Source organism: Lepidochelys olivacea (assembly GCF_965140295.1).
Source record: "Lepidochelys olivacea isolate rLepOli2 genome assembly, chromosome: 25".
In the NCBI taxonomy this organism is placed as follows: domain Eukaryota; kingdom Metazoa; phylum Chordata; order Testudines; family Cheloniidae; genus Lepidochelys; species Lepidochelys olivacea.
Genome location: NC_140435.1, coordinates 13457134 through 13597959, shown reverse-complemented (window position 1 = coordinate 13597959; position 140826 = coordinate 13457134). Strand labels below are relative to the sequence as shown.

The window sequence follows — 140826 nt, the reverse complement described above, 5'->3', positions numbered from 1 at the left end:
TTGCATCTCATCAGAAAGGGGGCACCTCCTGCACACAACATTCACAACGCTGTCTCTTTGGCCTCAGCTGTAAGGGACTGGGGTGCAGGCAATCTGGTCTAGCAGTCACAGCTGGGCTGATGTCCACAAGTCAAAGATGGCCATGGGCAGCAGCCAGTGAGCACGGATCAGAGTAATCCTTAGACCTGGGATTGACAGGCAAGGGTCAGGCTGGGGTTGGAGACTGGAGATCAGACCGCGAGGTGGGGTCTGGAGTCACAACTTCCTGGGGTACCCTCCAGGGTTAAATAGTGAGCATGGGCCAATCAGATGGCCACCAGGTGCTGTCGCTCTGGACCCTTTGGGTGGTACATCCCACAGCACCGAATCTCTACAGTGCTCCTTGGATAAGGCTTTGTGTGGCCTCCTGGTAGCAATGCGGGAACATCCGCTGCTCCAGGTCCTAGTCCCCAGATCCTTATGCTAATGACACCTACTGGATCAATCTACAGGTGTCCCTGGGCTGTCTCTCATCCAAGCACAGGCCCGTTGACAGGCCCCAGGGCAGAACAGTCAATGGGCCCCCTAGAAAGGGATGGCTGAGGTTTGATTCTTACAGGGCTCGCTGGAGCCGGGCCCCACGCTGCTGCTGGCCCGGTGGGGTGTCGCCTCATGGGTGCGGAGCTGGACCACGTGCGGCGGCTGGTGCACGCACGCACTGTGCCCATGCGGCCGTGGTCCGCCTGACATTTGGGCGGTGCTGCCGGCTGCACTGGCTGGTGCCCAGAGAGCTGACAACTGTGCTGCTCGGTGCACTCTTCTGGCACGGCCAGGGCTTCCATATGTCTGCCTGGCTGCCTTCACCACCGCTGGTACCACCCCCCCCCCCACGCGTGCTTAGGAGCCATGTGGCCTACCTGGGCGATTTAAAATCACCCGGGGCCCTGGGCAATTGCCCCCTTTGCCATCTTGGAAGGCATTCTGTAGCGGATCTCATGTTGCCGCAGTTGGCTAGACCTGCTACTCCTCCACTGCCCTTTGACCAAGTTCCCCTGCCTGAGTCCTCCAAATTCTCGGCTCCATCCATCCTGCTGCATCAGTGCGTTCCTGTCCCTTTGCTACCCCCACAGCCCCTGTTTCTGGATTCTGGTGCTCGCTCCCCATCCTGGCTATTGTCAGCACATTGTAAAAGGCTGGCCAGGTGGGAGGAGGCTGGGACAGGCTGAGCCAAAATTAATGAGGCAGCTGTGAGTGTAGAACACAGGAGTCAAGGGGCACACGCAATGTGAAAAGCAAAGTTTGGGGATTTTTTTTTAAATAAACTGATGCCTGTTTCCATGGAGATCAGATTCCTCTTTCACCCCAGGGGAGGGGGTCCCTTTAGGCAGGGGCTGTGAAATAAACTGGCTTGGAAAACCTGAGACTGCAGGCTGTATTTCCCTCGTACCCTGGGAAAGGTGCACATCTGTAATTTCTCTCTCTCTCTCTGTTCATCTGTGTGCATGCATCTGTGGGCTAAAGACACAGGAATTTCAACTCTCTCTGGGTTTATCTGCACATTGAGCTGGGAGTGTGAGTCCCAGCTCCAGAAGACATACCTGGGCTAGCTCTGATCAGGCTGTGGGCACAGGTCCATGTACAGCAGGAGGGTCTAGCCACTCTGAGTACATGCCGAGCATTTCAAATGGATAGCTAGCCCTTCCCGCTGCTCACCACGCTGTCGGTACAGGTCTACTTTTAGCACGCTAGCTCCATCAGAGCTAGGCTGGGTATGTCTCCTCGAGCTCAGAATTGCACTGCCAGCTCCAAGTATAGAGACCCCCTCTGTATCTGGGTCTTTGTGTTATATGCAGTGAGTAGAAGTGGTCAAGAAGTTTTGGGCAAATTGTTTTCCCAGCAGTTCCTTTAAATCAAAACTGTTGAGGGTAAAGGGTTGGTTTCGATGACTTTCTCAACTCGAGCATATTTTGGAGAGAAAAAAAAAGTTTCAAAATTGTAAAAATGGCCCATTTCAACATTTTTGAAACCAAAAAGATCCGGTTTCCCAGTTGGAATTTGAGCTAATTGTAGTTAAAAAACAAAACAAAACCAAACTTGTTTAAATTTAAAAAATGACTGACGTTGAAACAAACCATTGTGAAAATGCTCAAAATGAAATGTTTCAAACAACCCAAGATGAAATTTTTTTGATGCATTGGTTTGCAAAATTTTTTTTTGAGACTTTGGCTTTTTGCCCCAATTCGGCATGGGAATAGTTTTTAGAATGACTAATATTCTACTAAGATTGGAAAACGGTTTCCTGGAAGAGTGTGGGTTTTCTTCTGTTCACTGGCTTCAGAGTATCAGCCGTGTTAGTCTGTATCCGCAAAAGAAAAGGAGGACTTGTGGCACCTTAGAGACTAACCAATTTATTTGAGCATAAGCTTTCGTGAGCTACAGCTCACTTCATCGGTGTGTGCACGCATGAAAGCATGTGTGAAGATGCATACAAAAGAGACATTGCCAGCTGTGTTTCACTTCACCTGGTTTTGTGTTGGGGGCGGGTGGGTAGTTTGTCACCCCCCCACACACACAGCACAAAACCAAAGGGAATGTGAGGGTGCCTGTAGGTGTTTATCACCTGTCTCCTAATCTACGAACACCAGCCCTGCATTCCTTGAGGGACCAATACATGATTCACCAGGACAGGAAAAAGACAATCACATGAAATGCTCAGACGTCATCTAAAATCCTTGTGGTAATGAGGGCCTGGGCAGCTTCCCAGTCGCTGTAAAACCTTCAGTTACAATTCTTTGTCCTACAGATTTTCAGAAAGGCGGAGGGTGCATTTGTGGGTGTGTTTGTGTGTGCATATAAGGGGATGTGTGGTTTTTGTGCAACATATGGTGTTGTGTGTGAGGTTGTATCTGTGTGTCTGAAGGTGTGTGTGCATATGAGGGGGTGGTTATTTTGTGTGCAAGGGTGTGCGTGCGCATGGAGTTGTATGGTGTGTAGCACCATACATAGAGTCCAAATTCACTCCCGTCCAGGGGACTGGCTTTATTTACAAACAAAACAACACTAAGATATTTTCCCCAGGCTGGAGTGCTCACAGGGTTCCTCCTTCATCATTGCTCAGCCCACACCCTAGATCCTCCCTCCCTGAACTGCCCCTTCCATGCCCTTTAGCTCCAGATGGAGTAACAAGTCACCTGCCTCAGTGAGTCAGCAGAGCCCACTGAACCCTTTCCTAGCAGGCTCAGGACCTGCTAACAGGGTGGGGAATTCTAGAGCAACACTGGCAGCCTGTTACACTGTGTGTGTGTGCGCCCATTCGTTTGTATGTCAGGGTCTGTGCGTGTATGATTCTGTGCATGCATGCGCACAAGTGTGTGTGGGCACATGCTTATGTGTGCAATTGTGTGTATGCATGTGCATGTGTGTACGATTGTGTGCATGTAGATAAATGCGTGCAGGCCTGTTTCCATGTGCATCCATATGCAGTTGTGTACATGTATGTCTGCATGTATGATTGTGTGTGCGCCAGGGTGCATACATGAGCATGTGTTTGCGTGTGCAATTCAGTATGTGCTCGGATTTGTGAATGTGTCCGCACACAGGCTGTCCAGTACCCAACACTTCCCGCTTTTTATTGCAATCATTTGTCTTCTGTGGCAGAGTGTCTGTTATAACAGAGAACAAGAAGAGACTCCCACTGTGTTACTGGGAGGAAAACAGAAGTTAATTGAATCCCACAATTCCTTGTAGTCCCATCAGGCGAGTGTGTTTCCTCACTGCAGGTTGCTGTCTGTGGGGCCTTTGCATCCTGACATTGCTGCGTTTAACTAGCGGGAACCCACTGAACTGCTGGTTCTGGGGTGGGATTCAGCCTGTGGAGGAGGGATTCAGGGGTAGCTCCTCTGTCCATTTCCATCTTCATAGTGAGAAGACAAGCAGCCACAGCTGCTGGAACTAGGGGTGCTGGGAGCCCCCTGGCTTGAAGTGGTTTCCATCGTATGCAGGGTTTACAGTTTGGTTCAATGGCTCTCAGCACCCCCACTATATAAATTGTTCCAGCCCCCCTGCAAGCAGTCCATTATTAATGAATTAACAGCCCCTCTGGGTGTGGGTTCATTGAATCAAAAACCCCACTCGCCCTGGCCCTACCCAATGTGGGGTGGCCAGGGGGTGATATTAGTGAAGCGGAAGAGGATTTACATACAAGAGCCTGGAGTAGGTTTTACAAAAGCCTTGGGTTGTCTAAACGGCAGCCAGGGTGGTGTGATCACAGGCAGGCGGCAGGAGGTATGAAGGCTCCAGCGTTGTGATGGAGGCGATGTGCTACAATCCATGCTCGCCCACTCAGGCGCTAGTTGCTTCAGGGCTTGCAGCAAATGTGGACATTTTGGTTGCTGCATTTGCCCCATAGTTCTGGGCCAGAGGGGCAGGGGCCAGAGGGGCAGAGCCCAGAAGAGGGTGGGACAAAGATGCCTTCGTGTCTCCTGCAGGATACTGGACGAGATGGTCTGATCTGGTGGTTGTCCTAGGTTCCCATGGACTGGTCCCCAGAATGACAGTCTGAGACCCATTGATCTAGACTGTCCTGTTGTCCATAGCCTAGCTCCCTACCTGTGGGTTGTCACCAGGCCTGTTAAAAGGACCACACACCGAGCGGAAGGCCTTGGGAAGACAGGCAGGTCTCCTTCCCATCAGCCTGTTCAGCATCTTTTCTGAGCAATGCACTAGATGAGAGATGCTCCCGCTGAGTGTGAAAGCCACTGGGAATAATGCCCCGCCAAGATAGCTGGGCTCCAGCTAGATATTGCCCTGGCTACGCTCAGGAGGGAGGAGATCCAGATGGACTTAGCAGCCCTGGGACGGAGGAGCACACATGTCTGTTTCCAGCCTGGTGTCTAAAGCAGCAGGTGCTAGATTTCCCTGGGATCGGCTCTGGCGGATGGCAGCTTAGGTGTCCCCAAGGAAACCAAACCACTGCCATGCTGAGTCTCGGGAGCAGCATCATGGGTTCCGGCTCCTCTGGGTCTGGTTCTGGGTCCCAGGATGCCGGGCAGCTGGGATCCCAGACCAGACCCCAAGGGCCTCGCTCTCGGCGGGCACAATTCATGCTGGTGCAGAGGGGTCAGCACGAGGCCCGGGGGCCCAACCCAGGGATGTCACTCAGGGCTTTGCCCCCGTGTGGCAACAAGAGCCACCAGCTGTTGCCTTGTCTCTGGCTGTCTCCTAGCACAGCCCGGCCCCCCCACCCCAGCTCCAAGTTCGCCTGCACCCCGCCCCTCCTCCGCTCTGGTCCAAGTGATCCTGCCGGGCCTGCTCATTCCTTCCTCAGCTCGCCAGCCAGTGTCTCCCCCCCGCGGCGGCCCCCCCCCCAGCAAAGGCCCCATGTTGCTATGGGAACATATTAGCCTGTCAGGGCCTGGTGTTTCTCACGGGTGCCTTGATTAGATCCTCCACTTTCCCTCACTCCTACTTCAATTTTCTTTCATCTCTAAACTATCTGCTGCAAATGCCAGCGGCTGGCAGCCTTGGCAAGCGCTAATCAAGTGGAACGGTGGCTCAGCATGCCTGTCAGTGCCGGGGGTGGGGGGGAGAGGTGAATTCCTCTTCCCTCTCCCCCCCACGCCCCTTTCCTGGGGGACTGGCCACTTCTGGGGGCTTTCTGACCATCAGCTCGTCTGCCAGAAACGAGCTCTCAATAGGCAGGCTAGGAGCGAAGGGAGAGCACTAGCCCGGCAAGTGACCGAGGGACCTGCAATACGCTCCGCAGGCCTGACTGTCTCCCGCCAACAGCAGGGGATAGGGCAGATGCCAACTGGCGAGCGGGCACCATGCCAGGAGGCTGCCCTCTCCCCTGTGATTTTGGGCCATGTCACCGGGAGGCTGGCGGCGCCTTTGCCGTGGCGAGGCACCGGGGGGGGGGGGTCATTGGCACACCCAGCAAGGCAGCGCTTAGTCCAGCTGCCTGGTTCAATGGGGGCCCTTGGGCATCGTTTGGGCTGTGGTCTGGATCCGTGGTCCAGCCAAGATCCAAGGCCGACCCCAGTAACGGGTCAGCGTCCAGCCTGGGTCTCGGCATTGATCTGCTCAACACCCCCACCCCCGGTTTGATATCATAGGATCTCCTCCTCTGGGTCGCTCCTTCCTCTGGGTGACTCAGAGGACGGGGTGTCTGACAGGCGGGGAGCAGTGGGGACTCCCTGGAGCTGCTCTTTCTCGAGTTCTCACTTGGAGAGGAGGATCAAGGCTCATTCTGTGGCTAAGAGGACAGCTCCGCTGGGCTTATTTTGAATCTTCTCTTATTTGCTTTTCCGCTTTCCTTAAGTGAATCCAGCAAAGGCGTCGAGTGGCCAAATCCTGCCTGCGGGTAGGCCCCTGCGACCCCGCAGAAAGCCAGTGTAACTAAGGGGACGTCCACACAGCAACAAAACACCCCGCTTGGCCGAGTCTTGGAGCCCAGGTCAGCTGACTCAGGTTTGAGCTCCGGGGCTAAAAACTGACGTGTAGATGTTCGGACACAGGCTGGAGCCTGGGCTTGGAGACCATCCCCCTCCTTGGCTGGGTTTCAGAGCCCAGGCTCCAGCCTGAGTGGGTACAAGCATGAGCATGATCTGTCGACGGGGCTCTGAGACTCTCTGCCGTGAGTCTAGTTTTGCTGTCCAGACGTACCCCAAGAGGAGAGTTTGGTCCATCAGGAGAGGCCTGGGAGGGAAGCAGATCACAGGGCAAGCAGAGGCTGGGGGCCTTACATCCCCCGAGCCTCAGAGTCAGACTGCACGTTCCTAATGCTTCACGCTGCTCCAAGTCTGCAGTTAGCGTGAAATAACACATGTGCAGGAAACCAAAACACAGCCTCGCTGAAATCGGGGCTTAAGAGGGACTTAAGTGGTGCATAGGACTTAGGCTGCCCTATGAATTCCATCCTAAATGTCTAGGATAGATAGAGGGGTATGTCTGGAGGTAAATAGATCGATAGGTATAGGGCGGGATGGCCAAACTTACTGACCCTCCGAGCCGCATGTGACAGTCTTCAGAAGTTTGAGAATCAGGGCATGTCTGCTGGGGCTCAGGGCTTCAGCCCCGCGAGGATGGGGGTGTCAGGGCTTCAGCACCATGGCAAGTGCCTAATGGGGTTCAAGGCTTCAGCTTTGCTCCGGCTGAAGCCCCGAGCCCTGGCAGGTACGGTCTGCACGGCTGAAGCCCTGAGACCCCCCTCCCCGCTGGGCAGAAGCTAGAGGTGACGTGTGGGGAAGCCCCGAGCTCCCTCCCTGCCTGTGTTTCAAACACTGCCTTTAAAATGTCTGCACAGCACCCAAAACAGCACATAGACTCAAGTAAGGGGCGGGCGAGGGTGGGGGGGGGAATGAAAGAAACAGACAGAGGCATTTGTTCAACACCAGAAGCCCCTGGCAAATGCTTTAGTGTCGGCGCAGACAGGTTCTAGTCAATAAGCCGTTTGTGGCCACAGCTGATCTCCTCTGAAATCTGTCTTTGGACCAAGCACCAAGAAGAATTTGTTCTAAAATCCATGTCAGCCTTCTGCTGAATTAATCCAGATGGGAACTTTAAAGGAAGCACGGAGGGAGCAATGTACAGCAGTGAGCAACTCCAGTTCCCAACCGATCCCACACTGGGAAGGTGACAGATTCCTGGAAGGACCCAGCATTAGACACAAAGAGGAAGCATGTGCTGGCAGTTAGTTATAGCAGTAGCCTGGGACTTTTCCCAGCTCCTTCACAAACTCCATTTTTGACCTTGGGCAAATCGCTTCATTTCTCTGGGCTTTGGTTCCCGATCTGCAAATGAGGAAAATCCTCCACCTTCTGTCTAGTTAGACTGTAAATGCTCAGGCAGCTCTGCCTCTTCCCTTGTGTAGAGCGTCCAGCACAATGGGGTCTCAAAGCACTACCATAATATATGGAAAAATAATAGCTACTCATCTCCGTGGCACTGGAGAAGCGATGATCGGATTAGCGTTATTATTTATTTGTATCACGGTAGCCCCAGGCGTGGACCCCGGCCCCGCTGTGCAAGGTGCTGTATATGCATGAAACAAAGCCAGTCCTTACAGCTGAAGCAAATCTGTGACCTATGCACAGGGCTGGTCCTAGGTGTTCTGTCACCAGGAGGCCGGAACAGGGGGGCCAAGATCCATCCTGTCCCCCACCTCCCGCCGCCTTTTATGGACTGTAAGAGTGAGTGATTGGGGGGGAAGGGGCAGAGAGGAATGAGCAGGGGCAGGGTCTTGGCGGTGGGGGAAGAGGCAGCATGGGAGCAGGGCCTTGGGGGTCATGGGTGGCCTGAAGGCACGGGGCAGGGGAAAGGGCCATGGTTTGGGTGCTTGTGGCCCACCCCACTTTTAGGGTGCTTCTGCCACTCCTGGCACCTCTCTAAAGGGTGAGCAACTCCCCCCCCCCAATTTGGTGCCCCACAGAATTTGATTTGGTGCCCACAGTGACTGCTCTGGACACCTGCCCCTACAGCCCACCCTGGAAGTGATGTGCATGCTTTGTGTTATGCCTCTGCCCAGAGGAGCCTTCCCCGCCCACCCCCCCAGCCTAGCTCAGCTGAATTCTGCAGAGTTGGTTACACCGGCAGGAAATCTGGGGCTGCCGTCATAAAGATCACCCAGCTGCCTCCTCCCCCACTCGCCACCGGATTATAATTAATTTCTATTTGCAGCTCAGTCCAATTTCCCTCACACAGCTTCCAACTCAAGCCAATTGCGGTATGAGATTTCTGTAATCTCACCTCTTATCAAGCACATCAGCGTGAAGTGAGAATGCTGCAATTAGCAATAACAGGAACACAGACCTGTGTATTAGCAGGCAAGGAGCTGCTTGGCAAATATTTATTGCACCCGGGCAGGGGGGTGGGGAGTGGTTTCTGTGCATGGGTGCCATAAAGCCGGAGTAATGCACCAGGTCCTCTCTGTGCAGCTCTCATTACGCCCCACAGGCGGGCAAAGACCATCAGATACAGGGTTTACAGTTTGGTTCAATGGCTCTCAGCACCCCCACTATCCAAATTGTTCCAGAGCCCCTGCAAGCATGTGGGTGGGGCAGCGTGTAGGGAAGCTGACATGGCTGTATATTTAAGTGCAGCTCAGGTTGGTCAAGACTGTCAACTGAGGGATGTTCTGTAGTTAGCATGACATGAGTCTGGCAGGTCTCAATCCAGTGCCTCAGCTCACTTACACAATTACAACTGGTGCTAAGTGGCTCCTTTGTACCGGCTGTCGTGCCGAGCATTGGAATACTTGGGCTTTTCAGTCATTAATTTATTTCTTAATACCCTTCTCATCCCCAGGCCAGAATTTTAAACATATTTAGGTGCCTAAAACTTTAGATAAATGCCTAATGAGATTTTCTAAAGCCCCTTAATTTCAAGGGGAGGGAGGCAGTGTTCCTTCTAATTTTTCCCATCCATGAGTGGAATGAATTTTGTTATGTGCACCAATATGGAGGTGATGTGTGGCAGAGGTGGGGCCGAGGGGCTCGGAGTGTGGGAGGGGGCTCACAGCTGGGGCAGAGGGTTGGGATGTGAGGGCTCCGGCTGTGGGTGCAGGCTCTGGAGTGGGGCCAGGGATGAGGGGTTCAGGGTGCAGGAAGGGGCTCAGGGCTGGGGCAGAGGGTTGGGGCGCAGGCAGGAAGCACCTAGGTGCTTTTGAAAACTCCCCTAGACACCTGCTGGTATTGGCCCAGTTTATTGTCACTGGGCCAGAGAGTCCATTCCCAGATGCAGGAATTAAACTCAGGTCTCCGCCAACGCTTCCCCCCGTTAGCAAGTGCAGAATCCAAGAAGTGACTAATCCAGGGCCCACCCCTCTGCCTACCCGTTGCCACAGGAGGCTTTTCCAGGGGAGAGTTGAGGTGCACAAGCTGAGGAAAGTTTTGCCCTGCCGCGGCCCTGATCTGCGGATGAACAGAGGACAGAGGCTGGCATGTCTTGCCAGGATCCCTTCTCCGTAGAGATAAACAAAGCAAGCAGGGACACTAAGAGCAGAACAAAAACAAAGATTAAACAAGCGCTAAGACTGGAGACACAGCCGGTGGAAAGCCAAGAAATCTGAAGTTGATATTGGCGAGGCGTCCTTAAACGGAGTTGTTTGCGCCTTTGTTTGTCACACAGTAGGAGTTAAAGATGAAGTGTCAGCCTTAATTCTGGATTTCCTGGCTCCCTTTGTGCTAGATCCTGAGTAATTCTCCTCCGGCTCCATTTCCGTCTCATGCTGTCTCTCGCTCGCTGTTGCAGCAGAGCAATTTGTTCAAATTTGGGTCACTCTGGACCAAATTTCCAGAATTAGATGTAATAGATTTTCAGACAGGAGGAACCATTACATCACCTACAGTCTAACCTCCTGAATAACACAGGCCAGAGAGGATTTCACCCTGTTACTCCTGTCCTGAGCCGAATTCTTGTTGTTGTTTATTTGTATTCACTACAGCGCCTGGGAGCGCCAGTCCTGGGCCAGTGACCTTCTGCGCTAGGCGCTGCGAAACACAGAACAAAAGGCTGGGCCCTGCCCCAAGGAGCTGACAACCTAGGCATCTAAACTGCACACGCAAAATACCAGCACGTAGTTCGCTGTGTTTGCACAAGATACACAGGTGCCTCTGGCAACCTAGTGCTCGCACCTGCACCTAGTTGCACGGGCAGTTTCCTGTGCGAACTCCTGGGCTTTGCAGGACAATTGGATCCTTTTGGCCTTTCCCCCATTTTTGGCTGGGCATCTATGTTCATTTCACGGAGAGGTAGTTGGCAACCGAAGGGGGTGTCGTCTGCGGGGCTGCACCATTTAAAGATCACCCCCCAGGTTTCACGCTCTCCAGATCCATCCTTGTTGATGTTAGGGGCCTCTGCAGCTCTTTTTCCAATGGGCAGTGCCCCGGGGCAGAGACACTGCCTTCCTCTATGTTTTGGGCAGTCCCTGGCTCGCTCGTGTGTCTCCTTAGACAACGGCCACTGAGGCCTGTACACCACCTTTAACTCTTTCTTCAGCAGGCTAGTCAAGCATGCAGGAAATCCAGAGTCTTGTTCAAGATGCTCTCATGGGAGAGCCCAGCCGGAGTCCTGGAGCTCCTGGAATAGCCCCTGCTAGCTTACATAGTGCCCTGTGCCAGGATTCTGTCACCAAAGCACAGGGAATAGCCCCTGGGGCAGGAGGCGCCTTTGGGGAGAATTCAGGTCCCCTGGCATCCCCCTCTCTCACAGGCAATGCATCCCTCTCAGCACCTCGCCTCCAGTGCCCCATCCCCAGGGGCACCCTGCCCCCTGAACACCCTACACAACTGGTTCCACACACATCACTGGGCCACCCACACCCCAGCACCCAACCACCCTGAACATGCCGTCATATAATAATCTACCCGTCCCCAGGCACCGTGACCCTAACCGGCTCCCCACCCCCACTCCAGCTTTAGCTTCTTCATTGCTTGGCAGAGGAAAAACCATTCCTGGCAAGGACATGGGGTCTGCTGGAAGGAGCTGGGAGTCAGCAAGTCCTGAGTTTTATTGCTGACAGTGCAACCACTGCCCTCTGTGAACTTGCGCAAGTCATATTATTACTCCATGCCTCAGTTTCCCTATCTGTACAACACAGATCATGCTATTTCCCTACTCCACTTGGTGGCTTAATACAGGAATGTCTGCAAGAGTGCTTGGAGATCCATGGATGGAAAGGGATAAAGAAGAGACAGGGCTAATATTTCACACGGGCAATTCAGATGTTAACTTTCCACCCAAGGCACAAGCCTAACAAATCCCTTCTTTTTCTCTTAAAAACCAATGCAGCTTGGTTACAAAACAGCCTCTCTCCCATCCCAGCCCCAGGGCCATCATCCCATTCAGTATTCCATAGACTCAGGGGCTTTAGCTGTGTGCTCGGTGTGGTTGCCGTATCTAACGGCGTGCAGAGGGACTCTCTAATCTTCGACATGTAACACAGACGCCTCCAAAAATCCTCACTTATCCACCCCCAGCCGTCTGTCAGTGATTGCACTCACAGATAGGAATAAACTCCAACACCTACCATATGTTTTCTCACTTTTGCCGCATGAATTCACTTGTTACTATATATTTCGAAAGACTCCGTTACATCTGCTAAGGCCGGCTGCTGAGTCCCTTCTTGATTGAGTGACAGGTGGGCTGGGCAAAGCGCGCTGGATAAATAATACACGTGGCGTGGCAGCCTCTTAGGCGCTTCAATACACATTTCATGAATTAAGCCTTAGCTCTGTGTCCCTCTGTACAAGGAGGGAAATATCATTATCCCTGGTGTACAGAGGGGGAAACTGAGGCACTGAACGGGGATGTGACTTGACCAATGTCCCAGTGCATTATTGGCACAGCTAGGGACAAAACCCAGAGTTCTTTACTCCCAGGCCTATGCCCTACCCACAAGGCCAGTGAGGGGCGCATAATAAATCCCTAGGTCGATTTGGACTGGCAGATGTTCCTGTCAGTGAAGCAAACTTTTCCAGATCCCAATGTAGGTTTCAGATTTGGTGCACGTTCTGGGATAGATCTGCCGGTGGTGAGGCTCTTTCTGGAGGAAGGTCAAGGCTCTTTGGCAATTCCATTCACATCCTGAAGCTTCTTCAAAAGCCTCTCTAACGAGGTCCCATCACGTGGCCAAGACTCAGGATTCTGGGACTGCCCCTGCCATGGAATCCAGTCGCCATGCCAACCGCTCAGACCCTGGCACATCTGGAATGGCTCCTGCCGTGGAATCCAGTCGCCATGCCAACCGCTCAGACCCTGGCACATCTGGAATGGCTCCTGCCGTGGAATCCAGTCGCCATGCCAACCGCTCAGACCCTGGCACATCTGGAATGGCCCCCGCCATGGAATCGCCGCTATGCCAACACCTCAGACCCTGGCCCAACTCCTGCCAGGGAATCCAGAAACATTTAAACTCTAGAGCTTCTGGGAAGTTTTCCACCCCAGGTTCCAGCCCCCCTGCCACTGCCTGGCGCACTCAGCGTTACACACAGCTCCTGCCTGCCGCTTCACCGCCCGGCCACGCTGATGCTGGCTCTTCGTCCGCCCGACCGAGACGTTCCGTAAAGCGTCGCGGGCCGCGCTCGAGCGAGCTCACGTCAGCGGCTCTCCTGACGGCCACATTTCCGGCTGCGTGACGCGGACGGCGGGGGCACATTCGGGAGGCTCAGCCGGGACTTTGTTTTCTTGCCCGGGAGGGAGCAGCTCCTGTCAGTCACACACACCCTCGATTGTGCGCAGCCCCTCTGAGGTGTGTGGCCTTCCTCAGAAACAATGGGCTTTGCCAGCCGGGCTACAGCTAGCTCTGCCCTCCATTCATAACGACCGGCTTCAACTTGCGGGGGCGGGGCAGCTCAGACTTCCTGCTCCATGCCATAGACCTGAGAGAACGATGCCTCCAGGGCACTGTCAAATTGGAAGCATTCTCTGATACTATGAACTTAGAGCACTAGCCCAAGAGGTGCCGTAAGGAGAGAGACTGAAGTGCTCTGAAATTCAAGAGCTATATGAGAGCTTGTTGTTGTTAAGGTTGCCTGACTCTTCCCATGACAAGACCCTGTGCCTTAGCCATCCTTCCGCTCCAGAGTACACCGTCGCTGACTCCTCACAACAAGCCTTACCCTCAGCGATTCTTGTATAGCCCAAGCCGCAGGGGCCTGTCCTTCTGGAACAGCAGGCGCTGACTTATGCCCGGGCTTTGACTATGAATCAGGATATATGTCTCAGGATATGCTTCCCCCTTGTGGCCTGAGGTGGTATTGCAGCATCCCTGCCTCAGTTTCCCTGAATCAGGGTTTCCCTGAACCAGGGTTTTCCATTTCGCCCAGGAATACCCTGTATGTGTGTGCGTGCTTGCCCTGGGGCATAGCATCGTAGGCACAAGCAAGAGAGGGTCGAGATACTTTCTGCAGGCTCCTTTCGCCACAGAGCATGACAGAACGTGATACAAAGCAGAGAGGTTTCTGTCATGGATCCTGGTCTATTTCCTGGGCTATTTTTAATCCCCGGCATTGAATTGTGTAGCACAAAAGCCTCCCTCCAAATCAACAGTGAGGCTTTAAATCGTTTGCCTGCCTGGGAATGGGGCTAAATAGCAAAATCAGAGCGATTTACGCACCACGTTGGCCTCATCAGAGGAAATCAAGGCTAATTCAAGGCAGATTAAAGAAGGAGAATTTCTCAAGGCGGCTGATGCTGTGAAACCCACAGACACCCGGAGAGCAAATTGTGACCTTTACCAATTACAGCTAAAATGGGAAAAAATTAAGTGGGTGAACACACAGTCAAGGGAGGAGAAATCTGCATATGGCACCAAGGGCTGATCAGCGAGCGCTTTTGCGGCTACATTCCCAGTGGCCCAGATTGTTGAACAATAGCCCAGATTTCTTGGGTGCTTCTGTCTAGAGCAATCTGTTGCAGCCAGGAGCCGGTTCAGCTCTGCTTGGATAGGATGCCCAGCGACGACACGGAGAGAGTGGGGGAGGAAGGATGGAGAAGCGCCTCCTCCTGATGGCTGGAGCCTCTGATCTCTGTGTCAAACAGGCAGGAGGCCAAAGCCTTAGGCCAGGCTTTTTGGAAGTGGCCTCAGTTTCAGTGCGTCCAACTTCAGAGGTGCTTTGCAGACCACCCGCCATAGCCACTGCAGTCAATAGGAGACGCAACATTCTTGTGTCTGAAGTTGGGTGCCCAGGCTTGGTGGGCAGGTGTGGAACACGCCGGCCTGTATTTCCTGGGAAAGCTTCATCTGGGACGCTGACATCTCCCAAGACACCAGGAAAGGGAGGCAGAAAGGCACCGTCCAGTTGGAGCTTGCGATCAAAGTGCCTCGGAATTAAAAATGCAGCTGTAGCCAGAGGCTGGGCTTTCGCCAATGCACTGCTAGGTTAGGCAGTCTCTGGGACACACACGGGGGAATCGCTCTGTGTTGAAAACCTCGCAGGATGGAGCCCAGCTGCAAAGTTCTGATTTAGGATCCAAAACATCCCCTAAGTGCTGGGGTCTGTCCTTTGCAAAGCTGGGGCAGGATGGGATTCCAGCAAATAACCTCACACTGGGGCCTGGGACGGGACTTCTCGTGCCCCAGCTCGGCAGGCAGTATGCACCGGCAAGGCTGCTGGGACACTGGTGGCAAGTGACTAGCTCGGTGGGAAGAACATAGATATGCAGGGACAGGAATCTCTCTGTGTAGCAGGGAGGATGCGTCTGCTTCGCCTGTCACTTACATGGGGTCACTCTACTAGGGTTACTCCTGGGCTGAGTGGGAGGTGAATTGGGCCCAGAGGGTTGGAGAGATTTACACCAGCGCGCAGGGAGGGTGAGAGAAAGTAACACCCTTAAACTCCTCGGAGATCCCGAATCTGCCCTGGATTCTGACCTGGACTGTGTAGCTATGACCTCGTTGGCTAATTGAACAACTGTCCTGCCTTGGGGACAGCCCCTCCTAACTCCTGATGGGGGCTTTGGCTCTAAGAAAGACCAAAGCGGTGCCCAGAAACACCACCCCAGATTTTACACTGGGCCCCGCCCGTGCTGCGATGGGAGTTGGGCTGAGGGATGCCCGGGATGTGATCAGTAATGCTAAGTTTCTGTCCCTTCCTGCGAGTCCCACAGGTTGGATTTAAGGTGCTTTCAGTAACTGAGGACACACAGTGACACTGAACCGCCCCATGTTACTGGTACTGAAATGGGCTGCTGGCAGTAAAAGACAGTGTGTTCCCAATGTGCCAGAACAGCAGTCAGCCTAAGCCAGATTCCGGCTGGACTAGGAAAGCAGCTGGTTGGGCTCTGGGGATCCCATGGCTCGGGGAGGGCAGCCACTGGTGGTAGGCAGCTGGAGGAGGGAAGCCAGCCAGGTCCGGCTAGCATGGAGGGGCAGGATGTAAGAGGAAATGGAGTATTTGTCCAGCAGCCTGGGCTGAGGGCTGGGTAATTAACCACCAGCCTTCACAGGCAAGTGATGACTGGGAATCTGCTTCCGCCTTTGTGAGTTAAGAAGCAGAACAGCAGTGAGCTTGGAACAGGGTGGAAAGAAGCCAGCCTCTCATGGCAGCTCGCCATCAGGCCTGACAGCTCCCCTCAGGCAGGGACAGTGCCAAGAGGAGGGTTGCCAACTCTGCAGGATCGTCCTGGAGTCTCCAGGAGTTAAAGATTAAACTTTAATTGAAGATTATGTTATGTGATGAAACCTCCAGGAATGCATCCTACCAAAACTGGTAAACCCTAGAGCAGCTGCCGCCCCTCCAGAACCACAGCCAGGAATTTAGGACTGAGTGGCACATGTTCAGAACTGGGTCAGAGCTGAGATCAAGAACCACCTTCCCTAGGACCGCGGTGTCTGTGTGCACGGGGCTGTACAGCCATGTAATCCAGACGGTTTTTGTTAATTGTCTCCCTCACCTTTAAACAGTGACAAGTGCCCCCAAATGCTTCAGAGCGTTGGAACAAGCTGGCGCTGTTTGCCAGAGAACAACTCAGCCTGTTAGCTGGGGTGGGTCCAGTTGGGAAAGGGTTAAATGGGTCCTGCTGACTTAACTTTTGTTCTTTCTTGCTGCTGTTTGTTTTTTCTCAGCCTGCCATAAAACTCATTTGATCCTGAATGTTCCCTGTGTCTAGACATCAGATCAGGATGTGCAGAGTGGGGCATCTGCTGAGAATTACCCTGAATTCTGTTCAGGATCGGACAGGACTTTGAGGGTTTCCTTAGAGCTGTGGGGTATGGGGCCCATGCAGTGCTGATGCGGTTAATGAAACTCCTGGGGCTGTGTCCTGTGGATACTCAGCGCTGTGCTCAGCGCTCTCCTGCTATCAGAGGATGCAATGACAATTGTCCCATAAACTTTGGATTCAGGCTTTTGGCTCAGTCTGTGACAGAGACAGTCCCTTCCATTAGAGCTACAATATCCAGATTGGGAGCTGGTTCTTTAATTCAGACCCATCCTGGCTCTGCCAAAGCCTCCCTCTGTGACCAATTCACTCTAATTGTGCCTCAGTTTCCCCTGAGCTGCAAAGTGGGCAGCATAATGCTTCCTGTTGTCTATTTAGCTTCTCAGCTCTTCAGGGCAAGGACTGTCTCTCACTAGATGTTTATACAGCACCCAGTCTGATGACAGCCTGATCCCTACTGCTGGCCCCTTACTGCTGTTGGAATGCCCGTCACATTGGTAGGTTAGCAGCTCCTGCTACCAATCCCTTGGGTTTCGAGCGTCTTGGAAACCACATTTGCTACTAAGACAAAAAGGATGACAGCAAATCCACCCAGCCATGGGAATGGCATCCCCCCTTGTCTTTCATTTTTTATTCCCCCGCCTCATGAACAGTTTGAAGGCATATAATAAAAATGATAATTTTTTAGCCCCCACCTCTCCGTGGCAGCCATGGTAACCAGATGAAGGGGACACCTGTACATTAGCATTCCTGGCTCCTGCTATCTGAATATACAAAGGAGCCGTAATTAAACAAAACCCCCAGTAAACAGAGGCATGGAGCCGATCCCTGGGCGAGTGGGGGGAGAGGGGGGCCGGTTTGGCGGCACACCAGGGAGAGAGGAGGGGGTCCCTGAGATTGCCGGCGTGTGCCAGTGATGTCAAATGAGCCTCAAATACCACCGAGACTCTTGTACTCCCCCCGCTCCGTAATAAATGCAGAGCCTGCAGCCATCCGCTGCAGAGCAAATGAGACTGCAGCGCCAGCCAGGGTGTCTGATATGGGGCCCACGGCCACTTGCTGCTCTGCGGTACCGGGAGCTGACAGAGCCTTGAAGCAAAGCAGGTGCCTTGGCTAGTGCATGGGAGATAAACACAGGGCAAGCAGCGGCTCCGAGGTCACCCCCTTTCCTGTGGCAGGAGGGCTGGGTGTGGCGTGTGTCCTCAGCACAGCCCCGGGGACACTTACGCACCCGGCTACGTACTGTACACGTGCACACATATACACTCCACCCCACAACAGGCGCGTCTTAGCCTCAGTGCGGTGGTGGCTGATGGGAGCAACAGGCGTTTGCCCCGTCAGCCCTAAGGAGAGCCTGCTCCATTCACACCTCCTTCCCCTCCCTTCGCACTCTTGCTGGGTGGGGAGTCTAGCTGGGGCACTGTTTCTAACAGATGGTTGGCAGCCTCCCCTCGCTCCCAGTCCCCGGTCTGGGCCAGACTCTGCCCGGTGCGAATCCGGAGCTGCTTTGCCGCACCAGCCCCCTGCCAGCACAGAGAGGGTATCACTAGGGTGACCTGCTGTCCCAGTTTTATAGGGACAGTCCTGATATTTGGGAATTTTTCTTATATAGGCACCTATTACCCCCACCCCCTGTCCCAAGGTCGAGGCTGTTCAGAATTGAGAACCAGGCAGGCCCTGGTAAGCGCTGTCCATCCTTTCCCTTTCTCCTGGCAGGGACAGCTGTCTCCTCCTACAGCCCGCCACCCTCCACTCCCTAAAAATCCCAGCCCTCGGATCCCCAAACCAACCTGCTCTTTCTGCACAGGGCTGAGTCATTTTTTTCCCCCACCAGCAGGAGGATGAGACATTTTCACACCTAGCTATATATTGTTTTTCGCCTCTGTCTTTTCTGCAGGAGGGTGGGGGTGGGGAGGGCACAGGGGACCGGGGTGGAGAGGCATTGGGGGCGCAGGTGGAGAAGTGCTAAATCTCACACCTCAAGCTAGGAAAGGGCAGCAGATCCTCCTCGGGAGGCACTGGCAGGCTGTGCAAACCAGCTGCCGCATGCATGCACCCCACTCCCCATCTGGGCAAAGCCAGGTGGGAAGTGGCCGGGATGGGGGATTGCTGCAGAGGGGGCCCACCGTCACGCTGCCCGTGTTTAAAATGAATAAGCAAACAAACAACTTTTTGTTCCGAATTCAGGGCATCAAACTTCGCCACCTGCTGGGCACTGCGAATACCCGGGAGCCATTCCTTGCCTTCTTCGCGCCCTGACCATTTCTGGCTGGCCTTTGCATGGATGCACAAGAGTGTGTGTGGGGCGGGGGGAGAGCTGGGGTGGACACAAGGAACTTTTGCCCTCTTGTCCCCTCATGCAGCTATGTGGAACGGTTCGTTATTATTATTTGTACTATGGAAGCAGCTGGGAGCCCAGGGCCTGGCCCAGGTCCCCACTGTGTTAGGTGCTGCCCAGGCACTGACCAAAAAGATGGTTACAGTCTAAGCCCGGAGACAGCAGGGGGATGCAGACGGACAGGGGAGCACAAGGAGATGAGGACTCAATGCTCTTCAGTGTGGTCTCCGCCTACCAGCTCCCTAGCCATTGTCAAGTACCCCCTGGGGCACAGGGCAGGGAAAGACTTGTAGAAGGTGGAGTCTCCTCAGGGGCGGGGCATCTGGTGTATGCTCCGCCTCTGAAGGGCGGGGCAGCTGGACTCTCTCTATGCCCCTGGGAGCCCCCAAAGGGATCGTGTCAGTTCTGTAGCCCCTCCCTGAGCCACCCAACAGCCCAGGACTCCAGCCTTTGGGGCTTGCCATGCCCCCCTCCTGCTCCCTCATTGCCTGTGAATGGGGTAGGGCCCCGCTCCCCAAGCCCTTCAAGCCCCGCTCCCCGTGAGCGCTTCACACCTGCAGACTCGCCGATCTCCCCACCCTCCCGCAGGGAGTCACCGAGATGCCGAGGAGCTCGGCCAGCGGGCTCCTTGGCCCGGTCAATTTTGGAACACGGATGGGGTGACGCTGCTTTGTACCATGGGCTGCTGAAAACCACACACAGGGTGGGGCGAGGCCGAGAGTCTGGGGCTGTTTTCAGGAAACCTTCCCATCACACCCCACCCAGCAGTCCCACCAGCGGGGGTCAGTAGTGTAAATGGGGCAGCATAACCTGCCATCTCACCCTGGCTGGGGAAGGTCTAGCTGCCCGGCTGGCGAGAAATGCCCCGTTTTCACTAGTGCTCCCCCTGCTGCTAGTGCAGAGCGGGCATGGCCCGAAACATGCCAGGGCAGAGGAGGACATGGAGAGGTCAGTGAAATTGGGACTGTCAGCTTATTGGGGCAGGGGCCGTCTTTATCTTCGGTGTCTCTTCTGCACCGAGCATAATGGGGTTCTCCAAGGGGGGCCACTTCGGTACAAATCATCTTAAAGGGAGAGCCAAGGGTGTGGGCTGTACATGTGGGCAGCCCCTCTCCACTCGTCTCTCTTTCCCTCCTGCTTCTGCTCTTCTCTGCCTTGTGACTCTGTTTCATTCTCTGTGTCACTCTGTCACCGTCTCCCGTCCCGTGCACCCCTTTGCTCTGCGCATGTCTTGCTCCGGGAGGGTCTCTTTCCCCAGGCCCCTTCACCACTCCCTGGCCCCTTCCCCAACCCCCTCTGATGGTGTGTGCAGGGAGCCAGCCCAGAGCTGGGGGCTGGGAATGGCAGGTTTGCATCCCCTCCCTCCCCCCCAGGGACAGTGTACCCAGTGCCTGCATTTCCATGGTTATGGCATTTCAGGAAAGCAGCAGATCTGGTGCTTTGTTTACCCCGGTTTATGAAGAGGAGCGTGGCCTGTGTACTGGGCTCGGCTAGGGGATACCTGGGACTGGGGCCAGTAGGCAGAGAGTTGGGGGTGCGGGGGTGGCAGGCTGTTGGCTCAGTCCCCTCCTCCAACTGCCCCATCCCCCTGCCACCACAGCTTTACATAGGACCCCAAAGCCCCTGACCAAAGCAACATGGGGGTGGGGCATGGCTTTGCTGGTGGTGTGAGACTCCAGCATCCCCTGGCTGGACCACGTCAGCAGGCAGCTCCCCTGAGTTTCAGAGACAGGCTTGGTGAGCAATTAACAACCCAAAGGAACAAGGGACGGGGCTATGCAAATCTGCAGCCCGTCCAGGGCCTGAATCCCTCCCAGCCCGGAGAAGCTGAGGCTGGTGGAGTGGCAGCTGTCACTCATGGCAGGGCGGGTTGCCTGTGGGGAACTGGGCTCCTCCTGTTTAAAATTCATCCGAATCAAACTCTCTCCATCTTTTCCCTCAGCTGGGGACGGAGCTAAAGGAGGGCGGGTCAGCGCTGCTCAGACGACAGACTGCTAGGGTGGATTGACACCCCTGGTTTCCCCCCATCTTTAATTTGGGCTCCTAAGTGAGCCCCTGAAGGCAGGCTTGGGAGCCCTAATTCAAGGTGACATACCCCCCTCTGTAGTCAGTTGGTTGTCATGGGGACAGGACCAGGCTGCCATGGAAGAACGGGAGACCCTGTACACGGCTATAGCCATGGACCTCCCCTCGTGCCGTTCCCATGACCCATTCCAGCAGTTCTCTCTCTCTCTCTCTGTTCCCCCTGCCCTGTCCTGTGCAGCAGATCCCATGTTGGGAGTGGTGTCTGGAAGCTCCTATCCCTTCTAGGTCAATGCGGATGTCCCTCAGACGCAGGATGGGCGCAGCAGCTCCTACCCGGTGGTGGCCACGGGCCCCCCGAGTCAGAATCCCCCTCCATTTCCCAAGAGTCCATGAGTAATGATTTCTACCATCTCCAGTTGTCTAGAAGACTCTTGGACCTGCAGCATCTGACTGCCTCACAGACACTGATGAACTGAGCTGCTGGAGACAGTGTATCCTAGTAGATAGAGCCCTGGACTGGGACTCAGGAGACCCAGAGTCTATTCATGGCTCTGCCACTGCCTGGCAGTGTGATCCTGGGCAAGTCACTTCATCCCTCTGTGCCCTCTCCCCCATCTTGTCTATTTACACTGTAAGCTCTTTAGGGCAGTCTTTCATGTTGTGTATATATGTACAGTGCCTGGCACAAAGGGGGCCTCCTCTTACTTGGGGGCCACTCTAACCATTACCGTAATCTTCCTAAGAACACCAGTCTGAAGATGTAGGTTATTATTCCCCTTTTACAGGTAGGGAAACTGAGGCCCGGGACAATAAAGCAACTTGCCCCAGGTCACCCAGTAAGCAGCTGGCAGAGCTAGGAATTGAACCCAGCTTGCCTGCCTCCTAGCAGAGGGATTTAACCCCCAGGTCCTTCTAGCCCAGTGTTGGCTGTAAGTACTTGCTCATTGACTCAGTGGCTCCCCCGACGGTGTATGGAAGAAACACCAAGAAACTTGAGCTTTCACTTCTCTCCGCAGCCCCGAATGACTCAGATAGAAGCACTTTATAAGGCTGCCTAATTATACTGAAATCCGCTGGTATTTCACGGTCATCACAGGCTTTAATCCAGGTGAAGGAGGCTGGTACTCTCCCAGCTGCCAGCAGCATTAGCCCCTGGATTTCCACTGGAATCCACCATTCATTATGGGGTGACAGGGCGAAAGGGCCATCTAGTAGGCTAGGCCGGCAGGGAAACATCTCTGAGAGCAAGGAGCTCCCAGCTCCCTGAGGGCCGCCTGGGGATCCCTGCATGCCGGGCCAAGGAGAAAGGACCCCGGGATGTGCAGTCTCTGGTGTGATGCGGGGTGGTCTTGGAGCAGAAGGGAGCAGCCTCAGAGATAGAGAAGACCCCTGTGAATGATCATAGAATCATAGACTATTAGGGTTGAAAGGGACCTCAGGAGGTCATCTAGTCCAACCCCCTGCTCAAAGCAGGACCAGCACCAACTAAATCATCCCAGCCAGGGCTTTGTCAAGCCAGGCCTTAAAAACCTCTAAGGATGGAGATGATGAGGCAGTGGAGTGAGGCGGTCTGGGCAGGAGGGAATTTCTGAAGCAGGGGGGACGGGGCTGAACAGGAAGAGATGAGACTGAGGCAATGGAGAGTAAATGTTTGGGAGGGCAGGAGAGAGAAAACAAGGGGGAAGAGGGAGGAAGGAGAGAAAGTAAGTCAGAGAGGAAGGAAGTGGAGGAAAGCAAAGGAAAAAGACGAGAGAAGAGGCGGAGGCCGTGGCCAGGTTCTGGGCCTCACCTCACATGGAGTTGGAGGCCAGGCAGAGTGGGCATACGGTAACTTTGAGGCCTCTTTGGGCCTCCGTGGCTCTGAGCTGCATGGACAGCGGTGTAACTTAGAGCAGATGCACGGGCTGCTCATGGCAACTCCCTATAGGTCACTCTGCATTTGAGAAGAGCCAGAGCCCAGTGCGATAGCCGGGCCCCCTCGCGTTCCCCAGCCCTGCCCCTATGGCAGGGAGGGGAAGCAGAGGGCCCGCCACAGGTGGGATTTGCCTTTAATGATCCCTGTGTTGCCAGAACAGCATGAAGGGGCTTCAGTGGGGGGTAGAATCGGCCCCAGGGTCTCGCTGCAGGATTCCTCTGCTGTTTCCAGAGCGAGGGCCTCAAGAAATGCTTTGGGGAAATGCTGCGGGGAACTGGGAGCCAGCCCCTGCCAAGCCCTCCCACCTCATATGCTACTTGCCGGGTAGTGGGGAAGCTAGAGGCACCTGCGTGCGGCGAGGAGCTGCCTGAGGTCCCCAGGCAGCTGCTGAAGACAGGGCAACATGCAGAATCTAAGGAATACCGAGAGAAAAGGTTGGATTTGAATCCTGTGAAGTGGGGGCCTTTGAGCTGATCAGAAGAGCTTATCAGAGTCACTTGTCTCTGAGCCACTGCCAGGCCCCCCACCCTGCTTGGTGCTGGAGACGTGGGCTGAGATTTCTTCATCTTGCTTTTATGCTGGTACTTTTCTGCTTTGCTGATGGCGGCTTCCCAGAGGGATTGGCCAGAGAACGCGTGAAGTGCCAACAGTAGCAGTGACGGCTTTCCTTTGCCTTTTGTGTATCGCTGAGATGGTGGACGATCTCTTTCACATGATGGAAAACCAAAAAGGGAAAATAACAAAAATCCACCCTCCCCAGCGGAAGGGAGAGTGCAGGGTGTGTGACTCGCTCCCTGACCTTCTGCCACTCAACTGAAGCAAAGTGCAACTTGGCCACGGCCGACCAGACTCCGCTCCCTTTCAAGTGGCAGAGCCTGATTCTCCTTTGGGTGCCTCAGCTCCAAAGAGCAACCATGTTGAGTTGAGCTCAGATTTCTCAAGGGCCTTGTCTATGTAACTCACTGGTTACAGGTCCCCCTCTGTGCTCAGTGCACCGGTTACAGCCCTACCTTGGGAGCTGCAGCTCATGCATCTAGCTCTGTAAGTCCCCACTGCAATGCCTGGGTGTTGGCCATTACAGCTACACTAGCAGTAAGTCACTGCTGGTGGTAGCCATGGTGGAGAGGGCTCAGATGTCTTTGCCCCCTGTTGCCTGACTGCTCTGAACAGAGCACCAGCAGGGCAATGGAGAACGAGTTTTGAAAGTACCTTGTCTGTTAATGTATTTCATGCCCCGGCACAACCCCTCTTCATGTGGGGCACAGCCCTGTCGCTGCAGGCCTGACTGTCCCTAGCTGCCACTGTTCCCTGTTTGAAATGGGATGGCGACAGGATATTCACTAAAAGCTGCAGGTGATCGGAGCTTATGAGGGAAGTATCCATACAGAGCTTCCTCTCTGTAATCTCCAGTCACAGGCCTGCTTAAAGCACAATGTATCTCAATCCTGGGTCTTAAAATCCACGTCAGCTCCCTCCAAGTCCTGACTCTTCCCAGCTTTGCTGTGGGTCCCCCCTCTTTACTTGTCTCCTCTTCTTGAGACAATCTCTCTCCCCCTCAGCCCCTTTCTCTCTCCCTCTTCTAAAAGGGAACAAGGACACATACAAGATCTTCTCTCACTTCCTGTCTTATGCACACAGGCACCCTGACCTGCAAACCCATGCACCCAACTTAGGACCCTGAACCCATTCCTGCAGGCAGACTGGTCAGGGGTTAATCCTGTCACGGCCGCTGAGAGAACAGGACTGCACCATGCCGAACAAAATTCAGACCAGCTGGGCTGATCACAGTGAAATCCCTGGTCCTGAAGGAGAGAAGTGGAGGATTCTGTCCTGAGAAAGGGGACAGCTACAGGCCTTAGACCTAAGCGGGGTGCCCTCCAGGAGGCTGTGACATGCTTGGTGGATTATTCCAGTGGTGAATTACCACTGATGTGTTACAAATGTCTGCTTTGCTTCTAGCCTGAACTGGTCTTGCTTCAACTCCCTGCCACTTGGCCACCTTTCCACGCACATCGATGGGCATCTTCACACTTACACATTCAGACTCGCCCATGTAGCCACCCCCCGCTAGCATTCAAACAGATCCACACACGGGCACCTCCCACTCGATGTGCTAGGGCGCACCCCTCACAATTGTGTAAATGCTCACCTACACTGACAGATGGGCCTGTGGCACAAAGCCACGCACAAAATAACCATGGAGAAAGGGTTGAATTTAGTCTTGGGGATGTATTTTAGTCGCTGGCTAATTATGATGAGTGTTATGCTCACCTCCTCACAGTTAGTTGATGCACTGCTGCAAATTAGCTGTAGTCATTATGGGTCTGAATCCCTCTCTGTCACATTTATTTAATTAAAAACTTCTAGACTTCAGCCTTTGTTAATTTAAATCATTGTGTGCAGGGGAAAGGGGGTGCATCTCTGTTGGAAAGAGAAGACAAAGGAGAAGAAAAGAGAGAAAATAGGTACAGCTGTCAGAATTTTTCTATGAATCACTTGTCATTTAAAAAAAAACAAGACAATTTCTCAAAACCAAAACTGGTTGAGAACTAGTGGTGGGTTTGACAAATTTTCCATCTCCAATATTAAGGAAAGATGTTTTAAAATGACTAAAACGTGCCTTGTTTTAAAACAAAACAATCCAGTTTCCTGGTTCAAAATTACTTCTCAAAATGTACGCTAATTATACTAAAAAGAGATTGAAATCAAAACAGAACCTTTTGATTCCGCCGAAACAAACACACACACACACAGTGGATCAGTTTCTCGGTTCACAAATGTATTTGAGATTTTGACATTTCGTCCTGATGCACTGCAGCAGGGGTGGGGGAGAGAAATGTCAAACTCTCTGTGATGGAGTGAGATCCCCACAGGAGCCTGCAAGAGTGGAATTGGCCCAGGTGGTCCCAATTAGCTAATTAGACTGCAGACAGAAGCTTTAGGTTGGAGGCACCTAATTAGAGAGAGGCTTACCTGTACAGCAACAGATGAGGCCTATAAAGCCCCGTAGCCGGCTACAGACCATGCTGCTGGGGAAGTCTGCAGAAAGACCGGCAGCAGTCACTCCCTGGGAAAAGGGAGGCGGTTTCTGGGAGCTGGCACTGAGAATGGGAACCAGGTGTGGTAGGACCAGTCCCGGAAAGGAGCAGTGAGGGCTAAGAGAGGAAAGCTCAGAACGATTGAGCTGAGGGTCCCTGCCTGGACTGAAACCCAGGGTAGAGGGTGGGCCTGGGTTCACCTACCAGCCATTGGGGGATTGTCACCGTGGGGCGGTGAGGGAGGACTGCTAGGGAGAAGGGATTTTGCTAATCCGGAAGTGCGGGAACGCTGAATGACATGGCTCGAGGGCTGAGTCGTGAAGTGGACGCTGTGGGTCCCGGAGTGAGAGGAGCTGCAGACCAGTCAGGTTTCAGAGTAGCAGCCGTGTTAATCTGTATTCGCCAAAAGAACAGGAGGACTTGTGGCACCTGAGAGACTAACCCATTTATTTGAGCATGAGCTTTCGTGAGCTACAGCTCACCTCATGGGATGTCGTCAGAGTCTCGGCGTGCAAGCCACGGACGGGGCCTCGGCCTTGACAGCTAATCCCCAGAGTGACCAGCAGGAGGTGCCACGCTAGCGGAGTGGTGCACCCTGTGACACTCTCAAATATTCGCACGCAGAAAAAACATCTCCCACCCAGAGCTCGAACTCTGAGGCCAGAGTTTGTCATTTAATGTCCTGGAAACAAGTGAAGGTGTCTCTTGACTTATGCTGGTGTAATCCAGAGCAGAATCTGGCCTGGGATTACCCTGCTCCATTGCCGGTAGAAAGGTAAGAGGAGCTGTCAATAAAGGAGCTACCCCATGCTCCTAAATTTCAGTGGTGCAACATGCACAGTAGTGATCTGGGTCTTGTGAATTCACCCCTTGCAGAGAGCCAGAACTAGGCCTATGTACCACATAGGTCGGTCACGTTCTGGGGCGCAGTTCAGGTCAGCGAGAGGCTGTGTTTGTTTTTTAACCCCGAGTGCCCCAAAATGTTTCTGCTACTTGTGTTGATGTTCTGTATTCTGGGCATTGAGTCAAACACCTTGAAGCCAACAGCCTGCCAGCAGTTACCCCAGACACACTGTGGTCTTTACCAGTCTTCATTAATATTAGCAGGTGACCCCAACACATGGCAGGTCCCAAACTTCCCCGGATCCTTGGACTTTGCAATGTCCAGCCTTCTCCTGCAATGCTCAGAGGACTACTGAGGTCCGCTTGCTCCTTTAAGGAGACAATCCCCAGTTTGCCAGGTGCGGTGGAGTTAACGTTCACTTAGTACAAACCCAGCACGGATGGTTGATTCAGATTAACAGTACAACAGGTTTATTCAGAAAAGAAGACAGGAAAGTTCGAGCATAGGTGCTGACTTCCTCTCTACTTGGGCAGTGCTTGACACCCACCCCCACTTCACTGCTTCCTCCAAGCCACCACCCAGCCTCTTCCTGCCCCTGCTCCACCCCAGGCCTCACCCCTTCCACCAAGGCCCCACCCTTGACCTGCCTTCTACCCTCAGCGCGCCCATCCCTGCTCCGCCCCCTCCCCGCGCCAGGTGCAGGCCGGGAGGGAGCGGGAGGAGTTGATCAGTGGGGCGGGCAGAAGGCGCTGGGAGGGAGGGTGAGAGGGTGGCTGCCAGTGGGTGCTAAGCACCTGCTAATTGGTGCCTATGAGTTCAAGTGTAAGAGATAAAGTTAGAAATGGGTACAAGCAAATGAATGTGAAAATGCATCGAAAATTTCATCTAGCAAGGCTTTGTTCAAGATGGCTTTTCCCACCCACAGTCTTCTGGCAAACTGATGCCTGACTCCCTCCTCCATCAGGACATCTCCTAGAGGCCCAAACAGGGCCAGCCCTAGACCAAATTGTGCCCCAGGTGAGGAGTGTCTTTGGTGCTCTTCTCTATTAGTTAAACTTTTGAATACCTTAGTTTTTATTCGCAAAAAGAACAGGAGGACTTGTGGCACCTTAGAGACTAACAAATTTATTTGCTCACTGTAGCACACGAAAGCTTATGCTCAAATAAATTTGTTAGTCTCTAAGGTGCCACAAGTCCTCCTGTTCTTTTTGCAAATACAGACTAACACAGCGGCTACTCTGAAACCTGTCCTTAGTTTTTATTGCATTTGCAGCTCATTTCACCACTTTGCTGCGTGATTTGCATGCATGATTTATCCCTGTTCACAATATCACAGCTGGGTCTCACTGAACTGCAGCTAGTTCTTTATCTCGCTGACTGACTGGTGACATCCCGCCCCTTATCTACCCGCGAGGGCGTGGCTGACACCATTCTAGGAGGCTCAAGGAAAATGTAGTTTTCAGAAAGTCTGGAAAGTTCTATGAGATTCTACAAAGGTCCAGAACATTCTAGGAGGTCAGTGGAAAAAAATACCTGGAACATTTTACTTCAAACGTTCTATTTTCCCTTTTGTCACTAACAACAAAAACAGCCCCCCGAGCCCGGTACCCCCCCAAGCCTGGCACCCCCGCTGGGTCATCGCCTGGGCCGTATGCCCCTAAATCCGGCCCTGGGCCCAAAGTTGCTAGTTTCTTTGTCTTTATAGGCAACAGAGCTAACTTGGGGTTCCCTGCCGTTTCTTTTTATAGTCCATTGAATCTTTGAAATGAATTCTTCTGAAAGATAACCCCACCCTTGAGTAAAGGTCCTTCAAGCTGTGAGGAAGGCGACATGGAGTCTGGTGATGAAGGATGCTCCATGCTCTTACTTCTCCCACTTGCGTTTGCTGAAATGCAAATTGTTCTGTTTCCTGCCATCTCCTTCCCCTGCTGTCTTGATGGTTCTGTTTACTACTTATATGTAAATTGAGGTAAACCCACATTCCTTTGTTTGGGATAGATCCTGTTTCATAGCTTTTGCCGAGGCAGGGCTTTCTAGTTTTGAACAAGTAAAGTCATACAGGGGGAATTCATAACTTTACATATAATGTCGCTACGTACTTTTCACCGGGATGTTATTGACCAGCAAGTGATTCGTTTTCACACGATTCCTCACAAGGCATATTTTATACAAAGGTTAGGACAATCGTGTGGAGGGTGTGAATCCAGGGTGCTTTGGGTCTAAAAGGCCCACTTCAGCAGTACCTAGGCCTTGGGACCTTGTATTGGGCCATCCACACAGAGCTGAATTTTACCAGAACGGAGCTGAGTTGATTCCAGCTTCTGAGCCCTGGTGGAGAAGGAGCGAATCAGCTACTATGACAACAGCCTCCCCCCCCCAAACCCCCCCCCCCCAAAAAAAAAGAAAAAAGAAAAAGGAAATAAACAATGTCCAAAACCCATGGCAGCAAGTCTCTGGCTCTGGATTGTGCTAGTGAGCGCAGTAAAAGAGTCAGACGTTCCCGCTCGAGCTGGAGTTTGAGCTCTGAAGCCTGGGTAGGAGGGTGGGTTTCAGAGCCAGAGTTCCAGCCCTCGCCAGAGCAGCTACACGGCTATGTTTAGCACACGAACATGAACCCCGTCAACCTGAGTCTGTAGCGCCGGTTTCTGATGCTCGCTGCTGCCAGGTTTTGGGGGTGTTTTTTTTTTTTTTGGCTGTGTCGATAACCTTAACAGCTCCTACCATTTCCCTCAGTTTCTTATGGTGGGCTCTGATTTTTCCCATCGGGGCATGCAGGCCTGATTCTGATCCCAGTTATCAATCTGGAGTCACTCCGATGATGCCAACACAGGCATTGAAATCAACGGAGCTACTCTGGTTTTACAGCAGCGTAGCAGAGCAAAGGAAGGGCCAGACTGGCTCAGGCCAAGGGTCTATCTAGACCGGTAACTTGTCTCTGACAGTGGCCAGCTACAGAGGAAGAGGCAAGAAACCTTGACATGGCTAACTATGGAATAAGCACCTCCAGAGGAATCTTCTTCCTAACCCCTATTAGTTAGGGGATTGATTATGACCTGAAGCAGACAGGATTCAAAATGATTTGGAAGGGATGTAAACCAATCTGCTATAACCTTGCATATTCTCATTATCTGCATAGATGTTCAATCCCTTGTTTTAAATCCTGCTAAACTCCTGTCCTTGATAATATCATGTGGCAATGAGTTCCACAGGCCAACCGAGCATTTTGTTCTAAAAGTATTTCCTTTCATCAGAGATCAGAAACTGGCTCATAAACTTACTATTGAAACTGACCAGAGCAGCAAAACCCTTTGATTACGTACAGATGGGTCCTGAAACTTGTGCAGTTTTTTGCATTTTCCAGGCTGATCCAAAGGACTGGGATTTGACTTCCCTCCGGAGCATGCTGCTGAATGAGAAGCAGTAATCATCCTCATTCCCTTTCACAAAGGGGCTGGGAAATGCGGGGGGATGTGTAGTTCAGAAAGAGGGCTCCTTCAGGCAAATTCTAGGCAGGCAATTTTCCCAGCATGTCACCAGTGTTCATCTGCCAAGTTACCATGGGGTCATGGTTTAAATTCAGAATAAGATGTCTCCCCCCGCCCCCTTGACCACATGGCATCCTGATTGCAGGAGAGGAAAAATCAGAGCTGGATGCAGCATCAAGGCAAGTCACATAGACCGTTAGCTCTGCAGTCACCTTTGTTTATCCCAGGCTGTCCTTAAGGGCCAAGCTGGTGTCAGGCCACCTATCTTTCTGCCTGTCAAGCCCCAGCCGCCCAGGACTGCTTGCTGGAAGAGGAAGTCTCACTCCTTTCTCCCCTTTTGTTTTTGAAATAAGCCTCTGGTAGCGGGAGCAGGTGGATTTGGGCGCACACAATGTCGCCATGCTGGGGGAGAAGAGAGGCCAGTTTACCTCCTTAGTGGCTGTTGGGCTGTCTCGGGGAGTTTGTGGGTGTGTCGGCCATTCACATGGAAAACCCACCAGCTCCAAGCCAGGAAGACTCTCTACAGTCACAAGCCGAGTGCTTAGTGCCAAAGTCCCAATTATGGGTCTGCCAGGAGGCCCCAGTCCTGATCCCCATCCTGCCAGGTGCTGTACAGCTCCAGGGAGAGGCAGTCCCGTTGTTTGGCTTATCCTTGGGGCAAGGATAAGGATAGCTGGGGTTGGTCCTGCTTTGAGCAGGGAGTTAGAGTAGATGACCTCCTGAGGTCCCTTCCAGCCCTGACATTCGATGACTGTCTCTTGCTCTCTTCGGTGCCCAGCCCGAGGGGGTCCTGGCCCATGGTGAAGGCTCCCCGCCGTACCAGTTAATAATAGTAACTAACCCATTCTAGAGGCTGTTTTCCCACCGTGGAGATCTTTGGCCTAAACACAGGCTGCCATACCAGCTTCTGCCCTCCAGAGACTGCTTTCTGCTTTCAGGATCTGTTGTCTGTCGCTAGAGACCGGCTCAGGTTTTAAGTGACATTAAGCAGGCCCCCTCAGCCCCTCGCTAATCAAGAGAAACGGGCAAACAAAACGGCCGCCTGTCGAGAGGAACAGATGCAACCCCTGGGCCTCGTCAAGTGCGTGTGCTCTGTGGGACGTGAGCGCGTAACGCACCCGGTGGAGACTCTGCTGGGTTCCTGTAGGCCCGTCATTAAGGGAGCTAGAGACAATTCAGCTTAAAGTCTTCTGCAATAAGATCACAGTGCATAAAATTGGTTGCACTCCTATGGCACCTTCCATTGGTGGATCTCCAAGTTCCTTTATAGTCAGCCTCGGCCTTGTTCTCACTTACTCCATTCCTGGGCTTGGGGCTTGTGCAAAGGTGGCTTTAAGCCTCAGGGCTGCTCCAACTTACATTCTGGTTCCCATGGCCCTGTATGGGCCTTGGGCAGCAGGGAATAGCCATCGCACGGTGCGTCCTGGCCACGTGCCCAGCCTGCCCCTGATGCCAGACCCTGTGCTGGAATCTGGGGCCGGAGTTGGAGGGGACACCCTTATACCCGCTTGATGCTGGCTGGAGAGGCCCCAGCACAGAGGGTGTTCAGGGAGGGCACGTGTGCCTAAAACCCAGACTGACTGAGCCTTCATCCCCCAGGTTAACCCCAGGCAGCAGGGGGACCTGAGCTTTGTCAGCCGGAGTTTGTGCGGAAGGGCTGGGGCTGGTTCCTGATCAGCGGCACTGGAAAGAGGGGCGCTGCTGGGGTGCAGGAGCACCCCCTGGCTTGATGTAATAATAGCAACCACATGCCCGGCCTCCCTCATGTATAGCGCTTGCTGTTTGGTTCGATAGCTTTCAGCATCCCTGCTTTAAAGACCTTTTCAGCACCCCTGTTCCTGACCCGACTGGCCCATCCCCAGCAACAGCCGGTGCCACTCTCCTTATGACTAGTGGCTTCGCCTTTCCAGGCAGGAGGCCCATCCCCTTGGGTGCAAACCTATCTGCCCCATACCATGGAATGGCGGTTTTCCCCCGGCGCCTCAACGCTCCCCTGCCCCCCTGCCACAAAGCCCTTTAGTTTCCATCTGCTCCAATCAGTGTGTTGGTGGTGGGGGCTGGGGGGGGGCTCTTCCTGCATAGCATCGATGCAGCATTCCTGAGGCCTGGAAACAGTTTGCAAAGAGGGAGTCCTCAGTGAGCTGGGGAGGGGGCACCAGGGGTTGAGACCAGCTGACTGACCTACTCATGTTTGCTGATCTCATGTGTAAAAAGAACAGGAGGACTTGTGGCACCTTAGAGACTAACACATTTATTAGAGCATCAGCTTTCCTGGTCTACAGCCCACTTTGTCAGATGCATAGAATGGAACATACCGTAAGATCTCCTGCGTGGTGCCTTTCCTTCCCCCGCCCCCCCGTCACCCAGAGCTCCTTTCCCCCTCCAGGCTCCAAGGGGATGAGCCATGGATGCGGCAGGACAGATGCCCGCCCCCAAAAGGGCCGAACTTGGGGGAGAAGTATGTGCCTTGTTTCCATGGGAACAGGCGGAGGAAAGTTTCTTGGGCAGCAGCTCACCTCTGACCCTTGAGATGAGCTCAGAGGTGAAAGAGCGGCTGGTACCCATCATACTACCCCCTTCCTCTGATTACCACGGGTGGGGGGATTCATGGGTAGCCCACACCCCGCCTGCCCTAGAAAGCCAGATCCACCCCTCCCTGGCTGAGAGGAGATGAGGCAAACAACAGGAGATTCAAATCCCCTCATTAGAGGAGAGTCCGAGGGCTTTTCTCGTTCCCATTGCTGTGTTTCAAGTCGTGGATGATCCTGATGCTTCGTTCTGCAGCTGAACGAATATATTCTCCCCCCGCTCCCCTGGCCCATCTCTCTCCCCAGAGATAAAAAGCGTTCATTGTTCTGAAAAACATCAGGGCTCTGCTGAAGCCATGGAAGGGCGGGGAGGGTTTTTTTTTTTGTGGAGTTTAATGCCACAAGGGACCATTCCATCATAATTTCTCAGAGTAGCGAGACACCCCAGCACCGCCCCCCACCCTAGTGGGCGGCAGGTCTTCTCCCCTCGGGTGTATGGAATGGGGTATCCCCACAAACAGGGGGAACGGTTTATCTTTGAATGGAAATACCCACTGCAAACAGGTTGTGGGGGCGGGGGGCCCCATGCGGAAGAGAGAGGAGCAGAGAGGTTTGCAGAAGAAACAGAGATAGAGATAGATAGAGATAGAGGTTTGCAGATAGAGACACCGCTATCAGCCAGCTATCAGCCAGCTCTGGTCTTTTGTCGAGTCTACAGTGGGGAGGGCGCCCAGGGGGACGGAATCCAAATCAAAGCACCAACTGCTCTGAACGCACCAGACACAGAAACACGCTTCATAAAAACAGCCCAGCGCTGTGGAGGAATAGATTAACCAGCTCCTGACACGCAGGGCCCTTAAAGCAGACGCAGCCTTCGGTCTGTGTGTCTGCAGGGCTCTCTTTTCTCTTCTCCCCTGAGCTTTCTCCCTCCCGTTCTTCCCTTTCCTCCCCCCCTTCCTTTCCCTTGTCCTCTATTTCTTCTTTCTCTTCTCTCTCACTAGCTCCTGCACAATGGCTGCTGAGCTCTGTACCACGCAATCCCTGCCCCAAGGAACATGCATGCAATCCGTCTTCCTTGCTCTTTCCCTCCCTAATTTCTTTTTGCTCCTTGCTTCCTTCCGGCACATCAGGGGTTAATCTGAATTGAGCACTTGCACCCAAAGAGAGGTTGAAGGAGGCAAAGACTCCTTCCCCAGCTCCCTGCCCCAGAGGAGGGGGTCTTGTCTATTTCTCTCTTCGCCAGATGCACAGAGCGAGGCAGAGCCTGGGCAGCCAGGGAGATGAACGTGATCATTTGGCCCTGCCGCTGTCTCTTGGCTTCCCTAGTCTGTTTCTGCAAAGAAGAAGAGAATTGTTGCTGGAAGATCTGCCCTAGCTCGACCAAAAGGTGCGGGCTGGATGCAGGAATCTCCACGTCTGCTGGAGACAGGCTCGAAATGAAACCCCAGACTTAAATAGGCCTGGACGTTGGATCTGAGCTCCACCCCCGGCTCCTATTCTGGAATGGGCTGAGCCAAAAAGCCCAGATCCGGACAAGCCCCATTTGCAGAATCTAAGGGATATTTCATATGATGCTGCCTCCTCCCCACTGCTTCTACATGAAAGGGCGCTTGCTTGCTTTCTCTCTCTGTGTTGGCCCCCTGGGGACTCCAGTTCCATTTCAGAGCTGTCAGTGCAGGTGGGCTCTCAGTCATGAGGGCAGGAGCTGACTGATGGCCCGGCGCTGCTGGGAGATGCTACTCCCAATTGGGATTGATGGGAAAGGTTGAGCAGAAACCAGAGGAGAGCACATGTCTGCTCATGGCTGGTTAATCAATCCCCAGAGCATGGAGCATTTGATCCTGCTGATACAGGTTCAAGCCCCCTTTAGGGCGTCTCTGTCTAGTCCTATAAGGCAACCACAGGTGAACAGCACCAGTCCAGAAGCCCCAGCTGTACCTTCCAACCAACCTGAGGGAGATGAGGACACCCCAACTTGCCTCCCTCCTCAGATTCCTCCCCTCTTCAGCCAAACCCTAATGAGGCTAGAGGGAGTGTCTGAGCTGCTCCCTGGGTGATAGTGTGGGGCGGGCAGCCAGGCGGGGGGAGCATGCAGGTCCCCTGCCCCAGAGAACAGACAAAGTAAGATGGATGCAAGGCAAGAGAGGGGGACCGAGGTGGGTTACTGGGGAAGTGAGGGGAGCAAGGAGTCTGGGATGGATTTGGATTTAAGTGGAGATCTGAAGGAGGAGAGAAAGTATGTCCTCGGAGACACCCATTTCTCTAGCTAGCTATCCTTCCCCATGTACATCTATCTATCCCAGGAGTGGGCAAACTACGGCCCAGGGGCTGCATCTGGGCCTCCAGATGTTTTAATCCAGCCTTCGAGATCCTGCTGGGGAGCGGGGTCCAGGGCTTGCCCCACTCTGGCACTCCAGACAGCGAGCGGGGTTTGGGGCTTGCCCTGTCTCCCCTCTGGCTCCTACGCATAGGGGCAGCCAAGGGGGTCTGCACGCTGCCGCCCCTGCAGCTCTCGTTGGCTAGGAACCATGGCCAATGGGAGCTGCAGGGGCGGCGCCTGCGGACAGGACAGTGCGCAGAGCTGCCTGGCTGCACCTCCATGTAGGAGCCGGAGGGGGGACATACCTCAAGCAGCTCCCAGAAGCAGTGGCAAGCGCCACCTGGAGCCTGCATCCCTGACCTCCTCTTGCACCCCAATCCCCTACCCCAGCCCTGATCCTCCTCCCTCCCTCTGAATCCCTCAGTCCCAGCTTGGACACCCTCCTGCACCCCCAACCCCTCATCCCCAGCCTCACCCCAAAGCCCACATCCCCAGCCGGAGCCCTCAGCCCCCCCCCCCCCACACCTCAACCCCCAATTTTGTGAGCATTCATGGTCCGCCATACAATTTCCATACCCAAAAGTTTGCCCACCCCCTGATCTATCCCCCTACACACGCATCCATCCATCCATCCACCACACCCATCCATCTGTCTCCGTACACATCCTTTCATCCCCATGCACATCCATCTCTCTATCTATCCCCATGCACACCCATCTGTTTATCTAGGGGTTTATGCCACTCTCCCCAGCCTGGCAGCTGAGCCCCCCGAAGCAGAGAAGTGCCTTGAATGAAGGTGCCTAGATGAAAGCAAGCGAGGGGGATGCAGGGTGTGGCAGAGAGAGAGGATGCTGAGGTGCGTAGGGAGCAAGGGAACGAGAGCAGGGATGAGGCGCACGCCCTGGGGAGGGTGAGGAGCTAGGCTGGGCTGCGGCACAAGGCGGGGAGCCAGTTGGGGGTGGGTGGTGGGAGAGGAGGCTGGGTTTTCTGTGGTGTTTGGGCAGCCAGGAGGCGGGGGAGTTGAACTGAGGGAAGCCAAGGGTTCTAGTTGTCAGAAGCCCTATAGGCCAGGTCGTGCAGTCCCTACTGGGGATGCTTAGGGCCACCTGGTGACCCTGTGGACTCCTGGAGCTAGGGTGTGAGACCGTAGACATGGTGGCTGTAGATGGCCCTGGGTCCGGCTGCCGTGTGATCTATCTGCTCCAGACCTTCTTGGGACCTGGTCTCCAGGGCCTGGAACACCATGTGGTTTTGTCAGTGGTCCAACTGGAGCCTCCCCTGCCTCACCTCATTTGCATAGCAGCTCCCAGGCTGGCTCCACTCCAATTAGCGAATCCCCCTTATTCATTCCCCGCCCCCCAGCAACTCGCATCAGTGTCAACTGCTGGCAAGCGGTGAGCAAGCCTGCGGCGCGGGAAGAAGCTGGGTCCGTCAGGCGGCAGCAGGAGGGGAGGGAAGGACCGGGGGAGCCTCGGTGCCATGTCACTCACCTCCCTAATGAGCTCCCCACTCACAGGCGGCCCCCCCAGCAAAGCTGCCGCCCCAAATTAGCGCCGAGAACCACCGCGCAACGGAGACGAATGCTGCTATTGAACTGGCCACTAACAAGGGCCTTCACCCATTGCAAAGCCCCTGGCTAGTGAAGCCCTCTCCTCAGCTAATGAAACCCGCGGCTACTGAAACCCTCTGGAGCTGCACAGCGGGAACTGCAGAAGCAGAAGTTCTGGGGTGTTTGGAAGTGGGTTTTGGGGGGCGGCCCAGGCTGCTCTTCGTGTCTGGGGAAAAGCCTCACGCTCCAGCTCCGTTTCCGAGGCCGGGCGCCCACGTCGTGGCCTCAGTCACGATGCACGCACACGCCACTGCACGAGCAGGATGGAGACCGTCGGAACAAGGGACCGTGCACAATTATCCGTGGTGCACGTGTGATTCCCTGGACCAGGTAACTTCGGGGCGGCTTTGGCGGAGACTGAACCACTCGGCTGGAACTCGACTGCATGGGCTTAAGCAGCCACCTGGGGAAACGTTGCTGTGATCTAAGGGACACTAATATGAGAACCGTCACGCCTGATCTCCATCGGCAAGGACTGAACCCGCAATGGAGAACAGCAGCCTCCCCAGCAGATGCATATCTTCGGCGGCTCAGGCCGTGCGAAGTGCGATGTGGAGCACATGCTGGACGGAAGGTTGCCTTAGCATTTGCTTTGAGTGTCCCTGAGCAACAGGCCAAGATTCGATGAGACCTGCCTCTCCCACCCCACTGACTGGGGGGGCTCAATGCAGAGCGCTGTGTGAGATCACCCAGAGCCCAGTGCATCAAAGACAGGCTGACCTTTGTACCTTTTCATTTCACCTGCTGCTCCTTTTCCCCTCCATTATCTCCCTGTGTGCCTGTGGATTTCATTTCCATATTCATGGCATTTTAATGACCCTGTGATATCTCTACATTCTGCAATTAAATGGGGGATATTTTCCGGTTTATTATCTGCAAAGGAGAAGTTGTGGCAATTGCACAGAGGAGGGAGAGGTGTGGGTGAGGGCATTAATTACATTTCACAGGCCAGCAGGATCTGCGGGGATCCTTTTCTTTGCTTGTGCTTGGAGAGGCTGGGACTGGAATAACTTGGAGTTCCCCTTTGGCCAAAGCTCCTGCACGGATCCCTACAACGCCTCCTGCTGGGAGAGGCTGAGCACCTCTGTAGCGAGAGATATACACACATGCAAGATCTGAGCCGAACCTACCCTCATGCACCTGTGTGAACACACATAGGACCTGACCCAAGCCTCCTGCCGCCTACTGCTAGTCTCGAAAACAGTAATACATAACTCTTAACTTAAGCCTTCTCCTAATCTAGGGCATTTTTTATGCAGGATCTCTCTGCCCCCTGCCCCTACTTTCCTGTGCCTTACACCCTTGAATACTCCTGGGTTGAAATTAATAGAGCCCAACTGGTTGAGCTGCCAGGCTGAGTCAGCAAACTTGCTCTGCATCTATGCATAGGGGCCTAGCTCCAGGCATAAGCATGACCCAGCAGAATAGCTCTGCATCTCTCTGCAAGCTCCTAGAATCTGATGCCCTGTTGCAGTAAATTATCCTTGACCAGTGAAAACAATTGTGGTTCCTGGATCCTGCTCTATCTAAAATGGACTCTTCCCTTTGGGCTAGCAGCTCTTCATACACATGCTCTATAGGATATGCATGTGACAGTTTTCAGAGTAGTGTTTGAAGGATATCTAGTGGTTAGAACAGGGGATGAGAAGCCAGGATGCTGGGATTCTGTTCCTGGCTCTGGTATGGGCTTGCCGTGTGACCCTGGACAAGTCACTTCTCTCTGTGTGTCCATCTATAAAATGGTGTGAATGATACGTCCCTACCTGTAGCGCATTAGCGAGCGTTGGTGAAGCGTTTTAAAGTGCCAAGTGTGATCTGTTTATCTATCTTTCAATCTAAACTGAGTCTCAACCTTAACTGTAGCAGAGCTGCCTATCACCGTACATACTCCATTCTCTATCTATTGTTACAGCATCCCCTGGCAATGAGTTCCACAGGTTGACTGTGCATTGTGTCAAGAAATATGTCCTTTTGTTAGTTCTAGACCTGCTGCCTATTCATTTCATTGGGTGACCCCTTGTTCTTGCGTTCTGTGAAGAGGCAAGCAACACGCCCTTATCCACTTTCTCCACATCAGTCATGATTGGACAGACCTCTATCCTATTCCCCCCCTCAGTTGTCTCTTTTCCAGGCTGAACAGACCCAGTCTCTTTAATCTCTCCTATGGAAGCTCTTCCATACCCCTAATTATTTGTGTTGCCTTTAATAAGTTGTCCAATGTGTATGTGGCACCCCTGTCCTCTACTAGTTGGAATCAGACTGCTCACCCATGTTTCACAGACCCCGTACTGCTAACCACACACAGAGACTCTCTTGCCATACTATGGCAAAAATGATTAGGGGTCTGGAACACATGACTTATGAGGAGAGGCTGAGGGAGCTGGGATTGTTTAGCCTGCAGAAGAGAAGAATGAGGGGGGATTTGATAGCTGCTTTCAACTACCTGAAAGGGGGTTCCAAAGAGGATGGCTCTAGACTGTTCTCAATGGTAGCAGATGACAGAACGAGGAGTAATGGTCTCAAGTTGCAGTGGGGGAGGTTTAGATTGGATATTAGGAAAAACTTTTTCACTAGGAGGGTGGTGAAACACTGGAATGCGTTACCTAGGGAGGTGGTAGAATCTCCTTCCTTAGAGGTTTTTAAGGTCAGACTTGACAAAGCCCTGGCTGGGATGATTTAACTGGGAATTGGTCCTGCTTCGAGCAGGGGGTTGGACTAGATGACCTTCTGGGGTCCCTTCCAACCCTGATATTCTATGATTTTATGATTCTATGATACGGGCAGCCCTGCTGAAGCTGGAGGCGACTGGTCATGGTCTGCAGCACAGAGGGGGCGATGAGGTTCCTTAGTAGCCAGGGAATTGTTACAGTGAGATAGGACTCCTGGCCATAAAGAAGAGGGGGCAGGCAGCAGCTGAGAAGAGAGCTCCGTTTCCCGCTGCTTGTGTTGATCCCACTTCCGCAGGGCGCCCTCCCCCCAGGCTTCTCCGCTGTGCAGTGATAGATGGGCCTGCAGTCGAAAACCTTGTTAAACGTTTCCACCCAGGGCAGTGCGTCAGTCGCACAGAGGGACTTTTGCAGGCGCATCAGGGGAGAATCGACCCAGCTTCAGAGCTCTGGGGCTGGGCATGGCTTTGGCTAAGTCCTGCCCGCTCTGAACAGTGCGGGGGAGGAAGGGGGGCTGGATTGACTGAAGGCAGCGAGGCCAAGCCAAGGGCTGGGTTTAGCAAGGCCTGTGCTTGCCATTCTTTGCTGCTCCCTCACCCCAGGGAGGAGCCGGCTTCCCTCATCTATTTTCCTCTGTGAAAAATGAAGCCAACAGAATCCGTGCCCTGCAATCAGCATCCTAATGACCAGAGGGTCAACGGTGCAGCCGTCTGGCAGAAGGGGCCGTGTCCACATGAGTGGAGGAGAGGAAATAGAGAAGGATGGAGACAGCCCATTGCTGCAAGGGCTGCCGGAGGGGCCGTGGGCTGTTAATGGAACCAAAGGGACTGATTCTCCACTCTCTGACTCTGGTCAATACAAGGGTCACTCCCAGCAAGCCATGGTGCACGGGAGAAGAGAATTGGGCCACGGCTGACCCACGGCCCAAGTGCTCAAAGTCCCGACCCGCTGCCCCAGGAAGTCAGCAGAGCTGGTTGGAAAAGGGGATTGGCCAAGAAGCAATGGGAGAATTTAACAGGTCCCACCACCCACGTTTTTTCATGGATGTTTTTTTGAATTTTCAAACAAACAAACAAAAATCCTCCCCACCTTTCATTTTTCATAAGCAGCTGGAATTTTGGGGGCCCGGCCGGTTAGGAAAATGGAGACGTTCAGGGCTTTTCGTCGAAAAACTGTGGGAAAAATCCGAACAGGAGGAAAAATTCTCCCCAACGGTTTGCGCTTTTGAAACATTGTTTCCGACTGAGCAATAACAACCTGCTCTTGACGTCGGCTAGTGGCTTTGTGCTGATTTCCATGGTCTTTGGACTGCCCCAAGCCAGCGCCGATTCATTGCTGCTTACTTCGAAAGAACCAAGACGACACAGCCCTTGAGGGGCACCGGAGAGAGTCTGAGCACCCCCAAATTAGGGGTTTCTAGGCTCCAATCCTGGTAGGTACCGAGTGGGATGGTGCCAGGTCATTAACACCTCCCTTATTTGGTGCCAGCATTTTTGGATCTGTTACAATCACTGTAGTCAGGACCTGAGTTTGACTTCTCATCTATTTTAACACTGGATGAGGCCTCTGGATTCAATCAGGGCCAGCAGAATAGACAGCAGAGGGTCTGAACTAACCCACTAAGGCAGGGGTGGGCAAACTTTTTGGCCCAATTTCACATTGGGGTGTGAAACTGTTTGGAGGGCCATGTAGGTGTAAGCAGTGTCAGGATGAGCTCCACCCTGACATCTGGTGGTGAGGTGTGGCAAGTTGTGGAAAAGAACTTCAGGGGCTGACCTCATTTGCATAGGCACACCCACCCTGCCTAGAATGAGCCCATAGCTGCCCAAATGGTCACTTTGGCTGCTGTGGGATCCCCAGTGTCTCTGTTATTGGGGCAGGAAGAATAAATTGTTATTACCCTGATTATGGGAACTGTGCTTGGAACTGTACTTGGCCTTTTGTTATGATGGAGGGACTCACCATCAACTAAGTAGCACTCACTAGGCAAGGGTCATGGGTTTCAAAACTCTGTGAATTGAGAAAGATTGTGGACAAGTATTAACATTTGGTGGTATGGGCCTCTTGGTGAGGGCTTTATGTGCTAATTGCACTTCCTCCTCTCTCCTCTGTGGAATATCAGAGCTAATTTTGATTCCATTAGAAATCTAATTATAGGCTGCTGAGCTCATTTTGGGCTAATAGTGTACCAGCACAATTGCCTAAGAGCTGAAATCACTGAGTGTTGTGTTAAGTAGTGGGGGAGCCTGAAGATATATTGTGGAGCAGTTTGTGGGAGGGCTGGAGTTCCTTGTGGACAGGCTGGTGGAGCAGTTCATAGGACAGCAGGAGCGGCTGGTGGGATGCGGAGCAGTTTGTGGATCGGCTGGACGGTGGGAGCTGCGCGTGGGCCACGGAGCTGAGCGAAGCAGTTCGTGGGGCAGCGGGTGGAGCGAAGCGAAGGCCTATGGAGCTGTGGGGCGGTCAGCTTCAAATGATGTAAGGTGCCTCTTACCTCCACCCCTATCTCCACCCAGGTTGGGAGGTAAAGCTCTGTAGATAAACTTTTGAACTCTGGGGCTGCCCTGACCAGGGACAGAGACTTTTGGGTCATTGGACTTTTGGGACTTTGGGTGATTTGGGGTTGCTGGACTCAAGAACCAAAGGGAAAGGGCATGCCCCAATTTGCTTGGGGTGGGTTTTTTGCTCATGGGTTGTGTTACGAATCCTGTTGGTGGTGTTTCCCCAACATAATGCCACATTGTTTCTCTCTGTTATTAAAAGGCTTTTTGCTACTCAGACTAGGTGCTTGCGAGAGGGGAAGTACTGCCTCTTGGAGGCGCCCAGCGGGGGTGGTATATATTTGTCCCAGGTCACTGGGTGGGGGCTCGAGCCGGTTTGCATTGTGTTATTGGAATGGATCCCCTAGATATTGAACCTGGCCCTTGTTGCTGCCAACTCTGTCGGGCAGAAGGGTTACATAGGGAAGGCTGTGCCTCCCCAAACAGCCTGGCCCCTGCCCCCTATCCGCCCCTTCCCACCCCCCTCAAAACCCCCCACCCATCCAACCCCACCCCCTTCTCCTTGTCCCTTGACCACCCCCTCCCAGGACCCCTGCCCCTAACCACCCCCCGGGACTCCACCCACTATCTAAGCCCCCCTGCTCCCCATCCCCTGACTGCCCTCCCTCCCAGAACCTCTGCCCTACCCAACTGCCCCCTGATCCCCGTTCCCTGACTGCCCCTTCCCGGGACCCCCTGCCCCTAACCACCTCCCCAGGGCCCCACCCCCTATCCAACCGCTCCCTGCACTCTAACTGTCCCCCAGGACCCCCTGCCCCTTATCCAACCCCCCGACCCCTGCCCCCTTGCCATGCCGCTCAGAGCAGCGTGTCCGGGAGCCACGCCAGAGCCAGACACGCTGCCGCGCTGCCCTGCAGGAGCGCACAGCCCCGCCGCCCAGAGCACTGCCCACGCGGCGGCGTGGCTGCGGGGGAGCAGCTGGGGGCGAGCCTCCCGGGCCAGGAGCTCAGGGGCCGGGCAGGACGGTCCCGCGGGCCGTCGTTTGCCCACCTCTGCACTAAGGAGCCAAGTCAATGGGAGAAGATGTTGCTCCTCCAGGAGGGAAATAGAGCCTCAAGGGAGAGCCACGTACCCGGATCAGCCAGACCGGTGGACAGGGGGCGAGGTGCCGGGGAAGCTGTTGTGTTAATGATGTAGGATTCTGTGCTCCCTGGGCTCTCGAGGCTGAGCCCTGACCATGCAAAGGGATTGGGCCTTGCTCTCCCTGTGTGTGTGCGTGTATCTGTGTGACTATCTGTGTGGGTGTGATTATGTCTGTGGGGGGGTGTTTGAAGATGGTTGTATCTGTGTTTGTATGAGTGTATCTGTGGGAGCGTGTTTGTGCGTGTGTGTGACTGTAGCTATGTGTGTGTGAGGGTGTTTGTGTCTGGGGATGTCTTTGAGTCTGGATGTGTTTGTGTCTTTGAGTCTGGGGTCCTGGAGCAGATGCATGCAGGCACGAGGGGGCCTGTCCTGCGATGTGGGGCTGGGTGTCACAGGCAGCCCCACGCTAACCCCACATGGAGCCCCGCAGTGTAGACCCTGGCTTGGGGCAGTAGCTGCTCAGCTCCAGGGCTGGCCTTGAGGTCCCCACCTCCAAAGGCCTCTTCTTTCCATACTGCACCAGGGCCCGAGCTGCCCAGGGCAGCCCCCTTCCCTCTGGGCTGAGCCGAGCCGTGGCCGGGTCCATGTGGCCGGGGGAGGGGGGAGACCGAGGGAGGAGGGGGGGATGCACCCCTTGGCATTCAGCAGCAGGGCCTGGAGGACGCACGGCTGGAGGGTGCCCACCCTCCAGGCGCCACCCTGCAGCCCAGCTTTTGTCTCCCGCACCTGGGAAGATAAGCCCTAACCTTGGACGCCCAATGGGGAAACCTACCAGGGCTGGGACCTGCTGGGGGTGCGCTGGGCTGATGGCTCCCCATGCGGCTTAGCCTCCCCTGGGCCCAGCCAGGCCTCTGGCCGTAACTCCCAGGCTGCGTTCGGTCTCCATAGAGAACCCATTAAGATCCCGATCAGAGATACGGGGCGTCAGCTGCCCCGGCCATGGGGGCTGTAATTAGGTTTCAATCCTGGGAGCCGTGTGGAGCTGGAGATGGGAGGGGACAGCTCTCTTGCTTTGGGGACAAGTGGAGGCATGGAGAACGGATCCTTCCTCCCAGATCCCACCCCTCTTCCCCTACGGGGTGCCCCTCAGCGCCAGGGCTGGGATGCAGGGAAGATAGCGAGGCTGCTGGACCCTGCCAGACCTGGCAGTTCTCTCGGTCTCCCTCGCTGTCAGCCTGCGAGGCCGGGAGTCACCCCACAGGCTCTCCCAGGGGAGACTGGGGGCCATGCACCCTGCTAGTCCCAGCCCCTTCCCCACCCCAGCCAAAACCCTTCTGCCCATGGTCCTGGCCGCCCGGAGCACTGATATCTCGTGGGGGGGAGGAGGGCTGGGGAAGGGTAAGAGGGGGGCCAGACCATGGCAGGAGGGGCACAGAGTGGGCATGGGAGCAGGGGGGCAGTGACCCCAAACGCGGGGGACCAGGCACGACACTGGCTGAAGAAGCCGAGGGGCCGCATTCAGGTGCTGTTAGCAAGTGGGGCTGGGGATGGGGGGACCCGTCCGGAGGGGGGGGACAGAAGGCAGATCAGCTCAGCCCCCCTGCCCCCAGCAGTCTCCTTTCTGAGGGGCCTTTGAAGATGCAGCTGCTAACAAGCTGTTTGTACGAGCGACAGGTGGCGGGGGGAGCGGGGGAGGCTGGCGGCATAAAGAGGGGGCTGAGAAACACCTCTTCGTCCAGCTGTTTGATCTAAGGACAGCGCTGAATTCATTGGGATCGCTGCCAGCAAGGCCCTCAGCGCTGGGCAGGGAGGAACCTGGTCCTGAAGAGCTGGGGAGGAGGTGGGACAGGACCAGACACACGGATGAACACAGCGAGACACGCCACACAGTACATACAGTGTACATGCCACAACACGCGAAGCCACATGATACACTCCTACCCATGCAGACGCACACACTGAGACATGAGTAGACATACAGTGTACACGCCAGACATAGGTACAGGTGGACTCCGCAAGACACACACAAACACACAAAGGGCCCATCCAGACAAAGACAGGGCACAGGCTAATACACAGCCACACAGGCCCAGGCCTACACACTGAGGCTCACCCAGATCTATATCGCACACGCTGCGACACGCAGAGAGAGCCACGAACACACCCCCGCCCCCGCAGAACTACACACAGGCCTGTGTGCACATGCACCCCGCACCCCCCCACACACACACACCCGCCCCCGCAGAACTACACACAGGCCTGTGTGCACATGCACCCCGCACCCCCCCACACACACCCACACCCGCAGAACTACACACAGGCCTGTGTGCACATGCACCCCGCAGCACACCCCCCCACACACACACCCCCCCGCCCCCGCAGAACTACACACAGGCCTGTGTGCACATGCACCTCGCAGCACCCCCCCACACACACACCCACCCCCATCCCCGCAGAACTACACACAGGCCTGTGTGCACATGCACCCTGCAGCACCCCCCCCCACACACACACACACACCCCTGCAGAACTACACACAGGCCTGTGTGCACATGCACCCTGCAGCACCCCCCCCCACACACACACACCCGCCCCCGCAGAACTACACACAGGCCTGTGTGCACATGCACCCCGCAGCACCCCCCCCCACACACACCCCCGCAGAACTACACACAGGCCTGTGTGCACATGCACCCCGCAGCACCCCCCCACACACACACCCGCACCCGCAGAACTACACACAGGCCTGTGTGCACATGCACCCCACAGCACACCCCCCACACACACCCACCCACCCCCGCACCCGCAGAACTACACACAGGCCTGTGTGCACATGCACCCCGCAGCACCCCCCCCACACACACACCCACCCCCACACCCGCAGAACTACACACAGGCCTGTGTGCACATGCACCCCGCAGCACCCCCCCCGACACACACAAACACACACGACCCACCACAGCAGTCGCACACCCAGACGTGTACGCAGATACACGCGCACAGAGCCACACAAAAATACTCCCATGCCACACCACGCGGATGCACGCCCGGAGCAATGGGATGGGAGTGAGCACCTGGTACAGACACGCTGCAGTGTGTCGGGGTGCGTGTCCATACATGGGTTGTGGTTGTGCAGGGAAGGGCCTGCCGTTGGATGGCCATGCATGCCGGCTTGCGCCACGTGTCTGCCTTAGGGATCTGCAAACGTACCCAGAAAGCGTGGCGTTTTTCAGGGCCCTTTCTGCTTCCAGCCAGGAACCAAAATACCCTGAGAAGCCCCAAGCTTGTTTGATTCCTCCCTTGCCCCCCGCCCAACTTCTCCATAAAATGTCTCGACCAGAAAACGCCTATGAAAAAACCAGAAACCTAAATATTGGACACCCAAAGACAACCCCTCCAGAATTCACATCCCCCCCTTGTATCCCTGGGGGTGGAGTGTGCTTGCTTACACTGCTCTCTCTGCAGTTTGCTTCTGTGCGTGCGTGCGTGTGTATACATGAAGCAAAGGCTCGTACCTCTGCCCATCTGTGTAAACACTGCATGTGCATTTGGTCCCTGCAGTATGCATGTGTGTAATGTGTGTGCTTGTCTACGCACATGTGCGGCTGTATGTTTTACAGTAGATCAAGAATCAAGGCCCCCCCCATATACTGGTGTCAAAAAACTCCCGCACATCCGTTTGTACGCACACACAGCCAGGCAGACCCAGGCTCCCTGTTTCAGTTCAGTGCTATGTACTTCTGTAGCATGGCAGGGAAGAGACGTGGGATGGTTTAGCTGGGGTTGGTCCTGCTTTGAGCAGGGGGTTGGACTGGATGACCTCCTGAGGACTCTTCCAACCCTAATCTATGATTCGATGTGTGGCCAAAGTTAAACCCAGCCCTGCCCAGCAAGGGACTTCCCAGAGCCCACAGGCTGCCAGACCACATGTCTGGTGTCATTGCTCTTGGGCCAGATCCTGAGGGCCTGATTCTTCTCTCACTGCCGCTGGTGCAAGCAGGGGTAACTACTGAAGTCAATGGACCGATCCTGACCTTAGCGAGCTCAAAACCAGGCTCTTGCTCATTGTTCTGTCCCATCACCCAGTGGCCTCCCTGGGAGCAAGACTCTCGGGGCAGCAGTTTCTGGCAGCACCTGGAGCTGCACCATCAGGAGGTCACAGCACCCCTCCAGGTTAGGGGGAGAGCGCCCGCCCCCACACATGCTGAGCTCCATCTGGCCACATCCCAGTGAAGCAGCCGGGTTGGAGTCCTGGGTTACATGCATTAACAGCTCTTCCCCCATGCACTCTGGGCTGCGTTGCCATCTCACTTGATATATTATCCAAGCTGGGCCATAGCCTGGACTCAACCACTGGCTCCCCTGGGACCTGCAATGGATTTTTCAACAGCTTGGAATCGGAGCGGTGTTCTCCTCTTTCCTGCCAGGGAACGGTGTGTGCATTGCCTTAGGCCTTTGATTTCCCTCCTTCCATCCCTGCTGCCTGTGACCCTCACTGCCGTTTCCCCATCCCCCTGGGTGAAGGGGTGTATGGACCCAGGGCAAGGCCTGGAGCCGCACTGGGCCAGGGAGGCCCTGCCCCTCAGCAGCTGCAGGGCATGGTGTAAGCAGAGGGGCAGTTTAAAAGGGCACTGCTAGGCCGGTGAGAGCGTGCACGGGCTGCACTGGGCCATCAGGCTGATGCCTGGAGCCACCGGCAGAGTGACTGCCGCCTTGCTTAGGCCACTCTGGGAGCAGGGATCCAGGTTTCCCTTCTCTTTGCAGCCGAGAACCCCCCCAGAGGCCCCGAAGAACGGGAGGTCGTCCTGGCAGACGACACAGATGCTGAGACTGGGACCACACCCCAAACAGAGGAGCCAGAGCCCGGTAGGCCGTGACCCAGCAGGGAGCATAATTTGGGGTGGACCAATGAGTGGTCCAGCCACTGCAACACCCCTTAAAGGCCCTGGGTCGGGACTGGTGGAGTGGGAAGCCTGGGGCCCTCCCCTCTGTCATGCCAGAACCCTCAAAGAGGGAACACAAAGGATAGACTGAGGCCTGCTATATACAGCCTGGCAAGGCCCCCTCCGGACAGGCAGACTGGAAAGACCTGTGAGGCCACTGCCTGACCACTAGGCCAGCTGGCTAGCGGGCTGAGCCACTGCATCAGAGCTCCCAGAATCAGCCCCCCCCCCCAGTTTTTCCTTGTGTTACAGTAGCACAGAGAAGCCCTGGCTGAGATCAGGGCCTCGATTGTGGGAGAGCCCCTGCCTCTAAGAGCTCATAGCCTAAATAGATCAGATTTATTAGCCCCATTTTACAGCCTGGACAGCTGAGTCCCCATCACGGCTGAGGGCCGGGCTGCCCAGAAGGGGTTAGCAGTTTGCAGCCATGCCTGTGTGGGGGAGGCATGTGAATTGGTTTCCTTTAGCCCCACTGGTGCTGTGATCTCTGCATCTCCTCCTTGTTACTCCAGGGCTGACGCTGAGCCTGCATCCTCCCAGTGCCCCGGGCTCTTTAACATGCTGCTCTGGTCCAGCCGGAAAGTTTCAGCAACCTGCTAATCACAGCCTGCTCCTGGAGAGGAAATCCTGGGGGGCCTGGAGCGTCTGGATCCCCTTCACCTGAGCTCGGAGGTGCTCCCCTGCCCCCTCAGCTAGGGTCCTGAGGACTGGCCAGGCAGCGGAGCCTGGACAAGGAGGAGCAGGTGCTTGGGTGGAATGTTTCTGGGGCCCGCATCCTTCCTGCTGGTGGGGGAAGCAGCAGCAGAGGACAGAAGCACTGCTCCAGCTGACAGCCCAGGCTCAAGGAAGATCTGGCTGCTCCAGGGCAAGGCGGGTCAGGGGCACAGGACAGATCAATCCGGCCTGGAAATGCAGGGCACTGCCACAGCGGCTGGCAGCCACCAGGGCAAGGAGCGCCCGTGTGGTTTCACACCCAAGTCTCCAGCCCATGTTAGCTACACACATGGCCCAGGCACACACTTGTACATGCTACACATATGCCTCGCTCTCACCGCACGTACAGCAGGCAGGCATACCTTCCACAAACGCACACCGCACGTAGCCATGGCACGCGCACGCTGGACGCACACATCCCTACACCACACACACACACATACACACACTGTGGCTTGGCAGGCTATGGGCCTGCTGCTTGGGAACTGAATTCTTTTCATGTATATTTCTCCTCGTGTCTCTCAGCTCTTAGCTAACACCACGGTGGGTGTGGGGGGACGGACGGACGGATGGATGGATAGATCGATGACAGGCCGAATCCTCTTCCCCTTACTGCATCCCATCTATACAGAATGATGCAACGTTCTGTCATCCCATAAGAGACCTGCAGTGACAGGTACCAGGCTTAATGACACTTCCCCCTCCCAAGCTCGTTCCATTTTAACTCCTTCCTACGTCGACCAGTGCCCAGATTAAACTGCATCACGGGAAGCAGGGTCTGGGGATACCCCTTCCCCCCAACATTCCCAGCAAGGGGGGAGATTACAGGCTCATTGCAGCTTTGGTGGACCCACAGCCTCATCTTTTTGCATGAAAGAAAGTTTCCTTTCCAATAGAGCTTATTTGGGGGGCGGGTTTTTGTTGGAGTTGTGCTGCCCCCTAGTGGCAAAGTTAGATTCTTCCTTTTCGAGGCTGAGCTTGTAAAGATGGGCCCTGGCAGGCACAGAGGTTGCTGGCTACATGACAGATGCCGACGCGAGTTACTGATTCCTGGTACCCGGTCCCTGAGCTGGGAGCTCGGTGGCACCGAAAGCTGAACCCAACGCGGTGATGTGATAACAACTGGGGTCTAGAATCAAACGGCTTATTCCATTGCGCCCCGTCTGCGTGGGCATCACCACCTCCGGGGAGGAGGCCAGCTGCTGCACCACAGTAACAAGGGTGACGGGTAGGAGGGGCTGGAATAGTAATATAGGGCTGGGCTTTCCAAAAGCGGTTAAGGGAGTGGGACATGCAAATCCCGTCGAGATTCCTCTCTCTGAGGCGCCTACTAATTAATTATTATCTCTGTAGTGCCTCGCAGCCCCGGTCAAGGATCAGGGCTTCATTGTGCTAGGGGACGAGAGAAAGAACAAACCACACGTGACAGAAGCGGGCCACATTGCTTAATGTGTGACTGGAAGGCGCTCCGATCGTCCGGGGATGGGTGCGGTATAAGAACCTGGATAGAACAGCATTGTGCAAGGCGCTGTACGCATAACACAAAGACAGTCCCTGCTCCACAGAGCTGGTCGTCTAAAGAGGCTTTTCCGATGGGGTGAAAAGCTGAGCGCCTCCCTTTTTTTCCTCCTCCCCGCCCCCTTGTCTCAGTCGGTGATGTCTGAGCTCTGACTATTCTGAGTCCATGCTGCAAACCCTGCGGGACCCTCCCTGGCAGCCCTTCCAAGCCGGGCTACCCTTCCATGGCTGAACTCTCCCAAACCAGCTTTCCAAGCAAATTGCCTCCGGCCCCAAATCCGCAGCGCGGCTACATTTGCCATGCGACTGAGTGGGTTGACACCTAGCGGATGCTTGGCGGGATTACGCTTGGCCTCCAGCGTTATTCAAGCCTGCGCTGGCGAGAGGGAGCCCGGCTTTGGGAGGATCATCTTTCTCCTGAGCCTGGCGTTGCGAGGATTGCCAGAGGATTACGAGCTAGAGGAGGAGGTTAGTACTGTCCGTGTCACTAACAGGGCCTTGGAGCAAGGGGAGAGGGAGGGGGTGCGTTAACACGCCAAGGATGGCGTACTGAGCGACGCAGAGGGAACCCATTTGCAGGACACAAGAAATTTTATTGGTGCTACCGAACGCAGAACAAGGGGGCATGTTCCTAGCGCTGCCCATGTCACCTGTTTTGGGCACACCTAGCCAGAGGCAGAGCACGCCCGTCACATCCGTTAACCAGGCCGGCCGGCCACGCAGCAGGGTGTTGGTGTAGGCCGTGCGATCAGGCCAGGCTTTAAGATTTCTTTGAGGGGTAGGCGGTTCGACATTTCCCCTCCTTACCTCCCCCCCCACACAAATCCCTGCTACCCCCCAGACAACCACACCCCCCTCAGCCCCAAATATCGATGTTGACGCTGCAAACTGCCCCCCACCCGCATCCCCCACTTGGCTGTGATTTGACCAAAGTCTCCCAAAGCCTGAGCACAGGACGGTCCAGCTGGGTTTCGTACAGGGTCCTTCATCCCACCCGCCCCTCGACAGGCACATACAACAGCCAGAGAGAGACAGGGAGGGTTCGCGGCTCTGGTGGGGCAGGGAGACAAGGGAGCTGGCCCTTTAAGGAGAGATGGGTATCAGCCCCACCTTTGACACCTGCCCAGGTGAGGAAAAGGGGTCATGTGACCCTAGCATGCCTCTGAGATAAATAAGGCAGAGGCTGGGCAATGGGGGAGAGAAGGAAAGATGCTAGAGAAGGGATCTAGCCCTGGGAGTGGCTGTGCTGTACGGACCAGGGAGTCAATGATTGCAAAGAACCTGAGCAGGTGGGCACCTGCAGGGCCATCCCAGGCCAGATCCTCAGCTGGTGTAAATGGGCAGGATCTCCCTGGACTGCAGCCAAGTTTCCCTGCCCCTGGTGGGCTCTGCTGGGGGGGGTCTGGCCTCCCCTCTGGAAAGAGGGGGTGGGGAGAAGCAGAGCGGGGGGTGGAGAGGCTGCAGGCATTGGCCAGGGAGGGAGGCCAGCATCCTCGAGGAGCAAGCTCAGGTATGGTGCACGCAGGTGCAATCCCACGAGGTCTGTGGAGTTGGACCCAACTGGGCCTGGAGCGGGCGGGAGTGGGGGGTTTGTCTCTATAACTCACTGTGACCAGTGGATGTGGGGTGCCAGGGGTGGGTGTGTGAATTACCCCTCAAGCCACACTGTGTAGATGGGGCCTGACCCAAAGCTCACAGAAGTCCCTGGAGTGGATCCCCTTCCATTGACTCCGCTGGACTTTGGCTCAGGAATCTAGCGGAGAACGGAGCCCACCCAGCTGTGCTGCTCGGGGTCCATCAGCCGCAGCAGCTGGGAGAAACCTGCCTCCTCGGTGCAGCTCACCAGCTGCCACAAGGACCTGCCCCTCTGAACCTCCACCGGGCTCCACGCATATGCCTCGTCCTGGGGCTGCGGGCTGGCGGCCACCATCCGGGTCCCCACGGCACCCTGCAGGCTCTGGGGCGAGACCAGAGAGAGGAAGGCTGGGTGATGTGACCATCTATGAAATGAGTTGGCGGGGCTCAGCCCAGCTGACTTGTCTCCACACAAGCGCCTCAGTGCTTGGCTCTCACTGGCTGAGGGGGGTGGGGGGTGAGACCAAGCTCCCCTCCAGAATGCCCCTGGGGCATCGCACTGAGGGCAAATTGGTTCAAGCTTGGATGGGGCTTTAATACGAGAACCAGTTCTGATTGGGCTGGGCAGGACAGGGCCAACTTGGGGGGCAGAATAGCCCGTGGATGGGAGAACCGGACTGGAAGCCAGGACTCCTGGGTTCTATTTCTGGCTCTGCCACTAGGCCTTAGGCAAGTTTCCTACCCTGATCTGTAAAATGTACCCTGTATCCTCCCCTGTAAAATGGGGTCTCCCACTTGCGGGAAGGCCTCTGAGCTCTAGGGATAAAAAGCACTATATAAAGGTGGAGGGTTACTACACAGAGAACAGCTCAAACATTGCAGGAGTTTTCCTTTGAATCCCCCTTCCCTGGGCATAAATCCCAGGTAAAAAGTTCCATGACCTGGAACCCACACAATAGCCTGTGAGGTTTGCAAACCTCCGATTCCCTGGGGTCCCCACCCAATTTACACCTTCTCTTACAGGATTTACACTCCAAACCCCACCACGCCTGGCTGCGACCCCACAAAGGGACCTTGAATGGAGAAGCCATCCTGCGGGGCTCATGTCACTAGTGTAAGTAGTGACGGTTTCACACTCAGTAGTGAACCAGATGCTGCTGCGTTCCTAATGGGGATGGCGCCGAGCTTCTCCTGCAGCATCCCTGTGCCAGAGAAGAGACCGGATTGGGGCTGCGGTGTCTATAAAGGGGATTTTCTGTCAAGGCTCCCGGACACAGACAGACCCTGTGGGTCTCTCTGTTCTCCAGTCTCTACTGCCTCTGGGCTTCCCTGGCCTGGGTTGTACCGTCCCGGGACGGACTGCACGTCCCTCTTACCAGGGGTGGCAGCTGCCGCAGGCTCATGAGGTTCCGCTTCTTGTCCTTGCAGCGCTTGTTCTGGAACCAGACCCGGATGACGCGGGAGCTGAGGCCGGTCAGCCGCACCAGCTGCTCCTTCAGCCCGGCGTCGGGGCGAGGGTTGGCCGCATAGCAGGCGCTCAGGGCCTGGAGCTGCTGCTCGTTCAGGACGGTGCGGACGCGGGCCAGCTTCCCTGAGCCGCCCTGGGCCCCGGGGACGCTCGAGCCCATCGCTGGGGGCAGGGAAAGAGGCAGGACGTTAGACCCCAGCAGGATGGGCTCGGCGAAACACCAGGCAGTGGGGCACGTTGGCGCACTGGAACTTGGCGTGGGCCAGGGGACTGGGAGTGGGCTCTTCCTTCCCTCTCAGGGGCTAGTTCAAATCGGGATGGCAGAGATTGGAAGCTGTTGGCCAGCTCCTGCGTGAAATACCCTCCTGGTCGCATGGTTCCCCCGCCCCTGCGGCAGTGTATGCAGACGGTGCTTGCACCATGGGGGTATGTCCAGTGAGGCAACCCCCCTGCCTTGCCCTTAACTGGGTTTGGCCTGGGGCTCCCCAGGAGCAGCCAGGCTCTGCCTGGGTAGCTCAGCATGGGGTTGTACCAAGGCTGCTTCTCGTGCTCCCCACAGGGAGCCCCCTTCCGTGCAAGCGACCCGGCCCAGAGCTTACCTGACCGGTGCCACTTGGTCCATGCTGATACTGGCCTCTCCGGCCCCGCCCCTTCCTGCCCAGGCCACTGGTGCATGGAGCAGTACAACCCGTCCTGCCACAGAGTGAACTGCTCGCCGGGCAGCAGCTGGCGTTGGCAGCGGGAGCAGCGGAAGCAGGCCTGGTGGTATACAGCCCCTCGTGCCCGCAACACCAGGTCAGAGGGCAGCAAGGTCTCCCGGCAGCGGGCGCATCTCATGGAGAACAGCCTGTAGGGGAGGGGGGGCAGAGAAAAGGGGATGCTCAGACAGATGGGCATGGGGTGTATAGGAGGAGGGATCTCACTAGAGCAAGCCTGGCATGGATGGGCATGGCTGGGGGAGCCCCTTACCCAAGCCTGGCACTGATGGGCATGGGGTGGGGAGGGAGCCCATTACAGCAACTCCAGCTGGACAAGGGGCAAAAATCCAGCTGCTTAGCCGGTGTAAATGGGCCTTGTTCCCTTGATAGCTGTAGAGCCAGGGTGATTTAGACCAGCCCTTTCTGGGTCCTGCCCACATCCCATGGGCCTCACGCAGGCTGGCTTCGAGAGGAGCCCCAGGCCGGTGGTCACCCAGCCTCTGACCATCCTGCAGCACCCGTGCAAGGTGAGTGGGGGTTTTTTTTTTGGTTTGGTTTTGTTCCTGTTGCAAACCAGCGTGGGAAGGCGCTGGGCCCAGGTGCAACGAGTTGGCCGGTTCTCGGCCGCCTAATCGATGTCGGACGCCCGCCGGCCGTGATCGCTCAGTGCCGCAGCGTGGGAACCACCAACAGGGGGCGCCATGGGCGGCAGCCGCCGCCACGCGCACTGAGCTCCTCTCTCGCCCCTGCGGCCGGCCCCAGTGGGGTTGGGGCGGAGACGCGGCCCTGGGGCCGCTCAGCCAGCCGCTGCCCAGCATGCGCCGGTCGGTGGGTCGACGTGGGGCTTTGTCGCCCCCTAGTGGCTGCTCCACGGAGAGGTTAAAAGGAGCCGGCCGCGGGGCGGAGTCCCTGGGCCGGAGCAGGAGGCCCCGGGCTCAGTCCCCACCGCGAGGCGGGGCCTTACCTGAGGTAGTCGGCTCGGCAGTAAACGCTGCCGTCGCGCAGGAAGCAGGTGCGGCTGTGGGCCAGGCTGAGCCGGCAGCAGCTGCAGCGGAGGCAGCCCACGTGCCACTCTGTGTCGGGCGCCACGCGGAGCAGGAAGGGGCCTCTGATCTTCCCCCCGCAGCCAGCGCATGCCGGCCTGGCGCCTAGAGAGAACGGCACCGGAGCCCGCACTCAGCAGCCACGCCCCACCAGAACCGGGGCGCCGGCGGGTCCAGCAGAGAGCAGGGCCGCCTTGCGCTAGGCGCTGCACGGATGCAGACCGAGAGAGGGCCCCTCTATGGCCGCATCTGGTCGCCTCTCTTTATCCTTAACCACGAGACCCTCCTGCCTCTCCACAAGGCAGGACCAGGGGGGATCGGGCCAAGTGGCAAGAGGAGCCCCCCGAACGGCCGCCTGAGCTGTCTCCCTCTGGAAGAAGATGGATTCACGGCTCTTTATGAACAGGTTTGGGAAGAAGCTGCTGGCCGAATCCCATCACAGCTTGGCCGTCACTGGGAATCGTGACCAGTTGGGGGTGCCGTGGCATGAGTTTGCTGGGCCTCATCGCCGTTCCTAGTGGACAGGCGTCCCCGTCACCTATGCCTGGCGCTGCCTGGCCCCTTGGTGATGCTCTGGGGGTCTTGGAGGTGGAGCTGCTTTCCCCTGCCTAGCGGGGCTGAGTCTCAACAGCAGGGGGAAACTGGCTCTGGGCTGCACCTGCCCTGTGACCCCTTGCTGTGGGGTAGGGGTGGGATCAGACCTGGCCCCTGTCTGCTCTCCCAGCTGCTGCTTAAAAGCGGGGTGTTTCCTCCCTGTGGCTTGGGGGACCGGAGGCCAGAACGCAACCACCTCTGTGCCGTATGGAGCCGATTCCCAGCCACACAATCCCTCCCCATGGTCATTATCAGGGTTACTTACCCTGGGAGCCTTCCCCACGGCCGGGCACACAGACCCTCTGTCCTGCCCTCCGCTCCTCCTTCCCAGAGAAGTGGGCTCGCTCAGGCCCCCCTTCCATGAGGCTGGCTCCCTGCCCTCTCCTCTAGGCTTCTTCCTTTCCTGCCTCCATCCCCTCTTCCCTTCTCTCTCTTCCACCTTCTCTCCTTCCTTTTCCTCAGCCCTCTCTGCTTCTCCTGCCTTTGGCCTCTTCCTTCCCTCTCTTCGGCTTTGCCCTTCACTTTCTCTGGCTCAGCCTGGCTCTTTCTCCTGTCTCATTCCCTGATCTTCTCCCGTCTCTGTACAATCTCGCTCCCTGAGAGTCCATGGGGGGCCAGCCCCCCTTTATACCCACTCGGCCCCCATCTGTTAGGTTAATTCCCTGACAGGCCGCCCGCCCCTTCATTAAGGAGACGCCACGAGCTGCCTCCCTCTTAGGAAAATTACCCTTCACGCGGCACAAACGTCACTCCCCTTCCCCCCGCTGCACCGCCAGCCTTACTCCTTGCGCTCTGTTCTAGAAACCCCCGGCCCAGCGCTTTGACTCCTCTTGCTGCCAGCCTTGGGCCAGCTCTTCTGCTGGTGCCAGGTGGCCCCGCTGATGTCAATGCAGTGCCGTCGATTCCCAGCCACCGAGGCGCTCTTGAACAGTGCCTCACACCCCCGAGGTCGTTTTCGGTGGCCACAGTGACACTGCTCCAGAGGAAGACCACAACCTTGACTGTAAGCTACCACACAGTCCAAGCTCCCTTCGCCTCCCCTGGTTCAGAGTTGGTTCCCCACTGCACCCATCGCCATGGTGTATGAACAACTGCTTCCCCCACCCCCCGAACCAGGAACTCCCCCAGAGGAGACAGATGTGGAGCCCCATTTTATGGGCCTAGGGAAGAAATAGAGAGAGAACCATAAAATACAATGAGAGGGATGCTGACATGACAGCCATGGCTGCAGACAGGACCCAGATCCAACATAAAACCAGCCTAAATCCATCCCAGTGGGTCCTTTACCGTGTGGCTGGGAGGTAGGTAAAGTGGCCTGAATTTCAACAGTGACCAATACCCAGCAGCTCCCACTGCCAGCAATGCTGAGCACTCCTGGAAATCCACCTGTTTCGCTGAGGTGCCTAACTGGGAACTGAACTGTTTGGCAAGTCTGGTCGGGCCCATGCTAGTCCGTGGGCCTGAGCCTCTTGGCTTTGAAGCAGGCCAGCTTTTTGTTCTGATTCAGTCTTCCTGTTTTAGCTGTCTCTTTCCCCTGCGTCATTCCCCTGCTTGGTAATGTGGCTTATCTTGCAGCAGAGACAAGGCAGGAGAAGGCTGTAGTGAATATAAAGGGGATTCTTTACAGAGGCTGCTGGATGGAGACAGACCCTGGGGCTCTCTCTGGCTGCTGGCTTACAGGGGCTCCCTAAATCCTGCCCTGGATCCTGCAGTCGTGGACTGGACAACAGAATCTAAAGCCTGGGTCCCAGCGCAGAAGAGAGGGTGGGTGGCTGACATGGTCCATTTGGGGGTGTCGCTGGTCCATTTGGGGGTGTCGCTGGTAACTAGCTGATGACGCCCATGCGGGTGACCTGATTGCAATGGAACAGAATCCAGATCATGCCCTGAACTTTAGGGGTGCAGGGGACAGAGCTGGGATGATCCTTGCCCTTCCCCTAGAATTTACCATGGATGATCCAGGACAAAGCAAAGGTGGGGGAAGTGACAAGTGGGTCTTTTGTCTCTGCTTTTGCTTTTTCCAGCCCCCTGGGGTGATGGAAAAAGTCCAAATTAGAGCCTTGAAGGGCGTCTCTCCCCTTTGATTAAAGGCACCGTCAGGCCGGTCATGGTGATTAATATAAATAAATAATGGGGCGCTCTCTTTGCCTTGCAAATTAAAACCACGCCTCAGCCCCTCCTGCCTTTATTGGAATTAGGCAAAGCAAGAAGTGGATTGGGGAGGTGGGGGACGGACACAGAGCCTTAAAGTACAGGAGAAAATTGCTAGTGTCCTCTCTCTGCTCATTAGCATATGCATCCATCACCCAAGCGGGCACGAATCCCAGCCTGCTCTTAATTACCTGGTCTGTGCTGGGTGGTGGGGGGAGATGGAGAAGGGCGGGGAGAATGTCCGTTGCTTGTTACAGATCAACCTCTGAATATTAAATCAATTTCATTATTAGCCCTTGGCTCCAGTGAGTCATTCAGAGAGGAGGGGGGGAGGTTGGCAAAGTTTGGGAGGAAGACAAGGAAGGACTTTGCTAAGGTCGTCCTGCAATGGTGCGTCTCCTGGCATGATGGAAGGGGATCCGCCTGGTGAAGATGACCTTTTCTGCATGGAGGTTTGGGTTGATGTGTGACATGGATCTGAGCTTCCAGGGGCTAGGCTGTTCGGATGCGTGGCTTCAGTTCAGAACCATCTCTAGCCACCAGTGCCATGAGGTCTTGCCAGGCTCAGCGTAGCCCCGGTGGCTGCTGGATTGCGTCGGACATGATTCAGTGTGAGCTTTGACTGCCTTCCCAGGAAAGGCATAGGGCTGGAAAAGCAATGTGTCAGTATGGAGGGGCATTGATTGGCCATGCTAGACGTGCGTTGGCCGAGTTGCATGCAAGCCCAGAGCTGGAATAGCAGAGGGGCAGGGGCACTGCAGATCTAGACTGAGGTACTCCTTCTCTGGTACTCCCTGGCTGACATTCATTTCAAATCCCGATTCTTCACATTCACGTTGAGGATTGAAAACTAATAAACAGCGAGAGGAAGTGAAGTGTGCTCTCCAGTCCCCAGGCACGTCCCTACTACCACCAGCCTCCTCGATCCATGGGCCACAGCCTGTCTATCTGAGCACACGCCAGCTGCATCCCTCCCCAGCTGGACAGTGAGCGGAGAGGCCCAGCAGGTCCAAGCTTGGTGCAGGTTGACACTCTGTGCACCCCCAACATTTGGCTCCATATCCTCAAGGGAATTTGGGTTGGTGATGGGGAGGAAGCTGATTCTGCTCTGAATTGCCCATTGGAAATGGGGGTCAGTGGAGTTAAACCCTGGTGAGAGGCGAATTGGACCTGGTGACTCTCACCCAGAGCCTGTGCCTGGTAGATCACTCACCTACCGACTGATTAGCTAATTGGGGTTTGGTCCTTTGTTCTTTGACCCAGTATCTCCAGGGACCCCAGATCTAGCTCACTGTATGGAAAAGAAGCTATTTGATTCACAGACCAGTGACAGAGCCAGGATCAGAACCCAGGTCTCCTGAGGGCCTGGCCAGGGCTCTGTCTTGTGGGCCACCAATGAAAACGCATGCTGCTAGGCCGGGCAGCTGAGAGCAGCATGCGGGGGGTGGAGTGTCTGATGGATGGGTAAGGTTGGATTTACGGAAAATAGAGCGCCCTGTGTGTATTTCGAGCATGGACAGATGTTTGTGGCTATCGTTGTGTGTATTGCAGAGCCCTCGTCATGGAGCAAGACCCAAGTGTGCGAGGGGCTCTCCAAACACAGAACAGCAAGACACCCCTCCATTGACTGCCAGGGAGAGCAGGAGTCCACAGGATGCTTGAACCACTGTGACCTCCCCCTTCATCCTTAATGGACCCTGACTGTTGAGGACATGGCTCCAGTCCTGTCTGCTTGGCCCCGCTGGGAGGAAAGCGATCCTCCCTCACAAGCTCATCTCCCCACAGAGTGTCAGGCCTGGCCCACCCTAAAACATAGGTGTACCTAACAGTGTTGCTCAGGGTGTGAGAAATTCACCCCCCCCCCCAAGAGCTGTCGGTAAGCTGATGGGAGCCCCGTTGTAGACCGCGCTAGGTCAGTGGGAGGACTCATCCGTTCGCCTTTCGGGGAGGTGGATTAACAACGGCGACAGAAAAACCCTTCTGGGGTGACACCCAGCGCCCCACAGCACTTGGTAGTGCAGACAGAGCCGCGGTGAGTCCGAGCCTGTTGCGGACTCGGTCTCTGGGGGGAGAGACTCTCACCATGGGGGCGGGGGCTATTTACTGACATAGGACAAAGGGGAGGGGGAGGCCTGAGCACAGAGACCAGCTGCTGTATCACTGGGAAGCAGCACACGATCCTGCAGCATCCGGAGGGGTTGCTCACACCGCCGGCTTCATGCATGGGGAGGGATTTCAGCACCAGGAGAAGGAACAGCTCCGTGAGCTGATCCATCCCAGGGGCAGCGATCCAAGGGAAGTGTACAAACTGCTGAGGTACTTGGACCACTGGGCTCATCAGCTCCTTATCCACGGGCTGATCCTACACCTCTGGGTTTCTGCTCTGGCCTGTTTGTCCTATAGCAGCGTTACTTGGCCTGTAGGCTCGTTGGGGGCAGAGATGGCCTTTCCCTAAGGTGGGCAGAGCCAATGCTTAGCACAATGGGGCCCTATTGTGCTGGGTGCTGCACAGACAGAGTAAGAGCTCCCAACCTAAATGGACAAAGGGTGGGAGGGAAAACAGAGGCACAGAGAGCCTAAGTGACTTACCCAAGGTTTTGTAGGAGGACAGTGGCAGAACCAGGACTTGAACCTAGGGCTCCCAAGTCTCTGACACTGGGCCACACTGAGGGATCCTCCCTCAGCCAGGGGTTCCCCTGGGAACAGAAGGTGCAATCCCCCTCCCCATGGCAACCGCCTGTCTGCATCACTGTGTGTTCCTTGGAGGAGGAATGCCATGTGGGGACCTAGGCCAGGTATGTGGTGGGAGCAGCATCCGGGACCAATGGAAGGGAAAGTGGGCAGACAGGGTGGGGGAAGGAGTCAGAGCAAGGGGTGAGGGATAGTAAACAATCCTGTAGATTGGAGCAAGGATCTTTGGGGACTCCAGAGGGAGGAGATGCATCCACTCACCCCCAGGGATGGGGAGACAGTTGGGGAAGACTCTAGACACCTGGGGTGAAACCCGGGTCCCAGTGAAGTCAGTAGGAGTTTTGCCATTAACTTCAATGGGGCCAGGATCTCACCCCTGCTCTTCAAGTTCTCCTGATGGTTAGCGTAGCAAGCAGCCTCCCAGGCAATGGGACTGATTTTAGGGAAGCATTTCAACGCTTCCCCTCTGGTGGTTCGCAGGCAAAAGACGCCCTCACTGAAACTGTTACAGCTTGAGCGGCCTGAAAATGACATAATCATGTGTTACTGACAAACCCTCTAAGACTGGTTTCAGAGTAGCAGCCGTGTTAGTCTGCATTCGCAAAAAGAATAAATGGACACAAATCAGATGTCAAGAATTATAACATTCAAAAACCAGTCGGAGAACACTTCAATCTCTCTCGTCACTCGATTACAGACCTAAAAGTAGCAATACTTCAACAAAAAAAACTTCAAAAACAGACTCCACCGAGAGACTGCTGCATTGGAATTAATTTGCAAACTGGATACAATTAACTTAGGCTTGAATAGGGACTGGGAGTGGATGGTTCATTACAAAAGTAAAACTATTTCCCCTGGTTTATTCCCCCCCGCTGTTCCTCAGACGTTCTTGTCAACTGGTGGAAATGGCCCACCTTGATTATCACAACAAATGGTTTCCCCCCCTCCTCCCCGCTCTCCTGCTGGTAATAGCTCACCTTAAGTGATCACTCTCCTTACAGTGTGTATGATAACACCCATTGTTTCATGTTCTCTGTGTATATAAAATCTCCCCACTGTATTTTCCACTGAATGCATCCCATGAAGTGAGCTGTAGCTCACGAAAGCTTATGCTCAAATAAATTGGTTAGTCTCTAAGGTGCCACAAGTCCTCCTTTTCTTTTTCCCTCTAAGACTGTAATTGTGGTTTTAATCTTGTGTATTTTAGCCCTTTTAATCCGTATTAGTCTGATAGGAAAATGTCAGCCGTAGGACAGGGGCTGGGTAATTACAGCATCGACTCTGAAGATTAACAAATAATGGGCCGCATTCTGTGGTCTTTAAACATGAAAAATCGCTATTGATTTCAGCGAAAGCTGCAGTCAGCGAAGGACTGTTTGATCATCATAATCATCCGCCTTGTCTTGCAGTGACCCCTAGAGATCGTCACTAGCTACTGGGGGCTCCATTGCGCTAGGGGCTGCATAAACACATATAACACAACAATAGACAGTACGTTTAATAATAATTTTACAAGTGGCTATTTGTCTAAATGCTCTGCCCTAGGAATTATTTTGAGAAAGTTCTCTGGCCTGTGTTATGCAGGAGGACAGACTAGATTATTATTATGGTGGTTCCCTTATGGCCTTGGAATCTGACATAAATACCGTTATATATTGTAATATATAAAATTATGTGATATATGTAATATATATTTATTTCAGAGCTGAAGCACTTAGAGTAGGGGTGGGTAAACTTTTTGGCCCGAGGGCCACATCTGGGTATGGAAATTGTATGGTGGGCCATGAATGCTCATGAAATTGGGGGATGGGGTGCGGGAGTGGGTGAGGGCTCTGGCTGGGGGTGCGGGCTCTGGGGTGGGGCCAGAAATGAGTTCAGGGTGTGGGGGGTGGCTCCAGACTGGGGCAGAGGGTTGGGGTGCAGAGGGGGAGGGCTCTGGCTGGGGGTGCGGGCTCTGGAGTGGGGTTGGGGATGAGGGGTTGGGAATGCAGGTGGGTGCTCCAGGCTGGGATCGAGGAGTTCGGAGGGCAGGAGGGGGATCAGGGCTGGGGCGAGGGGTTGGGGTGCAGGAAGGGGTCAGGGGTGCAGGCTCCAGGTGGCACTTACCTCAAGCAGCTCCCGGAAGCAGCGGCATGTCCCCCCTCTGACTCCTACGTGGAGGCATGACCAGGCAGCTCTGCGCGCTGCCCTGTTCGCAGGTCCTGCCCCTACAGCTTCCATTGGCTGCAGTTCCCAGCCAATGGGAACTGTGGGGGCAGCATGCGGAGCCCCTTGGCTGCCCCTATGTGTAGGAGCCAGAGCGGGGACATGCCACTGCTTCTGGGAGCCGCGCGGAGTGGGGCAAGCCCCCAACCCCACTCCCCAGCTGGAGTGCCGGAGCGGGGCAAGCTCTGGACCCCACTCCCCGGCAGGAACTTGAGGGCTGGATTAAAACATCTGGAGGGCCGGATGCAGCCCCTGGGCCGTAGTTTACCCACCCCTGACTTAGAGAGTCCTGTCATGGATCAAGGCTGTATTGTGCTAGGAGCTGTACACACCTATAATAAAATATATTTATTATTATTATTGATTCTGTCACCCTCTCGCTGCACAGCACATTACTCTGTGGGGCTACTTACGGTGATTCAAGGTAACAGAATGCCTTTTGCCCTGAGAGCCTGTCGATCCCCATGCAAACCCCTCAGGTGTGTTAGTCACAAAGTGGTTGTCTTTGATTCAAAAGCATCTTTATCATCCCCTCAGGTATGCGGTAACACGAAGCTGGCACCTGAAAGCATCGCACATCTTCTGGAAGGGAACTAAGCTCTGGAGCATTTCCCGAGAAGCCGATTGCTATGGTAACTCATGCCCAGGCATGGGACAGCACCAGGGAGAGACGCATCAGTTCCCTCGCCCGGCCGAAAGTCAATCACCAGATCATCTGCAACAGGCGAGTGCAACTATGCCCTGTTCCTAACCATAAGGGTGATCTCAGCCCTGTGTCTTCCTCCTTTCTCCAGAAACAAAACTGAGGGATCGTATTCTGCTCTCCTGTACACCAGTGTAAATCTGGAGTCACTCCTTTGACTGCAGTGGAATGACTCTGGAGTCAGTCTGGTGTGGGTGAGATCAAAATATGGTTTTAGGCAACTCTGGGATTCATATACACCCTGCTTCCGTTACCAGCATATTCTACATGTCTGTTACTCTTTGCACTAAATAATAATGCTTGGCACTTACATAGTTGCTTAAGGTACGTAAGGATTATTAACTAACCTCATTTTATTGATGGGGAGACCATGGCACGGAGGAGTGAAGTGACTTCCCCTAGGCTACATAACACGTCAATGGCAGAGCTGGGAATAGAACCCAGGCGTCCGGACGCCTCAGTACCCTTTAAAGATTCCGAGTGTCCTAGCTACAGAGCTTGTTCTCTAATTAAACCCCTCAGCAGCACAGAGAGTTTACAAAACAACTCAATGGGTTTGCTAGGGTGCAGTCTGATGTGGGTGCAAAGAGCCCAAAGCTGCTAAAAAAAAAGAAAGCCACTGTCTGCTGTGCGGTGTGGGAGGGAAAAGCATCCCGGGGCACAGAGAAGAAGGTCACCCCGAGAGTCAGTGACAGAGCCCAGAGCTCCTGAGTCCCAGGCCAGTCCCTTAACTAGAAGACCATCCTTCAGCGACTGACTTATTGCCTTCTCCGGCTACTGTTGCAGAGGGACTGTCTCTCTGCAGGTAAACCACCCTGGTCTGACAGTGGTTAGATTAGCAGTGTGGGCCGGTGGCTGGGTCACAAAACCGGGAAATCGGGAGCCCTGGGTACTATCCCTGGCTCTTCCACGCGTAAGTCTTTTTGTCTCCCTGTGCTTCAGGGTATCCGTGCCCAGGTGGGAGCAGCCACACGGCAAAGCCTGACCTGAGTTACTGGCTCTGCGCTCCCCGGCGGGGTCGCTAGGATTTCTGGGGACTTGTCCCATGGTTTTCTCTGCTGCAGTCAGCTGAGCCGCTCTGTGAATCCCAGTGAATTGTGGGAGAACTTGTCAGTCCTTCTGGGCACACAAGGGGAATTATGGGAAGGCACTGGAGGACTTATCAGCACTGGAGTGGTGCACTAGCCCACGTCCTCACTGCAACCTGGGTGGGTTACCAGCCCAAGTAGAAGACACATCTGGACTCTAGCCAAACCCCCAGCTGGGCCAGCTACCCCGGTGTAGTTGTGTGGACAGAAGGGGTGTTAGGGCCAATACCTGAGCTAACTATAGTATAGACAGGCCTGCAGTTCCCCCACTGCAAGATGGGGTTAACTTTGTAAAGTGCTTTGAGATGTAGAGAGGAAAAGTGCCCATGTAAGTCCGATGAATTATTGTCCGTGTAGGCGTACATAGCAGCTGGGAGGTGTCATTCGCAGCAGGGGCAGACATACCTGCTCGAGCTCTGCTCGAGATATCTCCTAAAAATAATGGTGTGGCTGCTGTATCTTAGGCTCGCCGCCCAAGTACGTACCCAGCGGCTCAGGCAGGATCCCATTAAAACCTATGGGAACTTTGCCAATGACTTCACTGGGAATGGGATTAGGGCCTAGATGAAACTTGGACGGAGACAGGGGCGCGCGCAGACATTTTACTTTGATTCCTTTTGGGGGGGTGCCTCCCTGCCCTGGGAGGAGATTGCTCTTCCCCAACCCCCCAGCAGACGCTTGCTCTTTCCTCCCAGCCCCAGCAGGGCCCCCCCCCCCCGACTCTTCCTTCCCTGGCCAGGCAGGAGCTGGCTCTCCCCCACCCTCACCACTGCAGCCCTGGGGCCGGAGGAGCTCTGTGCGCCCAACAATTATTGGGGTGCCCCCGCTTGCCCTCACTTCTGCATGCCCCTGGGTTCAGAAGGTCTGAAGAATGGGGATAACACTTCATGTTCACTGCCAATAAACTGACTAGGTGTTCGGTGGTTGTTGCAGGATTTCAGTATACTGGACAGATAAATTGCCTTCGAAGACTCACAGATTCACAGTCCCGGGTAAGATGACCATTTTACTGCAAGATGAGACATTAACCAGAGAGTCCGTATGATCTAAAAGCGGGTTAAATGGTAAATCTAGGAGGAGTGCATGGCTCCGGGGACTGGCAATGGGACACTGAGCTTTTCCCCTCTATCAGTCCCCAGTCCGAGTCTGTCATGTTCAAAAGTCAGCTCCATGTGTAAGGATGTTTGCTGGCCTCAGAAATAAGTTGTTCTTAGTCCAGGCCCCAGACGAGTAAACAAGGGCCCATACTGCTCAGAGTGTGTAGTGTCCTAGGGTCATATCACGCATTACTCACGAAGGGGTGCACCCTTTGCCAGCATTTTGAAACAGACTTCGGCACTTGGTTTTGTGTAGCTTTCCACTGGAGTCTAATCTCAGCTTTGCAGTTGACTTCAGATGCATCTGTTCAGCCAAGATACAGTTAGGATGTTCAGTGGCCAGAATCAATCCAGTGGGCTAATGCTAGGGAGAAGCACGCTTCTTTTTGCCTAATGTCACACCCACTCAAGCACCGCACCTTCAAGAACCCAACCTGCAATCCAGTGTCGTCATGCAGGCACATTCAAAGTCGCCTTTCAAGATGTTTGCTTGCATCACGTGGCTTAAGGGGTCATTTTCTTTCCCCTGAAATCAGTGGGAGTTAGACACCTAAAAATACTTTTGAGGACCTGGTCCTCAATCTTCTAGGGCTTCAGTCAACAAGCTGCTATCCTTTCAGCTGAGGACTAGAGAGAAGTCCCTTTCAAAGCCCATCAGGACTGCTCTTTCGTCAGCAGAAGGGCGTGTTGTTTAATATTTATGGCCCGGGCTTAGTGCCAGATTCGCAAGTGCTCACTTTCCACAGCTGAGGCCAGCTTTCCAAGAGACCTCAGCACTGAGCATCTGCAGCTATGTCGGAAAGCTGACCCTTGGTGTCCTGAATAAACCTCCTCCCTCTTACTCCCGAATCCCTGCTGGGCCAGGCAGAGAACGTCTGGCAGCAGAACATGCATTCATGTCTTTCATGGGATGTTGTACAGCGAAGGTGATGGGACTCTGTCAGAAAAAGCTCCATGGTTTACAGTTTACTTTTCTTCCTCCCCAGTCTTAACGCCACGACAGGCTGAACTTTCTCGATCCAAAAAGATCTACCGAGGATTTGAAGAAAACAGGTGCAGAAAAATTGACTAGAATGATTTCTGTGTCACGCGTAGATCCGATTGGATAGGGTTTTTTTTTGTTTTTGTTTTTGTTTTGTTTTTTAAATTCGGATCCATGAATATTTTCATGAATTAAAGTTCCAAGTTTGATTTGCTGTGAGACCATATTATTCATTGTGTCTCTGGGCAGCCGCTGTGGTTATGGGTTGTATAAATACATAGACTGGCAGATAGCTAGATGATGGCGAACCTTGAAAGTTTCATGAATTTTAGCAGAAACATTTACAAGTCTGAAAATCCAAACTGGAAAGTGGATTATTTGTTATTCCCCTGCTTACGAAGGCTCAGCTACCCATCCAGGAAGCAGAAAGAATGCCAGGTGATTTGAGGTCACCAACAGGAATACCAGATAGTCATAGGAAACACCCAAGACAGTGAAATGGGTCTGACTACGCCTCGAGCTGGAAGGCATAATTTCTGGCTTGAGGAGACATACCCACACTAGCTCTGATGAGCTAGCCCACTAAAAATAGCAGCGTAGCCATGGCAGCACGAGTGGTGGGAAAGGTGTATGTACCCATCTGAGATACTAGACACGGACTCGGGGTAGCTAGCACCTCCCACCACTTGCACTGCTGCGGCCACACTCTGTTTTGAGCAGGCGAGCTCAAGCAGAGCTAGCGTGGGTATGTCTCCTTGAGCTGGGGATCAGACCCGCAGCTCAAAGTGTAGACATGCCAAACTCTTTCAAAGAATTGTTGGGTAAAAACTGACAAATATGGATCGATGCATGGAAATTGGGGGTGATTCACGGATGATTTGCTACCCAAAAAGGGCTCCATTTGTAACCCAATGTTATTTCAAATGGTCAGATTGACCATTTCTGGCTGAGTTGCTAATGGGAACTTCAACATGGAGTTTATGAAACTAAGCCATGGTCTACACTACAGACTTAGGTCAACGCAAGGCAGCTTACACCACCCCAACTCTGTAAGTGTCTACTTTAAAATGTTACCTGCCCATATAACTCGCCCACTATGCTGACTTAATAACTCCCCCTCCACGAGAGGCATAGTGCTTTGGTCAACGCAGCATCTGCATAGACACTGCGTTGCTTATGCTGACGGTTGCTACCTTTCAGAAGCTGCCCCACAATGCCCCATGCCGACAGTTAATCGTTGCAAGCACTCCTGGTGAGGACATGAACCGCTAACACAAGGAGCATAGTGTGGACATGTCAAAACAATTTAATTCCTGCGATGGCTGTACATTGACCTAACTTAGGTCGACATAATTTTATAGCATAGACCTATCATGAGGAAGCACATATAGCAGTTCTCATTTGGCCTGTGAGCCTTTCAGATCTTGCAAGTTAAGGAGGATTGGCCTGGTACAGCAGTTGTATGGGCAACCTCTTGAAAGCACCTAGGTGTTGCAGGAAATGCTGATTCCGCAGGTTTGTGAGGTATGGAACTGACACCCCAGCATAGTGTGGAGGGTGCGTAATGTCTTGTGGAAGCAGAAAAGAGGCAGATGGTCTGGATGAAGCAGTCATGGACTGGATATTGTACTGCTGAGTGGTACTACACATGAAGAATAGACCTGTGGCTTGGAACGCTAAAGATCCGGGGGGCGGGTGGGGAGGGGGTGTTTGTTAGATCCTCAGAGTCCTTGCCTGATATTGACCTAATTTCGTCCTGTTGCTTCAATCCGATACAGGGTCCTTCTTCCCTTCCAGCCCTAGAGAGATGTATAGTGTTGCTGTGTGCTGTTAAATTGCTACCTCACTCTATGCCAGAGGTGGCTGCAGTCCAGCAGCTGGGCGAACGGCGCCCTGTCTTGTTTGCTGAGCACTTTAGGATCCCGCGGGTTTGAAGGTGGTGCGTACACGCAGAGTGTTGTTGCTTCATGGGTCCTAACCAAATCACCACCCTTCCCTCTTCTGCTGAACACAGATCCTTCCCAATGTGGCCAGTGAGTGTTGCCTCCAGACATGCTGTGGCTTCCCCCAGGGTGAAGGAGCTGGCGCATCCGAAACTTGTCAGCAATGCCTGGGAAGCTGACTGGCCTGTCTACACCAGAGTACGTACATCCGTGGTGCTGTGAGTCTGTCACCCCTCTATCTGCAAGGTTCTTTGTGTTTGACAACGGCTCCTTATTGACAACAGGGGTATTTGTGTGCGCGTGTGTTGGGTTTTTACCTGTTTGCCTGCATCAGCCATAACATTTTCAACCATCAGCCTCTACAGTCTCCAGTTCTCCTGCTGCAGGGTAGGAGTAACTCCCACTGATGACGGTGGCCCTGATTCACTGCTGGTCTCTGCCTTGAACGTTCATTTGCACCAGTGCAAAGTGGACGTGAAACTATTAGTATCGCTAACTACTTCTATTACAGTAGTACCGAGAGGCCCGAACTGAGGTTGCACGAGGTGATGCACAGACACATGGTGAAAGACGGTCCCTGCCCGGAAGAGCTTACAGACAATGGGGTGGAAGGGGAAACTGAGGCAAGGAATGGTGAGGCGATTTGTCCAAGGTGTCACTGCAGGTCTGTAGAAAACCAGGAAGAGAACCCAGATCTCCTGACTCCCATTCCCAAGACCCTAGCCACAAGACCATGCCATGTCCTCTTTCCAATGTGGTATTATTTGTATTCCTGTAGCATCTAGAAGCCCTAATCATGGACCTCCCCTGCGCCAGGTGTAGCGTTTTTCACACTCACTCTGCACTGGAAGGTGCAAGGCAATGAAAAATCAGGCCCTTCATATCCTGTAGGAACAGAATTGGGCCACAGGGCCAAATAACAAAGAGCATATTTGCAGTTACCAGCAACCTACAGCATAGCCCACAAGTCATTAGTTCTACAGGGCCCCAGGTAGGCATGATGCTTTGCCGACAAATAAACCCCAAGCAAATGTAATCTCCATGTAATGTTTGAAAGTCTCTGAGCAAGTCGCTCTGCAGCTGACTCACCCCATACTTTTAAATCTGGTGGATCTTGGGGAGGGGGAAGAAAGGGGCGTGAAGAGGGACATAGGGCAGCAGGCATGTCATCATATCCATGCATAGCAAAGTTTCACGTGTTACATGCGTGGGTAGCTGCTACATTAATGTGAAGTCTGCTGTTGTTTGTATGCCCAAAGTAACTGTAATCTTGGAAACTTGCAGCTCATGTTTATGTTCCATTTTTCCTCTTGCCTCTGGAAAACTCAGCATTAAAGCAACACCTGTTTTTTGCGAGAACTTGCTGATCTTTTTGTTTTCCCTTTTCCTTTTACCCAGTTTCCCGTCTGAGTTGAGTTATTTACCTATTGTCACACAGTAAGTCATTGGCTCAGTATAGAGTCTCCTAGCTGTCTTGGTATGGTTATCTAATCACGAGCCCGGACTGCTCTGTGTGTGTGTGTGTACAGCACTGCCTTCTGCTGGATGGAGTCAGAACTGTCCATGGGAATGTCATAGGCCTTATACTGCTTGGTGAATCTTTCCTGTAGCACTTGTGAGGAGTGCTGAGTGTTGTTGCAGCACAGAGATCTGACCCCGCTGAGGAAATGCAATTCCAAATGGCCACCCCGTGCACCATCAGGGAAGTTTGAGTTCATGCTATGCAAGACTGAAAAGTTTCATTTCTTTAAAATATCCACAGCCGGGGGAGCTGGAGGAATTCCAAACTGACCCGAGCCTAAGTCTAAGCATTTTGGTTTCAGGTGAGCAAAGGAGCCATGACTGCCGCTGCCCGGGAACGGACCACCCAGCTGGCTAAATCAAAGAAATGGGACTTCTCGGCCAAGCAGGACGCCCCACCCACGCCTCCACGAAGCATCACACAATTCACCAGGACTGCCTACTTAGCCCGTAAGAGACCGTGCTCCCCTCCTTGTTGATAGTCACAAGCCTTTCGCCTCCAGGTTCTTCCTGCTGCACCCCTGTGAGAAATCCCATCAGCTGGGGCTGTGCAGCAAAAGAAATAAATCTTCTAGAGAAATATCTGGGTTTTGGGGAAACCAACTTTCCAAACAAAGCTCATTGTGTGTACTCCCAAGGCTGGATAGCTTCTCCTGCCTTCCTCCAAGTCCCTTCCCTGCTCAATCAGAGAGGCGGAGGAGGGGCTGCCTGTGTCACTGAGGGATAAGCTGCCAATGATCAAACCCAGAAGCAAAATCAGAGCCCGTCCCTTCTGCTCAGGAGATGGCATAGAGCTCCCCACCACTTCACCCTCCGGTCTTAGCCAGCGTCTCTCGACAGCAAATGGTTTTAAAATGTCACATCTCGAGTTCAGGATGGATTAGTCAGAGTCTGTAGAACAAATGCACTATATTGGTGCTGAGTATTAGCCCTGTTGTGAGGAGTGTTGTCTAGTGGTTAGAGCACAGAACTGACAGAATATCTAGGTTCTAGACTCCAGCTCTGCAATTGAGTCAGTGCATGGCCTTGGGCCCTTCAGTGCCTCTATTCCTCCATCCACAAAATAGGGATAACACACCTGCCTCACTGAGGTGCTGTGAAGCTTAACGAATGAATGCTTGTAAAATGCCTTGAGATCCTCACAGGGAAGGGGCTCGAGACACTTAGGATCAGCTTAACTAAAAGTTAAGACTCAAGACAGAAACCTCAAGAAATTTCCCAGTGTTGAGCCTCAGATTAAAACATGAAGCATTTGCTCTCTCTCTTTCCACTCTGCTCTCGCAGGGCCAAAAACAGAACATCCGTCCTATCTCCATGACAAACCCATCCGGTGGGCCGTGTCTGCGGGCGCCAGGAATGCCGTCATGTCAGCGAGGCTCTCTGAGCTTGCCCGACCCAAGGTCCGCAAACAGATCTTTGAGGGCTACAACCCATACAGGATCTCCAGTGCTGCCCTGCACACAGAGGCGAGTGCCCGTCTGCAGGAACTTAGTATCCCTCAAAGAGTAAGAAAAAAGAGGTAGTACGTTTTTGGGCTCCCCTGCATTGGCTTTGACTGCCTTCGCTTGCACATTAAATGTTCTGCAGCATAGCTTGGCCTGGTGCCTTGTGTGTTCAGGATCCATGGCGGTAGGTAGCTGGAGGCTGGAAGTTGCTGCGTGTGCTGACTGTGATGGCTGTCTCTCGCACGCTGGGGAAGGGAATTGTTGGGTGGGAAGTCCCCCACTGTCCCCCCCACACACAAGCACAGACGCTCTGAGAATGCCAGCCCAGCTATTGGCTTTGCAGTCACTAAATACAAGGTGAAAAGTGGCCGGGCTGTCACTGTGGTGTCAGGAGGAGTATCCGTGTCTCGCAGCCACCACCCACCTCCTGGGCACAAGTGGGTGAATGCTGCAGAGGAGTATTAATTACAATACAACTTGTGAATTTGCTCCCGGGGTACCCACAACCCCCTACTATTCATCTGTGCCAGCGAAATTTGGTTTGCAAGAATATTCCTGGAAAGGGAAAATGTCAAAAGGTGAATCTGTATTTGCCCCCCGCTCCCGCCCGGTGTGCTCGCACGGCCAGCTTACATGCGCTTTGCAGGTTTAGGGGTCAATCAGTCAAGGAGTGGAAGTGATGCCGTGTGACACAGATGACCAAGTCCACCGTGCAGATTCTAACTAGCGAATGCTCAAAGCAATAGCATGGCAAATAGCGGGTGTGAGAAATGTCCCCATGAACCATTCATGAAATCACTTTGAATGACAAACAAAATTGATACGTCCATTTCTGGGTAAATCACAAAGAGAGAGAGGTGCTAAATTCGGGGAATGGAATAGAATCCCCAGCTAAAGTCCAGTTCCAAAATCCAGACTCCTCTGCTTTCGCGGTGAAAATCCCATAGACACAACGTGGTCAGGAGCGAGAGAAAGCAATGATTCTTTTAGAAATGGGTTTGGAAGCAAGATGTGGTTGGGTTCTTTTTGATTGAATAAACAGTGTGTGTAATCTGGTGGAGGCCTTCAAATAGACCTAGACAGATCTGCAGTGCCATGGGATAAAGATCTGCTGAAGTGCTCTAGCTCTTAGCTCAAGGGCCACCACCCTCACTTCAGATAATGCTTTGCTTCCCGAGCTCAAACGCATGAGTGAAAATGAACAAGGAGCAGATGGCTGGGACGCCTGGTATGAAGTCCTTCTGTAATAACTAAATTCTAATAAAGCTTCCGTAAGTACATCTTTGTAGCTGAATCTTTATGGTCTGTGGCAACTCTGGACTAGCCTGAACAAAACCGTTTTACTGGCCTGCAGAAAATGGTGAGATTGGTGGCGAATGCAGAGCGATGTCTCGTGTACTACTCCTCAGCAGTGCTGGCTCCTTATTAATACACCCCTTGAGAGGAGACGCAATTGGCCCTCTAGCTGCAATTGTAAGTCATAGGGGGATGCAGGGGGTCCCCTCACAGGACCCACTGGCTTCAGAAAGCCTTGGAGATGCATGGCATTAAACGGGAACTGATTGCATTGGATGGTTTTGCCATGGAAGTCTGTAGGTCATGACCATATTAAAAAGAACTTAAAGGATCTTTGTAACAGCTGGCAGCTAACTCCTAGCATGGCCACCACAAGAAACTATTGAATAGCATGTCACCTTAAGATAGGAATATCCTTCAGATATGAACCCCAACTAACCTATCTCTTCTGTGCTCTCCTTCTAGTTCAATTAACCATTCTCCTTTTTCCAATAATTAAAATAGAATATATTTAAATAAAAATATATTCTAAGTATAAAAATGTACAGGGTGTGTATATATAAATTGTACGCACTGTGCTAATATCCCTCTCCCACCTGTTTGCAGTGTGGCCTAATGGCTGGCGTGGAGACTAGGGCTCTGCCACCGGCCTACTGGATTACCCTGGGCAAGCCACTTCACCACCCTGGGCCTCAGTTTTCCTCTGCAGAATGGGAATAATGATACTGACATGATACTCCTTTGAGATCTAAGAGCCAGGGATGATTGTTGTTATTTTCCTCAAGCCTTGGGTAATGTTTTCAGAAATGCTGAAGTGATTTAGGAGCCTGTCGCATTGACTTTCAATGCAACTTAGGCACCTATGTCACTTAAGTGCTTTAGAAAATGTTAGCACTTGTCTAAACAAAGACACACTGAGTTTCAGAGTGTGTTGCAACGATTTAGCTTAAATTGGTAAGTAGATCTGGTATATAGCATCTGGAAGAAGAGTGTTCAAGCAAGGTAGTGAAACCGATTTAACTAAACTTGTTTCTAAAACTGATTACGTTAAACAGGAACAATTTCCTCATGTATAGAAGGCCTTAGATTGTAAGGTCTTCAGAGAACCGACAGGGGTTTGACTCTCCGCTGCATAGCACCTTCCGCTGCCCTTTACACCAGTGAAACGTGGGTATCAAATGCTAGCAAATCAGAAATCTACACTCACAATGGTGCTGGTAGACTTTTACTCTCACAAGTTTACACAAAATGCAGGATTATGAACAGCTGGTCTTTGTGTCTCCCTGTGTCTTTGGACAGTGACTATCTACCTTGTGAGTGTTACCAGAAAACAACATACAAAAATATTTCCCACACCCATCAGCTAATACCTTAGTATTAGCCCTCTAAAGTTCATACTGGCCTTTTGAAATGGACTCATTCATTTCAAAGTTTGAATAGAGATGTTAGCCCAAAGGTCACTCAGATTCATGGGCCAAAATCAGTGGAGCTGCACCAGAGATTAATATTGTCCCATAACAGAAAATTAGAGTTTTCATATCCAGCCCCCAGCAACACCACAATCCAGCTTGGATCTCTAATCAGGGTCTCCCATTGTCCTCCAGCCGGCGACCCCAGGAAGAGCAATTCTACAAGACTGAAAGGACCAGACTTCTCTCTCAACTTGAATTGTTCCAAATGCAAAGCCCACTCTGGTTCAAAAAAGGAGGCACTTGCAGAGATGCCTCTGCAAAAGAAACTCCACTCAGCCCAGTGGCCTGTGTTTGGGCACTCCACTGAATAGAATGACATTTTATGTGTGGGTAAGGTGCTGAGAAGGCTCAATTTTCATTGCAGTCACTGGAAGCGGAAGATGCTGGGCATTTTGCAGGATTAGGCCCTAACATCAGAAGATAATTTTTTCTGACCTTTCCAGACACAACTGATTTTCACAGGCTGTTTCTATTTAAATCTAAATGCCCGTAGGGTAGGATAGGGGATGGACATGATCTAAAAATCTGCTCCTACCTCTAATTGTTTTGATAAAATACCCCTGTATTATCCTCTCCCTAATGAGGTAAACTGCCCCATGGCCCTGTCAACTATCTACAGAACCCTTGTCTATCAAGATTGCAAACAACCCCCAAGTCTTCAACCCTTGAAAACTGCCACTTCAATTATGCACCCAGTCCTCCAGATCCACCTCAGTCTCTTTGGCTTGTTATTGATCAAAAGAGTCTAATCATCTAGTCTGACTCCTTGGATAACACCAGCCATTACATTTCATCCAGTTACTTCTGGATTGAGGCCAAAAACTTGTGCTGGCTAAAGTATAACCTCCAAAAAGGCCTTCAGTCTTCATCTGAACTTCCTGGCCTGCAAACTGCCACTTTATTATCACTAGTAAGAGTCTGTGTCCCTTTAGCTGCCAAGCCATGCCCTGAATCTCTCTCTCTCCCACCCTGGTTTCCCTCATTGCCCCAGTCCCCCTATTCCTGAGACACTTTGGTCTCTTTTTTCCAGATCCTGGTAACGCCTCTCACCCTCATGCCTCCATCTCTAACCTAATTCATTCTAGCCTCCCCATCACTTCCTCCTACAACCCGTTAGCCAACCTCCACCTCCAACCCACCCACTTCAGATTCCCTCCTTGAACCCCATCCAATCTCCCCCACCCTGTCCCCTCAACCCCTCACCCCAGCCTTCCCCTACCTGCCCCCAACCCTCTTCCCAGCCTGCTCCCTGCAACCCCCCAACCCAGATTCCCCCTCCCTGCCCCCTCCAACCTTCTCATCCCTAACCCACCCACACACTTTGCCCCAGTCACCTTCCTTTAACTCCGTCCCCACACAGCACCTATTCCTTCCCTTGACTCCACTACCCCATTTATCCCCTCCCTCCCCTCCCCTGCCCCCACCACATCACTTCACCCCTTGCCGCTCTATCATCATCTAACCCCCTACTCCTCCTTGACCCCTCCAACCCAAGCCTCCCCCCCACTCCAGCCTCCCCCTCCCTGACCTCTCCCCATCACTTCACCCCTTGCCGCTCTCTCTGTCCTCCTCTAACCCCCTACCCCAGCCTCCCCCTCCTTGACCCCTCCAACCCCCACCCCAGCTTCCCCCTGACCTCCCCCACTCCAACCCTCCCCCTCCCTGACGCCTCCAACACCACACCCCAACCTCCCCCCGCTCCAGCCTCCCTGACCCCTCCAACCTCCCACCCCAGCTTCCCCCCTGGCCCACCTCCCCTCTCCAGCCTGCCCCCCCCGACCTCTCCAACACCCCACCCCAGCTTCCCCCCGGCCCCCCCACCTCCAACCTCCAACTGCCACCCCAGCTTCCCCCTGACCCCCCCAGCCCAGCCCTTCCCCTCCAACCCCCCACTCCAGTCTCCCCCTCCCTGAGCCCTCCAACCCCCACCCCAGCTTCCCCCTGACCCCCCCAGCCCAACCCTCCAGCCTCCCCCTCCCTGACCCCTCCAACCCCAGCTTCCCCCCTGGTCCCCCACCTCCTCCTCCCTGACCCCTCCCCTGTCACTTTACCCCCCCCACACACCGTTTGCCGTAGCCCCCCTGCACTAACCCCTCCCCCCACCGGACCCCCCCCTTAACTCTCCCGCCCCACGTGCCCCCTCCCCATCACTTCACCCCCCCGCCCCTCTCTCATCTGCCCCCCCCGCGCCTTCCCCCTCCCTCCTGGGCGCCGCAGCCAATGAGCGGGCGGCCCCGCATCCGGGGCTCCCCCGCCCGCCCGCCCGTCCGCGCTCCCCACACGGCCATGGCGGAGGTGAGTGCGCCGGGGGGAGGGGGCAACGGGGGGGGGGCAGCGCCGGGGCCAAACCTCCCCCCATCACCCCGCCGGGCCCCCCTCCCGGGGGGCGGGGCCCTGGCGGGGGAGGGGCGGTCGCCACTCGGGACCCCCGCAGGCCCCGGGGGGGGGCTCATAGGGACCCCCCCCCGGGCCCGGAGGCTGCTCCGTGGCCTAGGCCCCAGGCCGGACGGGAGGGCCTGGGCCTGGGGGGGAGCTGGGGCATCGAGGGCTGGGGGCCAGTAGGGGGCAGCAGGGTCTGGAGTGGGCTGGGGGGCATGGGGCAAGGATAGCTGGGACTGGGGGGTAGCTGGGCTGGGGGGCATCTGGGGCAGGGGGCAGTAGGAGCTGCAGGGTAGCTGGGGCGTCAGGGACTTGCAGGGAGCAGGGCCTGGGGGGCATGGGGCAAGGATAGCTGGGACTGGGGGGTAGCTGGGCTGGGGGGCATCTGGGGCAGGGGGCAGTAGGAGCTGCAGGGTAGCTGGGGCGTCAGGGACTTGGGAGGAGCAGGGCCTGGGGGGCATGGGGCAAGGATAGCTGGGACTGGGGGGGTAACTGGGCTGGGGGGCATCTGGGGCAGGGGGCAGTAGGAGCTGCAGGGTAGCTGGGGCGTCAGGGACTTGCAGGGAGCAGGGCCTGGGGGGCATGGGGCAAGGATAGCTGGGACTGGGGGGGTAGCTGGGCTGGGGGGCATCTGGGGCAGGGGGCAGTAGGAGCTGCAGGGTAGCTGGGGCGTCAGGGACTTGGGAGGAGCAGGGCCTGGGGGGCATGGGGCAAGGATAGCTGGGACTGGGGGGTAACTGGGCTGGGGGGCATCTGGGGCAGGGGGCAGTAGGAGCTGCAGGGTAGCTGGGGCGTCAGGGACTTGGGAGGAGCAGGGCCTGGGGGGCATGGGGCAGGGATAGCTGGGACTGGGGGGGTAACTGGGCTGGGGGGCATCTGGGGCAGGGGGCAGTAGGAGCTGCAGGGTAGCTGGGGCGTCAGGGACTTGGGAGGAGCAGGGCCTGGGGGGCATGGGGCAGGGATAGCTGGGACTGGGGGGGTAACTGGGCTGGGGGGCATCTGGGGCAGGGGGCAGTAGGAGCTGCAGGGTAGCTGGGGCGTCAGGGACTTGGGAGGAGCAGGGCCTGGGGGGCATGGGGCAGGGATAGCTGGGGTTGGGGGGGTAGCTGGGCTGGGGGGCATCTGGGGCAGGGGGCAGGGGGCAGTAAGAGCTGCAGGGTAGCCAGGGCATCAGGGACTTGCGGGGAGCAGGGGCTGGGGCATATGGGTCTAGGGGTGGGGGTAGCCAGGGCATCTTGGGCTGGGTACCAGTAGGGGCTGGAGGGGGTAGCTGGTGCTGTGGGGCAGCAAGGTCTGGGAGGAAGCTGGATCATCAGCGGCTGGAGAGGCCCAGCAAAAGCTGTGGGCATGGGGAGCAATGGAGGTTGGAGGGAGCAGAAAGAGCTGTGGGCAGGGATGGGAGGTGGCTGGGGGTAGGGGGCATTGGAGCAAAAGGGGATGGAGATGGGGCAGTAAGAACTTGGGGGCAATGGCTGGGGAGGGCAGCGTGGGTGGATGGAGGTGGGGGGAGTTGTCATGTGCATCAGATGGTTCAATGGGAGGGACTTGAACTCTTGGAGTGTGTCATTGTGTCAAGACAGCAATAATTATGTTGGTGCATCATGCAGAGATGTTACCATGCTTACGCTGGGGCATCGCACTGTGATGTCATCCCCCGTTCTGTCTTGATGTCACTTTGAAACATCATCCCTGTTGCGTCACACCAGTTACATGGGGCATCAGCATATCACATTGCAAGATCCTTATTGTGACATTGACTTGGGAGAATAGCATTGAGAAGCCATCAAGAGGCCCACCTGTTGCATTACAAGCTTTTCTTGAGCACCACTCATGGAGGCATCCTCTCCACCACAACGAGATGTCATTCAGATGTCACACTACAACGGTTGCACCAACATGTCACATCAGGGAGTTTTTCCTATTGGTGTGAGACTGTCCTCATTACATCTTGTCAATCACAATGGCCCTTGGATGCAGTATCCCTGTTGCATTACCGTGTTTGTTCTGAAACATCATTCTGAGACTTCACCACAGCATCCTCAAGTTCACCCCCAGCACGTGGCATGGAGACGATGTCCCGGAGCACTGTGATGATGTCCCTATGATGAGATGTGCATCCCAAGGGGAATTTGGGGCCAGTTAACATCCCACAAACTAGATTTGCTATATGTGGGATCACCACAATGAAATTGTGACCGATCCCAGCGGGAGATGGACCAGATGGCCTAATATGTCTTTTCCATCATTAATTTTATGGACTTGCAGAGAAAAACTCACTATGTGGAGGTTACAAAATGAGTGAGATTCAGACGTGTACCTTTGCTCAATGGAAAATAGCCAACAGCACTCTTTCCCCAAAACATCAAGGAATGTGCACAAGACAGGAGCAACAAGGAGCAGTTCTGTAACAGGCCAGCACTAAGAGGTACACTTCACCTGGCCATGGAATGGACTAAACTGGCCTGAAAAATCAACACTGTTATTAAAGCAATGAAATCTGAAGGGAAACCCTCCTCTTTCTATTTGTCTCGCTTTCTTGTGAGAATAGTTCTAGCCTTAGGTGTTTTCTGTGCTAGTGCTCTGGACATACACACAATCACCATTGCACTTGAACAACTTTGACAGGGCATGAAATCCACTACTGCATGGAAAAATCCCTGCATTTCTTAAAAATCATTGTTGCTGTATCTTTTGTGGAGTTCCTGGAATCTTGACTCTGGAATCAGGGAAGGGATGCTCGAGTCTTTTAAGACTGATAAGCCAGCAGATGTGTTCATAACTGCCATGTGAGGAGGGTCAGTTTCAGGCAAAAGAAGCAGCGATTTGTGTAGAGAGAAGCTGCCAAGAGTCCTAATCCAGGTGGCCATCCAGTTTTGCAGGCAGCGGAGCCAACTTCAGCATCAGCTCGGGCGCTATCGGAATTATCTGAGGTGACCACCTTGGATTCTGGAATGTGATCAGAACTATCAGCATCACAAATGACAGAAGCATCTTCATCAACATGTCTAAGTACCATTCTTGACCTAGATGTAGCCATTCATATCTTGGGGCCATCTACATCAGTTTTTCTGACCCATGCAATGCTGCTGGGTTTTCTACTCCCTATCTCACAGTAGGATTTTAAGCGTCAGACAGCATCTCTCTCTCTCATGTTAGAGAGAAATAATTTTACATCGCATGCCATTAACAGTCAGTTCAACCAACAACATTTCCCTCCAAGGGTCACTATCTACACATATGAGTCTGATCTTGCTTCTTCACCCATTGCTTGTCTCTGCCTGGATTTCTGGTTACCTGGTCTTTCAAATCCAAAAATAATTATGGTGTCGGCCATCTGTATGCTCCAGCTTCATCCATGTCTATGTTAGGATGTAAGAATTGGCCATTGGCTCTGCCTGCCATCTCTTTGGTCCCTTCTCAATCCACATACACCATTGTGATTTGATTTACTTTCATTATTACCATTGTCTTCTTGGTGATTTTCAGCACGGGCAGTTTCCGTGTCCAGTAGTGTCCTGTTACTACTTCAGCTTTGAGTCTTTCTTCATCCTCATTAACCTGAAGATGTTCATAAGTATTAGTTTGTATCTTACTATTAACTAATGTTACTCTTCATTTCACCTAATGGTCTTTGATATAATGTATCCTCATTTATCCAGTGTTCTGATTGACATTTTTTCCAACCACCATTTGTTAACCGAACAATATTACTTAGTAGAAACTTTCATTTTTGAAACATTTTGAACACATTTCCTTACTAACCCTCTGTGAGGAAATACAGTCCGTAAGTAGATTGTCTCAGGAAATGGGAGACTACATTGAATTATGTTCCCAAAGCTACAGAGTGAATGATTGTAGACCACACCTTGATCATCTTCATACAACCAAGGTTATTTACGGGAAGGATATCTATTAAAATAGTCTTGTTCTTCATCATGTCCCATCAATCCCCAGCAGAGGGGCATCTCCCTTTTGATATGGAGCCATCTTCCTGTTTCCCAGGAAACATAGAAATGCCCAATCTTAGAACAAAGGCAGTCCTAAATTTTTTCACCCCTTTCTCCTTTATTATCTCATAAACTCCTCCCTTCTCTTAGTACACACAGGTCCTGTGCTATTTCTGCAAGAAGACAAGATAGTCTCCAGAGGATTTTGTTGCTCTATAATCAGACACTAGGGGATGGTGAATTGCAATACACATTGCGTGTTTCACTTGAGGCTAAAGGCATTCTCTTTGCATTGTGCCTAGTAGACAAAGGAGCAGTAGTTCCAAGGTTGCTTCAGCTCTTGGATCTCTCATGACAACACCCCGCTGCCTCCTAGGTCATCAGTCATAAAAAATCATCACCATCATTATTTCAACAAAATAACTGGCACTGCTACCAGATTTACAAATTTTTAAGACTTGGAGGCATTAGTTCTAAGCCAGCAACCTGATATCTGGTTGGAAGGACTTGTGTGTATGAGTGAGAATATGTACTTTGTCTCATCTAGAATGGGGGAAGGAGGATCTCCCATTTTGATTTCAACCGATCCTTTGCTTCCTTAAAAAAATAAGCTATTGAAGTCCAGTCCTGCAAGGTGCTGAATGCCCACAACTCTCATTGACTGAATGGATGGTGAGAGTGCTCAGCACTTCCCAGGATCAGGGCCATGATATGTATTAATTAAAATGTAGTAATGTCAGTTTGGGGACTGACGCCACAGTTCTGTTCCACAGCTATGGTGTTCTTAGTTAACATGGTTGAGTCAGTTGATTATTCACTTGCTCCCTTCCTAGACCTAACAAATATACAGCAATCCCAGAAATAACAGGCATTCTGGATTGTTACCCAGACTGCAGCCCACATTGCTGTTTGAACTTCTGACTGAACACTGGCTGCCAGAAAGCAGATGCCTACATTCACATCCACCTGTCCTATCCATTATCCATCTTACCCTTGCTGCTTGCAACCATTGGATTCCCTCCCTGCCTGCTCAGTTGTTAATGCCATTTGTGACCATTTTGAGTCTTTAAAGTGCTTTGGAATGGGGGAAGATGGGAAGCACTTGGACAGATGTCCTGTTTGGTGGCCAGATCATTTCTGATTCTACCTCTGATGGATTGCTCAGAGGTTAAGGAAGTGCCACATTCAAAAAAAAGGGCCATATGCTTTTAGAATAAAGTTTGTGGCAGGATAAAATCTCCTTTCATGACAATATAAGTCCTAAGGACTGTGGTTCTCAAATAAACTGGTGAGAGACTAGATATCGGTGATGTGATGAAGAAGAGGCACCCGTGCATGCACTTAGGGATTCTGAAGTGATAAATACAGGGCAGGGGAGGCTGCGGGGGGAGGGTCCTTGAGTACACCTGATCAGAAGCTCTCTTTACTTGGTTTTTAAACTAAGTGAATTGCATTTGGGGGCTGGAAATGTGTCACATTATTAGGAAGATGTTTCTCCTCCATGTTCATTTCTTTTTGAAGGCCTCGGTCGGCAGGCAGAGTCCAAGGGTGGTTCCATACCCAGCCCACAACCTATGTCCTGGAGAGCCTGGTCTTCAGACTGCAGCAGGTACCAAGAGCTTGAGTGTGCTTATGTTTGTTTTCCCCATCCCACTCCCATTTCTCTTCCATCTCGTCTCTTCCCCCTGACATTTTCTGGGCATGAACATGAACTTAAGCACACACACACACAACGGAGGGCAAGTCTATATTACAGCACTACATTGGCGCAGCTGCACCAGAGAGCTCTCCCATCGGCATAATTACTGGTGGAAGCTATGCTGGCAGAAGAGCATCTCCTGCTGACGTTGCGCCGGTGTGGACAGTGCTTAGGTTGATGTAACTTAATGTCACTCAGGCGTGTCTTTTTCACACCCCTGTGCGACGTAAGTTACATCAACTTAAGCGGTAGGGTAGACCAGCCCGAAGTCTCTCCAAATTTTGTTGCTGTGGTCTGCAGTCAAGCGTGGCTAATGGCCAACTTTCTAATCCCTGCAGTTGTGTCAATGGGCTCATCTGACCACCGATTCACCCTAGCTGAGATCCTGTCACAGAACTATGGTGTACGAGAAGAGAGGGAGGAGGAAGAAAATACGCAAGAGAAAGAAAAGTCTTTAGAAGAGCTGGAAAAGAGCTTCAGTGCATCTCAGGTAAAGGCAGCAAGGGTGGGGAAGGGGAATTATCTGTAGGATTTCTTGTCTATCTTGATAGATTATTGAGATCAAATATCTCCACTGAGCCGACGCTCAGGGAGATCGGTTGGCTATGCACTCTATTTAAGTCTCCTAAGCATTTGGATGTTGGGGATCAGATTGACATTTGGATGTTGGGGATCAAATTGCCCAAGGGACCAGTCATGAGCTCTGGAGCCCTCCACTATCTAGGTTGCCAGTTCAAATCCAGTCTGCATCCCTGGTGACGAAAAGCTGTTGGCTGTCTGGTCCATGTGAAATGGGTTGTTGCTATGCCATCCGCTTCATGATAGACAGGTGTCAGTTTCTGAGAAAACACTGGTGCATCTATTGGCTCCTTTGTGGGCAGCCAAGAGGCCAAGAATTCAGTAGGTTATGGAGTGTGAGCATCCTTCTCTGACAGAGACTGTACCTTCAGGTCAGTGTCAGTATACATAAGGGACCTTTGTGCTGCCCTGTTCTCTGTGTAAATACAGGAATCTAGTCTCCAGGGCTGTTAACTGGAACCTCTTCACCAGCATGAAAACCCAGTGTAAAAAAGCCACCCTTGAATCTGCTGCTTTGGGATAATTTCCCAGGTTTGTCCATAGCTTCGGGAAGTACAGATTGTCATAGCCCCGTTAGTCAATACCTTTTGGTTTCCTGCATGATAGAGCAGCACCAAAGACAGATCAGAGCCAGCCCCCAGAGGAGCAGAGCTGCCCTGACTGCCTCTGCATATCTCTGTGTTTACTGCAGCTGGTGTTGTACTCGGTGGTTGTTCCATTCCTGATGAAGCTTTGTCCTCCTCTCGCTCAGAGCAGTGAAATGCCATTCGAGGAGCTGCTTGCACTTTACGGCTATGAGGCATCTGATCCGATCTCAGAGCAGGACAGCGAGAGCAATGACATCCCTCGCAACCTGCCGGACATGACCCTGGATAAGGTAAGGGCAACTTTGGGCCACGTGCTAGCTGCTAGCAAGGGGAGAAAGTAGTGCACCCCAGGTTGGTGTAGGGTCTAGAACGGGGGGCATCTACTGGGTCCTTCATTCAGGGGTCTAGTTTATTCAAGATGCTTGAATTCCAGCAGGTGGGAATTGGCTAACCCACTGATCCCAATGTGCAACCGGGAATGTCAGCTGCAGAGGTGCTAACACAAACAGGAAATTCAGGGGAGACTAAAGAAAGAGTAATTGTTACAAAGAGCAACAAACTGCAAACCCTATTTGGAATGTAGATCCCTCCTGTTCTGCATGTGGTGTGACTCTAGGGAGATTCGCAGGAGGCCTCATCTCTGCCTGAAAACCTGGATCACCCTCTATTCCCAGGGAAGCCAGGACTCCTGCCACTCAGCATAAGAGCCACTAAAAAAGTTTATTCCCTGCCAGCCCCTCTGAAAGTCACCCACTCTGGGATGGGCTCTGCAGAAAGTGCTTCTTACCCTTTCTCCCTATAGCATCTGCAGGAAGCCACTCTCTTCTTGACTCTCCCAGTGAACCTGAAGGAAACAGTCTTTTGAGGGTGTGGATAAGGAAGGTCTATGGGAAGCGCCTGTGGGGTTGGGGAGATGCACGGAGGAAGGGATCTTGGCCAGGGATGGTTTACTCTAGGCGTCCCCTCCCTTTTTTTTTTAAATTTAAAAACATTTTTCACTTTCTTGTTGTTGTTAAAAGGAACAAATAGCGAAGGATTTGCTTTCAGGGGAAGAAGAGGAGGAGACGCAGTCTTCGGCCGACGACCTGACTCCATCCGTCACGTCCCACGATGCGTCGGACCTTTTCCCAAACCAGCCTGGCTGTATGTGTCCCTGATTTCTAACGGACCTTTTGTACTTGGATGTGGCTCAGGAGGAAAGGCCAATTTTTTAAAATTATTTTTAAATTTTTGGTTACTGAAATTCCTGAAGTAGCAACTTTTGAGGTTGGTCCGGGGAGCTGGAGATAAACTGAGCCCTCCTGATGTTACTGCACAGACAGAATTGGGCCGTAGTGATAAGGGGAGTAGAATTTTATGGTTCAGGGTGTGAACTGATCAGCTGTAGGGTCAGGAAGCAGTTCTCTCCAGCTGCAGCTCATAGCCTCAGGGCGGTGAGGACTTCTGTTACGTGCCCAGCGTGGACTTTCGGGGCAACTACACAACTGGTGAAGTGCATGGGATGTTGGGGGTTTTTGCCTTCCTGAGAAATATCACTGCCAGTTGCCCCCTCCGCAGCATCCACTCTCAGAGTAGCGAGAGCACTGGTCTCATCTAGTATGACAGCAAGCAGGATTCCTGAGTAGAAGGACCAGTGGTCTGATCTAGAAGGGGGTGTTGCAGATTAGTAGAACCAATGGTCCAGTCTAGTATGGCAACTACTGTGTTCCTCGGACTTTAATATTGGGGGTTTGTAGGGAGCCAAAGCAAGGGAGAACTTAGTGTGGAATGATTGATTGGGCTTCTACCCCTAATCCTGCAAAATTTGGGAGCCTTGGCTCTGCTGAGTGATCACTGCTCATGTGGCAAGGACTTGGGTATTTTGCCTACAGAAGAGAATCTGGGTAAGTTGTTCTGAATAAACGGAGCAGGCTCAAAACAACTCCAAGATGGGAAATGAGGGAAGGAGAGAGAATCTAGAGGTATTGAGGCTGAGTGTTAACCATCTTGTAACTGAACAAGTGAATTCTCTTTCTTCAAAGCAAACTTCCTGGCTGATGAAGACAAAGAGCCCTGCTCTTCTCCATGTGCCTCCTCCTCGGCTGAGGATTCCGAAGAGGACTCCATCCCGTCCAACGAGTGCAAGAAGGTAAGTGATCCGAGCCAACTGCACCTCCCCGGGGGGCTAATGCTCTGCATTCAAGCGTGAGAAAGCCGAGCAGCTCAAGAAAACCACGAGACCCCACCCCGGGGGTGCCTTCTTGGGGAGCTCAGTGTCGGGCGCCGGTCCTCTGAGTCTTCCATTCTGTGCAAGGCTATGGCAGGCGTATCTTAAAGCGTGCCCTGTGGAGCCTGTAGCCGAGATTATCCTCGCAGTGAGGCGGATGCTGTACCTCAGCATTCAAACCGGCAACTCGTAGCCTAGGGGAGGTGAGGTCTGGTGTTGAGTGCCCAGGATGGGGCTTTGGAGAACTATCTTGTGGAAGACGAGAGTAGACTCCTCTTTGGATGCACACTGCCTCTCCTCCTCTGCAGCCTTGGATGACATAATCTTTTGGTATAAATATTCAGCAGTGAGACCAGGCTTCAAATCAGAGGGTCCACAAACTAATTTGTTTGAAAACCCCTTCATAATTGTTCTAACGAATAGGAGGGATCCCCTTAGAGCGAACCCGGACAATGTGGTCTGCCAGTGTGTTTAGTGAGGCAGATTAAGCTTCGTTCATCACCAGGTCCCTGAGTTGATTCCAGTACAACCACATAACGCAGTCGCCTTATATTAATTCCCTTCTCTGTGATGGTTTTCAGGAGATCATGGTTGGACCTCAGTACCAGGCAGCTGTTCCTATCCTCCACTTAAACAGGCACTGTGAAAAAGGTGAGAGCCCTTCCTCACTCTGACTGTAACATTTGTGCTGTATTTTTTCTGGATATGGGGTCCACTGATCTGAGCTGCTGCCAGAGTGTTGGCTCTGTCACTGAGGTTTGTATCCCTAGATATGATGTCTGTATGTCTAACAACACTCAGTCCTCCAAACAGAAGTGGGGCTTTTAGGAAAAGGGTGGTGGATTAGTTGTCGCCAGTGTGCTCTCCTTTGGTTCACAGCGTGATCCAGTATTTTAACAGGACTGTGTGTAGCCCTAAAAGAGCCAGCAGTTTTAGCTGTTTGCAATGCAAACACAGGTGCAGTTTGCTTTACATGATCTGGCAGTTTGTAATCACTGCAGGTTTACAATGAAGGTAAAGTACGAAGGCATCTTTAATTTTTGGAGTCTCTGATAATATAGTTTCATAGATTTTTAAAGCCACAAGGGACCATTGTGCTGATCTAGTTGGATCTTTTGCATAACACAGGCCATAGGACTTCCCTGAATTTATTTTTGCTTCAAGTCCAGTAGCTGGGGTGGAACTAGAACGGATCTGTTAGAAAAACATCCAATTTTGATTTAAAAATTGCCAGTGATGGAGACTCAGCCACAATGGTTAATTACCCTCGCTGCTAAAAATGTGCTCCTGACTTCTCCTCTGAATTTGTCTATCTTCAACTTCCAGCCATTGATTCTTATAGACACCTGTGCTCTTTGAGGATCACATTGTCTCTACATTTCTGGCAGTGAAGTGCAGCAGAGTTAACATTTTTCACATTATTTTATTTTCCATAATTTTTGGTGTTTGGGTTTTTGTTAAAACTTTGACTTTACAGGCTTTCTAATTGATGTGGGTTTTGTTTTTAGAAAACAGTGTTCACTTGATTTTGTTCCTGAACAGCAGTGTTAGATGGTTTTCATGCTTAATTCCAAGTGAACAAAGTTTTTACCCTGAGAATTTACTCCCCTCCCCCCCGCCTCCAAACGTTTCACAAATAATCACCAACAGGAGCTTATTGTGGGTTCAGAACTCATGCAGAGATGGATCCTGCTTCTCCCCTACCGTTGGTCTTATATTTGAATCTCTGTCTGCCAAACTCTTTTTCTTATTTGCCTCAAAACTTTCCTGAAAAATCGTGATATCAAGCATGTGAAATTTCTGATGGATTGGTCTGAGTTTGGCAAAGTTGGGGATGTGAGTCTCAGCCATGGCCAAAGAAAAATTAATGCCTCACAGTAATATTGTATTTATATTTCACAAACTGGCAAGCGATACCATTTATCTATACATTTTCATCCTAAATCCCCAGTGGTGATCACAATTTCCAGCTAGATAGGATCTCTCAGAAGCAGAGAAGCTTTTGGTTTTCAGATTGTGTCCAATCATTTATTAGCTCAAAACTCTGCACCCGTTAGCTGGAACTTAGATGCAGTCTGCTACCCGGGAGTCTGCTCTCTAGAAATGACTCACTTCCTCCCTCATTATCTATGCCAGGCAGACTCTGGGCAAGTTAGTTTAAAGGGTTCACTTCCTACTAGTTTTAAGCTCACATTTAGGACTCTATCCTACAAGGCGCTGGGTGCCCTTAACTCCTACTGAAGTTAATGGGAGCTGAGGGTGCTCAGCACCATAGATCTTGGGTCACGTTCTCCATTGTCCTGCACCATATGCTTCATGTGAACACCAGTGCAAAGTGGATGTACACCTTCTCTGCACTCACTTTGCTCTGGTGTAAATGAATATGCCAGGTGAAGGGCCAAGGAGAATCAGGCCCTTTGTCTTGAAAAACAAACAAATAAACAAACAAAAAGTATATTAGGTGCTAGTGGTTACCAATCCTTATATCTTAATAGAAATGTTTCCTTGCCTGTTGTTTTAGTTCATTGCAAGTATTTGTTTTCTGTTTGTTTTCATTTAAACAATTTCCCGCGTTGCTGTGAACATATAGCTGGTTAAAAGATAGGAAACAAAGAATAGGAATAAATGATCAGTTTTCAGAAATGAGAGAGGTAAATAGTGCTGTCCCCTATGGGTCTGTACTGGGCCCAGTCCTGTTTAATATATTCATAAATTATCTGGAAAAAGGGGTAAACAGTGAGGTGGCAGAATTTGCAGATGATACAAAATTGCTCAAGATAGTTAAGTCCCAGGCAGACTGTGAAGAGCTACAAAACTTGGGGACTGGGCAACAAAATGGCAGGTGAAATTCAATGTGGATAAATGCAAAGTAATGCACATTGGAAAAACATAATCCCAACTATACATATACAGTGATGGGGTTTAAATTGGTTACCACCACTCAGGAAAGAGATCTTGGAGTCAGTGTGGATAGTTCTCTGAAAACATCCACTCAATGTGCGGCAGCAGTCAAAAAAGCAAACGGAACGTTGGGCATCATTAAGAAAGGGATAGATAATAAGGCAGAGTATATCATGTTGCCTCTGTATAAATCCATGACACACCCACATCTTGAATACTGCGTGCAGATGTGGTCGCCCCATCTCAAAAAAGGTATATTGGAATTGGAAAAGGTTCAGAAAAGAGCAACAAAAATGATTAGGCGTATGAAACGGCTTCCATTTGAGGAGAGATTAACAAGACGGGGACTTTTCAGTTTGGAAAAGAAACGACTAAGGGGGATATGATAGAGGTCTATAAAATGAAGACTGGTATGGAGAAAGTAAATAAGGAAGTGTTATTTATTCCTTCTCATAACACAAGAACTAGGGGTCACCAAATGAAATTAATAGGAAGCAGGTTTAAAACAAACAAAAGGGAGTATTTCTTCACACAGTGCACAGTCAACCTCTGGAACTCCTTGCCAGAAGATGTTTTAAATGCCAAGACTATAACAGGGTTCAAAAAAGATCTAGATAAATTCATGGAGGATAGGTCCATCAATGGCTATTAGCCAGGATGGACAGGGATGGTGTCCTTGGCCTCTGTTTGCCAGCAGCTGGGAATGAGCGACAGAGGATGGATCACCCTGTGATTTACCTGTTCTGTTCATTCCCTCTGGGGAACCTGGCATTGGCCACTGTCGGAAGACAGGGTACTGGGCTAGATGGACCTTTGGTCTGACCCAGTATGGCCGTTCTTATGTTCTTAGAGCACAATACACAGCCGTGTGCCAATGTGTGAGAGTGGGAGCAGTGAGGGGGATGCCCAGGCCAGAATTTGACAGAAACAGTGGCTGCTTAAAGCCACCTTTGCCCTCCCACTCCTATGCCCAGAGCAGGAAGGGGCACTGCAGAATCTGGCCTTTTAAAACCACATGCATCAATTGACAACATGTTCTCTAATAAGGCTAGAGAAGTTTTGAGCATCAAAAAGTCTCCCCAGCCACCCCTTCAGGAAAAGCCTGAGCAAACAGAGTCACTGTGCTCTGACAGTCAACAGTCTTGGGCTAATCAGACGAAAGGGGGAATCTGGGATCAGCAGCCCTACACTCTCCAGATTCAGGAGAGAAAACATCCTGGCTTTCAAATCTAAGAACTCGCAGCTGGAGCATCCCGTCTGACCATAACTGCCAGGCTGGAGCCCAGAGACTTCCTCTCTGATCCACCCACATCCCACCTCTTGAAAACCAGGGGTGCTCTCGGATTGACCAGCTCATTTCAGACATGCCCTGATGTTCCCATTAGCCTACGAGAATGAAGATCAGCTGCTGTGGGACCCAAACATCCTCCCTGAGCGGGAGGTGGAAGAGTTCTTGTACCGAGCAGTTAAGCGGCGGTGGGACGAGGTCTCCAGTGCCAGTCTGTCAGATGGAGAGATGGTGAAGGACAATGAGCAGGTGAGCCTGGGAGCCAGGGCTTTGTGCAGTCACGAAATTCTCTGTTGTCTTAGTGTTGTGGACAGAAGTCAAGTAGCACTGGCCATGGGAGCAGGAAGTATCAGCAGGGAGTTTCAGAATTGATCCCTTGTTTGTTTCAGAGGGGAGGGAGTGGATCTCACAAAGACCCTGGGTGAATGAGACCTCCTTTCTAGATGATACATCTCCCTCTGGGGCCCATCACTGCTGCTCCATGGATCAGACAGAGGGAACCTTTCTTGCTGAGCCTGCTGCTTTCTACTGCCTCCTGCTGGTTGAGGAGCAAAAGGAGTGCTCGGGACTTGCCTCAAATACTCCATGTGGGTTGTGTTGCCACCAGGTTGCTGAACTGGCCCGTTCAGACTAGTATTTTAATTACAGCTGTATGAGGACACATGCACACCTACTGTCTCTAGACTCCTCCCAGGATAGCCCCGTGCTTCATAATTTAGAGCCTCGAACTGTGGAGCAGTCCTTGCTGATGGTCCAAGTGGGGTGGTGTAGATAAGTGGCTCCAGAAGAGAATGTGCTGTTTGGGCAGGTGCAGTGAGTCACAGCTGAGTTGGTTAGTGGTATATGCGGCCAGTGCATGTAATCAGCAGTTCTTTATTACATTGCATAGGCTCTATATGAACTGGTTAAATGTAACTTCAATGCAGAAGAGGCACTGCGGAGATTGCGATTCAACGTGAAGGTCATCAGAGGTGAGATACCCAACTGTTCAGATTCTCTTGCATGCTGTATCCCAAATGTCCAGATTCCTTCTGCAACTCCAGCAGCCCCTGGACGTGTCTGTCTCTCAGTAACCCTGGGGTTCTGTGGAACTCCTAACATCCTGTTTTCCTGTGCTGCAGATGAGCTTTGTGCCTGGAGCGAGGAAGAATGCAGAAACTTTGAACACGGGTTTAGAGTCCATGGGAAAAACTTCCATCTCATACAAGCTAACAAGGTAAAGATTCATGTTTCTGTGTCACAGACTGAGAGGAGCTGCAGGAGTGCATGCTAGTGCTGGGAACATATATTAAACCTTACTTAATCTGGGGAAATTCGGACTGCTAAAAGTTCTAATCCCAGCTGATTTGCTATGTGGTCGTTGTCAAGTGCATGGGTCCAGTGCATGTAATCAGCACTGTTTGCTTGATTTCTCCCATCTGCACTACAGGGAAAACAATACGGACGTCCATAAGAGATTGCGAGGCTTAATTTATTAAAAATTAGCACTGGCTAGCTGAGGATCTCAAAGTGCTTTGCAAACTGTCTTCACCATCGCAATGTTTCTGGGGGTCAGTGATTGCAGGGTGTGGGTTGTTTGTAGAGTTCAGTGGGATCCTTCGGGATGAAAGGGGAGCCATGTAATCCAACGAATAGGGCACAAGACTGAGAGTCAAGAGATTCCAGTTCCTGCCACTGACTCACCATGCGACTTGGGTCAAGTCACTTGAATGAACTTGGTTTCCCCATCTGCAAAGCGGGGTGATGGTACTGACCCTTCGTAAAGCCCTTGGGGCTTTATGGAGGGACTCTGACTAATCGCTCCCTGCAGGTCCGCACCCGGTCAGTGGGAGAGTGCGTGGAGTACTATTACATGTGGAAGAAGTCGGAGCGCTATGACTACTTCACCCAGCAGACTCGCTTCGGAAGGAAGAAGTATGTCCTCCACCCTGGAGCCACGTGCGTGGAATATTCTCAGACTAAGATTAGTAAACGTTACTTAGCAGCAAGGCTCCCTGTTTCACTCAACTCCCTGCTTCAGGGACCTTGATCTTAAAATAACGCTCCCCACCATAAACCTCATGAGATAGGTCTTCTCGTTGGGAGGGTGCTCGGGGATGGCAGGCCAACTGATGCACACGTTGCATACAGAGTGTAGCCCACTGTCCCACCACAAAGGAAAGCAGCCGTTTGCCAGTAGCGCTGGGAGGGCATTTTTCCAGGAAATGTTTTTTGTTGGAAAACAACTAATCACAGGTGAAACTTAGTGGGAAACGGTAGGCTTGGGCCAGTATCTCAGTTTGAAAAATGTGAAAGGAGAGGATGTTTCAAAATTGTTGAAACATCCCGTTTTGACTTTTTTTTTTTTTTTAACCGAAAAATTCTGTTTTTGTTTGAAATGATTTTTTGGATAGAAATATAAGCTCATTATAATAAAAACCATTTTTTGGAATAAAAGAAGGTCGAAATTGAAACAAAATGTTTTAAAAATGTCAAAACAAAGCTTTGGACCCAAGCCCAAAAATTTCTCTGCTTGTTGGTTAGCAAATGTTTTTGAGATGTTGATCTTTTGTCCCACTTCGGAATAAGAAAAAATGTCAAAATCTTGACAATTTTCCAGGGACCAGCAAGCCATTTCCCACCCAGCTCTGTCTGCCAGCATGCTGACCCTGCAGCAGGCCAAGACAGCAGTTCTGTGCAGTGGCCGTCTCACTGGGGAGAGTGTTTGCTCATTGAGTACACTGTGGGAGGAAGAGAAGTCCGTAGGTCTCTGGGATTGCAGAGTTCAGCAAGTGTTGGAACCTGCGAAGGCCCAATTCTGATTTCACATGAACTGGTTTAGCTCCACCGATTTCAGGGGGGTTGTGCCCATGCAGGAACAGAAGGGGCCCCACAGACCTTGAGGGGAAGGATGTTTTCTGCACAGCGAGCCTGTTGCTGATTGCTCCCTGTGTATGGTGCTGAGAATGTCCTTGTTACCTCCTGCGTTGTCCCTTGGCAGCGTGTTAGGGAGGGTTGTTGATTCCCCCACCTGCTTAACCCCACTGAGTGGATGGTCACAGCGTCGTCTCTCCCCCTGCAGGGATTACGTGGATAACGACTTGGATGGGGGTGAGGCGGAAAATGCCACCCGCTCTCGGAACTCCCCACCGATTCCCTCTGCCACCAGCTGCCTGGACTCTCGCTTCAATCAAGATCACCTAGCAATTGAGAGTGCAGGTAACTCCTTTGCCTTCCTCCAGTGCCAGAGCTGGAGGATGGAGGCCTCTCCTTCCCACTGCTCTGGGGTACGGAGCTTCCGTTTGTCCTTCTCTCATGACTTCCCATGGCATATTTGCAGGCGTGCGCCTGTTATCGTAGCTCCTTAAGTTCCACTGGTTGGAAGCAGATCCTGGGAAAACCATTGAGAGGACGCCCGCACAGCAGGAAAGGGCTCAGTGCTAAGGGAGGGGCTTTGTCTGTCACTAAATCAGCCCATTCCACGGTCAGAGCATGAGGTTGGGAGTTTAGCGCTAAGGGTGAGCTCTGGGGAGAATGTAAAGGAGTGGGGAATAATCTGCCTCTCTTACCATCTCCTAACAAACCTGGACCTTTGCATGTCCACGTCTGGGGGAAAAACACCCTGGGGTGTGTTTGGGGATGGGGGTTCCTAGCATCAGGCGCATCTTGGAGAGTCACGTCAGAGGATCATCTGAATTTCCATAGAAGCACTGATGTACGTGCGTTCCCCCCCCATCCCCAATGAACTGTCTTCCCAGTCTCCCCACTCCACACATGCATCCCACACAGGGGAACCACATAAGAATGGCCATGCTGGGTCATACCAATGGTCCATCCAGCCCAGTATCCTGTCTGCTGACAATGGTCAATGCCAGGTGCTTCAGAGGGAATGAACAGAACAGGTCATCATCAAGTGATCTACCCCATTCCCAGTGTCTGGCAAACAGTAGCAATAACAGTGATAAACTGTGATGGATCTTGGCTGATACCATGAAGGAGCGAGGGATCGTGGCCACGTACAGTCTGACTAGATCGTTCTGGTCAGTGGGTGTGAATAAGACCCTGTACAGTGTTATCTGCATTTGTGTACAATGGACTCACTCTAGCTTTCTCTCGCCTGCTCTCCTCACCCTGTCTCTCTGTTCCTCCTCCGCCCCTTGGGTCGTGCAGAGCCTCTGAGCGTGGAGAGCGCAGCCTGCAGCGTGGGCAGCATGAGCGAGTCGGGCCAGGCTTACGAATGCAGCACTCCCTCAGAGACAAACTGTTCCTTTGACCCTGCAGAGGACACGTCCTCAGGTGGCATCTCAGCCACTTGCACACGGCATCCAGGTAACCCCTCGGAAATGGGGCTTTATCAGCTGCCACCGGCAGGACCGGGCCTGGCAGAGAAGCAGGAGACATTGCAGAGCTCCGGCGAGACGATAACGATGGACTTCACTCTCCCCGGAGACATTAACGAGGGGTTGCCTTTAATTTCTGGCCGTGTGGATTTGGACAGGGACCCAGAGGCACTGGTGTCCCCTGCTCAAGTGTCCTTATCGGTCACAGATTTTGGCATCATCGGCATTGGAGATGTAAATAGTTTCCTGGCTGCTCACCAGGCCTGCCCGGGGCCTTTGTCACAGTGAGAATTTCCAGACTTGACCTTGTCACAGACCGAGCTACAACTTTGACCCGACTGAGTGAATTCCCTGGGCTTCCGTGTTCCACGGGGCCAGCTTGGAGCTGTCAGTCGGAATCTGTCTTTCCATCCTCCTTGATGTTTTGGCGTCTGTCCTTCCAAGGCTACAGTGAAACCAAACACCTTTCTGCTTTAGTGCTGTCTGACACACCTGTGCAAAGCTGATGGGAGGTTTTAGTAGGAGGATGAGTCCATGAGCCCAGCCCCCCCCCCGGTGTCAACACAGGCAGCACCATGCAGTTCAGACAGCCTCTGGCCTGACGACAGTGGAAGTGTCCAGTGACCCCAACAGAGGGGGCTTTCTCTAGGGCAGGCCGGTTGCACAGTGGGATGTTACTGAGGATGAGGATGTGTCGTGGGCACTTTGGGGGCTGGGATGGAGGACGTAATCAGAAGTACATGTGCTTAGGAAAGTGACACGAAGAAGCACAGTCAGTCCAGGCTGGAGTGGCCCTCTGGATGCAGAGATGGGCGTGTTTGTGCCGAAAGAGGGGGTGTTCAGGCGTGGCCATTCACCCTCGGATTTTGTGTTGCAATAGAAGTAATTCTCTCACCTTTTCTTTTCTAACAGCTGTAGTGTGCCTGTTGATTTGTTAATCTGGGGGCAGGCATGTGTATTGAGACTGTGTTCAGACCCAGAGCGCCATCAGCGTCCATCTGTCTTCTCCACTGCCAGGTCCAGATGAGAAACAGCCTGTCCCATCCCCTCCCACACCTCTGACTACAGCCTCAGCTCTTGGAAAGTAACATTTAGGGTGGGCAGCCTGTCTGCACATTGCTCAATGCTCTTCCCTTCCCAACACTTAACCATTGGTTGTGCTGCTCCATGGAGAACCCGAATCCAGGGATGAGGCTGCATTGGTGGCAGAGGGAGTTTCTAGCGGGGCTGGCAGTGGGCAACATGGTCTGTAAAATCCTTGTTTGCATTGCAAAAGGGTTAAATCTGAATGAGCTGCCTGCAGAACTGCCTGACTGGTTCCAAACTCATTGATCAGCTGGGGGAAAAGGGTATTAGTGATCAGTGAGTTGGATCTTGGGACTTACATTAGAATCCTACAGAAACTGAAACAGAAGCTAGCAGGCTGCCTCTGAGCTCATGGTATACGTGGCCAGGAGGTGGGCGCACCAGCCCGCCCATCCGGTGCTAAGCACGGGCCCACACAGGTGCCAGGCAGGTGCATCAAACCTGGGCACGTCCCTTGTATCCTGTGCAAGCACAAGGCATGTAGCTATGTGCCTGAAAAGGAGAGCTTTCAGCCCTAGTAACCCATCCGAGCATATGACACTCACCCTTGGTAGGACTGCTTGTCTACCCTAATCATCTCCTTTGCCAGCCTGTGTGAGCACACGGAGCACAGCCCTGGCAAGATGATGCATCAGCCCTCTGGGACATCAACCCTGATATTCAAAAATGTAATGTAAAGAAACTCTCTATTTTGTAAGAGAAAGGAATGTGTTTGCCCTTGCGAGAGACATGACTGAGGTGACCAAGATTGTGTCCAATGGCAGCAGGGCCGTTAGTCACTGCATAGCATGCCAAACGAGACAGGGCCGCCTGTGGCTTGCAGGAGCCCGTTACCTCTCAGCTACTCCGGCAGATTTGGGGTTTGCTGCTGGCTGAATTTTCCCCACTCCTCCAGGAGCGCGCGCACACCCACGGTGCGTCGACGCTTACGGCGTACGCACACTGCACGCCCAGCGAGCACGGCTACACGTGGCAGTGTAGACAGGGAGGCACCGCTGAGGGAAGTGGTACAGAGTGCCAGACACACCTCGGCCCCCATAGTATAGACCCTAGGCAGCTGCTACCCACCCAAACCGCCTCCCCGTCTGTGCTGCTACTTTTACCAGTGGAGCGTCCTGCTGTCGGAGCCTTTCCCCACCGCAGTGAAAGGCTCTGGCAGCTCCCGCGCCCTGGAACCTTTCACTGCGGCGTGTGGCTACTTGTGCAGTGCCTGTCCTCCGGGCTGCGGACATAGTCACATGCGCACATTTCCTGCAGGCTGCCGGCCGTTCGGGACTCCAGTGACAGACGCCCTTCATCCAATTGCCTTTTTTTTTTTTTTTAAATAACTGCCTTCAGGCCACCGCCCTGAAGCTAGTTCTGCTGCTGATGGATTTGAAATGACTTATCAGCCATTGTGGGCTGGGTCCTCCCCTGAACAAACAGGCCGTGTTCACCTGTTCACTGTGAGCGTGAAGAAGGTGGAAAGTGCTAGTGTCCCAATGCATTTTACACCCACTTGGCACTGGAGCGGGGGAGTGGCTCCCCAAGGCACATGGTGACAGAGAAGCCGGCCTCGTCTCACATCACCCAAACCCCAGCTTTGTGTCACCCACTCTGTCAGGGACCCTGCCCCTGGCCGGCTCAGCTGAGGTGGTAAACTCCAAAGTACAGCTGCCTTGACCATGAAGTCAGTTTGTGAGACAGAGGTGCTAACTCGGGGGGGGGGTCTCCCCACCCACCACTCCTGCCTGCTGGAGACGGGACACAAATGTGAGCTGCCAGCGCCTGGCCCGAGCCCCCAGGCTGTGATTCCCTTTTGGGGGCCTTTCCTTTCTGAAAGGAAAAGGAGTGAGTAGGGGGAGGGTGTGGGGAAGCTCTGAGGCTTTTCCAGGGAGTGGGGAGCTCCCAGCACCCCTCCAACAGCCAGGTACATTGGAGAAAATTGATAAACGTTTTTTCTTTCGTTTGTTTCATTTTTGAGTCCTAATGAGGAGTGTGTCGGGGGGGGGGGAATGTCTCTTATTTATATTCTTCAATGTTGTTTACAGATTCGAGCGGGGGCTTAAAGTGAACGTGACATGTTTTCCGCACGCCCTGTCTGGGGAGGGACGGAAATGGCCGGGGAGAGGGAGTCAGTTTTTGGTTTGGTTTGGTTTTACTCACGAAGCACATTTACTTTGAGCTGCCCCCAATGCCGGACTCTTCCCCTCCCCCCCGGAGGCCCCGCACTGTGAAGTGATACTGCCTTGAAAACCCCTTGCCGTTATTTATTTAATTAAAAAATCTGATTTGAAAACGAACAGGGAGCTCGTCTTGTTTTCCGAGGCATTGGGCTGTCACAGCCCTTTGGGCACCGGTAGCGAGAGGGGCTGTTGGCTTCTATTCGCTGCTCTGCACTAATGAGAGTGGCAAAGCATCTCCAGAGGCCAGCGCTCGTGTTACCAGGAGATGTGAGCCCCGTGTGTGTGGCTGGTGGAGAGAGCACTCCCCAGAGCACATAGACGGTTAATCTTAACAGGCTGCCGCTGTGGATGCTCTGTTCCTGGGTTGCCATAGTGGATTGCAAATTCACCTGTGCTATGGCTCCGTTACTGTCCGTGGAGTGACTGCAGGGATTAATTCAATGGCCCAGAGAGTACCATGACTGGGGCTATCAAAGTAATAATAATAATAATCCCTAGATCTCAACGCACTTTAGAAAGGAGGTCAGTATCATTATCCCCATTGTACATGTGGGGAAACTGAGGCAAGGAGCAGGTTTGTGAGGTCACCCAGTCGCAGAGGCAGGGCTATAACCCATGTCTCCTGAATCCCAGGCTAGTGCTCTGTCTACCAGATAATGCTGCCTCCCCTGAGGTGGGATATTATGATAAGACAGCAAGGTAGCCAGATAAGGTCCTGGAACAATGAGCCCACCCCCTACCCCAAGAATGGATGCCTGCCAGCTCTTAACCTTTTCACTGCCACTCTGTCTCTCAAGAGAAGGTGTCCCAACTCCTGGATTTACACATAGGCCCTTGCTCTGCCTGGTGCCTCCTCAGCATACAGCTGGGCTGGCTGGCTTGGGGGCTTCCCTGCTAATAAGTAGGCTGAGATGTCTGTCTCCAGTCTTCCTGTGCCTTCCCTTGCAGGTTGTCAGGAGCAATTGAATATGCACGTGAGAGAGGAGTCAGAACAATTGTAACCTGGGGCAGAAAGAATGTGGTTTGGCTAAAAGTTCTGTTAAATTGGGAGAGCTGGAGTGCTTCAGACCCAGTTAGCAGTGGGTGTGGATGCCCAGAAACCCAACCCAACGCTTGTACGCAACGTGTATCACAACCCACTTGAGTTAGCAATGCATTCAGTGGGGTCTGTCCGCAAAGCAGGAGAGCTATTGCATAGCCTACAGGTCCGAGCTCGCAGTTCCTATCTTGATCCAAAATCCAGCTTCAGGGACTTTGGGCCAGGTTTTTAGGCGCCTAATGATGGCGTTAGGCATCTTTAAAAACCCCATTAGGGGCCTGTGACACGTTCCTCCTCTGCCTTGGTGGGTCCTGCACTTATTGGCGGATTTTCTCGCCTCAGAGGTTCACGGCAGCCCTCAGTTTGGCCACTTTCGTGGCTCAAACCTGCCGTTCACTCAGCCTCATCACTGTCCAGCATGGGGAAAAGAAGAACAATCCCCGCAGTCTCTGCTGATCCACCTAGTGGATCGGGGAACGGGCCAGAGACCTTCCCGTCTGGTGGAACCCACAGTCCAGTTCAACTCCTCCACTATCAAGTACGGAGTTGGGGGGAACCTGGGCCCACCCTCTACTCCAGGTTCTAGCCCACGGCCCTGTGGATTGCAGATGTCTACAGTGGCTTCTGTAACAGCTTTGCGTGACAGCTACAACTCCCTGGCTACTTCCCCATGGCCTCCTCCCAACACCACCTTTATTCTCACCACAGGACCTTCCTCCTGATGTCTGATAATGCTTGGTTTCAGAGTAGCAGCCGTGTTAGTCTGTATTCGCAAAAAGAAAAGTGGCACCTTAGAGACTAACAAATTTATTTGAGCGTAAGCTTCCAGCAGTACACCTTCTCACTCTCAGCTTCTTGCTCCCAGCTCCTCGCACGCACACCACAAACTGAAGTGAGCTTCTTTTTAAACCCAGGTGCCCTGATTAGCCTGTCTTAATTGATTCTAGCAGCTTCTTGATTGGCTGCAGGTATTCTAATCAACCTGCTTGCCTTAATTGTTTCCAGAAAGTTCCTAATTGGTTCTGGAACCTTCCCTGTTTCCTCACCTCACTACAAATAAGGCCGACAGGCGTGCCTCTTAAATTACGGGAAGAACAAATCTGCATTCTCCCAGCCAGCTCTGAACCTCTTGCGGCTTGGCGTACACTGAAAGTTATAGCAGCATAGCTCCACCAGTCAGAGGTGTGCAAAACCCACACCCCCCAACCAAATTGTGAGGCTGGCAAAAAAGCCCATGTCGACACAGCTCTGTTGATGGAAGATTGCTTACGTCGTTTGGGCTGGTGGTGTTCCTACACCAACCGCCTATGCCCTTCTGTCGGTGTAGGTGGCTTCTACTAGCCATATAGTCTCAGTAGCGTACACATACCCGGTGAGTTCGAGGGTCTTTCAAATAGCCTCTTCTGTCCATCTGACCCACCCAGTTCAAAGGGATCTCAGCTGGAGCCATTGAGAAGGCTACAGTCTCTGACAGTGTCTCATAAAGCCTCATTCAGTTTCAGTGGCTCGTAATCGCTCCTCTCAGGACTATGGTTTTGTCTTCACTGCCCAAGAAAGGTGTGTTTTTACTGTCTAATGTGTATTAGCTCCTCTGCTGCAAAATCCTAGTGTAGACAAGGCCCTGTCGTGTTTACCACAAAGTAGCAAGCTGAGGGCAACCACGCGCAGGGTGGGCCCCTCATGGCAAAAACCACAGGTGCCTTGTTTCCACTAGGATTTTACTGCTAGAGCGTGAATGCGCGTGAGTTATACCGTGTAACCCCTCCCTGCATCCACCTCTTATGCAGTGAAGTCCTTGCCTGTCTCTGCCTGTGGGATCAGGTGTTGCAACTGTCTGCTCCCCTCTGCTAGTCTAACATGCTGTCTTAGAAGTCAAATCCATCAATCACAGGTTGGGGTACAGGTCAGTAATCCTCACTGAGGAAGCCCACAATTGTCCCACCGTCGCTATAGAAACAGCCGTGTCCCCTGGGAAAATATCCAAGATCTTGTCTACACGCACAAATTGCACCCCTTTAGTAGAGTGATAGAGTTAAAGCACAACTCCCCTGAGTGTGGACACACTACTAGCAGAACTAGTTGGACTGGTGTAAAATCTGAGTGTAGACCAGGCCCAACTCAATTACTCTCCCACCCTCCCTTCCACAGAATATGGGAAGCAGCAAGGCGGTTTAAAGCCACTCCCATCCAGCTCCCCGCCATGCCCTGGAACAGGGGTACTGAGAATCAGGTCCCAAGTGTCTCAAATTACACTGCCTATATCTACCTGGGTCTGAGTGAAATCTCTCCCCAAATCTATCATAATTAATTAGGATAAAAAGTTCAGAAGGGATATTAAACCTCAGGCTTCAGGGCTTAAGCCAGTTTCTAACTATTAGGGGACAGGATAAGATCCAATGAGGGGGCCAGATTATCCCAGATCTGCTACTGTGGGGTTCTTACACCTTCCTCTACAGCAGTGGCTCTCAATCTTTCCAGACTACTATACCCCCTTCAGGAGTCTGATTTGTCTTGCTTACCCCAAGTTTCACCTCACTTAAAATGGCTTGCTGACAAAATCAGACATAAAAATACAAAAGTGTCACAGCCCACTAGTAGTGAAAACTTGCTGACTTCCTCATTTTTACCATATAATTATATGATACATCAATTGGAATATAAATACTGAACTTATATTTCAGCATATAGTGTAGAGAGCTGTATAAACAAGTGATTGTCTGTATGAAATTTTTTAGTTTGTCCTGACTTCACTAGTGCTTTTTATGTAGCCTGTTGTAAAATTAGGCAGATATCTAGATGAGTTGACGTACGCCCTGGAAGACCTCTGCGTATCACCTGGAGGTACGTTTCCTCCGGTTGAGAACCATTACTCTATGGCATCTGGGGCTGGTCACTGTCAGAGATGGGATACTGAACCAGATGGACCTTGGGTCTGATCCAGCCTGGCAATTCCTGTGTGCGCACTCTGTCTGGCTCTCTGTCCCCTTAGGATCTCCAGGATTTGATCTGCTGGGAATTCCTCAGCCAGTAAACCCATGCCAAGCTTATCGATTATTTCCAGAGATAATTCACACCTAGACACTGATCATTTTCATGCATTTGCTAAACGCTGGAGCTGTTTTTCTCAGCCTTCTGTATTTTATGCAGCCAGCCCCCTGAATGATTAGACTTTAGCTGTGAAATACAGCTCTCAGCTCCCCTTGTTACCTAGCAGTTCCATGGTACCAGCTGTACTATTCACCCTGGCTTTATAGGGATGTTCAAAGTCTACTCTGCATCCCACGCAGCCCCCCTACTGATGTGCGGCTGGCGAAGTTCGCTAGTCATGTGTGGTTGGAAATTAGCAGAGTGTCAACTTCCGGGCATGGCAGTTCGTGTGGCTGCCTCTGTCACCTGCCAGCCTTTCTTCTGATAGAAGTTCTAGGTAAAGCGGGGCACCAATACACAACTAATTCTAGAGGCCCAAAGCTCGCGTTGGGAGAGCAGCCGTCTGGACAGAACCATGGGCCACTGTTAAGGCTCAGGAAACTCTGCAAAGTAAAGTCTAGCTGAGCCTTTCCCTTTTGTGGCCCGAGTGCCTACAAAATGTTGGGATCTGTCCATAAACTCTACATCAGGTGGGAAATGCTTAAGAATCTCTTCTCACCTGTCTGTTTTCTCTGCTCTGCCTTTACAGCCCATGCAGAACAGGTCCCACCCCTCTCGGGTTCCAGTCAGAAGTGGTAGATGTGGGACGGGGATTGTTTCTGCAGTGGGTATCTTCATCCCTGCAGAACACAGTGGAGTCCAAGGGAATTAACTGTTGTTGAGTTGCCCATGTGGTGGAAGGAGGGGACACTGGATCGTGGACAACAGACCCTAACTTGAGAGGAATTGCCCTAAAAGTGGGCTGGAGGCCCAGCATGGCTGGGACTTAGGAGAGCCTGAGTTGTTAGCACCAGGCAGTACAACCCAGGAGCCAGGGAGCAATCTGGCGTCAGTCTGTGTCCAGCAGCCTCTGTAAAGAATCCTTTGTCACAGGGCTGGTCCTTTAAGAGGAGATGGGGCTCAACCCCACCTGTGACATTCTAAATCTGCCTCTCTGGATCATGTGACTCAATCAGCCCTCTGGGATAGATAAGGGAGCAGACTGGGGAGTGCAATAGAGACTTTAGCAGAGAGCAGGCAGGCTCCTGCTGTGGGAGACCCTTTGGATAAGTTTACACTGCATTAAACCTGGATCTGTTGGAGCTGGGTTCGTAGAGCTGGTATTTCCAAGCCTGTGCTTGAGCATTCACACTGCATTGTAAACCTGGGCTTACCGCTGCTGGACCCGTCTCTCACAGCCGTGCCAAGGCATCCACTCTGCACTGCATGGCCCTTCTGACTCAGGTCTGTGGCTTGAGCTGTAGCCACACTGCAAAATGACAGGGCTTGGACACAGCAAGACACAGCAAGACTCGGGCTCTGACCCCTGCCCCCAAGCAGGGTCCTAGGACCCAGGTCCTGAGTGCTTGCTGACCCAAGTCAGACTGAGTTGTGTGTGGATGGAAGCGGGGGGGCTTGGGCTCAAATCTGAGTCTAACCCGAGCTTAGTGTGCAGTGTAGACACAGCCAGGCGGACAGGACTCGCTGAATAGTGGGGAAGGACGAAGGGCTGAATGCTGAGGGCTTTGTTTTGAAGGGCTGTGATAACCCAGGGCTTTATTGGCCAAGCGGGTGGCATTTATGGAGGAGCTTTGAGGAGAGGGAACTGCAGGTGGGGCACCAGCTGGGCTGCCCCATACCAGGAGGGAGGTGCTCTGGAAGTGGCTTGGCTACCCCCTGTATAATCACTACAGCTGAGACCCAGGGACCAGGCGCGCTCTGTGGATAGATGGGGCGAAGGCCGTGAGGGTGGAAACAGCTTTGCACACTGCACTGGGACCACTTCCCCCACCTCGGAGGCAGAGGGGGGAACAGCTGTTTAAGGCCCTGAATTGAACACTAGGGGTCGGCCGGTCATCCCCAAACTCTGGGCAAGGTCAGATCCAAATCCAACCTTTGCAGCTGAACCCTCGTCATCCCAGAATGGGCTGACCCAAAGCCTGGGACAAAGACAGCGCTGATCTGCACAGGGGGTTGGATATGGAGCCCAGTGACGTGCTTGTCCCGAACGGCTTAGGCCAGGAAGGGAAGGAAACTCCTGTGTCCAGCTCAGCCCCCTGGGAGCAATTCAGGAGAGGTCGGGGTAATGAGGCCGTTGGGAGTCTGGCCAGGATGCAGCTCTGGTTCCCTGGGAAGTGGGATCAGAGCCTGTAAGAGGGAGCTAACTACCTGCCCTTCTGTGGTGTTCGCAGGACAGACGAGAGGAAAAAGCACCTGGCGGCTGCAGAGCACAACTCCGGAGCGTGGGCGGCTCTCCCCCAACCTGGGCTGTGCCCGGGTGCGCAAACCCAGGAAGCTGCTCGGTGATGCTCAGCAGAAGAAATTGCTCATCCCTGGTAGTCTCCTCCTCTTTATATTGATTGGTCGGGGCCGAGATTTACTCCCCACCCTCGCACCCAGCCCTGCTGCTTTAAACCTATAGTCTGAGAAGCCCCCTCCTCACTGTCCCCTGTGGGCTGCATGTGGGGGTATTTATAGAGGGAGCCCGGCAGCCCCAGCTCAGGGGCTGCAATCTCCTCTGTTGGGGGGACACTGACAACTCTACCCAGAGAGCAGCAAAGGTAAGTGCTGCCTTTAAACCGACACTGTCCACAGAAGAAAGTGTTGGCAGATCCAGGGTGTGAGGGATGCAGAGCTCGGGGCTAGGAGCTCTGGGCTGCACCTGCCAGGAGAGTGTGCAAATGTCTTGGTGGCTGCTAGAAAACGGAATGAATGTAGCAAAGTCTGTGAATGGGTGAGGAGGAGAAGCGAGGGAGAGAGTGTGTGTGTGTGTGTGAGAGAGAGAATATGGGTCTCTGTTAGGCACAGACATCCATTTCTCTTATTAGAAGTGTGGGTTACACTTAAGTTAAGGCTAAACCTCCATTCCTAAAAGGGTTGTTAAGGGATTCATCGCTCTTATAAATATGTAGCCAACAGAAGTCGGCTGTGGTCTAGCTGCTTATTGCCACATCAATAGAAAGTGTTATAGGCAGTTCTAAGCTGCGGTTATAAACAACAGGCTGGACTCCAGAACAGTTGAATTTATTAACCCTTCATGAACTATTTGTAAATGGCATGTCAATATCCAGTGTGACTGAGAGGGGGGTGTATTTTGGGAGCTGTAGGTGTGTATTAGGTGGAATGTGTGTCTCTAGTAGGAGAAGTATGGGGGGGTGTTAGAAGAGGAGGAAATGATCTGAAACTTAGTGGTTTGGAGTTTAATTAGAAAGAAAGAAAGAAAGAAAGAAAGAAACCCACCGTTGAATCTGGCCGCCTCCCTGCCCCTCCCAAGTGCCCGTGGCCCTTCAATCTCTGATGTTTGCTAAAATGTGACTTTTGCTGGTTTGTTTCTCTGATTTCCCTCTGGCTGCGATCAGGGCTGCTGGGAGGTTTTCCTAGCACCGCATCCCATCCAGGCAAAGAGCACCAGACTCTCCCGAGGAATCTGTGCCCATCAGCCCCCATCTCCTCCCCAAAGAGCTCTGCCTCACTTAGAGACGCATTTGAATCAGCCCCCCTCTGAATCTGCCCAATTCACCCACCCTTGTATACACCCAACTCCAAGCTACGTCTTCCCCAGATTGCCATGCCCCCAGGACCCCCATCCTCTGGATCCCCAAAGCTGATGGCCAGGGTCATTCTGCCATTAAGAATTACATTAGGTGCGGTTTATTGAGTAGGCACAGTAAGTCCCACCCTCTGGGGTAGTTATCTGACCCCCCCTCCCCACCATAGTACCTGAGCGTCTCACAATATTTATCCTCCCAATATCCCTGTGAGGTAGGGCAGTGATCTCCCCATCATGGTACAGATGGGGAAACTGAAGCACAGAAAGGCTAAGTGGCCTGCCCAAGGTCACACAGGGAGTGTCTGTGCTGTTGAAGGACAGGGTTGTGGACAGCTGCTGCCCGTCGACTGCTAGGGTGGGTCTAGGTCGGATTTCTCAGTGGCTGATCATTGCTGTGAAGTGGGTGATGGTGTTTAAGGCTGCATCCCAAGGTTGAACTGCAGCCCCTGCCACCCCAACGGGGTTACCCAGGTATAACTGTGGGCAGAATTTGGCCCTGGCAATTCACCTATCTTGGGGTCTTACTCTGGCACCCATCACCGTGGTATCTGAGCGCCTTTCATGTAAAATCAATAGGGGGAGTTAGCATAGTGCAGCAGTTTCCTGCCACCTCTGAATCCCAGGGGGGCACCTAATGCTTCTGCTCATCTCAATGGGAATCCCAGGGGCTCAGCTCCTGTACACATTAGTCCTCAGCCGACACAAACTTCTGCGGGAGGAATAACATTAGGACAGAAACATCTCTCCATTCTCCTGCATAATATCCCTGTAATGTGCCTTCCCGGGCTCCGTAACCCCAGTCCCCGCCACCAGCGCTCCACATCTGCCCCCAGCCCACAGAAGTTTTAAACAGGGAGCATCGTTACCAGCCACGATTATCCGTTTGTCACAAAGCTGCGGATCCCAGCAGAGTGACTGAGCCGCCTTGTGCTTCTCATCAAGCTGCTGCCTTTGTAGCTTTATGGCTTCCGCTGAAGACTTAATCTTTGATTGGGGACTAGGTAATATCCTGCCCCAATCCTTGGTGGATGTTTAAAATTCGCTCCTCGCGCCGCCGCGTTTTAATTGACGGGGCTTTGTTATTGCCTGTCGTTCTAATTGTAAGTGATTTGTCTCTCCCCCCCCCCTCCCCGGGCGGGATAGAAATATCAGAGTAGTTATTTCCTGGGGTTTGTATTGTTCTTTGTTGTGTGCTTTTCTTTCCCCCATAAAGAGGGAGGTTTGCTCATAAAAATGTAAGAAGCGAAATAAAGGGCAGAAAAGTAGCTTTAAAATCATCAGCAGTAGAATTGCTTCCACTGGACCTGGGGGCGAGAGCTCAGCTGTGTCACTGGACCAGATTCAGAGGGGATGTGAAGTAGCTCTTGGTGTGCTAACAGGCTGGTCTTGTGGTTAGGGCCCTGGGATGGGCTTCAGCCTGCTGGGGTTCAGTTCCCAGCTGTGCTACTGACGATGTGCCAGACCTTGGGCAAGTCATTTGATCTCTCGGGGGTGGGGGCTCAGTCCTCTATCTGCAAAATGAGGGACACCAATCTGTGCCTTCTGTTTTGACCATAAACTCTTCAGGGCAGGAGCTGTGTCTATACGGTGCCTAGTGCAATGGGGTTCGGCACTTGGCCTGGAACCTTGAGATGCTGGTATAATTCAAATAATGATCAGCTATGAGCTGTCCCTTGCATTAGGACTAGCTTGGCCATACTGACACCTGTCTGCCCATCCCCTCTGAATTCGTCCCTTTGCGTCTCCAGTGTAAGGCTCATCTGTGCAGCGCCTTTCTTTCCAAAGGATCCCAAAGCACTTTACCGAGCTGGTTCTGAGCAGCCTTTGATTGAGGGCTGGTCTCTTTGCACAGGGGCAAGGGCACACCCCTCGCTGGTAATGTCTGGCCGGTGAGGCCGCTCATTTGACATTTAATTTGTCTATGTCTAACTCTGGGGCCCGGCCAAGATGATATGTGCGTGGATTAGCCAGTTCTCATGTTACATGGCGTGTGCATCCCATTTCTTTTAATTTCCAGCAGCAAACCAGAGGGAAAAGTGCATTTGGTACCTGATGCTGTAGGATAATGATGGGAAAGCACCGGTTTTAGGAAGAACCCCTCCTCTCACTGATCCTGACTGTTCCTAGCAGGTAACCCCATTGGAATGGGCTATGGGAGAGATCCCACTTCTCAAAAATCAACCTTCCCCCAGTGGGAGGTCGGTGCAGGGAAAGATGCAAGAGCATTGGCTGGGGGGAGGGGGGGAGGCAGATATTCTGGTGCCATAAGGAGGGGCAGTAAGGAATGGCCTGGGAGTGCTAGCTATGGGGGAGCAACCAGCTGCTCCAACCCCAGCTTTACCCACCAGGTGGTGGTGTAGGAGGTGGGGCAGGATGCTGGCTGTGGGAGCGGTTAGAGCTTTTCCAGGCCCAACCCTAGGGAGGCTCGCTGGCGGGAAGGGAGCGGGAGCAGTGCTGTGGGGGTGAGGTAAGAGCGCTGGCTGCATCGGAGGGTGGGAGAGCACAGGGCGTTGCTGCTCCTCTCGGGACCGGTGAGTGAGCCTGTTGCAGAGCTGAGCGGCTGGGTCACGTCGCCGTGATGCAGAGGGGACGGCAGAGGGGCCTGGTGACCTGCAGTCATCTGGACAAACAGAATGAACCCAGGGCTTCCCCCTCCCTGGGGCTGCTCACTTGGGGCCTGATTCAAAACCCACTGAAGCCAGCTGGGGTCTCGTCTGCACTGGAATTTTCCTCTTTGAACCTCAGACAACGGCAGAAACGTTCCGGTTTGGGTCCCCCAAGGAAAGCCCCTCGCTCTGTGTTTAAATCGTCTCCGTTTTCCCTGGGTTCCTAAATCGCGTTTAGGAGCCTGATGTGGGGCTGAAAAGGCTGGCGAATGTTCTTAAGCATCCTGGAAGGGATACAAGGTGGTCTGGGGCTGTGGAGCGGCTGGGGCTGGGCTCCAGGGGCTTTGGGGTTTTATTCCTACCTCTGCCACTGACTCAACAAGCATCCTTGGACAAGTCACTTCCCCCTACTCTGGGCTTCCGCTTCCTTGTCTAAGAATGGAGTAATAATATTTCCCTAGTTCCCAGGGTGTGCGGGGGTGGGCAGTGAGTCTGTAATTAGTGTCTGAAGTGCTCTCCTTGGCAGAAAGGAGCCATGTGAGTGCAAACTATTATCATGACTACAGCTTCAATAGACGTCTGGGCTTAGTTGCCCATAAAACTCTCCTCTGTAATCACTCTTAAAATCATTGAAGAGCTAGTACTTGCTGTACTAACTGGAGTTTGCCATTCAGTCAAATCTCCCATCTTCACAGAGCTTCCTTCTAATTAGAATTTAATTCCTGCAAGGAGCAGGAGAGCTCTTGCTTTTGGACTTGGATTTTAATCCCCTTCCCCCCCCCCCAGCTTTAGCACCCAAGGGCCAGTGCATTTCCTCTGCTTCCTGTTGGAGTCTGAAACTGAGTTTTATTACCGGCGGAGGGGAAAGAATCGACCCCAAATACCTCTCTGGGAAGAGACGCGTGAGCAGATCTTGTAGTGCAAAGAGACCAGAAGCCCAACGACGAGGCTCTCATCCCGAGCGTAGATCTGGTTTTCTGACGTCCCAGCTCTTGGTGGGATCTAGTCCCCGTGCAAGCTGCTGGAAGACCAAAGGCACTGAAGCGCCCAGGGGCTTGCTAAGCTAAGGGTGGCTTCAGTCCAGCCTTTGGTCTGTCAGTGCCAGTAGGAGAGACGCAGCCGCAGCATTTCATCTCCTCGGGCAGTGCTTGGAAGAGGCTAAGGGTGTTTCCAGCACTCCAGCCACGTTCTGCAGCTGCCTGCTATTCAGTGAAGGGAGGTTTAAACCCGTTGCTGTCTGAGCTGGGGATGTTAGTGATTCATTTAATTACAATAGGGATCCTGAAGGCATATGCACATCCCGGTGCAGGGTGTCAGGAGACCCGCTCCAGGCTTCGTTAGCCTGAGGGGAGCCGTCCCAGCACCATGGAAATGCCTCCTTGGCTGGCACCCAATTCCACGTGGCTGGTGGATCGAGGCAGATGTGAAATCACTGTCCCTGCTTCCCCAACCCCCAAGCCCACCCTGCGAGACGGTGAGCAAGGAGCATCCCATGGGCCTGCGCTCCCCACTGCTGAGGAGTTCTGTATACTCCAGGGATCTCAAACTCGAATCACCACAAGGGCCACATGAGGACTAGTACATTGGCCCCAGGGCCACATCACTGAACCCGCCCCCCCCCCGCTCTGCCCCCGGCCCTGCCCCCACTTCACCCCTTCCATGAGGCCCTGCCCCTGCCCTGCCTCTTCCCACCCCTTCCCCAAATCCCCGCCCCTTCCCTGCCTCTTCTCCGCCTCCTCCTCTGGGCGCACGGCTCCCTGCTCCTCCCCACTCCCTCCTGGAAAGCACTAAGTGCGTCCAAACAGCTGTTTGGCGGCGGAAACCGCCTGCAGGTAGGCAGAGGAATGGGGACATGGCATGCTGGCGGGAGGGGGAGCAGGGGGAGGGGAGCCTGGCGGGCCACAGGAAATAACTCTGGGGGCGCGGGGAGCTTGGCAGGCCACAGGAAATAACAGCCGCGTGTTTGAGACCCCTGGTATACTCTAGATGTATTCCGGTAACACCCAGAGGCCCTAGTCAAGATCAGGGCCCCTTTGTACAAACACACAGTGAGAGACAGTCCCTGCCCCTAAGCACTTACAATCGAAACAGCCCAGAGAGACACAGGGTGTGAGAGAGGGAGGATTAGCCCCATTTTACAGGGGAAGAACTGAGGCAGACAGAAAGTGGCTATTGGATTTATTTAGGCTTATACCATGCCCATCATAATGGTATCTGGGTGATCCCTACAGGTTCGTGGCATTAAAGCTGCTTCTGTGTGTAACTTTCTAGCCCAGCTTATCCCAGAGCTGGGAGGCAATTCTTGCTGAAACCTGTTGCCTTGCTGATACGTCTGAAGCTTTCTGAGGGCCAAGGTCTCCTCTTACACTGGTGTGAAAGGGCGATAAGTTAACTGGCTTCCGTGGTGTTACTCCTGATTCACACTGGGCTAAGGGAGATCAGGATCAGACCCCCCAGGTCTCCTTTATCCTCTTTCTCTGCCCGACCCCCATTTATTTTTTTTTAAAGGTTTTCCACCAAAGCTGTAATTCACAAGAATGTGGCTGAATCTGATGCTGTCCTGGATCTTCTCACTTGGCATCTCCAGGTCCGGTAAGAAAGAGAGAAGGGAGGAGGCAAGTGGGGGGGAGGGGAAAATGGGAAGCAGAGTGTAAATTAAAGCAGCCCAGAGGTTGCTCTAACTCACACCGGCGGCCAAGCAACAAGCCCAAGGATACAGTAGGTGCAAAGGTGGCTTAAGGTTGTGTTTCTAGTGCCCTGGCAGTACGCAGAGGTCTTCCGGGGGTCCATCAACTCATCTACACATTTGCCTAGTTTTACAATAGCGTATATAAAAAGCACTAGCAAAGTTAGTACAAACTACAATTTCATACAGACGATCACTTGTTTATACAGCTCTATGTACTATACACTGAAATGTAAGTACAATATTTATATTCCAACTGATTTATTTTACAATTATATGGTAAAGATGAGAAAGTCAGCAATCTTTCAGAGTAACAGTGTGCTGTGTCACTTTTGTATTTCTATGTCTGATTTTTGTAAGCACGTAGTTTTTAAGTGGGGTGAAACTTGGAGTATGCCAGACAAATCAGGCTCCTGAAAGGGGGACAGTCATCTGGAAAAGTTGAGAGCCACTGGCTTAAGGCCACCTTATCTTTTGCATCCCCATCCCTTTCCCAAGTGCAGGAGTGGAGTCACTGAGACTCGCATCCAAAGCATGGCTCAGGGAGACTGAGAAATACTCAGAGGAGCGCAAATATCTTGAACACAGGGAGCAATGAAGGAGGCTGAACCGGATGGACCAGGTCACCTCTGGCCCTAACACCTACTGACAGCCCCGTGAAGCTTGTTTTTCCTAGCTCAAGATACTTTAGTAATGTGATGGCTATTCTTCCACAGATCACTGCTATTTCCAGGACCTCCCTTTGCTGCTGATGTGTTGTTTCTCTTGGCCAATTCTGCTGTTTTGTTACATATTTTAAGCCCCCCCCCCATGTCTTTCTGAACAAGAAGGTACATTGTGTACGTTACTGGCCTAGGGCCAGCCCTGCTCTATGGCTCTACAGGGATTTGCTTTTGATTAGCGCTGAAAGGTTTCTTCTTTTGTGGAAAAAATATGCTGGGATTATCATGCGGACCGGAGGTGGCATCCCAATGGCACCAGATTGGCCCTGACGGTGGGCAAATGAAGTCTGCCTTACCACAGAAGTCAGTTCTTCCCCATTAGGCCATATTGACATGTTTCCTGGGGGAAGGAATGCCATTCCCACCTACCCAGCAACGCATGGGATTTGTTTAAGCAATCACAATATTTCAGGAGATTTAAGTTCATGGTTCCATGCTCCATTGAAAGGAGGGGGGCAAATCCTGAGAGGGTGGAAATTGGTCTAGTTTGGATGTACCCAGGCTGAGAGTCCATGTGTCACTTGCAGAAGGTGGCCCACACCCTGTGCAGATGGCCATCACCAAGCTTCTGCCCCTCGTAAGTCCCGCAGGAGGGACGTAGATGATGCACGGAGCTTATGCCGGCCCTCTGCACAGGGTGAATATCGCCCCATAGTGCTTTACCTCTTCCAAGGCCAATCTCACAGTGCCCTTGTGAGTTAGACAAGTGGCCCTTGTACCTCACTTGTATAACGAAAAGTGTGCCTCATTCCAAATCCCATGAATGCTGAAGTGTCTGATGCGATCTGTTTTATGACTTCTTCATAATGTTAGGGCAGGTGCTGCTGTTACAGAGTCTTCCAAGTTCTTCACGTGCGAGCAAGGTTTTAGTCTTGGAAGAAATGTTTGTGCTGTTTTGATTACACACAGTGGAAGTGGAAGGAGCTGAGTGGGAGTTTGCTTTCAGCCGTGGGCTCTGGTTAACAGTCAACGCTTGAGGCAGAGTTACTCCCCGGGAACCTGTCCCTGGGGTTGGGCTAAGATGCCTGGAAGAATCTAAGCTGGGCTGGAGATCTCCACAGAAAACATGGGTGGTGCTTTTCTTTGGCGTTGGTACTGAACCCTGGGAGGATGCCATAGGAGGCTCTGTGCAGCCGGAGGGCTCTCTCAGACGAGAGGTAAAAGTACGGCCTGGACCATTTGTGCTCATTACAGATCCTGCAGGTCTTTTTGCAGCAGAGGGCAAATCTTCCCTCGTGTTGTGTCTTGTCCCTGCAGCCTCTTGATGTCAAAGGCAAAGCGCATGTCAGAACCTCCTCCTTCCTGTTCCTGGTCAGTGCTTGGGATGTTCCCACCTGCACTAGGAGTTCCTGGCTTCCTCCACCTCTGCAGGAGGCTGTGGTGAGTCCCTGATCCCGCTCTGGAGTCGTGTGGCGCTTTGGGGAACAGGCTCCTACCCCCATCGCTACCCATCCCTGGCAGCAGGTTGTCTCCAGTCTGTTGCTGTTACCCCTGCTCATTGCTGATGGCTGTTTCCCATTCCAATCCTACCCTCGTAGAGCTCACAGAACATCCTGCACTGCTGTGAAATTCTCTCATCCAGGTGAGATGATGAGCCTTGAATCCAGCCGGCTGTCTGCGCCCAGGCAGGCTCGGCCTACCGAGGAGCAGGGATGTGCGTGACAGGACCTGGCATCCTCTCTCCATGCTGAGATCAGCCCCACTCCCACACGGCCGGCTAATCCTTTCTCCTACCCGCTTGAGAGGCCGGGCACTCGCTGGGAGCCACAGGCAGCTGCCGTGAAGATGGACGGCAGCCTGGCTGTCATGGACACTGACGCCTGCTCTTGCTGGAGACAGGGTAGGGGAGCTGGCTGTCTCTGCCCCTTTGTGCCGCCAGGTGCAGTGGGGTCCCTTTGCCTTCTCTCCGCGTGACACCGTGGGAGCTGCCACTGTTCTCGATTCCCTACTGAAGGCTGGAGCGGATTGGCTGAAGTGAACAGTGCAGAGAGAGGAAAGAACACCATTGTTGTTTCAGGGCCAGGGAACGCATCCAAACCACTCGGGCGCCGGGGATGTGTCTGGCTGAGGGTTACATTGCTCTGGCAGGCTGCGGGAATAGTCTATTTGTAGGCTCTGAAGGCCAGAAGGGACCATTATGACCATCTAATCTGAGCTCCTCTTCGAGCTAGATTCTTACACCATCCCCATCACTGCAGAGTCTGAGCGCCTTCCAGTCATGTCATAAGCGACATCAATAATGGGGTTTGTTGTCTCTCTCATCCGCTCCCCAGGGGTGGATTGTGTGTGGGGGGCAGGGTTTTGTTTTGAGAGGCAGGGAAGCTTTTACACACCATCTATATCCCTTTGTACTATTACACACTCAAAAAAATTACAGTCAGGGAGTGTTATGAAGGTTACAGAGCCAAGCACGCAGAAATCAGGAAACACCAGAATTCAGGCCGCCTTAATTCAGCCCCCCGTGTGTGCGCTTTATTGACCACACTTGGAAGGCCCGTCCACTCAACTGGATGACGTTGCTGTGTCGGTTTGGACGCGACCCAATAACTTTTCCACAACGCAGCTGATCAATTCCAAAGTTTCAGAGAATGAGCAGAATTCTGTTTATTTTGGGGGAAATGAGAAAAACCAAAAGAGGGAAGTGGGGGGACACTGGGAGCCCCTTGCATCTGGTTAACAGAGCCACAGCGTCAAACACCTCCGTAATTCCCTGTAGGCCAAAGAATGGGGTCGTGGCAGAAATGGACGCATTCCAGAATAACAGTAGCTCGGACCAGGCCACAGTTGAGCCGTTCTCTGGCCTCTCCCTCACTGCTGCACACCTTCCAACTTCCTCAACAAATGAGACCGGCTCCTGCAGACAACAGCCTCTTTCACAATCCTGTGCACTGCATCCTGGGGCCTGCTGGGGGGGAAATATGATTGTTTAATTAAAGACTGTATCATATTACACGCAAGGGGGGCAAACTAAGGTTGCATTGGGTTAATGCTCTATTCTTGTATGACCTGCTTGGGATCTTTAATAAGGGCACGTGGTCACCCCCTTGGTTCTCCATGTCATCCAAACACTGGTTGCTTGTGAAACGGACGACTGCGCAAAAGAGAGCTGGGTGACTGTCGGCTGGGGTGAACAGACTAGCTCCATGGACTTCAACAGAGCTGTGCCATTTACAGCCGCTCGGGATCTGGCCCTGCTGACTTGAGTGGAGCCAGGCTATTGACACCAGTTTGCCCCCGGAAACTTTTTTCACGTGGTACACGCATGAGTCGGGGAGATCCCGGGCTTCGCCGCCAAGTGGTCCCATCCTAGCACTTCGCCCTCCACGTCCGCACCTCACTCAGCCACGGCTGGGTTGGAGAGCGAGCCCACCCCCCGCTGACCCCGCTGTGGTGACTCCTGTCCTGTGGGGCTGAGCCTGGCTCCCCACTCTGGGCTCTGCAACTTGGCGAACTGGGTCACAGCACCACTCAGGTTCAGCTCGTCTGCTCCTCTGGGCAGGCCAAAGCGGAGTGGCGCTGCGACCCCCATGCTCCAGGTTGCAATGCCGCTCCCTTTGGGGGCCCTCTCAAATGGGAAAAAATTGTCCCTCCCCTGCCCCACAGTGCGCCTATTAGACGTATGGCTGCAAGTGCCACTGGCTGGGGATCTGGCCCTCAATCTTGTTTCTTTTTCCTCAATTCAATTCACCCCCCTCCTGCCTCTCCCTCTCCCAGACGGCCTGTGGAACAATCCGATGACTTGGTTGGAAAGATGGCACGCGTTAGCGGTTTGATATTGGACTTTGCTGAGCATCCTTTTGTGACGTGCTCCAAGACAGATGTTTTGGTAGCTCCGTGGCAGCACTGTTATTAAAGGCTTGACCGTGTGTCCTCTGTCCAGCCTTCTGCTCTCTGCCTTCCCCAGGCTAGGCGCATGCAAAGCAGGATGCAAATTTGCCTGACTCTTTGCTCTTGTAAATGGGTGGCTGATGCTTGGTGCAGGGGAGCTGGAACAATTTGCATAGCGGGGGTGCTGCTAAGAGCCATTGAACCAAACTGTAAACCCTGCATATGATGGAAACCGCTTCCAGCCAGGGGGGCAGCAGTACCCCTAGTCCCAGCGCCTATAGAATGATCAAAGCAAATATGTAGCATTCTTGAGCAAGGGTGTAGACATGATTTCACCAGCTTTTAGGCCAGTGGTTCTCAACCAGCGATCTGGGGGCCACAAGCAGGTTTCAGGGGGGCTGCCAAACAAGACCAGCGTTAGACTCTCTGGGGCCCAGGGCGGAAAGTTGAAGTCCTGAGCCCTGCCACCTGGGGCTGAAGCAGAAGCCTGAGAAACTTAGCTTCTTGGTGCCCCCTGTGGTTTGGGGCCCCGGGCAATTGCCCTGCTTGCTACCTCTTAACGCCAGCCTTGGCTTTTATATGCAGAAAACAAGATGTGGCACAGGGGAGCTGTGGAGTTTTTATAGCATGTCGGGGCAGGGGGCCCTTCAGAAAGAAGAAGGTTGAGAACCCCTGTTACAGGCCATAAACTGCCTCCATTTGGACAAATGCCCTCTTGAAAGTGGTGGGTTCTCAAAGCAGGTCCTTGTACTTTGGTTGGAGTAAGCAGCTGCTAGGATTTAATGAGAGCCTCAATGAAGCAAATTCACAAAAAAAGCTTATTGAGGCCTCTCTGGATTCTTCCCCCTGGCCCCACCTAGTGCCCACAAGCGGGTTCTGCATCTAGTAACTTCTGCTCTGTCCACACTGTTTAATAGAGTTGGCTGGATACTTCTCAGTGGAGCAGTTTTCACTCGGAAATGCCATTTTATTGAAATGTTTTGCAATGTGATTTCAAGGAAGTTTTCGAAGAACAAGGTAAAAAATCACTGATTGGAAACAAGCTTTTGACACTTGCAGACCGTCAGCTTCTGAGCAGTGAACAGACTGTTTCAGATCAGCAGGGAGGACGGTTTCAGTGGGCAGTCCTAGAGATGAGTATTTTATAATGTGAACTTTAAAGGGGGGAAACTGTGGCACCGATTCCCTATGCTGGAAACCTGTTGCAGGGAGCAGAATATACCCTGTCAGTTTCACCTCCTGTCCCAGTACAGTTTTGGTCCTAGCTTAACTCAACTATGGTAATCAGGGAAACCGACCGGCTTATCTGGTTTTAGGTTTAATAAGGGGTGGTGATTGCATTGGTCAGGGCAAGCACTGAGCATATCCCCACTGTTTTGGAGCTCCAGGCTGCCAGCCACTGCAGGTTCAGCATCCTAGAAACAGGGAGGAGGCTAAACTTAGCCAAGAACAAAGCCCAAGACAGGCACATTCTGGCTCCTCGGGGTCAGAGGACCCCCAGACAAAGTGCGTCTGCATGAGACAGACCCCAGCTCCCCCTCTTTTAAGCTGTTCTGCGTCTCTCCCCAGGAGCGAACAGCCCGAGGCCTGGCCCTGGCAGCAGAGTCCCTACACCGCAGCCCAGCTGTGGCATGCTAAGCCTGCACCCCACAGTGGCCTGTCTTGGCACCCCGTTGAGGGCCTCCTGCACCCTCAACCCCAGCTGCCTGCAGATCGGCCAGGCCCACCCGGGCGATATTGTCTGGAGACTGAATGGAGAGACTAGGCAGCTGCCACTGAACCAGAGCATTGTGGGAAACGGCACGGTCACTGTGGTCACCGTTCTCCGGGCAGAGCGGCCCCATGGGGAGCTGAGCTGTTACCTGTCTCACCGGAGCAATCTGCGCCTGCTGGGTATGGCTGAATACCAGGCTGGAGGTGGGTGCAGTTCCCTTACCTCCCTGGCTAGGGAAGGAGGTGCACTAGGCTTGACATTCACGAGGACTGGGTAGGGGCCCATCCTGGAAAGCCCGGAGGGTGCTCGGCTCCCATGGGGGGCAGTGGGAGGGAGGGGGGCACTGAGCCCCTGCCAAGCCCATTGGATCGTGCTGCAGTTGTGGGCTGGGCTGGTTGGATTTTTTCCATCCAAACGTTTATTCCGCTGATGGGTCGTCAAAAGCAAAATGTTCCGGGGCAATGTCGGTGGGGTGGGGGGGAGAGGAATGCTCTGTTCCGGTGCCTTTTCAGGATGTGATGTTTCAATTTGTCATCTCAAAACCACGCTGAGTTTCAAGTTTTCAGTGTTACATTTAAGTTGAAATCCGAGTGAAATGTTTTGATCGACCCAAAACTCGCTTTTTCTGGGATTTCATTAGAGGTGTCAAGTTTTGCTTTGTTTTTATTCTGTTTTGGGATGGGGGTGGGGCGGGAATGGAAGCCACGGAGCTTCCCATGAAACGAAAAATCCAGTTTGCGCCCAGCTCTGAGGGTGCTCTGGGATCAGCACCGTCCCCTCCAGCACTGAACTCTGGTTCTATTGGCTGTTTCTCTTCTCGTTCTGAAGTCCCACCAACAAATCTGCAGGTGAAACATTGCGTCAGCTTCTGGGGCGGGAACATCACCTGCTACTGGGACCCCGGGCCGGAGACCTACCTTCCAACCACCTACACCCTCCACGTCACCGAGTGAGTTCTCCACCTGGCCGTAAGCGTGAGGGGGCAGGGGCGGGAGCGGGAGAGGATTGACTTCCCAACACCTGACAATTAAAAGGGACTGTCCCTATAGATGTAGCAATTGATTTTCTCCCTCCTCCCCCTGATGTCCCCGCTTAGAGCTGTCCAATGCTGGCAGGTGCGAGGGTGGGGTTTGATCTCCGCCACTCGTGTTCCTAGACCCGGCAGCTGCTAACCTGGGCTCTCTCCCTCTCAGAGAAGCAGGCCGTTGCCTCTGGAAGTTCAGAGACGCCGGGACGTGCGTCTCCAGCCGGGAGAGCCGTTCCTGCACCATCCCTGTGGAGAACCTCTTTGCCTCTTTCCAAGTCAGGCTAACGGCCGTGAATCTGCTGGGCCAGGCCAGCGCCACAGACAAGTGCCTGCATGGGATGAGCGTTGGTAAGACCCGCTCGCCAGGGGAGGGGAACAGTGGCACTGACATAAACTGAGCCTGGGCAGGTGTGTCTGCTGGACCAGGACCACAGGTGGGGGGGTTCTCAGGTCCGACTGGGTTCCAAGCTCGTCGGGCCAGCCAAACTGAGCTCGCCCAGCTTTGCCCAGGTGGATTTCCGGGCTGAGCTGGAGGTATCACGAGACTGACCTTCCCTGCGACGTGGCCTGGTGGCTCGCACTGGGCTCTCCTTCAGAAGATCTGGGCGCTAGTTCTGGCTCTTTCCCTGACTCTCCATGTGCCCCTAGGCCTATTGCCTCCTGCTCTGTGCTTCTGAGAGGGGGCTGAGTGAGGCTGCTTGTCTCTGGGCTTTGCAGGAAGGGCATGCAGAAATGCTGCCCACGCTTGTAGCTTTCCTTTCCCAGTGAAGCTGAGCCCGCCCAAGGTCAGTGCCACGGCGGACAGGAGTGACTGCTTCCACATGGCGTGGCGACAGCCCAACGAGGAGCTGCTGCGTGTGACGGACGCGCGGTATGAGATCCGGTACCGTGAGGTGGACGGGGCATCCTGGACGCAGGTGGGTGGCTGTTGGTGGGAGGAGTTAGTAACAGGACTGACACCTGCTTCATAGGTGTATCCCCTCCCGCCCCCCTTCTGGGGATGTGGAGGGTGTTAGGGATGCTGGCTGGCTTTGCCGTCTCTCTCTCCATCCTAACCACGCAGTTACGCAGTTATCTGTTCGTCCATCTAATCTGTGCACCTGGCCCAGAGCTCTTGGGCACGCGTGTGACACTTCCTGAGAACAGATCCATATGCTTGAAGCAGTTGGCCCAATGGCCAAAACGTGACCTCTTTAGTTCTACCCCGTACCCCTAGTGAAGGTCCCCCCCACCCCCCCGCACCTTCTGCTCAGCTCTCCCCACCCAGAAGAAACCTGGCTCATCCTCTGCTCTCCATCAGCAGCGGAGCAAGGCTAACGTACACCAGCAAAGGGGCTGGCCCAGAAGTCTCAGGCTCAGTAAGTCTGGGCTCAGAGAGATCAAGAGAGGGGAGGCAAGTTCCAACGGCAAGGAGACCCTGGCTGAAATACCCCTGCATTTCGCCACCTCCTGCTTAAGCTGGGGGGGCTAGTGTAAATCACTGGTGCTTGTTTCACAAATCCCAGCCCCATGGCTGACCCACAGAGGGATGAGCCTGTTACAGACCTGCTTAGGGAGGCTTGACTCTTTAGCTCAAGCTATAGCAGCTCCTCCATTTAGCTTTGGAGGTCCCTGGTTCAGTCCCCAATGTGTCAGACAGGATGGCGGCCATCACATTGGCTCAGGTCAGCTTCTCTCAAGTGTCCTGTGAGAACAGAGCTGGTTTCTGCTGAACCCGGTTCCTGTGTCAGGGGGAAGCAGTCCCCTGTCATGCCCCTTGGCTGGGGTTACTGGGGAGGGGAGAGCCCAGCTTGAAGAGCCTCTAGCTGGTTTGAGCTGAGGTGGAGAGCCCCTGAGCCGCCCGCTCGGCTCAGCAAATCGGTGCTTTAAGGCAGAATCGAGGCGAGCTGCCAAGACAAGAGCTAAAAGGGACCCCGTCCCGCCCCCCATGAAGGTGAATGTTACAGCCGCGGAGGACGTGCCCGCGTCGAAGGACATCTGTGGCGTCTCGCCGTTCACCAACTACTCCATCCAGGTGCGAGCGCTATACCAGAGCGACGCCTCCCGCTGGAGCGACGGGGACCCTTCCTGGAGCGCCTGGAGCCACGAGAGATTTGTGAAGACTCTGCCTGCGGGTAAGGAGCCATGCTCACCTGTCCAGCCCCCTCCTGCCTTCACCCCAAGGCTGCTGCCCACCCTGCCATGGCAGGTCCTGTCCTCCTCCTCCCTCCTGTCTCCAGTAGACCGGCCATGAGCTGGGGAAGCATGGACAGGGAGGGAGACAGAACAGGATGGCAGGACCATCCACCACACCCACCTCAGACCCAAATTTCAGGAGCAGCAGCCCCGCTCTGCCCTGAGGTCTCTCCCATGGGCCTCCTCCTCGTCCCCTGTGCACGTGCATAAATGTGAGTAACCCTGATTGTGCCATCTGCCTGCTGTCACCCCAATCTCTCCCAGCTTGTATGTTGCCCCTCTTCCCGCCACCCTGTGGGTGCCATCAGCCGTCCGCTCCTCAGGGCAGGGAGTGTGTGTCTCTGTGGGGCTGTGCAGGTCCAAGCTGAGCGCTCCTGTAATACGAATGGTATTCACCACGAAGGGTTAAACAAACTCCTCTGGCGCTGATGGCTGTGAGAGTAGCAGCGGTGGGTCTGGTACGGTCTCCCCCAGGTAGCGGCACAGAGCAATCGACACCCTCTTGTGAGGGGCTGGATCACAGAAACCCCCTGGGAGCTGCCACCTGATGTGCCAAGACTGCTTCTTCTCCTGCTTTCCTGCCCTGCCAGCTTAGGACTCCAGCACCCTGCCTGGCTTGAGCCAGACCCGCTAGCCTGCTGCAAACCCAGACCCAGGTCTGAACCACATCCCCTAACAGCCGTAGGCTCAACTGAAAGCAGCTTACAGAAGTGTTCCCATCTTTAACACTCAGATGCCCAACTTCCAATGGGGTCCAAACCCCAAATAAATCTGTTTTACCCTGTATAAAGCTTATACAAGGTAAACTCATAAATTGTTCACCATCTATAACACTGACAGAGAGATATGTACAGCTGTTTGCCCCCCCCCCCCAAGTATTAATACATACTCTGGGTTAATTAATAAGTAAAAAGTGATTTGTATTAAGTACAGAAAGTAGGATTTAAGTGGTTCCAAGTAGTAACAGACAGAACAAAGTGAATTACCAAGCAAAATAAAACCCACAAATCTATGCTAATACAGTAAAAAGCTGAATACAGATAAAATCTCACCCTCAGAGATGTTTCAATAAATTTCTTTACAGCCTGGACGCCTTCCTAGTCTGGGCACCATCCTTTCTCCTGGTACAGTCCTTGTTCCAGCTCAGGTGGTAGCGAAGGGATTCCTCATGAGGGCTCCCCCCTTGTTCTGTTCCACCCACTGATATCTCTTTTGCATAAGGCAGGAATCCTTTGTCCCTCTGGGTTCCCACCCCTCCTTCTCAGTGGAAAAGCACCAGGTTAAAGATGGGTTCCAGTTCAGGTGACATGATCACAGGTCACTGTGAGACCCCAAGCCTTCATTCCTCCCGGCCTGACGCACAGGAAGGCCTGTCTGCTAACCAAGCCATCCACAGTCAATTGTCCTGGCTGATGGGAGCCAGCAAGATTCCAAACCACCATGAAAGACCCACACTTTGCATAACTACAGTAGGTCCTCCGAGTTATATTTCATATTTCTAGTTTCAGATACAAGAGTGATACATTTATACAAATAGGATGACCACACTCAGTAGATTATAAACTTTGTAATGATACCTTACAAGAGACCTTTTGCATGAAGCATATTTTAGTTACATTATATTCACACTCTATGTATAGAGTGTGTCACACTTCTGCTGTCAGCTCCCTCCCTGCAGGACCCTCTCTCAATGACTTCATTTTCTCTCCTTTGCATCTCCCGCATTGCCCTTGCCTGCCCACGGCCACCTCCTAGCCCCATCCAGAGGGCCGGCTCTTTGGAGGCGAATAGCCACGTCCAACTCTGACGAGAGGAATGAGATCATTCTGATGTGGAAGGTAAGGGGCCAAGCAAGGATCCAGCGCAGACACACCACCTGGGAAGGGGTTGCGATAAAGAGTTGGGTTATAGTCCTTCATTGCACGTGTCATGGGTGACTCCAGGCCTGACTCCTTGTGATTGCCCCTGCAGCAGTTAATGATCAAAAAAAAAAGAACAAGAAGTACAATTAACAAGAACCATCTGCCGGAGGGTCCCTGACTGAGAATCCCCAGCTTTTAGGGCTCGGTCTAAGGCTTAATTCTGCTGGCAAAGCCATATTGACATCAATGGGCCTGACTTCTCCTCTCACTTGTTTCACTCTGATTTTAAGCAGAGCTGCTCCTGATTCATGCCGGCATGAGCTATTCATGCCAGACATGAGTAGCATCGGAACCAGGGACAAGCCCCAAGGGATAGACAAAGTTCTGCAAATACGATCAGGCCAGCCCCAAGAGAGATTGGATGATGCAGGGCACATTTGGCCTTTTCATTCTCAGATCGTTACTTGTTTGCCTGGGAAGGGTTGGGAAAGGATTTAGGAGCTGGGCTGTATGTGGGTTTGTGTCCCAGCTAGGGCTGGGTGGAAAACAAGAATTCCGGTTTTTGGTAAAACAAAAAAAATTTGAGGGTTTGAAGTTTGTTTTCATTCCACATCAGGAGTAAGCCACGACCTTTTGAAACTTTTCAAGAGAGACCCCCACCCACGATAGCCCCTGCTCTGCCTGAGTTAGGACGTGGGTCACACCTCCCAGCTGAGGGCCCTAATCAATTAGCTATTCTGGAGTGGGCACCCAACAACCCCATTGGTGAGGGGGACCAGGCACTTGTTACCTAGAGACGGCTCATAGGGCAACTCTCCCTGCCCCTAGTGGAAGCCCGAACAACCAGTCCATTGACTAGTCACTCGCATTCTCTCTCTCTCTCTGGTTTTGACTGAAGGGTTCATTGAACCATCCCACTGAAAAGTTTCGTTTTCAACAAATTGACATTTTCCGACTGGAGGAAAAAAGTTTCAGCAGCTATTTCTCCACCAGCAGTAGCCCCAGCCTGGACGCATGGATATCTCCTGTCTCTTCAAGCATTATGCAAACAGGCACATTGGTGACACAATACTGAAGCAGCATGGTGTGTAACTGCGGGGGTGTCGACACTGCACACTAAGCCTGCATCTCTCTGTCACCCAAGCGTGTGGACTTCAGTGTCCACGCTGCGTTGTAAACCTGGCTTTACGGTTACTGGATCCAGGTCTCACAGCTGTGCTTAACCTGTCCACGCTCCACTACGCAGCCCTTCTGACTCAGGTCAGTGGGTTGAGTGGTGTGTCCACACTGCAAAATGACAGGGCTTGAACCTGAGTGACAGCAGGACTTGTGCTCTCACCCAACCTGTCCCCAGCAGGGTTCTAGGACCCAGATCCTGAGTTGCTTGTGGACTCAAGTTAGACTGATTTTGTGTGTGAACAGAGGGGAGCTTGGGCTCAAACCTGAGTCAGACTGTGGGCTTAGTGGGCAGTGTAGACGTACTGAAAGGGGCCATTGCCCTGATGCAGACTGCTCCATAGGAACAGGGACATCAGCATAGCTGATTCTCTCTCTGAGTCACTCGGACTTTCCATCTCCTCCTCAATCACGCTTTCTGTTGGCCTGTCTTGGTCCCTTGTTCTCTCCTGAACTTGCTCACATTCTTTCACTCACACTTTCTGGTTCTCTCTCTTTAACACTCACCTGTTCTTTCTCTCCTGTGTTTTCTGTGTATCCGATGCTTAGATTCCAAGGGCAGCAGGGACCGTTGTGATCACCTAGTCTGACCTCCTGCATGGCCCAGGCCACAGAACTGCCCCCAAATAATTCCTGTTTGAACTAGAGCCCATCTTTTTTTAAAAAAAAAATCCACCTTTGATTTAAAAATTGTCACTGATGGAGAATGCCCCATGACCCTTGGTAATTGTTCCAGTGCTTAATTAACCTCATTGTTAAAAATTTACACCTTATGTTCAGTCTGAATCTGTCCAGTTTCAACTTGGAGCCATTGGATCTGGTTACACTTGTGTCTACGAGACTGATAATGGGTTTGTCAAATATCTGTTCCGCGTGTAGATATTTATAGCCTGTGGTCAAGTCACCCCTTCACCTTCTCTTCGTTAAGCTAACTAGATAGACTCAAGGAGCTCAGTCGCTATCAGGCGGGTTTTCTAATCCTTTAATCATTCTTGTGGTTCTTTGCTGAACCCGCTTGGATTTATCATTATCCTTCTTCAGTTGTGGACTCCGGAACTGGACACACTGTTCCTGGAGCAGTCACACCAGTGCCAGTAGAGGTAAATCTGACTCTCTGCTCCCTTTCTAGGTTCCCCTGTTTATGCGTCCAAGGGTCTCATTAGCCCTTCTGGGCACAGCATCAACCGGGAGCGCAGGTTCAGTCAGTTATCGGCCATGACCTCTAAATCTCTTTCAGAGTCCCTGCTCCCTGGGATAGAGCCTGTTGTAAGTTGGGCCGACATCCTTTGTTCCTAGGTGTAGACGTTTACATGTAGCCGTATTAAAACGCATATTGTTTGCTTGCGTCCTGCTTACCAACCTATCTAGATTGCTCAATATCAGTGATCTGCCCTCTTCATTACTGACCACTCCCGCAGTCTTATAGTCAGCTGCAAACTTCATCAGTGATGATTTTATGTTCTTGTCCAGGTCATCGACAAAAGTGTTTAAAGAGCATTGGGCCAAGGACCGATCCCTGCAGGACCCCACTAGAAACACACCCACTTGGTGGTGATTTCCTGTTTGCAATGGTGTTGGAACTGCTAGGAAATTAAACATCAGAGTGTTTTGTTTGGGACTGGTTTGTTTGTTCTCTCCAGAAAAAAGGGTTTGTCTTGATAAAATTTCCATTTTTGTCCAAAAAAATAATAATGGCGGCTTTTCATGGAGACTCTGAGAAGCAAGAGGGTTATTTAATTAAAACGTGTTTCAGGGGGAAAGTCATTTCTCAGTCAGTTCTACTGCGTCCTTCCTTCAGTCCAGTCCTAGCAGGAGAGCTCAGCCATCCACCTAACTCCTGCACCGCCGTGAGGCTCGGCCTGATGCGGCTTTTTCCTCCCAGCCCCTGCAGCCAAAGGAAGCCAACGGCAGGATCCTGACCTACACCCTCCGCTGGCAGCGAATTGGGCAGCCGGCTGTCGTGGCATGCCTCACCCTCTCCCTGCAGTGCGCACTGGAGCTGCCGGCCTCCGAGGAACACACCTTCTTCCTCACCGCCAGCAACTCAGTGGGCCAGTCCCCCGCGACCAAGCTGTCGATCCCGGCGGGGCAGGCCCCAGCAGGTGACGCCCAGCCTGATCTCCGCGCTCCAGGCCTGGGTCTCGCTCCCGAGGCAGCGTTCAGCAGGGTGGGGTGGTGGCCGGCCCGGCCCTTGGTTGTGCCGTTGAGCTCGTCCTGCAGGGGAATGTGGGAGGGGTTCTGTGCCTGGCGGGGTGAGGGGGGGTCAGGCACTTATCACTATGTGGGGGCGGCTCCCACCAGACGGGCCAGGAGCCCTGGGGCGTTGGGCTCCCATGGGGAGGGGAGGTGAAGCCCATAATGGGACCCCAGCTGGGGAAGTCTCAGCTGCACCCCCGGCAGGGGCTGATACAATGGGGAGCCCCACTAGTGCACTGCCCTCTTGGAGCACGTGTGGACAGCGCGGGGCCCTCAGCGCAACGGATGCTTGGGAGCCCCCAGGGACCCTGTCGGCTCCATCTCTCCCCGCCCAGGCAGAGGGACCACCGGGGGGGACATTGCACCACCTGACCTGAGTTCCCCTTCAGCACCGGGTCTGGGGGGAGACAGGCAAACGGTCCTTCCCCCCGCAGAAACGTGAGCACCCGAAGCCCAGCCCTGGGCATGCCTCCCTCTCCGCTATCCGTGTGTTCCTTTCAGTGCCGCGGCTGCCCGTCCTAGTCTCTCCGGCGAGCGACTGCAGCCTCCTTCTGCGGTGGGATCCCCCTGGCTTTGCTGCAGTGGCCTATGTCGTCGAGTGGGGCCGGGCGTCGGAGAACCGGGGGCAGAGCAGCAGCTGGCGCTATGAGCCGGCGAACATCAGCAGGGTGGTCCTGGCAGGTGACTGGCGGGTGGGGGAGTGATTCCAGAAGTGACAGAGCAGGGGGAGGGAGAGGGGGAAACAGAGGCAGGACCCTCCTCCACATCCTAGCTAGGACTTCACATCAGAGGTAGTGTCATGAATAAGCCCCTGCAGAGCACTGTCAATGCCCGCAGCACGGAGCCAGTGAGAGGCGGGTCTTTGTCCTCCTCTAGTAACAGACGAGGAGAAGAACCCACTCCTGCTCCTAGCTTGCAGAATTACTCCTCTAGCTCCGGTGTTACGGCCTCAGGCTTTTTGTACTACTGCAGGTCCCAAGTTCAAACCCTGTCGTCAGCCCACGTCCCCCAGGCTGGGTGTGAGGTTGGATAGCCAGGCAAGGCAGGAGTATAGGAATTACCAGCGGGGAACAAGCAAGTCCAACAATAGGTGATGCTGACAGCTTCATGGGGCGGGGGGTGGATTCCTTCCTGATCCAGTATGGTGATCAGTGGATACCCTGAAGCATGCGGGCTGAGTCTTCTTGTCAGATGTGCTCCAGCTTAGAGAAATGTCCATTCGTTTGTTTGGACCCACTTTGCCCCAAAGCTCTCCTGCAGCCTCCCACCCCATGGGGGACTGAAGCGGGAAGCAGGGAGGCTATGCTCTGGGGTGCACGTCCCCTGGGGCTATGATGTGGAAGAGACGGGAGGTTTCACCATCGCTTGTCGTTGTCATGTCCCCGCAGAGGCAATTGAGCCGGGGTATCTCTACAGCCTGACAATCTTTGCCCTGAGCGATGGAGCCGTCCGGGCTGCAGGCTCTACAAGTGCTTACTCAAAGCAGATGGGTAGGTGCTGAGTGTTCGGGGCAGACGCGGCCAGATCCCTTCCACCCCTAAGAGAAACCCAGCAGCACTCCAGCCAGTGATGTGGGAAAAGGTGCAGGGGCCACTGGGGAAGCATTAGTCTTGTGTCTCCTGCTGAGCTCATATCTTCCCCTCCCTCCCGGCAGCCAGAGGATGGTTTGGGGAGCTCCTAGGAGACATGGAGTTGGTTTCTGTAAGTCTGGAACCCCTCATTCCTGCAAGGAGGAGGGAGCGGTGTCTAGTGGTTAGGGTGGGACTCCTGGGCTCTATTCCCAGTTCTGCTACTGACCTGCTGCATGGCCTTGGACAAGTCACATAGTTGCTCTATGCCTCCATTTCCCCATCTGTAAAATGGGCATTAATGGAGTTGTGGGGAGGGGATGGAAAGAGTTAATATTTGTGGCAGGCTTTGAGATCCTGCTGATGAAAAGCCTGAAATACCACAGCTGGGAATGAAGGGAGAGGGGATCTCGGCTTTGGGTGCCTGGGATGGGGCTGGTTAACCCTTTCCTCGCCACCCCCTATGTGGTTGCAGCTCCATTCCGTGCCCCAACTCTGCATCCCACCCGGGTCTGGCCATCCCAGGTGGAGGTGCAGTGGGAGGAGGTCCCACTGGAGGAGCAAGGTGGCTTCATCCGGAACTACACCATCTCCTACGAGGAGCAGGGGAAAGACGCCCAGGGTAAGGCACCAACCGGCTTTGTGACCCATGCTGGCTGGGCCTGGGCTCACCAGCTGGGACTGAGCAGCGGCATCTCCTGTCTTACAGCCGTGGTGGTGAACGGCTCCGTCCGTCGCTATCTCATCGTGGGCCTGGCTCCCAACTCCGTGGTGAGGGTGGGCATCTCCGCCAGCACCGACGGGGGAAGCACCCAGGGCTCTGTCCTCTCTATCCGTACCAGCAGCTTTGGTGAGGAAAGTGGAGAACCGGGTGCTATGCCCTAGACTGGGGGTGCTGGGAGGGGTCAGCAGGCACTGAAATGAGGTGGCAGAGACCTGCTTGGGCACATGTAGCTTGTCCCTTGGCCAAGGTAGGATGGATTCCTACCAGCATCTGCTCCAACCAAGCTATGGGGCTTCCACCGCTTCCCTGGGGCAGATGATTCCTTCGCTGGATCGCTCTCGATTCTGCACTTCCGCCTACATTTTCCCCTTTGCCCAGCTCCATCCCATTGCTCCTGTTTCCATCCCCGTACTGGTCCTCTCCCCCTTGGGGTGAGCATCTCCCCCGGAGCCCCTCCCCATAAGCTAGAGTTTCCAGGCTTCCTAAGGCTTGAGATTGGTCACTCCATTTTGCATCAGGTACATTCACAAGGCCTTTGTCCCCACTGCCGCCAAGTGTCCCCCAGCCAGAATGTTCACATCTTACACCCACCTTGCATGGGTGCAAAGGATCATGCGGGGCAGCAGAGAATGGGAGACAGTCTCTGTGGACTGCCGTTGGTCTTGGGCTTTGTGCTGTCCCTGGGCAAATCCCTAGCATGTCAGCTCATGCACCGTGGGGGGGGGGCTGCAATGCAGGCTCCCAAGGGCTCTTGCTCGTTGGTCCCCAGTGGCTTTACACCTAAAGCTTTTCCCTGCTTTCTTTACAGACAATGGGAAGGTTGAACTGTTGCTGTCCTCTTTGTGCATGGGGCTAGTTGTCCTGCTCATCACGGCTGCTCTGGCCTGCGTCCTCAAGCACCCCCTGTACGTATGTTTGTGAGTCCCATCCGGCCACCCGTCTGAGTGTCTGTGGGTGAGGGTGATTTCCCTCCCCCAACCCTCCCGTTGGATCCTGTAAGCTAAGGAGGGTCAGGCCTGGTTAGTGCTTGGTTGGGGGACCACCAAGGAACAGCCAGGTACTATGCTGCAAGGAAGTGGCGTTCGAGAAGTGAGTGCCCTCTACCACGTTGCTGAGTCAGCGTGGGGCTGGGGAGGGTGGTGGGTAACTCAGCGGAGGATGCTCTTCATGCTGAGACGGCACTAAGCCCCGTACCCCAGCATGGTGCTAGGGCAGGGGTCGGCAACCTTTGGCACGTGGCCGCGGGGGCTGCGGGAAGCGGCGCGGGCCAAGGGAGATGCTGGCCGCCACTTCCAGCAGCCCCCAGTGGCCTGGAACGGTGAACCACAGCCAGTGGGAGCTGCGATTGGCCGAACTTGCAGATGCAGCAGGTAAACAAACTGGGCCAGCCCGCCAGGGACTTTCCCTGGCATGCCACGAGCCAAAGGTTGCTGATCCCTGTGCGAGGGAATGCTGTGCTGCCACAGGATCCGTCCTGTAGCTGAGAACTTACACTCCACCCGCAGAGGGCTTTTGGCCATGAACGATCTCGTGGCACTTCCTGCCAAGGAGATTTTAGCCCTGGTGTCCTACGTGCCCTTCCACCTCCTTAATTGTTCCTGAAGTTCTAGGTGGACACAACGTTCCCCTCCACTCCTTGTCCTGAGCGGCAGGATAGGGGTGCCGGGTGCTGTTAAAAAGCTGCCACGTTCCCCTAGCAGGGACTCGCAGAATCCTAGAAGTCAGAGCTGGAAGAGACCTACGAGGTCCCACCCCGTCCATCCCCCAGCCAGGGCAGGATTCGTCCCCTCAGGGCAGGTTGCCAAGCCCCGGGATCTGCAACTCCGTGGTGGGTCCAAGAATCCCTGTGCAGAGTTTGCCGAGCCCTCTGGGATGGGAAGTGCTCCGATAGGAATGTGGGCTCTCATCGTTATTTTCCTATCTACAAAAGGGCCTTCATCTTTCCCTTTAAAACATTTAGTGTTCCTGTGATCTTAGCGTTCCCTTCAGGACTCTTGTCAGAGCTTTGGAGCAGCCAAAGAGAGTCCGTTCCCAGAATCCTTCACCCTGAGCCTGGTGCATCCTGGGACAGGACTTTGGGAGGTTAGTCAATGCCGTAGGCATCCCTAGGCAATGCAGACATAATCAGCAAAGCTCAGAGGGCCTGCTCCAAAGCCCACTCAAGCCTGTCGTTGATTTCAGTGAGTGCTGGACCAGCCCCCTAGTCTGGTACCTCTGGATCCAGTGTCAGGGCCCTAGCTAATGGAGCCTCCAATCCCTGGGGAGACCATGCTAGTCACAAGAATGTAGAGAGGCCTTTCCCTCCTCGACGTGGTCATCTCCCTACCAATGCAGGGTGTTGTCCTCCACAGAATACAGGGCTGCCTGTGGCCGCACGTCCCTGACCCCGCTAAAAGCCACCTGGCCAGCTGGCTGCCACCGAAGCTGTGGCTGGTGAGTACACGTTTTTCTGCAGAGATGTGGTGGGTGCTGTTCGGTTCGCTGCCTCTCTGCTCCTCTCTGCTCTGCAGGAAGTTGCTAATTAACCAAAAGTTGCCAGTAAGAGGAAGGCCCCTGCAGTGTGGGGCAGTCCTGGGGAGTTGCGGTGCCGTACAGCAGCAAGGAGAGGGTTTACCGCTGGACGCCAGGCTTTTCCCCAGGGAGCCGGGGCACGGGGAGGCCATAGGGCTGCATGGTACCTCCCCGTGCTCTCCAGGCTGCACCCTGGTCTGGCACCAGGCTCTGGTGCACATTCCAGTGCTTCCTTCCCTGGCTGCAGCCCCACAAGCCTGCCTGCGGTTGGGGCTTTCCACAAGGAGCTGGGTGCTGGGGGCCTGCAGGGCTGCAACTAACAAAAAATAGTGTCAGGAAGTGGCCAGGCAGGTGCTAATATCCAGATCCCTTGAACTTGAAAGCCAGGGGGTTGGGCTCTGTCCCCAGACAAATGTTGCTAATAACTGAAAATGGTCAATGTGAGGAGTGCTAATAGCTGGCTCCGCCTGCCTGAGGGTTTCCTGCGCCCTATTCTGGGAATTGGTCGCCGTCTCTGGCAAATGTACGAGGAGCAGACTGTGAGCTTCTCCCTCCCCCGGCCCCCCCAGGCTGTTTTCCCAGTGCCGTAAGATCTGGAGGTCATGTCTCCAAGGAGCACAGAGAGAAGGCGGGAGTGGAAGGGAAAGAGGCTACCCAGGCTGGGAGATCTCCGAGTCTCTGCCAGGTCCCCTGTCACACCGAGCCACCCTCCCCACAGGACAAGAAAACACCCTTCCCCAATGACTTGACATCTCTCAGTGCTGAGCTTCCAGGCACGACGCCCATTGTCTGACTGCTCCACCACTGCTCTCTCACTGCGTTAAGTCCCTTAAACGTAGCAATATGTCTCCTGTCCCTGCAAGGTCTTAAAGGTGCGGGTCTCTGTTTTTCTTCAGCCACGGGCACCCGGTGGGTTTTCTCTGCAGGGATGCGCCAAGTTCAGCTGCTTGCCAGCCACCCATTCCCTGGGCCCTTCCTTTGTGCACCATTGGCTGGCACCATCATGTTATGGGGGGGATGGGAGGGACACATGTAATTTGCCCGCTGGCTGTCGCAGTCATAGGTCACCAGCGGCTGTGCGCATTACTCGAGCTAGGGGGCATGTTTTTGGCAGATAGTAAAGTCACGGAAAAAATGCATTTGGGAGGCAGCGAAATGACGAGTGAATTTCAGTTGAATTCGGCAAATAGTTTTGGCCGGAAAAACAAAATGAAGCGGGAGTGCGGGAGGCAGTAGTGGAATTGAAAAAGTCAAAACAGTTTGGCCATTTTGAAATTAAATGTTTTGGCTTCTTGTTTCCAAACGGCATTTTTCTTTTGAAATGTTGGTACCCTTTTTTTTTTTTAAAAGGTGGGTGAAAAATACCCCAAAATGACCTGCCCCAAAAAACTTGGGGGGGGGGGCGAAATTCATCAGAGTCAAACAGAACATTTTAGTTCAACCCAAAATGAATGTGTTTATTTCAGTGAGAAAACCCCCAAATAATTCAGTTTCAATTCAAACCAAACCATTTACTTTCTTTGAAGGGTGGGGGGGGGCATCTGCCCGTAAACCAAAAAAATCAATAATTCGTTCAGCTCTCCATGTAACCTCCTCACCCTTGCAGGACTTGGGGAACTTCCCAGTGGAGCCGAGCAAAAAGCAGAGAGCGGGGTATCCCGACTTTCCGTTCCATGGGGTCTCGGGAGTCATCTGTGGCCAGCGGGAGGAGATGATAATGTGCAAGTCCTTCCTGGAAAGCACCTGGCCAGCAGAGGCCTCCAGCGCCGGGGAAAAATACAGTCAGCCCCTCCAGACCATCCTCCGTGGAGACGTGACCACCCCAGACCAAACTCAGGCAAGACGCCAAAGCAAGGTGGAGTATTCCACAGTGATCGTCTGGGCATATCCCAGTGGCGCACCACCAAGATCTAGTGCTCCCTGGTCCCAACCTACCCCTCAGAGCCCAGAGAGCTCTGGTCCCAGCCATGAGCCTGGCTTGAGGATCTGCTCCCAAAGCCCATCCTGTGAGCCCCTGGATGGGTCATGCTGGCAATGCGGCCAACAGCCAGATGGAGGGCTAGCTTCCTTGGGGGCATTTCCGCTCCTGAGGACCCTGGTTGTGGAGGGATCTGGAGACCTCCAGCCTAATGGAGATCACCCTGCGGGCGCACTCAGCCCAGTGACGCCCTAACGGCCTCTGGAGAGAGACCTCCGCTCCCAGGGCAGGTGTACGAATGAGGGAGGGTGATAAGGCCATCTCGGTGGACTCTTACCCCACCAGGCAGAGGAGTGGGGCATCAAGCAGAGCCCAGCTCCTCCAGGGGTGGGAGTGAGAGCCCTGCTGATCAAAACACGGCCTTAACGATACCAGGGAGGGCTGAAAATGGGGCCGGAAGGAGCCTTATGGGGCTGGATCTCCATGCAATAGTCACGGGCGCAGGGAGGTGTTCCTCTTCCCCCGCCTCTGCCGGCTTTTCCCCATGCTTCGTGCTTAGCCAGTCAGGGCCAATCCTTTCCCACTAACGCAGCCTGCTGATCCGTGTGTGCCATGTCGCTCTCTTTGCCTGAGCCTTGGACAAGCTGAGCATTTCCCAGACCCTGTCTTCGGAGCCTGGCTCCTGCTCTTGATTCACGCTCAGTCCAGTCCCCCGTGATGTCAAGCAAGACAGCGACCGTCCAGCTAGCAAGTCCTGCCAGTGTGTTTAAAGGCCTCCCCTCCCTCTTGCTACATGCTCCTGGGTCCTGTTAGCAATGATCGTAGGCGTTGGAGCTGTGGGGATTGTTATCCATTCCCTCCGCCTGTCTGGGTTTGTTCCCCGCAGTACGTTGTTGGGTCCCAAATAACTTTGTTTACTAAATGTATCCCTCCCCCCACAAAAAAAAATAGAAAAGCCAGGTCAAGCTCCATATGCTGCTGCTCTGGCAGCTTCTGCAACACAGAACACGGTGAGCGCCCCTGGAGGGCCTACAAACTATTTAAAGGGATACGCCTCTATTTCTATACATTCCGTGTCTTAAATAACCCACAATTAATTGAACTGCCACCGCTTGGCTTAGAAGCCCAGCAAACCTCACTGGCGGGGAGCATTTGCCAAGGTAGCTGACTGACACAGGATTAAACTGGATTCCTTTATGGAGCTTTCTCTCCGAATTTCACATGAGCTTTGCTATTTGTGGGTACTTAAGACTTACTGATTTCCCACCCCACCCTCAACCGGGCGTGCATTCTGCATTTAAAACCGAGTGCGCATCACGCAGATATAAGTGCTGTGGAACAATGAAGCCATGCGTGTTTGCTGATCTGTGTTCTGTCTGGTTTTGATAGGGATTGGATTGTGTCTTATTGTAACTGTTTGCTCAGCACCAGAGTCTTTGGCAATGGGGGGCATGTGTAATAATTTTACCCCCCAGTTATTAAACATCCAGAGGAAGCCAATCTTTTGCATTTTTCCCCCCTCCTGTTTTCTAGGAGGCCGTGGGTTTCAAATCCCACCTTAGACCTCCCCTCTGCCAGGCCGTGACTGCTACTTATCCCATTGTCCTCTCAGTGCGACCTTGTGTTGTTTATAGACACCTGTTGTGTCTCATCCTCTCCTGCCCTTGTGAGCGCTGCAGGGCAGGGAGCGTCTCTTGGTTATGTATGTACAGCGCCTAGCGCAAAGGGGCTGGGGCCTCTAGGTCTATGCCAATACAAGGAATTACAATGGGCGGCTGGTCTTAGGTGCAGAGACATCCTCTCTGATTAAGCCTCTGTCTGCGGCATCCTTTGAAACCCAGTAGAGCCTGGAGTTACCCCCTTCCCTTGCAGCTTGTGTCACCGCTCACACCCGTGCAAAGTTGCTGTAAATTGTGAGTGTGGGTGGAGAACGCTGAGCGTGGGGTGTTATGCACCTGCCTTGCCCGGGTGTTGGTGACAACACAAATTGCCGGGCCCAGGACGAGTTTGTTCTCACATGGTGGGTGGGGAAACTGCTCCCGGGGAGATGAGCCATCAGCTTCAACCCTCTGAGTATGTCTACGCTGCAAAGAACACACCCTCCCGCCCCATCCCGGTGTCCAGGTCAACTGCCTCTGGCTCAGACTACAAAGAGCAGCGTAGACATTCCCGCTTGGGCTGCAGCCTGGGCTCTGCAACCTCAGGAGATGGGGTGGAGCCTTGGCACCCAGGCTGTGGCCTGAGCGGGAACGTCTACACTACTGTTAGCCTCGCTGCATGTCAGTCAAGCTGGGCTCTGAGCCTTGGGGGTGGGGGGTTCTTTGCAGTGTAAATATACCCCACATGGCAGAGCTGGGAATAAAATTGGAGTGTCCCAATGTGATGAACCGGGACTGTTCTTAATGTTTCCTCTGAATACTGTGGGGGTGCCTCAGTTTCCCCTAGGCAGTTCTTAAGTCTCTAGGGGGTGGGATGAGGGGGTGTAATTGGTGCAGAGCAAAGGGCCAGGGTACATAAATGGCTGACACTCTGTCTCCTGGCAACGGATGGCCTGGGCCCTTCCCCGCTGCAAGGTGAGAGCTAAAGGGGTTGGAGAACAAAGGAATCCGGTGACCTCCTGGCCAGGGAAAGGGACAAAGCCCAGAGGAGTGGGGGGGGGCTGGAGAGTGAGTCAGTTTGGGGCTGGCTGGGGACGAGGAGTGAAGTGCAGAACTGGTTGTCTGGCTCAGTGCTCCCCAAAATGGACTCGGCTGAGGGGGTCCTGTTCTCTGTACCTACAAGCTCTGTTTTAGACCGTGTTCCTGTCATCTAATAAACCTGTTTTACTGGCTGGCTAAGAGTCACGTCTGATTGCGAAGTTGGGGGGCAGGACTCTCTGGCTTCCCCAGGACCCTGCATAGGCAGACTCGCTGCGGGAAGCACACGGAGGGGTAGAGGATGCTGAATGCTCCAAGGTCAGACCCAGGAAGGTGGAAGCCGTGTGAGCTTCTTGCCCTGAAGACAGTCTGCTCACAGAGAGGAGACTTCCCCAGAGTCCTGACTGGCTTCGTAGGGAGCAGTTCCCGAGCATCGCCTTAAGACTTAAGAAATGCATAGGGGAAACTGAGGCACCCCTACAGTATTCAGAGGAAACATTAAGAACAGTCCCACTTCGTCACATCCGACTCCCAGGCCTGCGTGTCAGTGACGAAGCAGAACTGCCCCATTGAGAGGAATGTAAATGTGCATCAGTCATTGTAAGGGGCAGGGGGAGGCTGGAAGGCCTGGGGCTAAGCCAACCTTACCCCAGGAGGATCCCGCCTTTGGGGAATCGGGCGATGCCCTCAGACAGAGCTGCACTTAAAGGGGAACCCCAGGAAACTGCAGCTAAGTCTGCAGCTACTGCAGGGAGCAAGAAGGGTCTTGAGGAACTAGCTCTCCAGGCAGTGGGTGGCCTGGCAGAGACCCTGCCCAAGCAGGAGAGAAACGGTAAAGGCCAGCTGGGCTGAAGACTGACCTTTTCGTATAGGTCACTGGCCGCAATGAGGGAGAATGTTTGAACCACCCTTGCGCTGTGGATTCTTAAAAGGCCCTAAGGGGGGGGGGGGAACAGGAGCAGGGTGCCATAGAGCGGCCCCTGCCCGCAAGGGGGTACATGGGAGGCAGCTGCCCCTGTTACAGTCCCACCAGAAGCAGAGCAGGACCTTCCTTAGATGGAAGGGCTGGTCTTGGGATTACGATAATGGCCCAGGCTGCAGGAACTCTTTCTTCAGGCCCCAGCTCTGACACTGACTCTGTGACCTTGGGCAAGTCACTTCAACAGGAGAGAATAAATAAAAAACGTGCTGGCCCCCTTCACCAGGAGCCATCTGACACATGCCAGTGTTTTTAAGAACACGTTAGCCATTAACCATGGGTCAGGAGTGGTCTAAACATACTTAATCCTGCCTCAGGCTGGCGGATGGACGGCTTGAGCTCCCTTTCAGCCCTCCTCCGTTTGTGTGACTCTATGTGCCAACACACTGGGCCAGCGCTCTCTGCCTCAGTTTCCCCATCTGTAAAACAGGGTCAACCAGCCCTCCTTTCCCCCACCCTTTGTTGGTCTTGTCTATTTTGAGTCTCAGCTCTTTGGGGCAGGGACTGTACCTTGCTCTGTGGCTGTGCCGTCCCGATCTTGGATGGGACCTCGTAACTCTACCATAACACAACTCACGAACCGCAAAGAATTCTGTTAGCTAAATGGAGGAAGGTCAGAGCGGAGTTGATAACAATCTAGAGTCACTTGTTTAAACACAAATCCCGCACTTCCTCCCACCCCATGCAAATGAATTATTTAGAAAAGCCCTAAATATAAACCCCAAAGAAAAGAAAGTTGGGGGGATGCAAACAAAGGGATGACTCACTTCCCCAAAGGCCGGGCGGGAGACACTGCTGTGGAGGGAAAAGGACAGACAATTGCCTCCGGTTACAACAATCCTTGTGGCCCTGCATTGTGCGAGAGCAAAGAATCAAGGCTTTCGAGCCAGGAACCTCAGCTGTGAAGGCCTTTGGCAGGGACAAGGCCGAGCGAACAGGGAAACAATTGAATAGGGGAACAAAACCGCTCTGAAGAGGAAATTAATTAAAAGGCATTGTGGGGAGAGAGAAAGAGCATATAGACTGATGTTTCAATTCAATGGGCTTTATAAGAAGGGTGAAAATTGGTCCCCCACAGCTGTGCTACAGAAACTCTATGGGTCCCGGCGGCCGTGACTTGCACTGCTCGGGTGCTTTTCCCCTGAGGAGCACTAGTACGTAGGAGTTGTTACAGTAGCACTGAAGGGATCAGGGCCCAGTTGTGCTAGGTGCGGTACGTCTGTATTAAGGGTCTGTCTACGCTTGGAGTGGAGCATGTGACTCCCGGCCCACGGAGGCGTAGTCCCACTCACTCTCAGCCAGCTAGCTTGCTAAAAGCCGAGCCTAGCCACCCACTGTCCGTGCTATATGCTGTTTTGATGCATCACTCCTAGAGCTGGGACTCGCACCCCTAGCTTCATGGGTAGACCCCCAGCGAGCCCGTTCCAGCACCAGACACAGGCTTGGAGAAGGGGGTAGGGATCTTCCCTGTTTTACAGATCGGGGACTGAGGCGGCCGTGTAGGGAGAAGGTGGCTGATTGTAGGTGTGGCTGCATCCCCTTTGCTCATGCCAATGGGTACACGAAGTCGCGTGGGTGAAGTTGGCGGATGTGACAAGGAACGGTGCAGGTAGCAGAGCTGCTCAGCAAGGAAGCATTGTAACAAAGCGAGCACTAGCTGGGAACTTGACAGCTGTTAGCATGCAGCATACCACAGCAGCAGTGGGAACAGAACTGACCCTTCTGGTCCAAAAAGCCCAGGTGCTAATCGTTTGAGCTAACAGAGAATCGTCATGAGCTGCTCGCAGTATAGGGCTTATGACACACTCAGTTCAGATTACATACAGCAGAGGGCAGTAGTGTAAATGGACACACCAATGCAGTTATTATAATATTTAATATTATAATATTATAAAGGTCTGTAGGTTTGTAGCCGAAGGTCATTCTTCAGCTGAGCGATGTGATATAAACCTGTTGGTCTGGGAATCAAAGCTTTGCAGGTTCCCTGGTAAGGCAGAGCTGCAAACCGGCTAATGGCAGGAAATGCAAGAAGCGCGCTCTCGGATTTTCCATCCTCGCTTCGCTCCAGCGTTCGTTTTCACCCACCTGCCCTTTGTGGAGTTAATTTTCGAACCGCATTGGTGCTACAAAGCCCTTTCTGTCCAGATTTCCCCGTGGGACAGACTCCTGTTTCTTTTGTCAAGGACGAGCGCAGCTATAAAAGGAGGTGGGTATTTTCCAGGAGCTCAGCGCAATCTGGAAGCTGCTTTTCCATTCTCTCTCCACGCCGGGCATTGGAACGGGTGTTGGCTCACTCCAGGGTGTTTACCGAAGAGCTGGGACTGGCTTTCACTGTCACTGTCTGTTTAGAACGGGCCAATGCACATGCCCACAGGCCTACGTTTTCAAAAGGCACTAGAGACACTTGAATGGGCTTGGTCTGTCGGAGGAGCGGGTGCTTGGCCCTTTCTGAAAATGAGGCCCCTTGCAGGTGGCTCACGGTGGGAACTCAAAATCACTAGTCTGGTTTGAAAATCGTGGCCCTGCTTTTCTACCTAACTTTTAGCACCGGCATAATCCCGTTTAAACGCCATCCTGTGCTTAAGCCCCTTGTTGAGTCAGGTCCATAGGAACGTTGTGGGAAGAGCGGCTTTGCCAGCAGGCGATTTGTGAAGGATGGCTCGAGCTGTAGGGGCAGCGGAGGACCCGGTCTGTGTTACTTGCCCCTTGATGTCGGTAACACTCACCGTTTGGCGAGGCTCCTAGTCACCTGGCCGCACAAAGCACACCAAGAGCTACCTTTTCCAAGGGCCTCTTGCAAATATTTGAGGGTTTGCAGGCAAAAAAGGGGGGGTGTGCGTGCCAACCAGAGACCTGCTTTGTGCCCACAGTTCTCCAGTGGGTGCAGGGCTAAGGCCATTTTGCATGTCTTTAAAAAACCCCACCCGTGCTTAGCAAGAGTACACTGCATTTCCTGACAGGATGTTCTTGGATATCGGCCTTGTGTATTATTTTGAATCCGGCAACCGGAGGGTTAATCACATCTGCGCCTGGAGCACGAGGGACAGTTTGCTCCACGGGCGCCTGCTGCCTTTCTCGGCGCAGTCCCGAGGAAACAGACAAAACGCGACACGTCGTTCCAGTGAAACAAAGTACGACACATTGTTCCAGCAAATGTTCTAGCCTGGACTTGTGGCTAATTATTCTAGAGAACAGCTTGCGACCCGCTGCTAACGGGAAGGGTAGGGATGCGTCAGGACGCAGCAGCTGTCATGGTGGCTGCGAGGAGAATGTGTTGGAGAAATTCTCAGCCTAGGAAATCAGAGATGTTTTCTGCAGAAAGAAATTGCCTGCAGTTTTTGGTTCTTAACCTTCCCCAAGGCCCGGGGGCCCTGTCTGGGCCTGGCTTATGGCTCTGTATCTGTAAGGGCCTCCGGCATGGTAGCCTGCAGGAAAGGGTTCTAACATTCACTGTGTATTTTGACAGTAAGCTCTTTGGGGGCAGGGGCTGTCTCTCATGATGCGTGTCTGCAGCACCTAGCCGTGTGGGGCCCTGAGATTGGTTTGGTCCTATAGAGCAGTGGTTCTCAACTAGGGGTAAGCGTCCTCCTGGGGGTATGCAGAGGTCTCCAGGGGGGTACATCAACTCATCTAGATCAGTGTTTCTCAACCGGGCATGGGGGGTGGAACAGGTTTAGGGGGGTCACAAGTGCAAGGCCGGCCTTAGGGGGTTGCAAGCAGGGCAATTGCTCAGGGCCCCACTCACAGAGGCCCCCTGAAGCGAAGTTACATGCTTCAGTCCCGGTCGGCTCAGGCTTCAGACGAGGCTCACAAGTATCACACTGAAGTGTAAGCACAATATGTGTATTCCAGTCGATTTATTTTATAATGATATGGTGAACCTGGGAAAGTCAGCCATTGTTCAGGGCTAATGTAGTTGTGACACTTTTTATTCTTAAGTCCGATTTTGTCAGCAAGTCGTTCTGAAGTGAGGTGGAAGTTGGAGTACGCGAGACAAATCAGACTCCTGAAATGGGGACAGTCATCTGGAAAGATTGAGAACCCCTGCTCTAGAAGCTACTCCACTACACATAATAAGGATGAAACTGACCTAGATTACTTTACACACACAAATTGTTCCCAGCCCTGCATCGGCCATATGCCAGCCTGGCATAGATTTCGTGCACGGCTGGAGAGGTTTGTAACCGAAATGCAACCGCAGCAGCAATAACTCACTATGCTCCAGTCACCAGGTCAGGTTTTTTATCCTGTTTCATTCAGTGCCCCAATGAAACCCAGCATTACGCAGCCATTCAGTGCCAGAGGGTAGCCTTTCCAAAGTTCCTAAGTCTCACGGAAATGGGATGTAGACGTCAGAGAGCCACGGGGTACATCTAACACTGCAAAACCAGCACCCGTGGCAGCAAGTCTCAGAGCTCGGGTCAACTGATTTGAGCTCACGGGGCTTGCGCTCTGGGAGTGAAAACAGCAGTGTACACATTCAGGCTTGGGCTGGATTCTGGGCGCTGAGACCCTCCACTCTCACTGGGTTTCAGAACCCAGGCTCCAGCGGGAGCCCAAACGGCTACCCCACTATTTTTACCCTCCATGGTGTGAGCTTGAGTCAGCTGACCTGGGCTCTGAGACTCACGGCTGTGGGTGTGCTGTGGGTCCCCGAATGGGACTTAGCCTCCCAAGTCATTGAAGGGCTTTTTCAAATTTTCCCCATAGTGCCTTTCATTTGTAGATGCCAAACTGCTTGGCTAACTCGCAGATGGCAAAGTGTTTATGCAATGCAAGAATCCCCTGTGCCTGTCAAATCCAGGCCCCGCTGGGGCAAAACAGGGCACATAGCCACAACACAAGACAGAAAGTGAAGAACGCAAAGGCTATCACGTCCATTTGAAACTGCGGGCCAGTCGTACAGCCCAGTTAGCCTTGGCTACAGCCATCACGCACCCGGTAGCCAAAACACACACCCTCCCCTACTATGATCATAAGTCAGCAATGCAGCAGAGCGCATCCTGCAATGCTGGTAGCCGGGAGACAGGTGAGCAGAGGTGACTGGGGGCGGGCCTCATGCTTTCTTTCATAGGGTCTTGCCTTACCATTCATGAAAATGGAATGGCCAGTGGTTTGATTCCAGTCCTGGACTGGTTTCTCCCGCTGCCGTTCTGCTGTTCTGACACCGGAGGGCAACAGAGCTTCAGCTTCTCATTGCTCTCAACTCAAAACCCCAAAGTGAACCTACCTCGTCCTGCTAGTTCTGATCCTTTCCTGGGCCTTTGTGCCTAGACCTGCCCTGCTCCATTCGAACAATTAAAGCCCTGCCTGGGTTCCACAGCGCCATCCCCTTTTGGCCAGTCTCGTTCTAGGGCCTGTCTCAAAAAAGCCCGAGTTTTCCACTGCGAATGGGATTTCTCGTCATTAACCCATACGGATTGTTTAACATTCTCGCTCCCTGGACACCTGCCCCTCCGCCCCTCCTTTTGCCAACCCCCCCAGCCATTA

General features: G+C 53.3%; 4 protein-coding genes across 8 annotated transcripts; 3 read left to right on the top strand and 1 right to left on the bottom strand.

The window, feature by feature from the left end:
- Positions 1-51918: 51918 nt before the first annotated feature.
- Positions 51919-55905, bottom strand: LOC311513227 (insulin gene enhancer protein ISL-1-like; the record flags this gene model as incomplete). The annotated part of the gene is made up of 5 exons (XM_084614908.1): positions 51919-52122; positions 53117-53370; positions 53808-54055; positions 54871-55054; positions 55809-55905. 5 exons carry the CDS (start codon positions 55903-55905, stop codon positions 51919-51921), a joined length of 987 nt encoding a protein of 328 aa, XP_084471034.1.
- A 9406-nt stretch (positions 55906-65311) lies between these two features.
- SPMAP2 (sperm microtubule associated protein 2) lies at positions 65312-73139 on the top strand (the record flags this gene model as incomplete). The annotated part of the gene is made up of 5 exons (XM_084614907.1): positions 65312-65373; positions 68475-68601; positions 70227-70374; positions 71209-71429; positions 73131-73139. Exons 2-5 carry the CDS (start codon positions 68485-68487, stop codon positions 73137-73139), a joined length of 495 nt encoding a protein of 164 aa, XP_084471033.1. The 5' UTR covers positions 65312-65373; positions 68475-68484.
- A 3218-nt stretch (positions 73140-76357) lies between these two features.
- MIER2 (MIER family member 2) lies at positions 76358-97410 on the top strand (the record flags this gene model as incomplete). Of its 5 annotated transcripts, none has more annotated exons than XM_084614761.1 (13): positions 76358-76432; positions 81985-82072; positions 82501-82652; positions 83433-83618; positions 84348-84471; positions 85350-85456; positions 86116-86185; positions 89821-89972; positions 90613-90694; positions 90845-90939; positions 91534-91661; positions 92785-92921; positions 93873-97410. In XM_084614761.1, 13 exons carry the CDS (start codon positions 76358-76360, stop codon positions 94328-94330), a joined length of 1854 nt encoding a protein of 617 aa, XP_084470887.1. In that variant the 3' UTR covers positions 94331-97410. The 5 variants fall into 5 exon arrangements, with proteins under 5 accessions (XP_084470887.1, XP_084470890.1, XP_084470889.1 ...); XM_084614764.1 differs by having other exon boundaries at positions 76395-76432; positions 83493-83618; positions 91534-91637; XM_084614763.1 differs by having other exon boundaries at positions 76395-76432; positions 83493-83618.
- A 6574-nt stretch (positions 97411-103984) lies between these two features.
- On the top strand, positions 103985-134512 carry LOC311513125 (granulocyte colony-stimulating factor receptor-like). Its single transcript, XM_084614760.1, has 17 exons — positions 103985-104019; positions 107026-107138; positions 110123-110206; positions 116420-116767; positions 117393-117513; positions 117758-117939; positions 118357-118508; positions 119525-119705; positions 121522-121604; positions 124687-124906; positions 125502-125681; positions 126389-126490; positions 127044-127190; positions 127278-127418; positions 128101-128209; positions 129644-129725; positions 131410-134512. Exons 3-17 carry the CDS (start codon positions 110152-110154, stop codon positions 131974-131976), a joined length of 2670 nt encoding a protein of 889 aa, XP_084470886.1. The 5' UTR covers positions 103985-104019; positions 107026-107138; positions 110123-110151; the 3' UTR covers positions 131977-134512.
- The last annotated feature ends 6314 nt before the right edge of the window (positions 134513-140826 follow it).

Excerpts from the sequence above, each read along its gene's own strand:
- LOC311513125 (XM_084614760.1), top strand. The coding sequence starts at position 110,152 with ATGTGGCTGAATCTGATGCTGTCCTGGATCTTCTCACTTGGCATCTCC. Across the intron at positions 117,940-118,356 it reads CCTGCATGGGATGAGCGTTG|TGAAGCTGAGCCCGCCCAAG; the intron begins GTAAGACCCGCT and ends TTCCTTTCCCAG. Across the intron at positions 127,191-127,277 it reads GCAGGGGAAAGACGCCCAGG|CCGTGGTGGTGAACGGCTCC; the intron begins GTAAGGCACCAA and ends CCTGTCTTACAG.